A 138,440-nucleotide genomic window follows, 5' to 3' on the forward strand; every position below is an offset into this window, starting at 1 on the left:
TGGGAATGCATTGTTTTAAATGGCATACTTTTATGTTTACCTATTGAGCTTAGTACCCATATTTTAGCCAAATACAACAAAAATTATCCACACATACCTGTCTTATAGTGTACTGTTTATTTGAAATTTGGACCTTCACAAAGACTCTCGTGGGACAGATAATGACCCTAAAAAGTAAATACAAATGAAGCATTCTCAGTGAGAGAGTGAAACCTGCCATCATAAAGGTGGAAAGCTGAACTTTTAACCTGTATTGCTTTACAGCTCAGGTTTCTCTGCATTTCTACCATCCAGTTGCTAACACCAATTCACCCATGGGAAGAAAGCCATAACAATAATTTAGGGTGTCTATCTTTGCACATTTTATAATGACCAGGCTAAAGAAAGTCGTGCCAAACCTGCAATTTCAAGGTCCTCCATTTCTTTCCAGTTACTTTGCTGTGTGTCAGCCTCAAACTGTGCCCTATCCCTAAACCTCTGTTTTCAGAGAGGAATGAGGGCTGAGTGAGGTCCACCTGGGTTGTGCTTTTGTGCTTATCGGTGATAATGAATGTTTGTAATGGCCACCATTCACACATCTTGAGAAGATTTGATGTGTTTCTGTTCTCACGCCAGATAACCAACACTGTAGATATCCACGTAAAAGCTTGACAAGATTTGCAATGGTTTGTGAGTAGAAATCGAATGGATATGTGGAATTCAGAACAAAAATGACCGCTCACTGGGGCGGCATCTTTTTGTTGCTATTGAAATTTTAAGTGAATTAAGAATAACAAAGTGCCTTGAGAAGAGCAGTGAAAGAGGTCACTCCCTTCAACGCTGTAGATTTAAGTGATCATAACCATTCACTAAGTATCTTATAATTAATTGCAGAGACAGAAGTCTATGCCAGATGATCCCAATGGCTCAAAAAATAAACCAATAAAACATCTATAGGCTAGTATACATTTACACCATGGTGAAAGTCAGCAGACCACACCAGAATAAAATAGCGTTGAACTGGAATTCCCAGAGTTATCAAACAATTTCAGTAACGTAAATGCAAAAGGATACTCTGGACATTGCAGCACTGGTTTATAACCAGTGCTATAAACCAAGGATATTAAATTTGAGAGTTAAAAGTGAAAAACCTACCCTAATCCTGCCATCTACTATGCCCACTATTATAAACTCCTCACTTTGAGCTGGACCAAACTTGAGTAGTGCCAGGACCGTCCCTTCTGGATGTCACCAGATTTGAGCTACCAGCTAAGCAAAGTGAATGTCATGTTACCTCCTAACCTGACCTCTTCGACTGCAATTGCTTCTGTTTACACCAAACCCAATATCTGGCAATTTTGATGCCGTAATAATCAATTATAATTCTAGCATTTTAGTGTCTGTAGTTTCAAATTTGTTTAAACTGATATTAAAGACCTACTAGTTGGTTTTTTTTTTTTTTTCCTTTTCCCTTCAAGGTATAACTACTACCTAACAGAATTTTGGTTTTTGAACCATGACCAAAGGGTGTTTTTTAAGACTTTAGTATTTCAGTATTTATTTTAATTTTTCCTCAGTTCATACGGTTCACTTTGGGATAATTGAAAACCTTAGCATTTTTTTCCATTTAGATGCTGATACATACTCAAATGGCGGGGATGGAGAAAATCAGTAACGAAGTGAGGAGGAGGAGATGGAACTGGATCGGTCATGTCCTGAGGAAAAAACCGATAGAAGACTGCGCTGTGGCCCTTGGGTGGACTCTAGAGGGAAGAAGAAAGCGGGGTCGCCCAAAAACGACCTGGCGTCGGATGGTGGAGGTTGAGAGGAATGGTGCAGGCTGGAACTCTTGGGAAGCGGCACGGCACGCAGCCGCAGACCGATCGAAGTGGAAGAACGATGTTCACGCCTTGTGTGCCTCCTGGCACTGAGAGAATTCAGTTCAGTACCTGAATCTTTACCTTGCTTTATTCATGTATTGAGAAATTCATACAAGGACAGGAAGCAAGAACCCCAGAGAGATACTTACGAGGTTTTTAAAACTTTTTATCATGACCAGCCTCACCAGGATCCTCAGGCTGATCAACAGCTCTGCAGCGTGAAGCATATAGCAATTTTCCTTCTCAGATTTCCAAACTATAATGGATTGCGTGTAACACCAATGCTACTTTCCTCCAAAGCTGTTGCAACATCTCACAAACCCAGCTGGAACTGAAGCAAACTGCCCTTTGCAGGCAGTTATAATCCCAGGAGTTTACTTCTGTTAAGACAACATAGATTTGCTTCAAGTGAATTTAAATAGGCAGTATTTGCTATTTTAAACTGATCACCCTAAGCCATTGAGGAATGTGCCTGTGTGGTTAATAAATGGCATGGCACAGTTGTGTCTGTCATACGTGAGAACAGAGATTTCACTGGGAATGTGCAAACAGGCATATGCATGGGGAGCAGCACTCTTTCACACAAGGAGGAAAGGAGACAACCCTTTCTCATGGTCTTCTAGCCAAGCTCTCCGGAAGGTAGCTGTGGTCAGTGCTAGAGAAAGGATCCTTAAAAGCTGCAAGCCAGTCACCTAGGAAACAGCCACCAAGAAGAAAAGAACTGCTTGAACAGAATGGGCAAAACAAGTCTTGAGATGCCCTCTTCGCTGTGGACTTGGCAGGAGAATGTTTTATCTCCTACTGTAGCAATGGTAAATTATATCTAAATAAGCTTGTAGTAAAGCTTAGCATTAAAAACTCCTTGATGTTTTGAAAGTCATATGAGACTGGCTTGGTGATAAGCAGTTAGTGCAGGAGACAGTAACTGTTGGTCCCGGCCTAAGACTCCATCAGGACGAGGAAGAGCAGGACCTGGGAAGTGCACACACTGAGAGTCCAGTAGGAAGACAGAGGAGCCCTGAGGACAGCCCTGATGCACTAAATAGATCCATAAGACGCCAGAATTTCTCATGCACATGTTACAAAGTAGCTTCAAGTGATCGTCATTCTACATGCCCGTTAACCTGCTAGTTAGTGATTCGCCCTTCCGTCATGCACAACATTCTGACCCATCTCGTTTTGTGTTATCACATGGCCTGCACCAAGCAATATCAATTCCTGCAGGTAGAAATCATGGCGCTAAGCTATTACAAAGACATCATACATATGGAAGCTCCCTGCAGTGCTTTTTCTATATCACCATGCTGTAGGTTATGCAGGTCTGCCTGCACAGGGGAACCCCATGTGTCTGGCAGCAAGGCCAGGTATTTCAAGCTGGTTAAAGGCTCAGCTGCCTAGAGAGTGCAGGAGGAAGGGCAGAGCTTTTTGTCACTGTTTCTCTATGGCCATTGACCAGGAATTTAGGACGGCTTGCCGCTAGTGTGAGCTAGAGCATGTTCAGTCTGGGGTATTGACCAGGAGGACCTCAGGGGCCATATTCGGCTCCCTGTCACTACCCACACCAGTGATGCTGTGCAGAGGAGAGCTCAGATTCAGAAAGTCATGTGACTTGATGGTTTAAACTGTGATGAAACAATATCAAAAGCTAGCATTTACATTTTATACCACTAATAAGCTACTTCAATAATTTCTGATCGTTCTTATGGCCTTTCTGATCCGTCTACAGTTGAACATCTGGTACCTAGTTTTGTAGGTGGAAACATACACAGAGTAATCCCACAATAAATTTATAATCCATGTCTAGAATAGATAAAGGGGATATGCAAACACACAGCCCTTGGAGGGTGGAATACAAGGATACCAGAGCTCTTTTGCAATCATCTGCTTAACTCATTTTTGCCCCAGCTACATCAAGTGATAGTGGCATTCCCCACCAGATCAAACCATGCCATACTTTCAGATCTTTCTTCCAATGTTTCCCCAGTTTCTCTCTGTGGCAGCAAAGTTAGAGGCAATCAAAATACATGGACATGTTTTGCATACCACTGGTATCCTGCTGCACTGAAAAGTCCCTTGCACGTGTATTTATTGGACAAAAACACTAAAAACAATTTCTTAATAGCATTATAATTATGCAGTGTTGGACAGCTAGACACAATGTAGCACTGTGTCAATAATTTATTACATCTTATGCCATAATTGAACACTTTTACTATGAGCATTTGAGAACAACTTGGACCTTATACAGAGTAATATATCTTGCTACATAATAATGGAAAGGTGGATACTTAAGAAAGATATGTAGCTTGGAGGAAAACATACATGGAAGCAAATAACCTCCTGCATCACCTCCTGCTCCATGTAAAACTTAAAACTAAATCAACATATTATATTTAATGACTCCTTTTTTATATATGCATAGTTTCAAGAGCTAATCAGAAAGAAATCATATTACAGTGTAACTATTTACACCAAGATGGGAGCACACCAGAACACAACCTTCTCTTCTAGACATCAGGACTCTTTTCTTACATTTCTTAATGGACAAACCACATGGGACTCAGACATAAATTCAGTCTCAAGAACATTGTTCAAAGGCTCAAACAGGTCATATCCACAGCTCACTGATATCATCTTTACCCACTGCCTCGAGGCTAAAAGCAGGCGATCTAGAGGTGTGGAGGTATAATCTTCTCTATCATGGACTTGAGTTAGAGCCAGTCTCGTGTCACTGACACAAGGCCTTATATCAGGCCGCATGACAGCATCCAAATGTTACTGAAATATGCCCACGGTGGAGAGACATAGAAGCACTGGATTTATTGCTACATCCTTGTAAACATACTTACCCTAGAGGTAAGAAGTCTAGTTAACCTTGTTTGAGGAGAGGTTATGTTCAATCTGTCATATTATCTTTCATAACATATTCACATGAGCAACTGTTCTGCTACCTACAACCACATGACTCCACCACCATGTCCTCATACTGCTTGTAGACCACGTTGTTTGCAGAGTCAATGAAAAGAATGCTAATAGGACTCAGCCTGGTTGGGACACAGCAAGTCGGGGGTGTCGATTCTGGGTCCATTGAGTTCATTAATGTTTGGATAACTGCGTGATTGGTGGGCTCCAGATGGGATCGAAGGGGAAATTCACAAAGCCCTTCACAATGATACGCTTCATACTCTAGAGGGGCTATTATCCAGTCATCCCAGCCCATATCCTTAAAATTCACGTGGAGGGCTTTTCTGCTACACCTTGCCTTCAGATTCTTAGTGGGCCTCTTCCCTTGCCGTGTTGCTAGAGGAGCTCTTCTCTTCCGCCTCTGATTGAATAAGTATTCATAAACAGTTTTGTCATCTTGGCCGGATCTAGCTTTGATTTCATTGAAGAATAAGTCTCTTTTTTTTGTCCTCCCAAATACCAAGAAGAGAGCCTTTTCATTGACCTGTCTTCCTGTTCTGTTAAATCCCACACTCCTGAGATCAACAGCTCTGCCCCTGTCAAAAGTTTCCAGTTCAAAACACAAGTTAACCAAGTTTTTAAAGTTCCTGAAAAGTTTCCAGATGTCAAACACTTCCCACTTTGGTGTATCTGTGATACTGACAGTACGAGAGTCCAGGAGTGTTGCTGCTTGTCTGTTTGTAGAGCAACTAAATAATTTCACTTGGGAAGTTTTTCCAGAAGAATGAGACTTCCATGTATCAGAAGGCTTTTTCCTCAATATTCGAAGCTCTGCTCCCAGCAAACCATCTTTTTCTAATGCACTGATGTCAAAAATATATTTTTGTTTTCTTATAGTTGGCGCTCGCTCATCTAAAAAAAGCACACACATTTTAAAATGTATATCAAGCACAGATCAGTATCAGTTATTCAATTCTTAATGATTTTCCTTAAGTTTGCTCATAAGCCTAGAAGTTTTCTTAATTCGCCCACCAAACAGAAAAAGCAATTTTTGTCTAAGGGATCAGCTCTGTGCAGGGACCCAGAAGAACTCAGTGAATCAACAGGAAAATGAGTTTCTGAGTTTGCATTGTAGTAATCTCATTTATTTCACCAACAGGCATTTTCTAGCTTCAAAGTAGCAATTAGCCAATTGAAAAATAGTCCTTTTTCAAGGCTGAGCACTCACAGGGCCTATTCACCACTTATATCCTACTTAAATTACCAAAACAGAGCTTCAGTGGTGCCCAGGCCTCATGCTGGCTCCAAACATGAGCAAATTTACCCTTAGACGATACAATAGTGAATTAGTCCTTTAAAACCAACATCCCTCAGGAACTGCCAGACACAAGGATAATTGCCTTATTAACTTAACTCCACATGATTCACAACTTTTTCAAATTGCACAGAAAAACATACCTCCCTTTAACCTGATGTTACGTTTGCTTGGTTAAGCTCATGAGCAGCACTAACAAGCAACATGGCTGAGCCAACATTTTAGCAACGTTACATTAACAATGCCTTCTAGTGGCGAGCTGAGAACCTGAGTGCAGCACTTGTGAGCAGCGTATCATCCCTTCCCAGAAGCCAAGCTATTAATAAATAAATGGCAAATAAATCCAGTTCTGGCTGAGTCTTCCATCACCATTACCTTATCAGCTGTAGCCTGTGTTGCTTCCTTAAGTACATGACAAAACTCTTACTAATGTCACTGGAAGCAATGTGGGGCTCTCCAACCAGAGTGGTAAGGTGAACATCATTCTTTGGGAGCCTGGTTATTTCTTGTGTGAAAGCAGACACTAGTCCAAATTTCCAAAAAAAGTTTGGAACCAGAATGTTGGACTGCAAATTCTGGAGTCCCAGAAGTTATTTACTCTTGTTAGTCTGTGCTTAGCTGTGGGCTTCTGTGGATAGAAGTTTGGTGGTACCTGAAAGCATGAGCTTCGAGCTAGTACAGATACACCACCCTTTGCTATAATGAATCCCAGGGTCTACAGTGTAGTTCCTCTCAATTCTACCTTGAACAAGTCAGGCTGACCCTTTGATACTGAAACTTGGTTTTTTTGGTTTTTTTTTTTTTCATGGAATAGCCCTGTTCTTAGCATATCATGTGTTTTTGGACATACTTTACAATAGAATCTAATGTTAGCAGTTTCCAGGAGCTAGTTATGGAAAGAAAATAAGACAAAAATGTAAAAAGTTTTCAAACACCTAAGCATGCAAAGACTGATTGATTTTCAACAATATGCATCTAAAATATTTTCTAAATGTTTTGTTTGGCTGCCACACAACCATCTAGTTCTGCCTCTAAATGAATTTTCCAAGATAAGGCAGGAAGACAAAATCTGCAGCAGAGTTGTACAATTTCATTTACATTAAAAAGAGCTATTTGACTTTAACAAAGTATGATTATTTTCTAATACTCTCTACATGTATACAGACACTCAGACATCTCTCTCTGTCCACACACACACACATGAGCTCCTTTCTTACCTTGTCCTTTGTCTATAAAGCTGGTTATTGTATTGGCAAGTCCAGCCTCCAGTTTTACACTTCCATTAACACCTTTTCTTTCTGCATCTGAGAGAGTCCTGTACAAAGAGAGCATGTATTCATGTGGCGTTATAGGGGGATGTCTGAAAGTTTCCTTAGTTTCCCTCTGGGTTATAGGCTCTTTAGTCTTTTTGGTTTTGAAAGAATCAGTGTCAGTACTGCTTGTGCCAGTTTTTTTCAAAGCCACCTTGCTGCTAAGATTTTGAACCTTTGGAGTCACTGTCCTTACTCCAGAAGGTCTGCTGGGAAGATGTCCTACCTTGCCCTCCGTGGCTGCTGTTCTTGAGAGAACCTTCTTTGATTCATCGTTCTTGGCCAGCAGAGCTCCAGCCTGAACAGCACTGCTTTTAGTCCTAGCCTTTGAGGTCCCAGTACTATATCCATGGCTTGCAGTCCTCAGTGTACCTGCCCGTGCTGAGGGATTCCTCTCTTTTCCTTCTGCTTTTAAAAAACCTAGTTTAGATCCTGGATTACTCTGGCCTGCTTCAGAATTACTCAGCGCTCCAGGAACTAGATCCAGAGACAGCCAAGTCAAATGCCAAAGCAGTAAAGTGAGAAAATGCAGGATTTTCATCCTCTGGTCTTCCTCTGAATGCCACTAAAGAAAAAATCAGAAAAGGTTCCTCCAGTTTGGCAGAAGAAAACATGAAAGAAATTAAAAACCAAAGTCAGCAAAAATGGTTTTCGTTTGAGATTAAAACATTTCAAATCTCGTTGTTCAATACTTGTATCCAGTCCCATAGTGGAAATGCTCATGTACTCAGACACGATCTCCCCTGACTTCAGTTAGCAGCTATAAAGAACTTGTTCTTGAAAAGAGAAAGTTTACCACCTCGTTTTCTTCTGTAAAACTGACTGAAAACTTGAAGGAGTCCTGTTTAAATCCAAGGGTTTTTTTTCCAAGAAGGAAGAATGGCGTAATGCTGCCTCTGTGTTAAAAGGTTTTTTTAAAGTTTTGAATCCTTTCCAGTGAAAATATTTCACACACAGAGACCTGCAGGTGCTCAGAAATCTTTTACAAACCTGAACTCAGGAATTGGAAACGGAATTCCAACAAACCTATTTAATTACTCTCTGATGTCATGCTGTCTAAACTAATTTAACTGCGATATATTTCTTTAAAAAAATCTTCTTTACCCTTTTCATTAGCATGACTCATACTCTGCCTCATGTGAAACAGCTCCACAGGCTCAAAACTCCAGAGGATGACTTTTCAAGTGGCAATACGACCTCTACCTTAGCCTTCGGTGAACTTCACGTTTAAACAGGACAAACTGCAAGATCAACAACTGAGACCTGTCATACAGTCCACTGGACACATACATTAAGATATCTAAGTATAATTCATTTAGCTCTTTTTCCAGAGAACTGTAACAGTGGCTTCACTTTGTCCTCCAGTGACTCAAGGGCTGAGCTGGTAACGCAGGCACTTAACAAGGGTAAAGTTTAATTTTTCACAAACACAACACAGCCATGCCTGCAGTCAGTGTTTTTTGGTGTATTTATTGCTATGCTTTAAAAAAATCCATGTAAGCCCCGTTGGAGAAGAAGCTTCTGCCGGTGGGGATGCCCTGCGGGGTGGGCGGCGGCGCAGTGCGGGGCAGCAGTGCACCCTGCAGGCAGCCAACCTCCTCCTCTGGCCGGAGCCGCTCGGGGAGCTGGAGACGCTCCCAAAGCCCAGTCTTTCCTCCAGAGGCTGCTGAACGCCAGCCTTTGTTTTAAAATTAGACGCAAAATTTTCAAGAGCCGCCTACCCCACGGCCACAAGAAGGCTGGTAGTTAGAAACCAGCGTTACTTACGTGTCAAGGCTATCCTGCTGCTTTCAGCCGTACAAAAGAGTGTGGAGCAAGCGTGTCTGTCATAAGCTGCAAAAAAATGAACTGCTGTTGTTCTAAATGAGCCTTTGGGAAATGAGGCACTGGGCTGGATTCAACAGGGATTAATGGGACCCTTCTCTCATCTTGCACTGATGCTAAGCCCAGTCCTCCTCCCTCAGTTGTTTTTATTTCTGAAGCAAGAAGAAAGGGAAAAGATAGAACACTTTTTAGCTTGATTTGTGCATGCTGTAGCACTTCCCACCCTGACTGGTATCAGAAACACCGAACTACTTCCATAAATAACAACTTGCAGCCCTTTCTCCATGAGGAGCTCTGAATGCTCTACCTTGTTTTGATGGAGGAAGTGAAGGATAGAAGAGTTCAGTGATTTCACAGATGTCACAAATAAGGTAGATCCAAAAACCCACCCTCCTGATTTTGATCTAATGGCCCTTCCTCTGATGTCAGTTGTAGTTTTGATATTCCCCATCAAAATAAAGCAGCTTTTCACTGAATTAATTCTGACGAAACCATTCCCCAGCAGTCACTCCACGCCGTCCCCATGGCCCCCCCAACCATGCCATCCTTTTATCCTTCCCACATCGCCCACCTTTCTGCTGGGCAGAAGGTAGTGTGCTGTGTCTGGTTCTGTGCTACAGAGGTATTGATTAGCTTGCCAATAGGCCACAAAACCAGCTAAATGTTGAGTTCCCACTTTTAATCTATCCAGCTTCCAGTTTTCACAACACTTGTAAGAATTTAATATCTTTAAGAGCTCTATTGCTCTATCAAACTGGGCTGAGATTTGCAAACAGATTTACAAATTATTTAAGAGATGGACATGAAAGAGCAGGAGGTAAGACAATGTGATTACATGGGCCTTGTCTCTTAGTAAATCAGATTAAAAGCACAATCAATCACATGTTCAAACAATATTTACATGTCTGAGATCAATGTATCTTAGTGAGGTGGTCAGGTCTAGACAGAAAAAAAAAAGAGCAAAAGCAAGCAAAGCAAGCTGTGCAAACTATTCTCTCTCTTTAAAAGAGGCTCTCTTGAGGCACTCTCCATGTAGGTGCTTGGAACCATGGAAGGATGGTTGATGTACAGAGTGCACTGAGCCCCATGGCTCCCGGAGTGGAACATTGGCCTTGAATAAGACCATTTTTGGCCCATTCTGTAAAGGCAGCTCCTCACACAGTGTGTGTAGGGATTTGAAAAGGGAGGACTACCTGGGTCCCTGCTCCTTGGAAGTGCATTGCCTCCTGTTCTCCAGATGGTAAGATTATGGTAAGATTATGTCCACATGAGCTGTGCCACCTTCTCAAACAGACAATTTCAGTGAGTCCCTCTGGACATCCACTCTGGGGAGCCAAAGGAACTGGTGTTGAAAAAGTTGCCATTCCCTGACAATAAAATGCTCTACCCACGTCAACATATTTGCATGTTCCATGTGACAATGAGGTACACGCTGAAGCCACAGTGCATGGGCCCCTTCCAGGATACAGGCTTCTGTGTATACTTTAATGCTGGGGCACAGGCACACACTAACAGCTGAAGCACACACCTTGTGATCGTATTGCCACCTGTAGGTGTTTGTCATTTGGATGCCGCACTGCCGCTGAACTCCAGCCAACTGACGTCCTACCCAGTGTTGCAGCAGCCAGCAGCAGGGTCGTTCCAGGGAAAGCTCAGATCACCTGCCTGATCTGTCAGAGGGCGCTGTGAAATAAAGGCAGGGGCTGAGCCAAGCAGAAAATGCTGGGCTTGCCCACAGAGCCCAGAACTCCCTGGGTGCACTGTAAAATATACCATATACAGTCGGCAACCCCAACATGGCTCCAAGGAGGTTCCGTTGGGTATGTGATGCCATCAGTCAGAATTTGTTCACTGCTGCAAACTTGTGGTTTGAGCTGCACATGGAAATCTTTATTCTAGTGATATATCAGGAATTTCATTGTCCTTTCCCAGGTGAACTAATTTCCAGAAAGGACTTACAGGATTTAGTTGAGTAAACTCCATATATTAAGCCATTTGCTGTCACATTGCTTTTTCTTATTGAAACTAATTAACATTTTATTTCTGTGAGAATTTAGACCTCTGCACCATAGCTTTTTGGGGACTGATTTTTAAAAGTATGAAAAGATAATTTTAGGAAGGAACTTAACAGCTCCATGCTTTTTGAAATAAAATAATTACAGAAAAATCAGAGACGCAATAATTAAAAATTGGTCTTGTTTTGGGCCAGAGCAAAACAAAAATAAATTTCCTACTAACATGGGAAATTGTGGCATAATTTTAAAAGACTCTGCTACAATGTTGTGATGATAAATAAAAATTGGAAGTCCAAAGAAAGAATTGTGTCATTGGTTATCAAAAGACTTGGCTATGCCCCTGAAGAGTAGTGAGCTATGGATGCGACAAGCCTAGAGAAAAGGACAGGGGTACTATCCACTACATGTTCTGTCTCAAGAACGCTAGTACTAAAAAGTATCTTGTCTGCTGCAATGATGCATATGTGATAGGTCCAGAAAGTCAGGCACAGCATGAAAAAGGAAACAGCATTTTTGGATGTTACTTGGAATCAATGGAAAGCTAGTGGTCTTGGGATCTGAGTAGTCTCAAAACAGTGAAGATCTGGAACAAGAGAGAATCTCAGGAGACTTTATGCAAGAAGTTCACCTGAAACACTACAGGCAAGAATGAAGCTGGGCCACTGGGAATCAAGCCCCACGATGACAGCCCAGCTGAGGCCGCAGCATTTTGCTAGCATGGCTGGAGAACTTGTTTCCACTGTAGATCCAAGGACACAGGAGCCTTAGAGTGCTCAGAGCTCCCCACACCTAGACACAGCAGGCCAGGTGTGTGAGAGAGTGCATGGTTGGAGCCATCCAGCTGCTTGCTGTGACTCTGACAGGGAGTCTCTTTGAAGACTGAGTCCGACATGGTGCTTAGACACAAGCAGAGGCTCTGAGCTCTTACAGAGCAGCACTTTAGTTCAGGAAGATACGAAAATTTGAGACAGTGTAAAATAATCCACTGACCCAGCAGCCGTGCTGTACACAGCAGAGCATATTTATAGATTGAACTTGTCTAGCTGCAGTTTCAGAAATTTGATTTCTTTCCTATCTTTGTCTCAATTGACTGGAATTTATGGCTTTAAATTAACCTCTCTCTTCATTTTCTGATCAAGAAGCTAGAGCTCCTTCAGCCGCTTCATATAAAGAGGGGTTTCAGAGCTCATTCCCTAAACCCTTTTTTGCAATCACTGCTTCACAAGATGCTACCCCAGTTCTGAGTATTTTGGGTTTTGCCTAGATTACTAGTGATGCTTCAGCTATGTTAAAATACATGGAGCTGAATCCATCTCAATTGTATTTAGGCTTCCACTGTGTTGGAGATCATTATCTAGACAGTCTTTTAATAGTCATGAGAAAAATAAGATACACACTAGAACTGTAGAAAGTCACACTTAGCAGTAATGATCTGGTAATTGCTTCACCACCTTGCACCATTTGCACGCAGCCACACTTCCAACTGGCTGCTATGTGCAAGTGAAAATGTCTTCCACACAAACCACAGTGAAGGCTGTGGCAGTTGTGGCTACTTTTGCTGCTATTTACTGGGCTGGCTTTTGCTGGAAAAGCTCAGAGAGCTTTTGGCTTAGTGACACCTTCTGCAGTTCAAGTACTTTTGTCCTTCTAACAGAAATTGCTATTGGCACTCGTCCCACTCGCTGGGTGAGAGCAGGTGTGCAGGTTATCTTTGCATTCAGAGGACCTTACACAATCACAGACCATTCAGGAGTTTCTCCTCGTGCCCAGCAGAAACCCCCGCTGCAATGGGTGACCACCGCTCCCGATCTCCCTGTGTGACCGGCACGGCTGATGGCGGGCAGGCTGGCACAGACACCCACTCCGGAGCAACCGCAGCCGGGGCGGCCTCTCCCCCGCGGCAGCACCGCAGCCCGGCGCGGCACCGTCAGCGAGAAGCGAACCGCTGCCAAAGAGCGGCCCCGAGCGAGCCCGGCTCTCCGGCCCCGCGGCCCGGCTCCCGGTCGCGCCCGGCGGGCAGGGTGAGCCGCTCCGCCCGCCCCGGCAGGCGCCAGGCCGCGGCCCGGGGCCGCCTCAGCGCGGTCCGCCGGGGCAGGCCGCGGAGCAGCCCCCGCCGCGGGGCCTGGCAGGCGGCGGGCGGGGGCCGCGGCGGGGCGGAGCCGCGCGGGCGGCGGGCCCGGCTGCCGAGCGGGCCATGGCGGCGGGGGCCAGGGAGGCGGCGCGGAGCCAGGCCTCCCTGCGGCGCCGGCTGCAGAGCTCGCAGGAGGCGCAGCACCGGCAAGCGGTGCTGGTGCAGAAGCTGCAGGCGAAGGTGAGGAGCGGGGGCGCCTGCCCGGGGGGGAGCTGCCCGGGGCCGGGCCGCGGTGGCGGGGTCGGGGTGCCCGGGCCGCCCGCGCCGCGCTGAGAGGGGACTCGGCGGCGGCGGTCTCGGGGGGCGAACGCGCGGCCCCAACGGGGCCCTCCCCGGCGCTGCCGCGGGCGGGACGGCGCCCGGCCCGGAGCTCGGGGGAGGCCCCGCGAGCCGCCCTGCTCCGCCCGGCCCGGCCCGGCCCGCTGGGCGCCTCGCTGCGCCGCCGCCGCCCTCCCGCGCCCCGCGTTCGGTCCTCTCCGCAGTAAAGACAAGAGGCCGGGCTTGCAAACGCCCGTGCTTGGCCACGTGAGCGGGGGGCCGTCCCAGAGGCCGGAGTGGCGGCGGCGGGGGTGGTTTTGGGCGGCCCCGGGCAGAGGCGGCTCTGGCCCGGTTCGCCCGCGGCGCGGGGGGGCTGGCAGCGAGGAGGGCGCCAGAGCTGGGCGGAGGGTCGGGGCAGGCCGTGCCGTGCCCGGCCCGGTGCCCGGCGGTGGTCACGGCACTGCTGGGAGGTCATCCTGCTTTTGTGGCCCGTGCTTGTCTTCTGCAGCTGCACAGAAATCCGCATTCTGCACTGGTTGAGCAGGACTGTGGTCAGAACTAACTTTACTTGCGAAATGTTGAAAAGCAATTTTGAAAGCTCATTTCTCTAACTTCAGTGACCCACTGGCCTTTTAGCCCGCAGGAAATAATGATTTGGGGTACCTGGTGGCCGTTAGCCAGGCATGGCTGGCTAAGTCTGTCTCGTCGCTCTGCTTGCCATCGCTGTCTTAGGATGAGCAGATAGCACTACGTGTAGAAGAAACCCTGTCTCGCTTTCCTTAGTATTAGCTAAAGTGAAGCTTCCCTATATCGTAAGGACTTCTTGTTGACTGTATCATCAGCAGCACTGTGAAACGTACTGTGCTTGGACTTGTGAGGACTTACCGAAAAGCTAATGCAGGAGGAGCTGAGTCTGTTACAAGCTGCCTTCGCTCATCTTCACTCTACGTATCCATCTAGGTGCTGCAGTACCGGACTTGGTGTCGAGAGTTGGAGCAGCAAGTGGAAGCAGGAGGGGTGAGTGTGCAGGCTGCTAACTAAAGATAGCGTATGCAGCTTTCGTTAACGCCGAGAAAAAAATCTACCCAAAGCAATGAGAGAGGAAACCAAGATTTTGCTGCCTGAGGGTTTAAAGAAGTGCCATAAGTTTGCCCGTCAGTGTTTTGTCCAGTTGGCATTCTTAGAGCAGCCAGTAGTCCCAGAAATGCCAGTCCAGAAAACCCTATCGAGAAGGATTTTAGTGTTGTGAAAGAGTGCTTTATTGCTGGCGTCACATTTTGTCCTAGGTCTGTTACATTATATGGCTGTCTCTGAAAAAGAATCGGTTGAAACATGGCATTTTGGAAGGCAAGAATGCTGGCGTTCAACATACGGAGCTGGTCCTGTGCTTTTCTTTCTGCTTCACGGCTAAAGTAAACTTAGGAAACAAAAGGCAGGAGAGTAGGAGAGCGTTTGCAGGCTTCAAGTCGAAGTGGGCAATCGAGGTCATGAGCTGTGAGAGTGCAACAGCAGGAGACTGAGGAGAGCTACTCCCATTGAGTAACACCCTTCCCCTCCCTTCCCCTCCGTAGTCACGACACCGTTATGCCTGGAAGAAGCCACGAGCTCCTGAGATACCCAGCAAATGGAGGGGAAGGCGGTGGATGCTAACAGTAGTGAAGGGAACACAAGAATTTGTCTAAACCTTTCCTTTCTTCTTTAGGGATCCCTTCCAGGCAGGTGGGAAGCCACAGAAGACCACAGCCTGGAGAAAGCACTGCTTCAGGTGGAAGAGGAGCAGCAAAGGTACAAGGAAGAAGCGTTCCCTCATAGCTGGTATCCTGGATGGTCATGGAAGCGAGGGAAAACCTGTCAGTGCTACCTAGTCTTCCCAAGGGAAGCGGTTGGGCCAGCCGCTTTGAATGGAGTGTTAAAGGAGCAGCAGCTGCCCGAGCATTCACACACCATTCAGGGAGCCGCACGCACACCACCCGAGACTTTAACTGCTAGGACCGGAGTCCCTTTGCAGAGGGCAGCTCCGCTGAGCTGACGGGTGCCCCTTTTCGACTCCTTGCTCACTCACACGCTCACCCTCGGGCCCTTGCTCTCCCCTCAGGCTCGACCCTAGGTTTCCCTGAAGCAGAGTCTCGAGAAAGGTCCACAGTCTGTTTTCTGTGGGGCAGTAGGAGTGTTGTGTGCTGAGTGGCTCTGTTTGGAGCGGGGGGTTATTCCGGGTGACCTCCAAAGGTCCCTTTCCAGCTTAAATTGTTCTGTGGCTCAGTAGGTGAGCGACTTGGGACAATGCTAGAGAAAGGTGACGCATCCAGTGATCAGACAGCACAAAGGGGAGGCAAGCCGTTAACTGTGGGCATCATCAAAGTTGAGGAGGAAAGGGAAACCAAAACTGTAGATGGAAATTGTGGATGGCAGTTGTTCAGTGACCTCACTGCTGTTTCTCCCTTTCCAAGGTGTGAGAATCTGGCAGAAGTGAACAGTCTCCTGCGGGAGCGCCTCGATAAAGCGAATGAGGTTAATTCAGCCCTTAAAGAAGATGTTGGAAAACTGACGGCGGATTGGATGAGGGCCCGGGAGGAGCTGGAATTGAAGGAGAGTGAATGGCGCAACGAACGTGAGGTAAGTACAGGCTACAGGGATGTCAGACGCGATGCCAGAGTGGAATGAGAATGCGTTTTATTTCTGGCACAGAGAACTTGCTGTGTGAAAGTTGTGGCTCTGTTGAAGGTGTATTGGTGTTGACGAGCAGAAGACAGGGGTGTGAGCTGGAGGAGTGTCAGGAAATTGTGGTGATGGAAGATGCCGACCTGCTGTGACCGTACTGCTCGCTCTTAAAGGCAAATGCTTGCTGTTGCTGGGCACTGTAGGGCAGTCCCACAGGACCGCTCATCTTTTTAATAGTTCTTAAATCTCCGTCCAGAGCAGGGGAGGCCAGAGAGGTCTGTGTGTTTTCACGTTCAGAGTAGTCAACAGAAGAACAAGACAGGCCTCCCTTACCAGTAGCCTGTTGTAAGCAAATCTGACGCTGGTCTTGGAGGGGCTTGGTTTTGTCTTCCTCCACCAAGACTGTTAGACACCTCTGCAAGGCGAGATGACGAATCATGAAGTCAGGCAGCAGGCCTACTGAGGATGCTTCTGTGGTGCCTCTTCAGTCCTCGATGCCCCTGTTGCAATAGTTATTCAAGAAGACCTGGTGATGGTGGTTGTACGTTCCCCTCTCTGAAAGACTCGTACAGTGACAGTGAAGGCTGAATTGGCATTTCTTTTTGTCTTTGCATGTTTAGCTTTATGAGAACTACTTAAGGGGTGAACATAACCGCCTACTCAGCCTGTGGCGTCAGGTGGTAACCTTCCGCCGTCATTTCCTGGAAATGAAGACTGCCACTGACCAGTGAGTAGAAGTTAAGGCTAGATCTCCTGCAGAAAAAAATGTCGCTCCCCTTCACACCTGCTTTTTGAGCCTCGGTGTTATGTTAGTTGCGGCTAGGGATGTGATTTCTCCTTTGACAGTCTAAAGCAATGGCATTAAGCATTAAGCAGGCTCTTTTCAGAATCTTTTTGTTTGATGATCGTTCTCAGATAAAACTGTGGGGCTTGGGCTATAAGCAATGCAGAGGCCCTGAACAGATAACTGGACTGTGGTGATGTTTGGGCGTATTAACAAAGACACAGGCAACTATGGACACATTGGAAGAGACTCACCAAAGCTATGCATGCAGCATGTAGAGCAGTCCCTTTCCTAGAATGATGAAAATCTGCCATAAATCGCATTGAGTTTCTTTTTCCACTGCTTCCGATGGAAAGATCGTACATGAATATATATATATATTTTTTTTTTCTTCTCGTTTCCAGCTTACATTTATTCTGGTCAGTGTGTATCCGCTTATTCCTGTACTATCATTGTTGAGAGAAGAAATAGCTTCTCTACCCTGTTACTGCATTTATCCGCTTCATTTTGCTTGTTTTGATACCTGTTTTTATAATTGTTTTCTTGTTCTTGGGCTCTCTGAGGTTCCTTTCTCACCATTGCCTTCTACACAAACAAAAATAGTGGAGCCTTAAGAGTACATTCTTCTGGTGTCAGCGTGCAATTTCAAACTCTGCGTTACTGTCAGCCATTTATCCTACTTGCTGATAAGCCTTCCTTCATGTGAGAGTATGCCTGACCTACTGTTTAATTCTTGTATTATTTGTGCTTTTTTGTTGCAACATTTTAGGCTTATTCTTACACCACCTCCCTGAAACGTTTGTTATGGAGATATTGTCACGAGCCTCTTGGCAGTCCAAGTGCTGATAATAATCGGTCGCATAAGGCTGATCTGAATCTGAATCTGAATTCTCTCAGTGCCAGGAGGCACACAAGGCGCGAACATCGTTCTTCCACTTCGATTGGTCTGCGACTGCGTGCTCTGGAGTCCCAAGGGCCACAGCGCAGTCTTCTGTTGGTTTTTCCTCAAGACATGACCGATCCAGTTCCATCTCCTCCTCCTCACTTCATTACTGATTTTCTCCATCTCCGAGTTGATGCTCGTCGTTTCTGCAACTTTTTATTTTTTTCCCGGGAGGAGGTAGTTGGCCTCCTGCCCAACCCCCATGACTTGGAGGGCCAGTGGTTTTTCTGTCAGGGTGGCCTTCCCTTAGGCTGCGTTGGTTCGCGGCACCTTCTTCAATTTTATCCGGTGCACCCTCCAGAGAGGGATCCCCTATCCACCCCCCAGGGGACGCGCCTTCTAGCCGTGCAGCCCCAGCCAAAGGCATAAGGCTGATCCCCTAGGTATAAAGGCTGGGGACCTTGGTAAATTCCTTACAGCTATTAATGATAATTAGAGTATGTTAAGAAGATAGAGCAGGAGCAACAATTAATAAGAGTAATTAGAGGTCCTTGACACCTTTTGGCTGTGCCATACATTTCTTCTTGTCTCTGAGGAGAGAACAGACTGATTCCTTAACTATCCAGTCGAGTGATTGCTCAGCTGTCAAGATGCGTCCTTATCCCAAAGTGTCAGCTAAATGGACTCATCCCCGGCGAAGAGGCCATCTTTCCTGCCAGCTTCTACTGTTGTGCAATTACGTGCTTCAGAATTGTGTCAGGTGCTAAAGATGGCGGTGTGAACTTTAGCTCTTTCTTTATTCTTCTGCAGAGATTTGTCAGAGCTGAAGGCAGAGCAAATGAGGCTTTCTGGATCTGTACTTGTAAGCTGCTCCCGTCTAAAGTCTGGTGTACAGCGCTGGGATTGCGTCACTTTGGGTAGACCTGTCCCGAAGGATGAGGCACAGCAGCAAGCGGAACACGAAATAAGCCAGAAGACGCAGGAAGTGATGTGCTTACAAGTCAAGGGGGACCTGGAGAAGAAGGAGCTTCAAGACAGGTAAAGGTGTTTTAAACTTTGCTGTTAACAACATCACCTTCTCTGATTCATAGATGGGCTGTGTTCACATTTAAAAAACAGACCCATTCTGCGCAGCCTTGTTTCTGTCTCTAGTCAAACTATTGCCTTCAACAGAAAGGACAGAAAAAACCTGTCTGACTGAGAGAAGCTCTTCTGAGTAAGACAAGACTGGCAAAGAGATTGCATATTACAATGTTTTTGCCGTTAACTGATTGTTGGTGAGAAACTGAGACCAGTATAAAGACAGCCCTTTTGCTACCCAGGGCTGTGCTAAAGGGAGTTGGGAGGAATTAGCCCAGGGCCATCATAAGCAACGCAGCACCTCTGTACTGACAGTTCCTTGCTAGACTGAGTGCAGAAGGCCTTTGGGGCAAGAAGTGCCATTTTGCAACATCAAGCATATTAACCTGTAGAGATGAACGCTGCCTTTGCTGTATTTTCTGGGTTGGACTTTCTCTGCTATGCTTCTGGGAGCTGCTTAGCGCTTTGACAGGTGCCGGTGTGCAATGCTTTTGGAATGGCACGTGGACCTTCTCTTCTCAGGGTGATGGAGCTCTCAGCCTTGCTTGCACAGTCTCAGAAGGAGAACAACAAGGAGAAGGAGAAGACCGCTTCAGGACACTGTGGAGATTCTAGTATGTTTTACCTTTTTCTGGGAGGTAGCCCAGCATCTGCTTGGTCCGAGTCATTTCTTCTCCAGCCTTAGCACAAAGAGGTGTGGCTACCTCAAGAGAAAGAGTGATGACTCAGTCGATGCACTTGCCAACTCTGCTCCTTCACTCTGCATTCACTGACCGTTATTATCTGCCCGGAATCGCAACTGGTCTAACTGTTTAGGGGGAAACTTTAACTTAGTCCTACACTTCACTCTGGGGAGGGGGGGTTTAATCATCAGATTTTTTACACAGCCTCTCACAAAGTCAGTTCTTTCCCCTTAGGTAGTCATTTCTATCCTCTTGTGCTACTGCTCAGAGTAATTATAAACATTAGCTTTTTCATTGCTGTTTTCCAGTATTCATCAGCTTCCTTCTTCCCTGGGCAGCGTTAATGTTTCCTTTCATTGCTATTTCCAGCGTCGATCTGGTGGTCGTGTATGTGGCTCTAAAAAGCTGAAGGAGACCAAAATCATTCCTGAGAGCTTCAAGAAATGGAGCGATCAGGCAGCCTCCAGCCACTTCACACTTGTCTCTTCGTGTTTATAGTAGCTGTATTCAGAAACCCCTGGAGCACCTGTGGCCACAGGGACAAAACTTCTTTGTCGACTGAAGAAATGAGTTTTTAATGACTCTAGGGTGAAGTGGGGGAAAAAGGAGAAATAGATGAAGAAAACCAAGTAGAAGGAGCAAAGAGTAACAGCTTGATGTGGGCTTTCAGGTGGTGTTAGATGACAGTGCCAGCATGGTCAGCATTATCTGCACTGACAGTTCCCAGCACGCAGAGTCTAGCAACATCCTCTCTTGTCTGAGCTCCCTTGATGCAGAGCATGCCTTTGTAGTGGTTCAGGAAGCGCTGGCAAGGAGGCGAGGAGCAACACAGGTGAGAACTTCTGCTTGTCTTCACCACTGGCCACAGGCTCAGCTGCTAATGCCTCACTTAGCTTGAAACCTTTCCATTCACTTCAGCCTGTTTAGCCAGTTTCTTCCTAGCGTTCCCACTCTTGGTACCGTATTGCCTTGCCAGTCTCACCAGCTCTGTGTTCTTCTGCTTTTCTCTCCTTGATCTCCACCCCCCCATCACAGCTTTTGCCTTCAGGTGAGCTGTGTCGCTGCTTCTTTCTTCTCCCAGCTACCTGGAGCCATCTTCCCTGCTCCTTACTGCTTGTTTGTGCTCTTCCCCTGCCCATTCCTTGCAGGCCCTAAGAGAAGAGCTTTCTGCCAGGCAGGACTCCATCAATTTTCTGCAGCACCAGCACAGGCAGCAGGAAGAGAAGTGCAGGAACCTGCAGCAAAGGCTCGAGCAACTGGAGGAGGAAGGCAAGACGTCCAGCAGCCACCTGCAGCACCTCCAGTCTCTGGTAGAAGCACTCAGAAGGTGAGTGTTTCCTCCTTCTCCTGCCTTCTAGAGGCAATCTGCTTCCAGTTCCGGGAGTTCAGAGGTGTTATGGGCAAAGAACTCGCCTGCCCTACCACGCATATGCCTCCGTTTGGCACTTTAGCATCCTCCTGTCCCTGCTTTTCATGCTCTGCTGTGAATCCTAAGGCTGTCTTGCAGATTCAGCGTGATGTTGGGATACAAGGCGCCTCCCTCTTGACGTGCTGCTTCTCTGAATTCTGTTCTTTGGGTGCCCGGTCCTAGCCACTGCTTCTCACCGAATGAAGGCAAAACCCCGCCTTCCTTTCTCTTTCCCTCTTCAGTTTCCTTGTGAGGGGAAGAGCAAGTTCTTCCTTACCGTGCTCCCCACAACTCCCTCCTGGAATGATGAGAATGGGATCCGTGACTCTTCTGGCCTCTTCGTTCTTCTGACTGAGCTTTGTCTCTGCAGTGACTGTGCAAACCTCGAGAAAACCAGGGAAGAGCTACAGCAACAGCTTGAAGTCACGGAGCAAGAAGCCTCGCGTCTGCGTCAAAGTAACACTGAATTGCAGCTGAAGGAAGATTCAGCCCAGGGGGAAAAGGTGGAGCAGCAAGAGACGATGGAGAGAGCGCGTCGTGACCAGGAGCTCCTGTGAGTGTTAAAGCTTCCTCTGGGCAGGGGTGGGCATCGGTGGGCTTCAGGAGGCCCGCCGCAAAAGAATGAATTTTGCATGCTCATCATTCGTAGCATAGAAGGGTGAAGGGAGCACGCGGGCAGGTCTGGCTATCTACTGATGTACAGCATAGCTGCCTGCTTGTACTTTCTTTACGACCCGTTTAAAGAATCATTCCAAACCTGACCGGAGTAGTTGATGACAGGCATAAGCTGAAACCAGAGAGGTTCAGACTGGATTGAAGGAGAGCAAAAAATTGAACCATGAAGGCAGTCACGCAGCAGAACAGGTTGCTCAGAGAGGTGGTGCGGATTCCATCCCTGGAAATTTGGAAGACCCAACCGGATAGAGCCTTGAGCAACCCAGACTGATCCCAGAGCTGACCCCAGCTGCTTTGAGCCAAAGAGATTGGGCTAGAGGCCTGCTGGGGTCCCTGCCAGCCTGAATCGTCCTGTGATCCTGTCGTTATGGGATTGGAAATTCATACACATCTCCTCCCCAAACAGGCTGCAGGCTCTTTCATCGTTTCCCTGCTGAAGGCAAGAGTAATGGTGGGAACGTTAATCTGGACTCTAAAAGTCTGCCTTACCCAAAGAAGAACTTTGGGAAGTCTTGTATCCAATGTATCAAAAAGGAGAGAGAGAACTAACCGGCAGGAAGTTCTGTTAAGTTGAGAGTACCTGAACTTTTGGGCAACGTTCTGTGATTTCTGGAAGCTTGTTTTCCTTCTCAGTGACGCGTGTTCCACCTACATCAATGACAAAGAGCGATGCAGCTCTAGTCAGGAAATGCCAGCGTTCTTTAGGTGTCAATAGAAAGCTGTTGTGAACCATTCAAACTGCTGTATCTGGGACACAGTACGTGCCCTCGGTTTTGGAAATGAGAATGTTTTTACATTAAAAACTTGTTTGTCTTTCCCCTTCTCATAGACTGAAGGACTTGGCTGCACTTGAGGGAAAACATTCATTATTACAGAGCGAGTTGGTAGTTGCGAGAGAGGCGCTGGAGGAATCGCACCTTCAGAGGGATCTGCTGAAGCAAGAGAAACATGAGCTTACCACGGCACTGGAGAAGGTACGGTCACCTTATTCCTGGGTGGCACTTGTGGGAGAGGGAGTTGTGATAGCAAGACCACCGCAGCTGCTGTTTCTGGCAGCAGAAGACGGGGAAAATGTTGTTCTCCTTGGAAAATGGTGGTCAGAGCCACAGAGGCTCTTTGGGGTGGTCAGTCCCCACGTGCTTACTGGGAGCGCTGAACTGGGAGTATGTCAGAGACACGCAGGGGATGTGGAGTTGCTGCTTGAAGTCAGGGATTTTCCTGCCTTTGTTGTCATGTTGTTCTTTTGTCTCTTCAGGCAGAGCAGTCAGTAGCAGAGTTGACAGGGGCTCAGAATAAGCTGACTGCTGAAATAGCTGATCTCCGTGTTGCAACAGCGAACATGGGCAGTATCAACGAAGCTCTTGCATTGGATAAAGTGCAGCTGAACAAACTTGTGCTGCAGGTGAGCAGAGTTGCCAACGATCTTGCCAGGTGTTTGTCTCCAGCTGCTGCTGCTTCTCAGACTTCTTGCCTTCTGGCAGCATGGCTGACTGAATATGGAAATGTTGTTCCTTTTTCTGTCCAAGGCAAACCTCCTACAGGGTAAATCTTACTGTATTTTCCTTCCTCCGTGCTTCCGTGATTGCAGCTGGAGCAAGAGAATGAAGTTCTGTCGGGTAAAGTGGACGAGATGGAGAGAGCAAAGATCTCTGGCCAGGAGAAGCTGACCTTGTGTGAAAGAACAAATGAAGAGCTCTGTGCAGAGAAAGCCCACCTGGAGCAGCTGCTGAAGAAAGCAGAGGAGCAACAGGAGGGGCTGCGGGTAGAGCTGACGATACTGGCAGAGGAGAAGGAAGAAACCCAAGAGAAACTCAGTCAGGTGAGACCAAACACCTGCTGCTTCTGGGTGGGCATTTGGCTGCTTGGCTCAGTGAAGCTCTTACCTGTTGGATTCTGCAGTGCTTTTGTCAAGGAGACTCTTGGTAGTGCTGGAGGTCAGAAGGCTGTTTACTTCTTTTTGGAAACGGGTTGATGGCTTGCAGAGCTGTTCTGCAATTCTCCGAGTTGTTCTCTGCTTCTACAGGTTCTTTTAATCCACCTGTCTGTGTTGGCCTCTTTTTTGGCTTTTGATGAGCTGCAAAGAGACGATTGTGTTGTCCCTGAGTCCGAGTGGGGCTACTACTCTCACGTGTGGCAAAAGAAACAAACGGTGACGCTCTGAATCCTTTTTCTGAGGCAAAACCCAGGGCTGCATGTTTCTATTTATGCTTTTTGTTGGGAAGTCTGCGAGTTTCAAAACTCCATTTGTTTGAGCCTAGAGAGCGGGTCAAAGCTGCAAGTCAGTGTCTGCTGTCTCGTGTTGCTAAGAATGGGAATGACATCCCGAAATGGTTGAAATTGCATTTGAAGACATACAGGCAACTTTGTGGCTGGAAAGCTGCCTGGGGGAAAAGGACCTGGGGGCACTGGTTGACACCCGGCTCAATATCAGCCGGCAGCGTGCCCAGGTGGCCAAGAAGGCCAATAGCAGCCTGGCTTGTATCAGAAATAGTGTGGCCAGCAGGACTGGGGCAGTGATCGTCCCCCTGTACTTGGCCCTGGTGAGGCCGCACCTCAAATCCTGTGTTCCGTTTTGGGCCCCTCACTACAAGAAGGACATCGAGGTGCTGGAGCGTGTCCAGAGAAGGGCAAGGAAGCTGGTGAAGGGTCCAGAGCACAAGTCTTATGAGGAGCGGCTGAGGGAGCTCGGGTTGTTTAGCCTGGAGAAAAGGAGGCTGCGGGGAGACCTTATCGCTCTCTCCAACTACCTGAAAGGCGGTTGTAGCGCGGTGGGGGTCGGTCTCTTTTCCGAAGTAGCAAGTGATAGGACGAGAGGAAACGGCCTCAAGTTGTGCCAGGGGAGGTTTAGATAGGCTCTTCGGAAAGACTTCTTCACTGAAAGGCTTATCAAGCATTGGAACAGGCCGCCCAAGGAAGCGGTTGAATCCCCATCCCTGGAGGTATTTAAAAGACGTGTGGACGTAGCACTTAGGGACATGGTTTAGTGGTGGACTTGGCAGTGTTAGGTTTACGGTTGGACTCGGTCATCTTCCAAACTAAGTGATTCTGTGAATTGCTAGAACCTCTGTAGGCTTTGAGGAAGAAGATGAGACATAGGTGATCACACAAGACTCTTTGCTCTGGACTAACTGATTTTGGTACCCTGGAAAAAGAGCTTGGGAGAATCACCTCACTGGAGGAGACCAGGGCGTTTGTCATCATTTAAACATCAGTTTCATAGTGTACAGTCTTGGGTATTATGGGATAACTTTGAGAGAATTGTTTGTTTCCGATGGTCTGTTCTCTGCCAGGTAGTCTTAGGTTTGGAGTAGGTGGGATGTTTGGCAAATATCCAGCAGAGGTGTTATACTGAAGAAAAAAAGCTAAAAAATCACAGTTAACCTTCAAACTTGAATGCCAGCAAGGTGTATCGGGCAACTTCTTTGTGTAAGACAAGCAAACGGTATTGTTGACATGAACTACTGTACAAACGCAGCCTACCATCTCTTTGGACACATCAGCCAGACTTTCATAAACCACTAAATGCCACTGCTCACCACAAGGGCTGTTTCCCTGCCGAGCATCACCTCCTTGCATCCAACTGCTTTACACACTGAAGCAGGTGACACTTCGATCTTTTTTTTTTTTTTTTCCCCCCTAGAAGGAGAAACCACGTGTTTCATTTTGCTTTCTTCAGCGAGCAAAGTTGCTTTTGCTCAACCTTTCCTGAAAATGTCCAGCACTGGAATAGATTCTGATAGAATTTTAGTTTGCAAGGTGGCAGTTCTGGAAAATGCAGTATTTTTGCATGAAAACACATAGCCTGGGGTATGTATGTTTGTCGTGAAGGAGCTGTCTGGTCCCAGGCAACCCAGTATGGCCTTACACGTCACTTTCAAGTTGACAGTGCCAGTGCCTTTTGGCAGCCCAGGGTATTAGGGCGGTATACAGCAGATGCTCTTAAACTTTCAGCCCACAGTACAGGAGCTCTTTCTCCTCTAGCCGATTCAGAAGTGGCACTGGCTGGCTCTGCACAGAACTCCAGAGAAAGGACTCTAACCGTATTTTGTCCCGCTTTCAGGTTTACCGCCAGCAAGAGTGGGCTAGCAGTGGTCTGGAGCAGTTGCGCCAGGAGTCCTCTCGCCAAGGGCACGCGCTGGCCAAGGTGTCCAAAGAGAAGGAATTGCTGGTGCATGAGAAGGCCGCCCTAGAGGTGCGACTGGCAGCCATGGAGCGGGACCGACAAGGCCTTTCAGAGCAGCTGGCAGAGGCCAGGTAAAGGCAGGGAGGAGACCCTAGGCAGGACATGATTTAATGTCTGTAATTATAAAGGTGGGAATCATTACACGGGGGGTTTATTACATTGCATCCTGTGTGCTTTTCAGATGTTTTCACCTTGCCTGGACAGAAAATGGAAGAATCTCAAGGGGAGAAAAAAAACCCTAGACCATGCTTTGGATGTTATTTTTCTGCCAGCTACAGCTAGCAGAGCTCTCCTGAGCCTTGGGCTCATGTTTATGCCCCCTTGCATTTTCCTGTGTGAAGTCCAAAGCAAGCCCACTTGGCTCTGAATTGAGTAACAGTTAAACCGTAGAGTCGTTTACGGAAACCTGAAGCTTCTCTCTGGTTCTGGTTTCTTGTTCTGAGCATTTGAACGTAGATCTTTGCTTCTCAAGTAGTTTGACGTGGGCTCTTCAGAATTCAAGACTATTCCATACGGACGTTGTGAGTAGGACACTGCCATTCAGGGTGAAGCTAGAGGCTCATGCTGAAAATCTTGAGGGCCTTCTGTTTCTAAGCTAACTCTTGTTAAGTGTGGTGCAGGACCTGGAGTTGGTTACACCAGCAGCAGGGAAACTTCTTTTGAGTTCTCAACAGTCTTCGGGGATTCTTGCCCATCATTCGTGTCGGGGTCCTGTACTCCTTACCACATGCTGTTTAGGGACAGACATCATGGAGAAGTTATATAGGGAAGGAAGAAGATTCTGTGCTTCTGCTGTATCAGATTTCTAGGATCGAATCATAGAATCATACAATCGTTTAGGTTGGAAAAGACCTTTAAGATCAGCAAGTCCAACCGTTAATGTAGCACTGCCAGGATGCTATTGGCCTTCTTGGCCACCTGAGCACACTGCTGGCTCCTATTCAGCCAGCTGTCGACCAGCACCCCCAGGTCCTTTTCCACCGGGCAGCTCTCCAGCCACTCCTCCCCAAGCCTGTAGTGTTGCATGGGCTTGTTGTGACCCAAGTGCAGGACCCAGCGCTGAGCCTTGTTGAACCTCATACAATTGGCCTTGGCCCATCGATCCAGCCTGTCCAGATCCCTCTGTAGGGCCTTCCTACCCTCCAGCAGATCAATACTGCCGGCCAACTCGGTGTCGTCTGCAAACTTACTGAGGGTGCACTGGATCCCTTCGTCCAGATCATTGGTAAAGATATTAAATGGGACTGGCCCCAGTACTGAGCCCTGGGGAACGCTACTCGTGACCGGCCGCCAACTGGATTTAACTCCATTCACCACAACTCTTTGGGCCTGGCCACCCAGCCAGCTTTTTTTTTTACCCAGCAAAGCATACATCCGTCCAAGCCATGAGCAGCCAGTTTCTCCAGGAGAATTCTGTGGGGAACAATGTCAAAGACTTTACTGGAGTCCAGGTAGACAACGTCCACAGCCTTCCCCTCATCCACTAAGCGTGTCACCTTGTCATAGAAGGAGATCAGGTTAGTCAAGCGGGACCTGCCTTTCATCAACCCGTGCTGGCTGGGCCCCATCCCCTGGTTGTCCCGTAAATGCGACTGTCTAAATGGACAGGCAGAGTCCTTTTCAGACTCAAGAACTGCATTCAAACAGCTTGCACCCTCATGCCAAAATCTAAACAAGTATATCAAGAAGCTCGAGCTCCTGGAGGAGCGTTAGGCCAGCTTTCAAGGTCCAGTCCCTGATGTTTGCTTTATTGCTTCGTTTACGAAGAATCTGCCGAGGATTCAGGTCCTGAGCTGGAGCATCTCTTTCTAGTGATGAAGATGGTAAGATGGTGTTTGTGCTTTTGCAGGTGTTGTAACACTTGTGACGATGTCAGAGAAGCATACAGGTGGTGAGGCTGGGCCTTCAAGAACCTGGATACCATAGAGCAGTGCAAGAGGGAGGGGTTTAGCCAGAAAATGCAAGAGCAGAAGAGCGAGGGCTGCCAAGTGTATGGTTTCCTAGAGGTCAACAAGGCAAGAGATGGGGTTTGCTGTAAACATGCTGCATGATGGTGAGAACTGTGAAAAAGCAGAGTTCCTCTCCTTTTCCAGCTTTAGGTGTTCACAGCACTGTAGTATAATAACCCCTGGGCTCAGCAAGGTACTTGTGCCCGTAAGGGGGTTCAGCAGGAGAATCAGGAAAAGCAGTGGGAAGGGGATAATTCTGTGTTTTTGTTGTGCAGGCTGGTGGGAAGCATGCTGGCTGGAGAAGCCTAGCTTTTCCTACCGTCCGGCTAGCGAGTCTTTTTGCCGAGGTTTGTGGAGGAGGAGAGGCAGCTTCTTTGAGGTTAGATTGTCCCACCCGCCCTTCTAGTCTTAAAACAGAGACCACCAGTGGATGCTGGAGATAACATTTCATTCTCTCCAGCATCTCTGCTGGCAAGTTGTTCATTACTGTTATCTTCTCTAGAAAAACAGTGGAAGCAAGACTATTTGAGTTGGTTGTCAAAGCTGAACATGCTCAGAGAGCTGTTTTTTGCAACCGGTGTATGAAAATGTAGTATGAGATATACCAAATAATTGTGTAATTACCCTGTCATTTGAAGGTGCATTTGTTAGGCACTTGGAATTTTGCACATCTCCATTCTCATCAGGTCTGCAGTTAACGTAAGCAACAGGTTTGCACAGACACTGAATGTGTAATGTAGCGCGTGAGGTTGGGATGGTGAGATGTTCCAGGGGAGAGTGTGTATGATTGCTAGGAAGTGTCAGTGAGGACTGGCACCCAATATCCATATCCCTTTCAAATTCCAGGATGAAGTTTTAACAACCTTTTTATTTGTTGTTGTTGTTGGTGGTGGTGGTTTAGTGCTTTATTTTTGCATGCGGCTTCTTTTCATGAGTGTATGCACTGGATCACTGTTGTTTACTGTATTAATGGTTTTTTTTACCCTGCTCACTCTCGCTCTCAGTTACCTTCTCCACTTCGCTTCTGTGATGACTCTTTTGTATTTCCTGCAGCAACAGTCAGTTCCCTCACAGCAGAGGTAATTCCTCCTTCTTCCCATTTTTGTGTCCACTAAAATAATCTGCATAGAGCAGTCATTATCAACATCAGTATATAATGACGGCTTTCAACATGACTGCCTGTGAGGAACAGGGAAAATTCATACCTCTTTTAGGACGACATCTGCTGATATTGTCACCTATGAAAAGGAGTTGCTTGGTGTCTGTCTTGTTTAAACAAAATTTTAAAAATCCAAGCAGTACAGCTGCTTTATTTGTACAGATTCAGACCTTTTAAGGAAAGATTACTGTCTCCTGCAGGTAGCTGGAAATTTTCACTTTGCACCAGGAAAAAGTTTGCAACGGTCTCACGTACATGGTGTTTTCTTTTCCCGTTTATTGTGGCCTTTAGCTTCCAAGCGTATCTGACCGTTTTCTTTGAATATCTTTGCATTGCTATCCATAATAGTAACAGGAGTGCTTCAGTGGGGAGGACGTTGTTGAAGTTTTGTTACAGAGGTTTAGAACCATCATGAACAAATAGAAAAGTGGTTTCTGGAGGTGCTGCCACATGGGTGCGGAAGAACTTGGAGGAGAATGAGAGACTGCCCAGAAACAGTCTCTCTTCTTCCGTAAAACTGTGCTGCTCTGCTGTAAAACAACCTAAGTACCAAGTAAGGTCTTCAGTCCAGGACCTGAATATCAGTATCTCTGGAAGGGCTAGTTTGGAGAGTATCTCAGGAGAATTTTAAAGCAATTCAGAACTTTTAGAGTAACCTGTAACTTGTAAGGGACTTCCGCAAGTATATATATATATATAAATGCACAGTGGCCAGAGCAATAATGGTAGTTTATGCCTTGTATCCTTAACAGGAACTTGACTAAAAAGATTTGTGGTTTAGTGGAATGTTTGCAGTTCCCTTGATCAAGTTTTTGAAGCGTGGAGTTTGTAGTAAAGGCTTCAGAAAGAGCTTTAGTTTCAGCCTGATTTTTTTTCCCCTTCCTATCACTCGCTCCAGTTTAACTTGTACCACTGAGGCAGAGGTCGGGGGAGAATGTGAATGCGCTTTGTGAGAGTAGCTGGTGTATTTGGAGAAAAACTAGCAAGCTTTTTAGCACAGTTTCTAAAGCTGAAATGAAGAAGCACTTTTGTGCAAACACCTGGCCTGTTTTTCCCCACAATATCACTTGTTCTAATGAAATATTTGACTTCTTCCCGCAGAACTTGCTTTATGTGCTTGAACTCGCATGACAACAGCAACCGTACTACAGCTGTACAGGATTTACAGCTTCACAGCATGTATCTAAGTTGACGCGAAGCGTCTCCGCGTTGCATCAATTCTCTGTAATAGGCGTGAATGCAAGCTGGCTGTGCTGAGAGCAAGTACTTTGCGTACGTAGAGGAGGGGGTGAGGTCAGGATAGCTCTCTGACTGCATGTGCCCCAGGAGTCTTGCACAACTGAACTGAAAAATGAAGGGCTTACACTGGGGAAAATACAGGTAAAAACCAGAAAGGACGACGTAGTTACTGCAAACCTTTTGGAGGCACAGTTAGGAATATTAGTGTTTTGAGGACAGGGAAAAGGAGTAGGAGGAGGAATGACGGGCAGACAACCTTTCCACTTTCTGGGAATTCTGTCACGTTGAATAATGAGGAATAAAGGCTCCTAATACTGTTCTCCATGTGCAACTGTTCTCAGCTCTCGGGATCTCCCGAGTCCTCAGCGGCTCTCTTCCAGCTACTTTTCCCATCTCACCAGGAACGTCGTAGACCTTTCCTGTGTGCCAGCCTACAAGCCATGTCTTTCCCCCACTGAGGAGTCCCAGCTTACGCAGATGGTCCTTTGTGGAAGCCGTTCGACCTCTGAGCTTCCTTGCTGCATTTCTCTGAACCTCTTTCAGTTCAGCTCTGGCTGGAGGTACAAGACTGCACCCAGGATTAAGATCCAGGCTAAGCATGACGTAGGCAGTGGCATAATGATTTTCTTCCTTTTGTTCTCTCTTGCTTTCCTAGTTATTCACAACATTTGATTTCCCCCCTTTTTTTTCCCCCAACCTTTTCTTGGACGTTTTCATGGCCCCAACCAACAACCAGGTTTTCCCTGACCCCCGAGGGAAAGGGACAGCTCGGAGCCTGGTCCTTTTTTTTGTGCATGAAGCTGAGGCTTTCTGCCTCAGGATAACCTTTCTTCATAGTCCTCCTCCCGCTCCCCCCCCCCAGTTTACAGAAAGAAGGAGGGTTTTTTCCCCTTTGATTACAGATAAAGATCTTAACTAGTATTTGTCAAAGCTCTGTGAGCTCCCCTGGAAATATCTCGTTTTGATCATAATTCCACGTAAGAACTTATGCACGTGTGATTTTTGATCCCTTTGATAAGGTCTACATTAATGCTCAGTCCTATTAATACACTTAACAGAATGTCACACAGAATGAAGTTGAATGTCTAAGAGAAGTCTGAATATTCCAGACTGTTATCATCATAAACCACATTAACAATGCAATAAAAAGAATAATTTTACTACACCTATTTGGCACAAAACCGTGATGACTGACAGTATTTTTGCTCCTGCCTTCTATTCCCTACCGATTTGAATCAGTAGAGAACGGGGGGGTGAACAAGAAGGTCAGTACTATGGGAAGTTTGCTCCATTGCGCTGCTCTCCTTGCCTCGTGTTGGAGTACCTATACCACGTTTGTACAACTGATGGTTAGACGTGAGTCCATGCATTTATTTTTTGGCACTGTTCAAATACTGACGCTAGCACACCAGCTTTTCAGTTTCTTACGCTGTTACTCTCTCCTTATCCTGAGGGTTAGTGTTGTTTAATAGATCTCCAGCTAGGGAATCTGCACAGGCGTCTTTGTGACAGTGCGAAGGGTCCCATTCAGAAGCACTTTGTAGATCCGACCGTAAATGTAATCCTGATCTGGGCTTCTGAACTTTTGTTGCGTGCTTGGTGTTAACATCTTCAAAACCGTAACTTCTCTCCTGGGTAGACGCAAGTTGAAATTGCTTTTTTCAGAGAGTAGAATAAGAAGAGGCGACACGGGGCTAACACACATGCAAACCAGAGCCAGCGCTGCATAAGGTGCGATTTTATTTCTGTTTAGTTATGTTAGCTTTAATTGTGTGTAGCTCAATCGTTATGTCCTGTCCTTTTGTTTGAGTAGCTGCCCTAGGATAGATGCGTCCCAGTAGAAGTCTTGTTTTTCAAGGATTATTCATTCGTTGTTTGGGCTTCCGAAAAGGAGGTTCACAGTTCATACACATGCACAGGTCTCCCTCCTTGCCCGTGTTTTTGTTCTCGCGTACTCCTATTTTGTCCCCAGAAATCATTTGCTTTATAGACTCTAATACTCATCGTAAGGTGAGGTGTGACAGCACCAGCTGAATCTGAGAGGAATATAGGTAAAAGGCAGGGAGCGGCCTTGCCCAGAGGAGTTCATCCCGTTTCTCACATCTATGAGCCTTGATTCTTTGTCCCTGGCATGGCAGAAATCCTTCCACTAAGACAGAGAAGATCCGAGGTCCTGGTTAGACTAGGAGAAAAAAAATTGAAGTTACATACAAGTTTGCTAACATTAGCTAAATTCAGTTACTTTCCTAACCAAGAGAATGCTAATGAGTAGCACCAAAATCAGATTATCAGCAATTGCTCTCCCATTTTTTAATACTGTGTGAGTGGGTAAGCCTCATGAAGGTCCGTCTTAAGAGTTACTGAATACCAGGTTTTATTAGTTACAACCACATTTGGATATTCTGAGTTATTTATTGACAATATGGTATGTATATTTGTTTTAATGCAGACCTGGATGTTGACTAATGGGAAGCAAAGTTCTGAAACAGGTAGCCTATGAATCACATGCTCTTAAGAGATGCAAGTGCATTATCTCATCACAGGGTAACATCTGCTGAAACAGATTCAAACCACATTTCACTTGTGTCTGGCATTCTAAATGTCCTGAGGGTTTTTCATTAAAGAAAATCAAGCCCTTAACATCTCGGACTTTCTCAGATAAAAATGCGTTACCCAAATCTTATGTGACCCCAGGATTATTTCTTAAATATCCTTATACCATGGTAATCTTTATGCCCAAAGGACCTCTGATGGCCTCCTGATCATCTTTTCTTTGCAAAGGACGTGTTGGACGTTTCACTTGTTTTAACACAAGTTCTCCTCCCTGTCTTTATGCCATATTCATGTGTCTGAAGGAACTAGAAACACTGGAAATGCCGAAAAACTAAAACTGTGTTTAAAAAAAAAAAAAAAGTTTGTCCACTAGTAAGAACAAAGTTGTTTTGGCCTTTTTACTTTGTTTTGCTTCTGCCTGCATGAATGTCAAATCCCAGTGAGATTATTTCTCTTCACTTGTGGTTTGCGTGGATGTTTTTCTATGCTTGTATGTAACCTTTGGTCTCGTGTTCTTTTGATGTTGGTTCCGTATTTATACATATGTACTCAACCTAGGTGAAAGTTGTTCTGCGCAGTCATTAAATACAACTTTGCATTCCTTTTGGTTTCTCATAATCCCCAGGCCCGGAAGAAAATGTAATTTGGAAATTGAGGGAGGGTGTTCTTCTGTCTTCAGGTAACTGAAGAGAAAGGTCAGGCTCTGCTAGGTTAATTCGATTTTTATCCATCCATCCATCCTTATTCACATTTCTAGTATACCTAACTGGAAGAATCGACAGCTGATAAAAGTTTAACCCCTGTTGTATCTAGAAAAGATAAGACTTCTACTGTGCGTTCCCTCTTGACTAGTTCATGAGTAAGGAGATGCTATGCTCTTCTCAGCTGACCGTTGGAGGCTGAGCACTTTATTACTGGAGGTATTTCTGCAGCATAGACTTTGTTCATATTTTATCTTAGTTTTCATCATTATAGATCTTTTAGCATGTGTTGCTATTCATTCCTCATCTCCGGTCACAGAAATTGTGCTCTTTGGTCTCCTCAGGCAGAGCAGTCAGTAGCAGAGTTGACAGGGGCTCAGAATAAGCTGACTGCTGAAATAGCTGATCTCCGTGTTGCAACAGTGAACATGGGCAGTATCAACGAAGCTCTTGCATTGGATAAAGTGCAGCTGAACAAACTTGTGCTGCAGGTGAGCAGAGTTGCCAACGATCTTGCCAGGTGTTTGTCTCCAGCTGCTGCTGCTTCTCAGACTTCTTGCCTTCTGGCAGCATGGCTGACTGAATATGGAAATGTTGTTCCTTTTTCTGTCCAAGGCAAACCTCCTACAGGGTAAATCTTACTGTATTTTCCTTCCTCTGTGCTTCCGTGATTGCAGCTGGAGCAAGAGAATGAAGTTCTGTCGGGTAAAGTGGACGAGATGGAGAGAGCAAAGATCTCTGGCCAGGAGAAGCTGACCTTGTGTGAAAGAACAAATGAAGAGCTCTGCGCAGAGAAAGCCCACCTGGAGCAGCTGCTGAAGAAAGCAGAGGAGCAACAGGGCATCACTGCAAGGAGATTTCTGCTCAGAGCCTGTGCAGTGTTTTGGAGAAATCAGTGTCTTGAAAAAATAAAACCAGACAAAAGGTCTTTGTATACAGTACAGAAACCGACGGGAACAACCTAATGTGCAGGGCTGTGTGGAGACTGACAAGGCACGCTGCGATGGAGTGCTCTGGAAGAGAAAGAGATTCGACCTGCTCATCAGGTTCATCCTGCTTTTCCAGGCTCACGACTGACCCCATCCACACAAGCCAGCACCAGTTTTGTCCCAGCACTGCTTCTGCTGGGGAATCTGCAGTGAACACTGTGCTCTGAACTTTCATCTTACTTCGGGACTCATGCCTTGAACCAAGCCCCCTGCCACAGTTCACCTGCTCCAGCAGGTCCCCAACTTGGCGCCTGCTGACGCCTTTTGCCGTACACTGGTCCTGTTACCTCAGGTCATCGCTTCTGGCAGATCTGGCTGTTGAATGCAACGGCTGTCTCTCGGGAGACTGACGGTCCGGAGGTATCATCAGTGCCAAGTTAAGGTTCAGAGACCGATCCAGCTTCCGGGTCTCTGCCTCCAGCACAGCAGCTTTGGGCTCCCTGACCACGGCTGCTAAGGAATAAGAGAGCTCTTGGTGAAGGTCTGACAGCTCCTGGCTGGTCTTTGCGCAGCACTCAATATAGTCCTGCTTGTATTTTCGTTCTTGTGCCAGCTGCGTCTGCAGAAGGGACACCTGAAAGAGGCAAAAGGCTGCGCTCAGACAAGCCCACGCTGTCAGGACCATCCGTAGCCCCACTGTACCGGCTGTCAGGGAAGACGCACCCTCTAACTCCAGCCCTGGCAAAACTTTGTCCTTGTGGAATGGGAAGTAACAGGTTCCCAGAGTCGCCCTGAACTGAACTCAGATTATCAACAGTCCGAGTTTCTTTCTGGCATACCATTCACATGTGCAACACCGAGACATTACATGCATATTAGAGAGAGAGGTTCCTACAGTAACCCAACTCTGTTTTTCAAAAGAGAGATTTGGGCTACTGACACCTTAGCTCCACATGCTTCGCTTTTTCCTTGGGAGGAGGACTACTGGTTACACAAGGTACTGAAGAACTGTTCTGTTATGATCTAGTTTAAAACTTGACAGCTAGCACATGAAAAGGGAGCAAACTCTCATTTTTCCTAACTTTAGAGCATGTCACAAATGAGCAGAGCATAATTTGATGAACACAGCCCAGGGGGGAAATGAGCCTTAAAAGACTGCTGAAGCCTTGAAACTCCTCAAATTCTATTCTTTCCTGACAACACGGTGTTGTGCCTGCTGGGCTTTTTGGTGGGAGAGACCCAGCTGCTCTCACCTCCTCTTAGGTTTGCAGGGCAGGCAGGCACAACAGTCACACGGGGAAGGGGGTTCAGTTAGTTATCGGTAGCAACAGAACTTCAGACACTGAGGCTTCCTGGTGAAAACAGCCTTAGGATATACCTTGATGGCTTCAGCAGTATTCTCGGCTCACTTGCCAGAGCTAAGCATCATGTACTTTACTGACATAAATATTATATGCATTTTGCCTTGAACGTGAAGGTGAAGATTCACCTCCTCAGGGAGGCCAGGCTGTACCAGACCCATAGAAGTACATGGAAGAGAAGTCTGGCAACTGCTGCTGCTGCCAGTACCGCTCTCAAAGGATGCAATAGGGTTCAGTAGCTGGAACGTACATTCTTACACTGATAAAACAAACGTCCATATGGTGCTTAGGTCTCTGACTCGGTCAGATACTGGGATCATGATTAGCACAGCATAGCAATACGAGACTAACGATTGCCTGAAGGCTCTGATACGATGCAAGCTCCACTGTTAATGGAGCCAAGGGAAAAGGGAAACAGTCGACAAGATGAGTAAGACTCAAGGGCAACACCCGTAGAATATTCTCTATTTTCAGGCAAGTTCCAGTTTTCTGAATTTCCTCCAATCCCTCTCCCACCCTGCCTGACCTTTAGGCAAGTCAGAGACTAGAGCTAGGTGAATGATGTTTGGCCGTGGCCAACAGGTGTGTCTAAGTGACACTGCCTGGTGTAGTCACTTCCTGACAGCCAAAACCAAAACTCGGGCCATAGCATCAGGCAAAGTTGTGCCCATCAGTACAGCCACAGTGGCTTTTGGTGACAGCTTTCCTACTCCTCACCTGGTCCTGTAACTCAGCTAATTGACGACTGCAGCGATCATGAGACTCCTCCTGTGAAGAAAATGCAAGGATTTCTTTTTAGTCTCCGGTCTGGTCAGGGCCGTGGTCTATATTCAACTTGTATTAGGTCTATACCGGGGGGCTGCTGCCACTGGGATTTGCCATTGTTCTTCCGTACGGCCAGAGCCTCCTCCCACCAACTAAGATTCTGTTCTCACCTGTCTAGAAGCAGGCATCTCGTGCTGGTCAGACTGGGAGAGAGAAAATCCGCATGCATCTGGCAGCGACCGACCACCATAAGCTCTCTTCAGCCTCCTTCGTTCACGTTCCACCTGCACGTTGGAGAGGAGAAAGGGTCACAGAAACCTGCCACCAAACAAGGAGCAAAAGGACCTCTGGATATCATGGCAAGGAGATGTCTGCTCAGAGACTGTTAATTGCACCAGAGAACGTTGGGGCTAATAAGTACTCGGTGTAGACTATCGAAAAGAAAGAGCAAGAGGAAACGGTTCCTGACACAAGAGAGTCAAATGTGTGTGTATGGGGACACTGGTGCAAGAAGGGTGGTACCGGAGTGAACGCACATTTGTGAAGGCAATGGGGTGCCAGAAGAGAGAGAAAATACAAAAGTGTGTGTCCACAGGGGGAAGTGGGAGAGGGAAGGAAACAAGCAGAGGACTCCAAAGTGCTGTCTGTGGAAATGTGTTGTGTTCCAGAGGACCATGAGGCTTTGCAGAGGCAGTGAAAGCCTGTTTTACCTGCTCAAGAGTCCGCCTGAGCTCAGCATTGAGTTGCTTCAGCTCCGTCTTCTCATGCTCCAGCCTTGCAACTGCTCGCTGCAGACATTCCAGCCGCTGCGACAGGAGTCTCTTCTCTGAGAGCCAGGATAGCTGCTCGCCTTCTGCAATAGCCTGCTGCGTATTCAGAGAGGAGATTCTGTGAGCTGGTGCCACACAAAGGTTAGGCGGGCCAGAATTAACACGTCAGGGAGAGCGACCGGACTCGGCAATGGACAATGCTAACTCCCTTCTTCTCCTCCTGGTCCGCGGGCCAAAACAACGCACTCTTTTCCCAGGGGCCCTCCTCCCAATCACCTTGGAGAAATGGAGTTGCTTGTTCTGGACATGCTTCCTGCTAGCTTTGTTCAGTGTCCCCCATTCTGGTTTTGAGAGAGACTGGAAACGTTCATTTCCTGTTCAGCCACTAAATGGTTTTACAAAGGTCCGTAGCATTTCCAGCTCCCTCTCTCTCAGCCATTTCTCGTCCCTCATGAAGACTTCCACATTGACATGTCCCTCTTGGGGAAGCCATTTAACATCTTTGGTCATCCTCTTTGACCTTCACTGCATATCCTCCTATCTACAGTTCTACTCTCTGCCCTCGGACAACCAAACAATGTGCAAGATGTGGGTGAAGCAGGTATTTCTGCAGTGATAAAATGCTACCGGTTTGTTCTCTATTCCCTTTGCCTGTTCCATCATCATTACAGAACTGCTCTTTGGAAAAAAATCACGTTATCAGCCAAGCCCTCTGCACTGCTCTGAACCTAGTCAAGAGCCCCCTCCCCTCTCATGCGTTTCTTGATGAACTGCTCCTTGAAGCAATTTCTGACAGCATCGATGAATGTAGTCTCGGTATCAGCACTATACCGATCTATATGGATGCAACTGCATTACCCGATATAATGCTGCTGCATACCTGATCTATGTGGATGCAGCTGAAATCTCCCATTGTTTTCACGTTTCCTACCCTTGTCACTGTTTTGTTTCCCATCAGCAGATCACAATACCTGTCACCATCCTGATCAGGCTGGTAGTAATATTCCTCAAGTGACGTATAAATGTATGATGCACAAATACAGTATTTTATTAGTAGCATTTTTTATATGCCTGTATACTAACGTAACGCTAAAAGTACTGGCAGAGTCCCCGGCAAGTTTGCAGCACAGGCTGTTGCAGCACAGCAGCACCCGAGTCAGACCACCTTGCAGAAATCCAAGCAAGTTTGCCTTTGTGCTTTTTGGACTGCGGCACAAGTACATCCTATCCCGAATGTGCAATGAAGCCTTTAACCTGATCAGGCAACGGTACGAATTCCGTTCTTTTCAATACACCAGAAAAGCTGTACCTCAGAAATCTACACCTCTGAAAGCATCCTCTAAGCACCATCAGCGGAGCTGCTGTTCAGCCATCGTTATGTAATTTGACTAAGTTTAGTAGGTTAGTCTGGTCAACTGTGCCCTTTCCTTTCCATGCCAGATCCTAACCACAACACATTGGCTAAGCTTGCCTAGACAGGAGAGAACCAATTACCCACCTCCAGCCTTTGGACTTAATTTTAACAGCAAGCTCTGCAAAGTTCTTTCAGTAGTTCCGGGCTTGACAGACAACATTCTGGCCGGAGCTATACAGACAGGCAAACCTGCTGGCTGGAGTCATGGCTTCTTTGGCCAAGCAGGTGATATATTTATGGGAACATATATTCCCATATCTTTATGGGAAACATCATGAGAATCCTTTATAGACATTTTAGTTGACTGGTGATCAATCACAGTGCCTACCTGAAGATGAAACCGGTCCTTGTCCCTCTCTGAAACCATACTCCGCAGGATAGCTATTTCTTCCCTCAGAGTCCCACTGGCCATCTCACTCTCGGTAAGGGCAAGAGTCAGTGCTCGTGCCTTCTCTTTCCATTTGACTTCTCCGCTTTCATTCTGCTTCAAAATAGCAATCACACGCTCCAGTTCTTCCCGCTTTGCTTTCCTCTCGTCTTCCAATTGTTGCGTTAGCTCCTTCTGCCTTTTCAAGAGACGGCCTCTCTCCTGGAGAGCTTTCCTCTTCTCTGCTTCCTCTCCCTCCCATTTTTGGAGCTTCTGGAGGGGGTCCCCTCCATCCTTCCATCGCAAAGCTGACGTTAACTGTTTCAGGAGTTCACTCTGCCTCCTAAGCTCTTGTTCTCTCCCTGTCAGAGTCTTCTCTAAATACTCGACTCTGTCTCGCTGGTGCTTGATCTCTTCATCCTTCTTTGTCAGAGTCTGCTGAACATGCCGGAGATCTTCCCGAAGACCTCTTATTTCCTCTTCTAACTCTTTTTGCTCACCTTGAGCCTTGGTCTCTCGTTCCCTCTCAGGCAAGGCTTCTTCCAGGAGCTTCTCTTGCTCTCTGTGGTGTCTAACCTCTTCATTCTTCTTGGTTAGCCTAAGCTGGAGATTCTGCAAGGTCTTCAGTTCTTCTTCTTGGCGCTGGAGTTTTTGCAGAAGAGTTTCATTGTCTTCATCTCTCTTCCGCACCACTTCCTCAAGCAGTTTCACTTGCTTCTGGCACGATGTTAGTGCTACTTTCATGCTTTCTTCACGAAGCTGGAACATGTTCATTTGCTCTGTCTGCCTGAGGAACTCCAAATGGTTCTTCTTCACTGTTTGGCTCATCTTGTCTAGATCCTGCTGTAGACTCTTGGCCTGCTTGCCTTCTAACTCCTTCTGCGCTTGAAGGTCCTGGACGTGCTCTTGCAAAGACACTATCTCTTGATCTCTAGCTTCTAGAGAAGATTCAGCATATTCTAGTTTTTGCAGTGTGGCTTTAGTCTGCATCGCTGCCTCCTCCTTTTGCTGTTGAAGCTTAGAGATAGCCTCCTCCAGAACCTCTATCTTTTCTTCTCTTTCTTTCAGAGTCCGTTTTGTTGCTTCAAGATTTGTTTGCTCAGCTTCATGCTTTTCCTCCTTTTCCTTGCATGCCTCATGTTGCTTTCTAAGGGATAAAATTTCTTGCTCTTGTTCCTTGAGTGCCACTTGAAGATGCTGCAGAGTTTCCTTCTGCTGTTCAGAGTCTTGTTCTCGTTTTTGGAAGGTCTCAATCACTTCCTTCTGAGATTCAATCATGAAATCCTTTTCTTCCAGTATTGCCTTAGTGTATTCTAAGTCCCTACGTAAGACATTCATCCGTTCCTCTGTTTTTTCCTCATAGTTCCGTGTTTGTTGCTTTTGCATATCTATGAGTCTGTCCTTTTCTTTTAAGGTTTCTAAGGTCTGCTCCAGTTGGTCACGGACAGTCCTTAACTGCATTTCCATGACTTCTTCAGCTTCCTGCATTTGCTTTTGTTGTGACTCAAGCTCTTCATCTTTTTTAGATAAAGAAAGTGTCATCTTTTCTACTTTACCATGAAGCTCTTGCAGGTGCCCCTCTTGCTCTTCCTTGTACTGCTGGAAGAGCCTTAACTGATCCCTTTGAGAATCGCACTCACTCTCTCTGACCTTGAGAACTGCCCTCAGGTGTTCAAGGCTTGCGTGCAGAGATTTCACCTGTTCTCTCTCCTTTTCTAGTTCCCGGATCTGCTGAGTCTGAGACACAAGCTCTACGTTTTTCTCCTTCAAGTTTTCTTTCATATGATCAAGATCCATGAGCAGATTTCTCACTTGTGATGCACCGTGTTGTTCTAGAATCATTATTTTCCCCTCCTGGAATTTGATCTCCTGGTCTCTCTCCTCCAGCTCTTTGCTCATCTTGCTCACAGCAGCCCTCTGCATTTCTTGCTGCTTCTCCAGCTCCCTTATCTCTTCTTGCTGGGATCTAATCTCCTGGTCCCTCTCTTCCAGCTCTTTGCTCATCTTCTGGATACCCTTGAGTGAGCCCCCCCTGCCAGTGAGCGATTACCTCTTCTGGGTACCTACGAGGGGAAGAGAGTTTTCCCCAGCTTGTGAGTGAGTGTATGTGCGCACTTTGGATCATTATTCTCATGTGTATTGATGTGTAGTAACAATACCCTGACTGAGACCTCAAACCTGTTATGTGTTAAATGTTATTGGAGTGTTGATTGATTTTGGTTTACCCCTGCTTCTCAATGGTTTATGTTTTGTGGTTTTGGTTGTTTTGTGAAATGAAGGTTTTTGAGCTTGTCCTTCTTTCAGGTTAGTTTCAATGTACCTCTGTGGCATTACCCAAAAAGCCTTTGAAGCAGATCCAACAGCAGCTGGACTGCTGAGGCTTGCGTGCTTCCCAGAGTGATACGGGGGACACCCGCACCATGATGGAGGAGGAAGGATGAGCAGTCACTGTTGGCTTTTTTTTATCATAAGCACACAAATTGTTACAGGTTATAAATTATAAAACCTCATGATTTTTGTGGTGAATAAGTGAATTCATGTAATACACTAGTCTGGGCAAAGGAGACTGAACCATCTTTGTCATGTGTGTTTGTTGTATTTCTTCATGAGCTCATGAAATAAAGTTTCATTCACAGAGTATGTTGTCCTGTAAATTTGATTTTTTCTCTCCTGTACCAGTTTTTCTTTAACTGCTTGCAGTCTGTCCCATTCATGCTGCAAAACAGGGAGAAAAAAATTAAAGAATTCCATCTACGTATGTTTGGTTTTCAAACTAGATTGGAACTCCTGCTCCAGTGGCAGTCAAGGGCTGAAGTTTGAGCTTTTTGTAGAAACTTCTAGCTATTCAGTTCGTTTCCCTGTGCGATGGACCTTTTCTGCTGTCACTGCGATCCCACCCTTCTTGCCTGAGTGTCCCCATGCCCCCCATCCAACACTTTGGTGCCAGGGACCGTTTCCTCCTGCTCCTTCTCTCGCAGATTCTACAGGGACCGCCTTCTGCCCCCAACGTTCTCCGGGACCGTTAACAGTCTCGAGCAGAACTCGCTGGAGCAACCGCAGCCGGGGCGGCCTCTCCCCCGCGGCAGCACCGCAGCCCGGCGCGGCACCGTCAGCGAGAAGCGAACCGCTGCCAAAGAGCGGCCCCGAGCGAGCCCGGCTCTCCGGCCCCGCGGCCCGGCTCCCGGTCGCGCCCGGCGGGCAGGGTGAGCCGCTCCGCCCGCCCCGGCAGGCGCCAGGCCGCGGCCCGGGGCCGCCTCAGCGCGGTCCGCCGGGGCAGGCCGCGGAGCAGCCCCCGCCGCGGGGCCTGGCAGGCGGCGGGCGGGGGCCGCGGCGGGGCGGAGCCGCGCGGGCGGCGGGCCCGGCTGCCGAGCGGGCCATGGCGGCGGGGGCCAGGGAGGCGGCGCGGAGCCAGGCCTCCCTGCGGCGCCGGCTGCAGAGCTCGCAGGAGGCGCAGCACCGGCAAGCGGTGCTGGTGCAGAAGCTGCAGGCGAAGGTGAGGAGCGGGGGCGCCTGCCCGGGGGGGAGCTGCCCGGGGCCGGGCCGCGGTGGCGGGGTCGGGGTGCCCGGGCCGCCCGCGCCGCGCTGAGAGGGGACTCGGCGGCGGCGGTCTCGGGGGGCGAACGCGCGGCCCCAACGGGGCCCTCCCCGGCGCTGCCGCGGGCGGGACGGCGCCCGGCCCGGAGCTCGGGGGAGGCCCCGCGAGCCGCCCTGCTCCGCCCGGCCCGGCCCGGCCCGCTGGGCGCCTCGCTGCGCCGCCGCCGCCCTCCCGCGCCCCGCGTTCGGTCCTCTCCGCAGTAAAGACAAGAGGCCGGGCTTGCAAACGCCCGTGCTTGGCCACGTGAGCGGGGGGCCGTCCCAGAGGCCGGAGTGGCGGCGGCGGGGGTGGTTTTGGGCGGCCCCGGGCAGAGGCGGCTCTGGCCCGGTTCGCCCGCGGCGCGGGGGGGCTGGCAGCGAGGAGGGCGCCAGAGCTGGGCGGAGGGTCGGGGCAGGCCGTGCCGTGCCCGGCCCGGTGCCCGGCGGTGGTCACGGCACTGCTGGGAGGTCATCCTGCTTTTGTGGCCCGTGCTTGTCTTCTGCAGCTGCACAGAAATCCGCATTCTGCACTGGTTGAGCAGGACTGTGGTCAGAACTAACTTTACTTGCGAAATGTTGAAAAGCAATTTTGAAAGCTCATTTCTCTAACTTCAGTGACCCACTGGCCTTTTAGCCCGCAGGAAATAATGATTTGGGGTACCTGGTGGCCGTTAGCCAGGCATGGCTGGCTAAGTCTGTCTCGTCGCTCTGCTTGCCATCGCTGTCTTAGGATGAGCAGATAGCACTACGTGTAGAAGAAACCCTGTCTCGCTTTCCTTAGTATTAGCTAAAGTGAAGCTTCCCTATATCGTAAGGACTTCTTGTTGACTGTATCATCAGCAGCACTGTGAAACGTACTGTGCTTGGACTTGTGAGGACTTACCGAAAAGCTAATGCAGGAGGAGCTGAGTCTGTTACAAGCTGCCTTCGCTCATCTTCACTCTACGTATCCATCTAGGTGCTGCAGTACCGGACTTGGTGTCGAGAGTTGGAGCAGCAAGTGGAAGCAGGAGGGGTGAGTGTGCAGGCTGCTAACTAAAGATAGCGTATGCAGCTTTCGTTAACGCCGAGAAAAAAATCTACCCAAAGCAATGAGAGAGGAAACCAAGATTTTGCTGCCTGAGGGTTTAAAGAAGTGCCATAAGTTTGCCCGTCAGTGTTTTGTCCAGTTGGCATTCTTAGAGCAGCCAGTAGTCCCAGAAATGCCAGTCCAGAAAACCCTATCGAGAAGGATTTTAGTGTTGTGAAAGAGTGCTTTATTGCTGGCGTCACATTTTGTCCTAGGTCTGTTACATTATATGGCTGTCTCTGAAAAAGAATCGGTTGAAACATGGCATTTTGGAAGGCAAGAATGCTGGCGTTCAACATACGGAGCTGGTCCTGTGCTTTTCTTTCTGCTTCACGGCTAAAGTAAACTTAGGAAACAAAAGGCAGGAGAGTAGGAGAGCGTTTGCAGGCTTCAAGTCGAAGTGGGCAATCGAGGTCATGAGCTGTGAGAGTGCAACAGCAGGAGACTGAGGAGAGCTACTCCCATTGAGTAACACCCTTCCCCTCCCTTCCCCTCCGTAGTCACGACACCGTTATGCCTGGAAGAAGCCACGAGCTCCTGAGATACCCAGCAAATGGAGGGGAAGGCGGTGGATGCTAACAGTAGTGAAGGGAACACAAGAATTTGTCTAAACCTTTCCTTTCTTCTTTAGGGATCCCTTCCAGGCAGGTGGGAAGCCACAGAAGACCACAGCCTGGAGAAAGCACTGCTTCAGGTGGAAGAGGAGCAGCAAAGGTACAAGGAAGAAGCGTTCCCTCATAGCTGGTATCCTGGATGGTCATGGAAGCGAGGGAAAACCTGTCAGTGCTACCTAGTCTTCCCAAGGGAAGCGGTTGGGCCAGCCGCTTTGAATGGAGTGTTAAAGGAGCAGCAGCTGCCCGAGCATTCACACACCATTCAGGGAGCCGCACGCACACCACCCGAGACTTTAACTGCTAGGACCGGAGTCCCTTTGCAGAGGGCAGCTCCGCTGAGCTGACGGGTGCCCCTTTTCGACTCCTTGCTCACTCACACGCTCACCCTCGGGCCCTTGCTCTCCCCTCAGGCTCGACCCTAGGTTTCCCTGAAGCAGAGTCTCGAGAAAGGTCCACAGTCTGTTTTCTGTGGGGCAGTAGGAGTGTTGTGTGCTGAGTGGCTCTGTTTGGAGCGGGGGGTTATTCCGGGTGACCTCCAAAGGTCCCTTTCCAGCTTAAATTGTTCTGTGGCTCAGTAGGTGAGCGACTTGGGACAATGCTAGAGAAAGGTGACGCATCCAGTGATCAGACAGCACAAAGGGGAGGCAAGCCGTTAACTGTGGGCATCATCAAAGTTGAGGAGGAAAGGGAAACCAAAACTGTAGATGGAAATTGTGGATGGCAGTTGTTCAGTGACCTCACTGCTGTTTCTCCCTTTCCAAGGTGTGAGAATCTGGCAGAAGTGAACAGTCTCCTGCGGGAGCGCCTCGATAAAGCGAATGAGGTTAATTCAGCCCTTAAAGAAGATGTTGGAAAACTGACGGCGGATTGGATGAGGGCCCGGGAGGAGCTGGAATTGAAGGAGAGTGAATGGCGCAACGAACGTGAGGTAAGTACAGGCTACAGGGATGTCAGACGCGATGCCAGAGTGGAATGAGAATGCGTTTTATTTCTGGCACAGAGAACTTGCTGTGTGAAAGTTGTGGCTCTGTTGAAGGTGTATTGGTGTTGACGAGCAGAAGACAGGGGTGTGAGCTGGAGGAGTGTCAGGAAATTGTGGTGATGGAAGATGCCGACCTGCTGTGACCGTACTGCTCGCTCTTAAAGGCAAATGCTTGCTGTTGCTGGGCACTGTAGGGCAGTCCCACAGGACCGCTCATCTTTTTAATAGTTCTTAAATCTCCGTCCAGAGCAGGGGAGGCCAGAGAGGTCTGTGTGTTTTCACGTTCAGAGTAGTCAACAGAAGAACAAGACAGGCCTCCCTTACCAGTAGCCTGTTGTAAGCAAATCTGACGCTGGTCTTGGAGGGGCTTGGTTTTGTCTTCCTCCACCAAGACTGTTAGACACCTCTGCAAGGCGAGATGACGAATCATGAAGTCAGGCGGCAGGCCTACTGAGGATGCTTCTGTGGTGCCTCTTCAGTCCTCGATGCCCCTGTTGCAATAGTTATTCAAGAAGACCTGGTGATGGTGGTTGTACGTTCCCCTCTCTGAAAGACTCGTACAGTGACAGTGAAGGCTGAATTGGCATTTCTTTTTGTCTTTGCATGTTTAGCTTTATGAGAACTACTTAAGGGGTGAACATAACCGCCTACTCAGCCTGTGGCGTCAGGTGGTAACCTTCCGCCGTCATTTCCTGGAAATGAAGACTGCCACTGACCGGTGAGTAGAAGTTAAGGCTAGATCTCCTGCAGAAAAAAATGTCGCTCCCCTTCACACCTGCTTTTTGAGCCTCGGTGTTATGTTAGTTGCGGCTAGGGATGTGATTTCTCCTTTGACAGTCTAAAGCAATGGCATTAAGCATTAAGCAGGCTCTTTTCAGAATCTTTTTGTTTGATGATCGTTCTCAGATAAAACTGTGGGGCTTGGGCTATAAGCAATGCAGAGGCCCTGAACAGATAACTGGACTGTGGTGATGTTTGGGCGTATTAACAAAGACACAGGCAACTATGGACACATTGGAAGAGACTCACCAAAGCTATGCATGCAGCATGTAGAGCAGTCCCTTTCCTAGAATGATGAAAATCTGCCATAAATCGCATTGAGTTTCTTTTTCCACTGCTTCCGATGGAAAGATCGTACATGAATATATATATATATTTTTTTTTTCTTCTCGTTTCCAGCTTACATTTATTCTGGTCAGTGTGTATCCGCTTATTCCTGTACTATCATTGTTGAGAGAAGAAATAGCTTCTCTACCCTGTTACTGCATTTATCCGCTTCATTTTGCTTGTTTTGATACCTGTTTTTATAATTGTTTTCTTGTTCTTGGGCTCTCTGAGGTTCCTTTCTCACCATTGCCTTCTACACAAACAAAAATAGTGGAGCCTTAAGAGTACATTCTTCTGGTGTCAGCGTGCAATTTCAAACTCTGCGTTACTGTCAGCCATTTATCCTACTTGCTGATAAGCCTTCCTTCATGTGAGAGTATGCCTGACCTACTGTTTAATTCTTGTATTATTTGTGCTTTTTTGTTGCAACATTTTAGGCTTATTCTTACACCACCTCCCTGAAACGTTTGTTATGGAGATATTGTCACGAGCCTCTTGGCAGTCCAAGTGCTGATAATAATCGGTCGCATAAGGCTGATCTGAATCTGAATCTGAATTCTCTCAGTGCCAGGAGGCACACAAGGCGCGAACATCGTTCTTCCACTTCGATTGGTCTGCGACTGCGTGCTCTGGAGTCCCAAGGGCCACAGCGCAGTCTTCTGTTGGTTTTTCCTCAAGACATGACCGATCCAGTTCCATCTCCTCCTCCTCACTTCATTACTGATTTTCTCCATCTCCGAGTTGATGCTCGTCGTTTCTGCAACTTTTTATTTTTTTCCCGGGAGGAGGTAGTTGGCCTCCTGCCCAACCCCCATGACTTGGAGGGCCAGTGGTTTTTCTGTCAGGGTGGCCTTCCCTTAGGCTGCGTTGGTTCGCGGCACCTTCTTCAATTTTATCCGGTGCACCCTCCAGAGAGGGATCCCCTATCCACCCCCCAGGGGACGCGCCTTCTAGCCGTGCAGCCCCAGCCAAAGGCATAAGGCTGATCCCCTAGGTATAAAGGCTGGGGACCTTGGTAAATTCCTTACAGCTATTAATGATAATTAGAGTATGTTAAGAAGATAGAGCAGGAGCAACAATTAATAAGAGTAATTAGAGGTCCTTGACACCTTTTGGCTGTGCCATACATTTCTTCTTGTCTCTGAGGAGAGAACAGACTGATTCCTTAACTATCCAGTCGAGTGATTGCTCAGCTGTCAAGATGCGTCCTTATCCCAAAGTGTCAGCTAAATGGACTCATCCCCGGCGAAGAGGCCATCTTTCCTGCCAGCTTCTACTGTTGTGCAATTACGTGCTTCAGAATTGTGTCAGGTGCTAAAGATGGCGGTGTGAACTTTAGCTCTTTCTTTATTCTTCTGCAGAGATTTGTCAGAGCTGAAGGCAGAGCAAATGAGGCTTTCTGGATCTGTACTTGTAAACTGCTCCCGTCTAAAGTCTGGTGTACAGCGCTGGGATTGCGTCACTTTGGGTAGACCTGTCCCGAAGGATGAGGCACAGCAGCAAGCGGAACACGAAATAAGCCAGAAGACGCAGGAAGTGATGTGCTTACAAGTCAAGGGGGACCTGGAGAAGAAGGAGCTTCAAGACAGGTAAAGGTGTTTTAAACTTTGCTGTTAACAACATCACCTTCTCTGATTCATAGATGGGCTGTGTTCACATTTAAAAAACAGACCCATTCTGCGCAGCCTTGTTTCTGTCTCTAGTCAAACTATTGCCTTCAACAGAAAGGACAGAAAAAACCTGTCTGACTGAGAGAAGCTCTTCTGAGTAAGACAAGACTGGCAAAGAGATTGCATATTACAATGTTTTTGCCGTTAACTGATTGTTGGTGAGAAACTGAGACCAGTATAAAGACAGCCCTTTTGCTACCCAGGGCTGTGCTAAAGGGAGTTGGGAGGAATTAGCCCAGGGCCATCATAAGCAACGCAGCACCTCTGTACTGACAGTTCCTTGCTAGACTGAGTGCAGAAGGCCTTTGGGGCAAGAAGTGCCATTTTGCAACATCAAGCATTTTAACCTGTAGAGATGAATGCTGCCTTTGCTGTATTTTCTGGGTTGGACTTTCTCTGCTATGCTTCTGGGAGCTGCTTAGCGCTTTGACAGGTGCCGGTGTGCAATGCTTTTGGAATGGCACGTGGACCTTCTCTTCTCAGGGTGATGGAGCTCTCAGCCTTGCTTGCACAGTCTCAGAAGCAGAACGAGGAGAAGGAGAAGACCATGAAAACACTTAATGACACTGTGGAGATTCTAGTATGTTTTACCTTTATTTGGGAGATAGCCCAGTGTTTGCTCTGCAGCCTTAGCACAAAGAGGTGTGGCTACCTCAAGAGAAAGAGTGGTAAAAATGCTGTCTAACTAACATCAGGCACATTGCCAAAATACTCCTTGTGTGTTTGGCACATGTGGAGTCAGCCCAGGTTCAGGCAGTGGCAGGGGAGCTGCAGACAACTGAGATGTCTTCCTCAGGGGGGTTGCACCAATGCTATTGTGCCTGTGGCTTTAAGTCTCTAGGGATCAAAGTTCCTTGGAACTGACAGCTTCATAGCAGTCTATAAAAAGTAGCTATTGGTCTTTCTCTTCTTAGTTTTAGCAGAGGAGAAATTGAACAGAACTGGGAAGGCATATACTGGAATCACTAGGGCTGAGGCTTATCGGCATGACAATGCTACTGAGGATAGGAACACTACAGAGGGGAGCAGCTCTTCCCTGCCCACCCTTTTCTTATTCTGTTCTCAGGAAGCAAGTTGGTTAGAGAAAGAATATGAAGCTTCGCTGACTAAAAGTGCCAAAGAAGAGAATGTTTCCCTCCAAAAGCTGATAAAAGATATAACTGAGGTGAGTACAGAGTTGGGACCACACCCCTGTAATTTTGATTTAAAAGTACTTGTGGAAGGCAACAGACTAGCCCAGGAAACAGAGATGTACCTTGTAGACCGTCTCTGTTAAATGCTACTGGCTGTTTAATTTTTATACCACTTTTCTGACATAAAGCCTGTTATAACTTCCAAGTTGGCTGCCGTGTGACACTTCAGCTGAGTCTCTAGAAGTTTCAATACATTTGCCTTCACCGTCCCGCTAAGGTCTCTCTTGGACTGTGCTTTCTGAGCTGCCTACTTGACATTTGTATTCCAGTGTTGCTTGCAGGCTGCCCCCACCCTCCTTGAACAATGACTCTGTTGTTCTTCAGATTTTTATAAAAGGTCACCGACTCAGTCAGTGCACTTGCCAACTCTGCTCCTTCACTCTGCATTCACTGACCGTTATTATCTGCCCAGAATCGCAACTGGTCTAACTGTTTAGGGGGAAACTTTAACTTAGTCCTACACTTCACTCTGGGGAGGGGGGGTTTAATCATCAGATTTTTTACACAGCCTCTCACAAAGTCAGTTCTTTCCCCTTAGGTAGTCATTTCTATCCTCTTGTGCTACTGCTCAGAGTAATTATAAACATTAGCTTTTTCATTGCTGTTTTCCAGTATTCATCAGCTTCCTTCTTCCCTGGGCAGCGTTAATGTTTCCTTTCATTGCTATTTCCAGCGTCGATCTGGTGGTCGTGTATGTGGCTCTAAAAAGCTGAAGGAGACCAAAATCATTCCTGAGAGCTTCAAGAAATGGAGCGATCAGGCAGCCTCCAGCCACTTCACACTTGTCTCTTCGTGTTTATAGTAGCTGTATTCAGAAACCCCTGGAGCACCTGTGGCCACAGGGACAAAACTTCTTTGTCGACTGAAGAAATGAGTTTTTAATGACTCTAGGGTGAAGTGGGGGAAAAAGGAGAAATAGATGAAGAAAACCAAGTAGAAGGAGCAAAGAGTAACAGCTTGATGTGGGCTTTCAGGTGGTGTTAGATGACAGTGCCAGCATGGTCAGCATTATCTGCACTGACAGTTCCCAGCACGCAGAGTCTAGCAACATCCTCTCTTGTCTGAGCTCCCTTGATGCAGAGCATGCCTTTGTAGTGGTTCAGGAAGCACTGGCAAGGAGGCGAGGAGCAACACAGGTGAGAACTTCTGCTTGTCTTCACCACTGGCCACAGGCTCAGCTGCTAATGCCTCACTTAGCTTGAAACCTTTCCATTCACTTCAGCCTGTTTAGCCAGTTTCTTCCTAGCGTTCCCACTCTTGGTACCGTATTGCCTTGCCAGTCTCACCAGCTCTGTGTTCTTCTGCTTTTCTCTCCTTGATCTCCACCCCCCCATCACAGCTTTTGCCTTCAGGTGAGCTGTGTCGCTGCTTCTTTCTTCTCCCAGCTACCTGGAGCCATCTTCCCTGCTCCTTACTGCTTGTTTGTGCTCTTCCCCTGCCCATTCCTTGCAGGCCCTAAGAGAAGAGCTTTCTGCCAGGCAGGACTCCATCAATTTTCTGCAGCACCAGCACAGGCAGCAGGAAGAGAAGTGCAGGAACCTGCAGCAAAGGCTCGAGCAACTGGAGGAGGAAGGCAAGACGTCCAGCAGCCACCTGCAGCACCTCCAGTCTCTGGTAGAAGCACTCAGAAGGTGAGTGTTTCCTCCTTCTCCTGCCTTCTAGAGGCAATCTGCTTCCAGTTCCGGGAGTTCAGAGGTGTTATGGGCAAAGAACTCGCCTGCCCTACCACGCGTATGCCTCCGTTTGGCACTTTAGCATCCTCCTGTCCCTGCTTTTCATGCTCTGCTGTGAATCCTAAGGCTGTCTTGCAGATTCAGCGTGATGTTGGGATACAAGGCGCCTCCCTCTTGACGTGCTGCTTCTCTGAATTCTGTTCTTTGGGTGCCCGGTCCTAGCCACTGCTTCTCACCGAATGAAGGCAAAACCCCGCCTTCCTTTCTCTTTCCCTCTTCAGTTTCCTTGTGAGGGGAAGAGCAAGTTCTTCCTTACCGTGCTCCCCACAACTCCCTCCTGGAATGATGAGAATGGGATCCGTGACTCTTCTGGCCTCTTCGTTCTTCTGACTGAGCTTTGTCTCTGCAGTGACTGTGCAAACCTCGAGAAAACCAGGGAAGAGCTACAGCAACAGCTTGAAGTCACGGAGCAAGAAGCCTCGCGTCTGCGTCAAAGTAACACTGAATTGCAGCTGAAGGAAGATTCAGCCCAGGGGGAAAAGGTGGAGCAGCAAGAGACGATGGAGAGAGCGCGTCGTGACCAGGAGCTCCTGTGAGTGTTAAAGCTTCCTCTGGGCAGGGGTGGGCATCGGTGGGCTTCAGGAGGCCCGCCGCAAAAGAATGAATTTTGCATGCTCATCATTCGTAGCATAGAAGGGTGAAGGGAGCACGCGGGCAGGTCTGGCTATCTACTGATGTACAGCATAGCTGCCTGCTTGTACTTTCTTTACGACCCGTTTAAAGAATCATTCCAAACCTGACCGGAGTAGTTGATGACAGGCATAAGCTGAAACCAGAGAGGTTCAGACTGGATTGAAGGAGAGCAAAAAATTGAACCATGAAGGCAGTCACGCAGCAGAACAGGTTGCTCAGAGAGGTGGTGCGGATTCCATCCCTGGAAATTTGGAAGACCCAACCGGATAGAGCCTTGAGCAACCCAGACTGATCCCAGAGCTGACCCCAGCTGCTTTGAGCCAAAGAGATTGGGCTAGAGGCCTGCTGGGGTCCCTGCCAGCCTGAATCGTCCTGTGATCCTGTCGTTATGGGATTGGAAATTCATACACATCTCCTCCCCAAACAGGCTGCAGGCTCTTTCATCGTTTCCCTGCTGAAGGCAAGAGTAATGGTGGGAACGTTAATCTGGACTCTAAAAGTCTGCCTTACCCAAAGAAGAACTTTGGGAAGTCTTGTATCCAATGTATCAAAAAGGAGAGAGAGAACTAACCGGCAGGAAGTTCTGTTAAGTTGAGAGTACCTGAACTTTTGGGCAACGTTCTGTGATTTCTGGAAGCTTGTTTTCCTTCTCAGTGACGCGTGTTCCACCTACATCAATGACAAAGAGCGATGCAGCTCTAGTCAGGAAATGCCAGCGTTCTTTAGGTGTCAATAGAAAGCTGTTGTGAACCATTCAAACTGCCGTATCTGGGACACAGTACGTGCCCTCGGTTTTGGAAATGAGAATGTTTTTACATTAAAAACTTGTTTGTCTTTCCCCTTCTCATAGACTGAAGGACTTGGCTGCACTTGAGGGAAAACATTCATTATTACAGAGCGAGTTGGTAGTCGCGAGAGAGGCGCTGGAGGAATCGCACCTTCAGAGGGATCTGCTGAAGCAAGAGAAACATGAGCTTACCACAGCACTGGAGAAGGTATGGTCACCTTATTCCTGGGTGGCACTTGTGGGAGAGGGAGTTGTGATAGCAAGACCACCGCAGCTGCTGTTTCTGGCAGCAGAAGACGGGGAAAATGTTGTTCTCCTTGGAAAATGGTGGTCAGAGCCACAGAGGCTCTTTGGGGTGGTCAGTCCCCACGTGCTTACTGGGAGCGCTGAACTGGGAGTATGTCAGAGACACGCAGGGGATGTGGAGTTGCTGCTTGAAGTCAGGGATTTTCCTGCCTTTGTCGTCATGTTGTTCTTTTGTCTCTTCAGGCAGAGCAGTCAGTAGCAGAGTTGACAGGGGCTCAGAATAAGCTGACTGCTGAAATAGCTGATCTCCGTGTTGCAACAGCGAACATGGGCAGTATCAACGAAGCTCTTGCATTGGATAAAGTGCAACTGAACAAACTTGTGCTGCAGGTGAGCAGAGTTGCCAACGATCTTGCCAGGTGTTTGTCTCCAGCTGCTGCTGCTTCTCAGACTTCTTGCCTTCTGGCAGCATGGCTGACTGAATATGGAAATGTTGTTCCTTTTTCTGTCCAAGGCAAACCTCCTACAGGGTAAATCTTACTGTATTTTCCTTCCTCTGTGCTTCCGTGATTGCAGTTGGAGCAAGAGAATGAAGTTCTGTCGGGTAAAGTGGACGAGATGGAGAGAGCAAAGATCTCTGGCCAGGAGAAGCTGACCTTGTGTGAAAGAACAAATGAAGAGCTCTGTGCAGAGAAAGCCCACCTGGAGCAGCTGCTGAAGAAAGCAGAGGAGCAACAGGAGGGGCTGCGGGTAGAGCTGACGATACTGGCAGAGGAGAAGGAAGAAACCCAAGAGAAACTCAGTCAGGTGAGACCAAACACCTGCTGCTTCTGGGTGGGCATTTGGCTGCTTGGCTCAGTGAAGCTCTTACCTGTTGGATTCTGCAGTGCTTTTGTCAAGGAGACTCTTGGTAGTGCTGGAGGTCAGAAGGCTGTTTACTTCTTTTTGGAAACGGGTTGATGGCTTGCAGAGCTGTTCTGCAATTCTCCGAGTTGTTCTCTGCTTCTACAGATTCTTTTAATCCACCTGTCTGTGTTGGCCTCTTTTTTGGCTTTTGATGAGCTGCAAAGAGACGATTGTGTTGTCCCTGAGTCCGAGTGGGGCTACTACTCTCACGTGTGGCAAAAGAAACAAACGGTGACGCTCTGAATCCTTTTTCTGAGGCAAAACCCAGGGCTGCATGTTTCTATTTATGCTTTTTGTTGGGAAGTCTGCGAGTTTCAAAACTCCATTTGTTTGAGCCTAGAGAGCGGGTCAAAGCTGCAAGTCAGTGTCTGCTGTCTCGTGTTGCTAAGAATGGGAATGACATCCCGAAATGGTTGAAATTGCATTTGAAGACATACAGGCAACTTTGTGGCTGGAAAGCTGCCTGGGGGAAAAGGACCTGGGGGCACTGGTTGACACCCGGCTCAATATCAGCCGGCAGCGTGCCCAGGTGGCCAAGAAGGCCAATAGCAGCCTGGCTTGTATCAGAAATAGTGTGGCCAGCAGGACTGGGGCAGTGATCGTCCCCCTGTACTTGGCCCTGGTGAGGCCGCACCTCAAATCCTGTGTTCCGTTTTGGGCCCCTCACTACAAGAAGGACATCGAGGTGCTGGAGCGTGTCCAGAGAAGGGCAAGGAAGCTGGTGAAGGGTCCAGAGCACAAGTCTTATGAGGAGCGGCTGAGGGAGCTGGGGTTGTTTAGCCTGGAGAAAAGGAGGCTGAGGGGAGACCTTATTGCTCTCTCCAACTACCTGAAAGGCGGTTGTAGCGCGGTGGGGGTCGGTCTCTTTTCCGAAGTAGCAAGTGATAGGACGAGAGGAAACGGCCTCAAGTTGTGCCAGGGGAGGTTTAGATAGGCTCTTCGGAAAGACTTCTTCACTGAAAGGCTTATCAAGCATTGGAACAGGCCGCCCAAGGAAGCGGTTGAATCCCCATCCCTGGAGGTATTTAAAAGACGTGTGGACGTAGCACTTAGGGACATGGTTTAGTGGTGGACTTGGCAGTGTTAGGTTTACGGTTGGACTCGGTCATCTTCCAAACTAAGTGATTCTGTGAATTGCTAGAACCTCTGTAGGCTTTGAGGAAGAAGATGAGACATAGGTGATCACACAAGACTCTTTGCTCTGGACTAACTGATTTTGGTACCCTGGAAAAAGAGCTTGGGAGAATCACCTCACTGGAGGAGACCAGGGCGTTTGTCATCATTTAAACATCAGTTTCATAGTGTACAGTCTTGGGTATTATGGGATAACTTTGAGAGAATTGTTTGTTTCCGATGGTCTGTTCTCTGCCAGGTAGTCTTAGGTTTGGAGTAGGTGGGATGTTTGGCAAATATCCAGCAGAGGTGTTATACTGAAGAAAAAAAGCTAAAAAATCACAGTTAACCTTCAAACTTGAATGCCAGCAAGGTATATCAGGCAACTTCTTTGTTTAAGACAAGTAAACGGTATTGTTGACATGAACTACTGTACAAACGCAGCCTACCATCTCTTTGGACACATCAGCCAGACTTTCATAAACCACTGAATGCCACTGCTCACCACAAGGGCTGTTTCCCTGCCGAGCATCACCTCCTTGCATCCAACTGCTCTACACACTGAAGCAGGTGACACTTCGATCTTTTTTTTTTTTTTCCCCCTAGAAGGAGAAACCGCGTGTTTCATTTTGCTTTCTTCAGCGAGCAAAGTTGCTTTTGCTCAACCTTTCCTGAAAATGTCCAGCACTGGAATAGATTCTGATAGAATTTTAGTTTGCAAGGTGGCAGTTCTGGAAAATGCAGTATTTTTGCATGAAAACACATAGCCTGGGGTATGTATGTTTGTCGTGAAGGAGCTGTCTGGTCCCAGGCAACCCAGTATGGCCTTACACGTCACTTTCAAGTTGACAGTGCCAGTGCCTTTTGGCAGCCCAGGGTATTAGGGCGGTATACAGCAGATGCTCTTAAACTTTCAGCCCACAGTACAGGAGCTCTTTCTCCTCTAGCCGATTCAGAAGTGGCACTGGCTGGCTCTGCACAGAACTCCAGAGAAAGGACTCTAACTGTATTTTGTCCCGCTTTCAGGTTTACCGCCAGCAAGAGTGGGCTAGCAGTGGTCTGGAGCAGTTGCGCCAGGAGTCCTCTCGCCAAGGGCACGCGCTGGCCAAGGTGTCCAAAGAGAAGGAATTGCTGGTGCATGAGAAGGCTGCCCTAGAGGTGCGACTGGCAGCCATGGAGCGGGACCGACAAGGCCTTTCAGAGCAGCTGGCAGAGGCCAGGTAAAGGCAGGGAGGAGACCCTAGGCAGGACATGATTTAATGTCTGTAATTATAAAGGTGGGAATCATTACACGGGGTTTATTGCATTGCATCCTGTGTGCTTTTCAGATGTTTTCACCTTGCCTGGACAGAAAATGGAAGAATCCCAAGGGGAGAAAAAAACCCCTAGACCATGCTTTGGATGTTATTTTTCTGCCAGCTACAGCTAGCAGAGCTCTCCTGAGCCTTGGGCTCATGTTTATGCCCCCTTGCATTTTCCTGTGTGAAGTCCAAAGCAAGCCCACTTGGCTCTGAATTGAGTAACAGTTAAACCGTGCAGTCGTTTATGGAAACCTGAAGCTTCTCTCTGGTTTTGGTTTCTTGTTCTGAGCATTTGAACGTAGATCTTTGCTTCTCAAGTAGTTTGACGTGGGCTCTTCAGAATTCAAGACTATTCCATACGGACGTTGTGAGTAGGACACTGCCATTCAGGGTGAAGCTAGAGGCTCATGCTGAAAATCTTGAGGGCCTTCTGTTTCTAAGCTAACTCTTGTTAAGTGTGGTGCAGGACCTGGAGTTGGTTACACCAGCAGCAGGGAAACTTCTTTTGAGTTCTCAACAGTCTTCGGGGATTCTTGCCCATCATTCGTGTCGGGGTCCTGTACTCCTTACCACATGCTGTTTAGGGACAGACATCATGGAGAAGTTATATAGGAAAGGAAGAAGATTCTGTGCTTCTGCTGTATCAGATTTCTAGGATCGAATCATAGAATCATACAATTGTTTAGGTTGGAAAAGACCTTTAAGATCAGCAAGTCCAACCGTTAATGTAGCACTGCCAGGATGCTATTGGCCTTCTTGGCCACCTGAGCACACTGCTGGCTCCTATTCAGCCAGCTGTCGACCAGCACCCCCAGGTCCTTTTCCACCGGGCAGCTCTCCAGCCACTCTTCCCCAAGCCTGTAGCGTTGCATGGGCTTGTTGTGACCCAAGTGCAGGACCCAGCGCTGAGCCTTGTTGAACCTCATACAATTGGCCTTGGCCCATCGATCCAGCCTGTCCAGATCCCTCTGTAGGGCCTTCCTACCCTCCAGCAGATCAACACTGCCGGCCAACTCGGCGTCATCTGCAAACTTATTGAGGGTGCACTGGATCCCTTCGTCCAGATCATTGGTAAAGATATTAAATGGGACTGGCCCCAGTACTGAGCCCTGGGGAACGCTACTTGTGACCAGCCACCAACTGGATTTAAATGTGACAAGTTCTGTTTTTCCGGGGGGGGGGGGGGGGGGGAGGAAAAGAAAAGGGGAAAAAAAAGGGGGAAAAAAAGGGGGGAAAAAGGAAAATAAAACGAAAAAAAAGAAAAAAGGGGCAAAAAAGGAAGAAAAAGAAAAATAAACGAAAAATGTATCGAGATATTTGTCCTCCTCTTAGGTGTTGTTTAGAAACCTGCTGAGCTGGCAGAGCTGTACAAATGATGTTTTAGAAATTGTTTGTCACACTTCTTGACTTTTACGCTTTACCACTCCAGAGTATGTTGTTAGCAAGGCTGATAAACACCATTTTGACTTAGTGTGTTTCTTGAGATCTGCTGCTGCTTCTGAGCTCCAGCTTCTCTTATCTGATCCAGCTGAATTATGTTTGGTCAGTTATTGGGCTGATATTAGATTATTAAATATTCAGCTCCTCCTTTTTTTTTTTTTTTTTAAGGGATAAATTAGTTTTTTAAAAAGGGATAAATTATTTCTGAAGAACCTTTGGCAATAGATAACCAAAAATCAGCAACTATTCTTCACAGATGTTGTTCTCAAGAGCCTTTTGTTGTCATAGTTTTGGACTCTATCTTTTCTGTTCTGTTTTAGAGACTGACTTCTATTTATCCTTAAAATGGAGCATATTTACTTTGGACTGCCAGAGATTGGTATGATTAGAAATATGTGCTTGTTCTCCTTCTTGAAGATATATCCTCCATTGTCCACCAAAGTAGTGAAATCCTTCTCCTGTGGGTTTTATTGTTGTACCGCTCAGGTGCCCCTCTACCTTGAAGGACGTTACCCTGATTGCACCCCTGTAGTAGTGAGGCAGTGCTGTGTATTGTAGGAAACTGGCACACAGGACGCTGTGTTAGGTCAGGGAGGTAACTTCAGCTCCTGATTCCAGAATCCTGTGTGTCATATGCACCAGCTGTTTGAAGTCTATGGATGTAACAATTTGCATCTGCAGTACAACAACTTCCCTTTTAAAGAATGACAAGTCATTTGGGCTAGTGCCTACTTAGCAACACTTAAATAAAGGTAGCGAGTTTTTCTCGTGAACTTCCAACAGCTTAAACTGAAGGATACCTGTCTCTCCTGTCAGATAGTTCTTGTTCAGATAAAATCTAGTTCTGATTTCTTACAAATGCTGCTACAAGCATGAGATTTTACTGTATGATCTGATGTATTTCTTTAGTCCCTTTTAAATATAGGGAGTTTGGAAAATGACCTACCTATACCTACACTATGAACAGTATTAAAAAGCCACGAGTCAGCCAGGGAAATACTCTTATTCTGTCCCCCTGCAGAGCAACTTGGAAGTGCTGATGAGATAAGGGCTGTGAGCAGAGACTGGGCTTTTGCTTGCTGGAACAGACTTTGTAAGCACAGCTACCTGCGTGTCATAGATCAGACAACACCAATTTCAAGTTTGGCTGTTGAGATCAAATTTGTCTGGGCGTTCTGTGTTATGCTAGGTCATAAGGAAACCCTAGACATTCCCTCGGAGGGGTCTGCATTGCTATTTTAAACAGTAGAAATGTATTTTCTTTATACAGGTTTCCATGCTACCCATTTTCCATACTCTGGTGTAGGGATCTTGGACGGCTTCTTACTGGAGAAACTCCCTGTGGGTGTCAGGAGCAAGAGACTAATTTCTCTCCATATTCACAACTTCCAGGTCAGTGAAGGAGACCCTGGAATCCAGCCTGTTTGAGGCTCAGCAGCGTTTATCTCAGCTGGAGATCAGCAGGAGTCAGCTTGAAATCCAACTTCACGCAGTCATGCAGGCCAAGGAGGTGATACAAGGTGAGAGTCTTGTTTCTGGTGATCCCCCTGCTTAGGGAAGGTGGTATAAAAATAGCTCTCTGTCCACAGTGCTTCTGAGGAGTGAAGGAGATGGAAGCAGATCCCTCCTACACTGAAATTCAAATAGCTTAAGGTCAGTAAAGTTAGAACCATTGTTTGTGTAAACTCTGAATCTTGTCATTTGTCACATTTGCAGGGGAAGTGAAGTGCCTTCAGTGTGAGCTGGAAGCAGAGAGATCCCTCATGAAGCAGGAATGGGAAAACATGGCGCACCAGCTCTTGCAGACAGAACAGCAGTATAACAATACCCTCAAACTTCAGGAAACTGATCATGAAGTGGAAATAAACAAGCTCCTCCAAGACCTGGTAGGAAACAATATACTTCTGAATTCTTCAAGCAAACTTTGTGGGCTGGCTTTAGAAGAATAATAGCCTGAGCGTGTGAAATGGCAGCAGTCATCTGTCATAGGCCACATGTTGCTAGGCCAGGCAGCAGAGCCAATGGCTCATACTTGAAGACACATGAAGACCCACAGGACTATGCTGGGACAGTAAATGCAGCCACAGATTCAGTGTGGGCATAAGACGAGTTCAACAGAAGGTTGGGTGGTCCCCACCCAAAGCATGGCAGCAAAGGGGTAGGATCTTACCAGACTCCTGTCTACCATGAAGTAGACTCCTAACACTGCTGCGAACTGCAGTCACGGAAACTTTGTTCCTTTCGTTCTGTGCTTTCATGGTTGACAGAGGTATGGGCTTGAATTTGGCCTTGAAGCACATAGAACAGGCCTCTTGTTCCTGGTACTTCAGTTTGTGGCCTGTCTTGTAACTAGGACGTCGGGGTACTGGTCTCTTTCTCACCCTGCAGTCCATCTGCACCTTTTCATTGATGAAAAGGGAGGTAAGCTTTGAAAATGGAGACTCTGAGAATAGAGAGAAATCCTGAAGAGAGTGGTGCTAGGAAACAGGCGACCATCAGAGAGGGAAAGGTAGCATCTCCTTTTCTTGATAGGACGTGATTTGTGGAGGGCACAAAGCCACTACTGTGCACTGTTCAGGTGGGGGGTTGTGGGAGGGATGAAGCATCACATTTTTTTGAGCAGCTTGGATGGGAGTCCATCTTGAAGTCTTTTCCTCTACTCATCAGGCAAGTGAGCGTGAAGGGCACCATTCAGAGCTGCAGGAGATGCTGGAGAAATGGGAAAAGGAGAAGGCAGAGACAGAAGGGGAGCACGAGAAGAAGCTGTTAGATATGAAGCAGAAAGTTGCTACCATGCAAGCTCAACAAGAGGAGGAACGAACCAGAGTCGAAAATGCCACGCAAGAAGTAAAGACTGTGAAAGGAGAATTTGTTTGGGCTTTTTTGCAAGGCTAGAGCTGTGGGAGGTGGCTGGATATCGGGCTGTGTAGAGCATGCCCTACATATTTTCTGCATTGAATTTGGTGAGGTGAAAGGTGTGCAGGGTTATCTTTGGGACTAGGAATGAGACCTCTCATAGGAAGCCAGGCAGAAATGTCATCTTTCATTTCAGATTTTTGTGCTGCTATTGTATTCTGTTTTTTTTTAAGACTTACCTCAGAGTATCTTCACCGTTGTCTTAACGGTCCTCTTTTGATGTTTATTGATATGTGTTTATAGCCTTAACTCCATTAAAGACCAAACAGAGTTTGTAGGACTGAACCCCCACGAGGATGGGGTTTTTGTTTGGGGGGCACGGGGAGGGGTGCAGCAGGATTGTTGACAAAAGAAAAATCTTTTTAAAGACTCCTCGGTAATATTTCTGAGCAGTAAAACAGAGGTGTCTTCTGGGCTGTGTTTTAAGTCACTTGCTGGTAAGCTATTTTGTGCCTGCATCTCCTGTGCCAAAGCAACCCTGTCATATACTGAGAGTCCTCCTTATGTCCTACCCAAAGTCCTCTTTATGCAGACTGCCTAGGGACAGCAGTACCCCCAACTGTGTCTACATGTATTGAAATGACAGGGCAGTGCTCAGAGATGACAGTGTGTGCCTGTAATGTCAGTACTTTACCAAAGTCTATAGAATACCTTAAAACCGAAGTCATTTTCACCAAACCCCACTTAGAATACCCGAGTTTTCTGAAGGAGCTTCTAGCTTCAGCCCTCTGGCAGCCTTGCATTTTCTCTACTGTTAACTAGGTGCAAAAGTCTCTATTGAAAGACAAATGGGACACAGCAGAAGACAAGGCATACCCTTACCAGCAAGATGAGACACTTGAGAAATGCCACACATTTTCCTGTTAGATGACTTAAGAGTTTATTGGAATGTCAATCACAGATGGACCATGGATGGACTGTGTTTATACTGCCAGTCTCACTTAGGAAGCTGTGTCTCCAAGTGGGCAGATAATGACCTAGGAGACCAGCAGCATAGTCCTCTGAGAATGTCTGAGCCCATCAGTATTGGAGTCTTGCCACACAAATTTTGTATGGGAAGTTTAAACCCGTCTTTTCTTTATTTCTGCGCAGGTCCTGCTAGAAAAGGAGAGTGAGAAGGACGCTTTATTAGAGATGCTACTCCAAACTCAAGGAGAGCTAAGAGAAGCCTGCCAGCAGCTAGAGCAGCTCAGGCAGGGGGTGAAAGAGCAGCAAGATAATGGGCAGGTAAGTCTGACTAGTAGGGCAGGTTGAAAGAACAGGCAGTTGACAATTGGACATAAGCTGAGGGAGAGACTGAGAGAGCCAGGTAACAGAGTGAAGGGCAGTAACAAGGAAATAAAATGTAAGTCCAGGGACTGAGGAGGTAAGGACCACTGCAGGCACTGAAAGCACAGAGCCTGGTAAGCTCCAGAGATCAGCAACAGGGAGGAAGGGTTACAGTGGAAGCAGAGCTGGGTAGAAAAGCAGAAAGGAGTGGCTGAATGAATGTCATTTTGAGACAGAAGAGGAAAAAGCAGAAACTGATGGCAGGTCCCAGTAACTTGCTCTCTCCCTTTGTGTTTACAGAACATCACAGAAAAGCTGCAAGCAGAGCTGCAGGAAACTCAGAGTAAGATCAAGGCAGTGGAGAATAGGCACAAAGAAGAAATCAAAACCATCAAAGAGGAAATGAATATCCTTCTTCAGCAGAGGGATGGTCTACAAAAACAGGTGACTGAAACAGCAATAGATACTCCAGTCATCAAACAGGTGGTCTCTCCCCTTCTTGCCTTTCCATTGCAGAGCAGGCTGATGGGGTAATCCCTCTGACTGCCATCATACTGTGGCCTCTCTCAGCTGGTCTGAAGCAGACTTACTGGTCAGCTGAATCTCAGCTGCTGCCCTGCACAGAGGGGCTAGTCCTTTTGGCTGTTTGCCAGCAATCATCAGAATGGATTTCTGCTGGCCTGTTACTGCTAGCCTTGTTTTTTAAGGTGGTTTTTCAGATGATTATGGTGACCCACTTAGATTTTTAAACAAGTCAGCTGTATCCATTGTTAATTTGGTACTCTCATGACAGGGTGAACAGTTGTTCTTTCTCTTTCCTCACAGTATACGTAGGGCTAACAGTGACAAGCTGTAGTCTTTGACTGCTTTGTTATTGTTTTACTTGAGGTGGAAGAGTTGACATCTCAGCTAGCAGCCTCTGAAGAGTCTCTAAAGAAGGAAGCTATGACTCTACATCAAGAGGTGGCATCTTTGGAAAGGAAACTTGAGAGCACGGAGAAGCAAAGAAAGGATGTCCTGGTGAGGCTGGCAGACGCCATGAAGGGCCATTTCTTACATATTTTCTGGCCTTCTGTTAATAATTCTAAGGAGCAACTTGTTTTTTGGTTTAATTTTTCCAGTTGCATTCTTCTGAATAAGTAGGAAAAGATGCTATAACCATATAAAACTCAGTTATGATTCAGGGTGCTTATTTTCCTCAATTCTGAAGATTTCTGCCCTTGAAGCTTTAGTCAAAGTAATTTTCAAACTTGTCTCTATTCACATTGCATGGTCTGCGCAATTATTTGTGTCCAAATCCATATTTAGATTTCTAAATATCTGGATCTGGAAAAAGGGGTGAGAAGACCAAGTTTGCTAATAACAGAAAGCTGTTCAACATTGCCCATCTGAGAGCAGACAGTGGGGAAAAAATAGAGACATTTGAGAAACAAAAGTGCTGATCCAGCTAAATATGTATGTCTGCAAGGGGAAAACTAGTTCTGATTTGAAACAGAATGACAGACTGTGATCTCACCATTACTCCTTCAAGAGTGGACAGTGGGGTTCTAGAGGATGGTACCATGAAAATTCTACACAGTAGAGGTCCAAAAACAACAAAAAAAGGTAAATGAAATCTTGGGGTTGCTCTCAAAAAAAAAAAAAAGGTAAATCAAATGTTGGGGTTGGTCTCTCTTCCCTTCCTAATAGAGAGAACACCGTCATGCCACTGCCTAAATCATGCTTAGTCTGGACTTTAAATCCTGGCTGCAGTTCTGGCAGCTCCGCCCCAAAAGAACACACTAGAGCCAGAAGAGGTTCAGAGAATGGCAAAAAGAAAGATGGGACTGGCTGAGTAAGCTAGGAAAGACGCAACCTAAAGAGTGGTGCAGGAAAGGTCTACAACATCCTGAGAAGCAGAGAGAGAGGGGCAGCGGTTGTTCACTCTCTTTTCCAAGAGATGAACAACAGCCATCTGATGAAGGTAGTGAGAGCCATGCTGCAAGCAAGTGACAGGAGGTGGTATAGTTACAGCAGAGCAGAGAACTCCTTGACAAAGGGTGTTGTAAATACAGCAGGTCTATATGGGGTCAGGAGGAGACTTGTGAAAGTTCTCACAAGATGGAACAGTGCTGGGGTTGGGAAGGGGAGGTATCATGGAAGCCTACCCCACTCTTAGGCTTTCTTCCCTGGGTATGCACTTAGAGGCACTGTTACGTACAGGATACTAGCCTAGACATTTGAGCCAGTGCAGCTGTTCTTACATGACCAATATTTTCCTCCTTCTCCATTTACAATGACTCCAAAAATCAGTTATGGACAGAGCTTGATAAATACAGTACAGTTCTCAAATCTTTTTTCAGTGACAGTAGAAAATTTGCATTGAACAGGGAAACCAACTGAATAGCTCAAATTTTCTACTAAAAGCTCAAACTTCAGCTCTTGACTGCCACTGGAGCAGGAGTTCAAACCTAGTATGAAAACCAAACACACATAGATGGAGTTACTGAATCTTTTCCTCCCTGTTTTGCAGCATGAACGGGACAGACTGCAAACAATTAAAGAAAAACTGCTATGGGAGATAAAACTTCTTCAGGATTCAGTCACAGCCTCTGAAACCCGAGCAAATACAGCAACAGATATGAATCACTCCCTTGAACAAGAACTCCAAACTACACTGTCTATTTTAAAAATTAAAAATGAGGTATTGGAAACGCAGTGGGAGAAAATCCAGATGCTACAGAAAGAGGTAGCAGAGGTAAAAGCTTCGCAGGAGAATCTCACTCATATGACTGCCATCCTGTCAGAGAGGGAGGGAGAAATCAAGTTACACCAGGAACAGATGAGAATGCTGGAAAAGCAGAAAGAAATGCATAAAAATACCCTAGATCAGGTAATTAAGGACATAATAGAGAAAAAACAGAAGACAGAATCCCAGCAAGAACACATACAGGAGCTGGATAAGCATCAAAAAAACCAAAGGATTGCTGTAAGCAAAATGAACAAAGAGCTGGAAGAGAGAGACCAGGAGATCAGATCCCAGCAAGAACAGATATGGGAGCTGGAGAAGCAGCGAGAAATGCAGAGGGCTGCTGTGAGCAAGATGAGCAAAGAGCTGGAAGAGAGAGACCAGGAGATCAGATCCCAGAAAGAAGAGATACGGGAGCTGGAGAAGCAACGAGAAATGCAGAGGACTGCTGTGAGCAAGATGAGCAAAGAGCTGGAAGAGAGGGACCAGGAGATTAGATCCCAGCAAGAACTGATATCAGAGCTGGAGAAGCAGCGAGAAATGCAGAGGGCTGCTGTGAGCAAGATGAGCAAAGAGCTGGAAGAGAGGGACCAGGAGATTAGATCCCAGCAAGAAGAGATAAGGGAGCTGGAGAAGCAGCGAGAAATGCAGAGGGCTGCTGTGAGCAAGGTGAGCAAAGAGCTGGAAGAGAGGGACCAGGAGATTAGATCCCAGCAAGAAGAGATACGGGAGCTGGAGAAGCAGCGAGAAATGCAGAGGGCTGCTGTGAGCAAGGTGAGCAAAGAGCTGGAAGAGAGGGACCAGGAGATTAGATCCCAGCAAGAAGAGATACGGGAGCTGGAGAAGCAGCAAGAAATGCAGAGGGCTGCTGTGAGCAAGATGAGCAAAGAGCTGGAGGAGAGAGACCAGGAGATCAAATTCCAGGAGGGGAAAATAATGATTCTAGAACAACACGGTGCATCACAAGTGAGAAATCTGCTCATGGATCTTGATCATATGAAAGAAAACTTGAAGGAGAAAAACGTAGAGCTTGTGTCTCAGACTCAGCAGATCCGGGAACTAGAAAAGGAGAGAGAACAGGTGAAATCTCTGCACGCAAGCCTTGAACACCTGAGGGCAGTTCTCAAGGTCAGAGAGAGTGAGTGCGATTCTCAAAGGGATCAGTTAAGGCTCTTCCAGCAGTACAAGGAAGAGCAAGAGGGGCACCTGCAAGAGCTTCATGGTAAAGTAGAAAAGATGACACTTTCTTTATCTAAAAAAGATGAAGAGCTTGAGTCACAACAAAAGCAAATGCAGGAAGCTGAAGAAGTCATGGAAATGCAGTTAAGGACTGTCCGTGACCAACTGGAGCAGACCTTAGAAACCTTAAAAGAAAAGGACAGACTCATAGATATGCAAAAGCAACAAACACGGAACTATGAGGAAAAAACAGAGGAACGGATGAATGTCTTACGTAGGGACTTAGAATACACTAAGGCAATACTGGAAGAAAAGGATTTCATGATTGAATCTCAGAAGGAAGTGATTGAGACCTTCCAAAAACAAGAACAAGACTCTGAACAGCGGAAGGAAACTCTGCAGCATCTTCAAGTGACACTCAAGGAACAAGAGCAAGAAATTTTATCCCTTAGAAAGCAACATGAGGCATGCAAGGAAAAGGAGGAAAAGCATGAAGCTGAGCAAACAAATCTTGAAGCAACAAAACGGACTCTGAAAGAAAGAGAAGAAAAGATAGAGGTTCTGGAGGAGGCTATCTCTAAGCTTCAACAGCAAAAGGAGGAGGCAGCGATGCAGACTAAAGCCACACTGCAAAAACTAGAATATGCTGAATCTTCTCTAGAAGCTAGAGATCAAGAGATAGTGTCTTTGCAAGAGCACGTCCAGGACCTTCAAGCGCAGAAGGAGTTAGAAGGCAAGCAGGCCAAGAGTCTACAGCAGGATCTAGACAAGATGAGCCAAACAGTGAAGAAGAACCATTTGGAGTTCCTCAGGCAGACAGAGCAAATGAACATGTTCCAGCTTCGTGAAGAAAGCATGAAAGTAGCACTAACATCGTGCCAGAAGCAAGTGAAACTGCTTGAGGAAGTGGTGCGGAAGAGAGATGAAGACAATGAAACTCTTCTGCAAAAACTCCAGCGCCAAGAAGAAGAACTGAAGACCTTGCAGAATCTCCAGCTTAGGCTAACCAAGAAGAATGAAGAGGTTAGACACCACAGAGAGCAAGAGAAGCTCCTGGAAGAAGCCTTGCCTGAGAGGGAACGAGAGACCAAGGCTCAAGGTGAGCAAAAAGAGTTAGAAGAGGAAATAAGAGGTCTTCGGGAAGATCTCCGGCATGTTCAGCAGACTCTGACAAAGAAGGATGAAGAGATCAAGCACCAGCGAGACAGAGTCGAGTATTTAGAGAAGACTCTGACAGGGAGAGAACAAGAGCTTAGGAGGCAGAGTGAACTCCTGAAACAGTTAACGTCAGCTTTGCGATGGAAGGATGGAGGGGACCCCCTCCAGAAGCTCCAAAAATGGGAGGGAGAGGAAGCAGAGAAGAGGAAAGCTCTCCAGGAGAGAGGCCGTCTCTTGAAAAGGCAGAAGGAGCTAACGCAACAATTGGAAGACGAGAGGAAAGCAAAGCGGGAAGAACTGGAGCGTGTGATTGCTATTTTGAAGCAGAATGAAAGCGGAGAAGTCAAATGGAAAGAGAAGGCACGAGCACTGACTCTTGCCCTTACCGAGAGTGAGATGGCCAGTGGGACTCTGAGGGAAGAAATAGCTATCCTGCGGAGTATGGTTTCAGAGAGGGACAAGGACCGGTTTCATCTTCAGGTAGGCACTGTGATTGATCACCAGTCAACTAAAATGTCTATAAAGGATTCTCATGATGTTTCCCATAAAGATATGGGAATATATGTTCCCATAAATATATCACCTGCTTGGCCAAAGAAGCCATGACTCCAGCCAGCAGGTTTGCCTGTCTGTATAGCTCCGGCCAGAATGTTGTCTGTCAAGCCCGGAACTACTGAAAGAACTTTGCAGAGCTTGCTGTTAAAATTAAATTAAGTCCAAAGGCTGGAGGTGGGTAATTGGTTCTCTCCTGTCTAGGCAAGCTTAGCCAATGTGTTGTGGTTAGGATCTGGCATGGAAAGGAAAGGGCACAGTTGACCAGACTAACCTACTAAACTTAGTCAAATTACATAACGATGGCTGAACAGCAGCTCCGCTGATGGTGCTTAGAGGATGCTTTCAGAGGTGTAGATTTCTGAGGTACAGCTTTTCTGGTGTATTGAAAAGAACGGAATTCGTACCGTTGCCTGATCAGGTTAAAGGCTTCATTGCACATTCGGGATAGGATGTACTTGTGCCGCAGTCCAAAAAGCACAAAGGCAAACTTGCTTGGATTTCTGCAAGGTGGTCTGACTCGGGTGCTGCTGTGCTGCAACAGCCTGTGCTGCAAACTTGCCGGGGACTCTGCCAGTACTTTTAGCGTTACGTTAGTATACAGGCATATAAAAAATGCTACTAATAAAATACTGTATTTGTGCATCATACATTTATACGTCACTTGAGGAATATTACTACCAGCCTGATCAGGATGGTGACAGGTATTGTGATCTGCTGATGGGAAACAAAACAGTGACAAGGGTAGGAAACGTGAAAACAATGGGAGATTTCAGCTGCATCCACATAGATCAGGTATGCAGCAGCATTATATCGGGTAATGCAGTTGCATCCATATAGATCGGTATAGTGCTGATACCGAGACTACATTCATCGATGCTGTCAGAAATTGCTTCAAGGAGCAGTTCATCAAGAAACGCATGAGAGGGGAGGGGGCTCTTGACTAGGTTCAGAGCAGTGCAGAGGGCTTGGCTGATAACGTGATTTTTTTCCAAAGAGCAGTTCTGTAATGATGATGGAACAGGCAAAGGGAATAGAGAACAAACCGGTAGCATTTTATCACTGCAGAAATACCTGCTTCACCCACATCTTGCACATTGTTTGGTTGTCCGAGGGCAGAGAGTAGAACTGTAGATAGGAGGATATGCAGTGAAGGTCAAAGAGGATGACCAAAGATGTTAAATGGCTTCCCCAAGAGGGACATGTCAATGTGGAAGTCTTCATGAGGGACGAGAAATGGCTGAGAGAGAGGGAGCTGGAAATGCTACGGACCTTTGTAAAACCATTTAGTGGCTGAACAGGAAATGAACGTTTCCAGTCTCTCTCAAAACCAGAATGGGGGACACTGAACAAAGCTAGCAGGAAGCATGTCCAGAACAAGCAACTCCATTTCTCCAAGGTGATCGGGAGGAGGGCCCCTGGGAAAAGAGTGCGTTGTTTTGGCCCGCGGACCAGGAGGAGAAGAAGGGAGTTAGCATTGTCCATTGCCGAGTCCGGTCGCTCTCCCTGACGTGTTAATTCTGGCCCGCCTAACCTTTGTGTGGCACCAGCTCACAGAATCTCCTCTCTGAATACGCAGCAGGCTATTGCAGAAGGCGAGCAGCTATCCTGGCTCTCAGAGAAGAGACTCCTGTCGCAGCGGCTGGAATGTCTGCAGCGAGCAGTTGCAAGGCTGGAGCATGAGAAGACGGAGCTGAAGCAACTCAATGCTGAGCTCAGGCGGACTCTTGAGCAGGTAAAACAGGCTTTCACTGCCTCTGCAAAGCCTCATGGTCCTCTGGAACACAACACATTTCCACAGACAGCACTTTGGAGTCCTCTGCTTGTTTCCTTCCCTCTCCCACTTCCCCCTGTGGACACACACTTTTGTATTTTCTCTCTCTTCTGGCACCCCATTGCCTTCACAAATGTGCGTTCACTCCGGTACCACCCTTCTTGCACCAGTGTCCCCATACACACACATTTGACTCTCTTGTGTCAGGAACCGTTTCCTCTTGCTCTTTCTTTTCGATAGTCTACACCGAGTACTTATTAGCCCCAACGTTCTCTGGTGCAATTAACAGTCTCTGAGCAGACATCTCCTTGCCATGATATCCAGAGGTCCTTTTGCTCCTTGTTTGGTGGCAGGTTTCTGTGACCCTTTCTCCTCTCCAACGTGCAGGTGGAACGTGAACGAAGGAGGCTGAAGAGAGCTTATGGTGGTCGGTCGCTGCCAGATGCATGCGGATTTTCTCTCTCCCAGTCTGACCAGCACGAGATGCCTGCTTCTAGACAGGTGAGAACAGAATCTTAGTTGGTGGGAGGAGGCTCTGGCCGTACGGAAGAACAATGGCAAATCCCAGTGGCAGCAGCCCCCCGGTATAGACCTAATACAAGTTGAATATAGACCACGGCCCTGACCAGACCGGAGACTAAAAAGAAATCCTTGCATTTTCTTCACAGGAGGAGTCTCATGATCGCTGCAGTCGTCAATTAGCTGAGTTACAGGACCAGGTGAGGAGTAGGAAAGCTGTCACCAAAAGCCACTGTGGCTGTACTGATGGGCACAACTTTGCCTGATGCTATGGCCCGAGTTTTGGTTTTGGCTGTCAGGAAGTGACTACACCAGGCAGTGTCACTTAGACACACCTGTTGGCCACGGCCAAACATCATTCACCTAGCTCTAGTCTCTGACTTGCCTAAAGGTCAGGCAGGGTGGGAGAGGGATTGGAGGAAATTCAGAAAACTGGAACTTGCCTGAAAATAGAGAATATTCTACGGGTGTTGCCCTTGAGTCTTACTCATCTTGTCGACTGTTTCCCTTTTCCCTTGGCTCCATTAACAGTGGAGCTTGCATCGTATCAGAGCCTTCAGGCAATCGTTAGTCTCGTATTGCTATGCTGTGCTAATCATGATCCCAGTATCTGACCGAGTCAGAGACCTAAGCACCATATGGACGTTTGTTTTATCAGTGTAAGAATGTACGTTCCAGCTACTGAACCCTATTGCATCCTTTGAGAGCGGTACTGGCAGCAGCAGCAGTTGCCAGACTTCTCTTCCATGTACTTCTATGGGTCTGGTACAGCCTGGCCTCCCTGAGGAGGTGAATCTTCACCTTCACGTTCAAGGCAAAATGCATATAATATTTATGTCAGTAAAGTACATGATGCTTAGCTCTGGCAAGTGAGCCGAGAATACTGCTGAAGCCATCAAGGTATATCCTAAGGCTGTTTTCACCAGGAAGCCTCAGTGTCTGAAGTTCTGTTGCTACCGATAACTAACTGAACCCCCTTCCCCGTGTGACTGTTGTGCCTGCCTGCCCTGCAAACCTAAGAGGAGGTGAGAGCAGCTGGGTCTCTCCCACCAAAAAGCCCAGCAGGCACAACACCGTGTTGTCAGGAAAGAATAGAATTTGAGGAGTTTCAAGGCTTCAGCAGTCTTTTAAGGCTCATTTCCCCCCTGGGCTGTGTTCATCAAATTATGCTCTGCTCATTTGTGACATGCTCTAAAGTTAGGAAAAATGAGAGTTTGCTCCCTTTTCATGTGCTAGCTGTCAAGTTTTAAACTAGATCATAACAGAACAGTTCTTCAGTACCTTGTGTAACCAGTAGTCCTCCTGCCGAGGAAAAAGCGAAGCATGTGGAGCTAAGGTGTCAGTAGCCCAAATCTCTCTTTTGAAAAACAGAGTTGGGTTACTGTAGGAACCTCTCTCTCTAATATGCATGTAATGTCTCGGTGTTGCACATGTGAATGGTATGCCAGAAAGAAACTCGGACTGTTGATAATCTGAGTTCAGTTCAGGGCGACTCTGGGAACCTGTTACTTCCCATTCCACAAGGACAAAGTTTTGCCAGGGCTGGAGTTAGAGGGTGCGTCTTCCCTGACAGCCGGTACAGTGGGGCTACGGATGGTCCTGACAGCGTGGGCTTGTCTGAGCGCAGCCTTTTGCCTCTTTCAGGTGTCCCTTCTGCAGACGCAGCTGGCACAAGAACGAAAATACAAGCAGGACTATATTGAGTGCTGCGCAAAGACCAGCCAGGAGCTGTCAGACCTTCACCAAGAGCTCTCTTATTCCTTAGCAGCCGTGGTCAGGGAGCCCAAAGCTGCTGTGCTGGAGGCAGAGACCCGGAAGCTGGATCGGTCTCTGAACCTTAACTTGGCACTGATGATACCTCCGGACCGTCAGTCTCCCGAGAGACAGCCGTTGCATTCAACAGCCAGATCTGCCAGAAGCGATGACCTGAGGTAACAGGACCAGTGTACGGCAAAAGGCGTCAGCAGGCGCCAAGTTGGGGACCTGCTGGAGCAGGTGAACTGTGGCAGGGGGCTTGGTTCAAGGCATGAGTCCCGAAGTAAGATGAAAGTTCAGAGCACAGTGTTCACTGCAGATTCCCCAGCAGAAGCAGTGCTGGGACAAAACTGGTGCTGGCTTGTGTGGATGGGGTCAGTCGTGAGCCTGGAAAAGCAGGATGAACCTGATGAGCAGGTCGAATCTCTTTCTCTTCCAGAGCACTCCATCGCAGCGTGCCTTGTCAGTCTCCACACAGCCCTGCACATTAGGTTGTTCCCGTCGGTTTCTGTACTGTATACAAAGACCTTTTGTCTGGTTTTATTTTTTCAAGACACTGATTTCTCCAAAACACTGCACAGGCTCTGAGCAGAAATCTCCTTGCAGTGATGCCCTGTTGCTCCTCTGCTTTCTTCAGCAGCTGCTCCAGGTGGGCTTTCTCTGCGCAGAGCTCTTCATTTGTTCTTTCACACAAGGTCAGCTTCTCCTGGCCAGAGATCTTTGCTCTCTCCATCTCGTCCACTTTACCCGACAGAACTTCATTCTCTTGCTCCAGCTGCAATCACGGAAGCACAGAGGAAGGAAAATACAGTAAGATTTACCCTGTAGGAGGTTTGCCTTGGACAGAAAAAGGAACAACATTTCCATATTCAGTCAGCCATGCTGCCGGAAGGCAAGAAGTCTGAGAAGCAGCAGCAGCTGGAGACAAACACCTGGCAAGATCGTTGGCAACTCTGCTCACCTGCAGCACAAGTTTGTTCAGCTGCACTTTATCCAATGCAAGAGCTTCGTTGATACTGCCCATGTTCGCTGTTGCAACACGGAGATCAGCTATTTCAGCAGTCAGCTTATTCTGAGCCCCTGTCAACTCTGCTACTGACTGCTCTGCCTGAGGAGACCAAAGAGCACAATTTCTGTGACCGGAGATGAGGAATGAATAGCAACACATGCTAAAAGATCTATAATGATGAAAACTAAGATAAAATATGAACAAAGTCTATGCTGCAGAAATACCTCCAGTAATAAAGTGCTCAGCCTCCAACGGTCAGCTGAGAAGAGCATAGCATCTCCTTACTCATGAACTAGTCAAGAGGGAACGCACAGTAGAAGTCTTATCTTTTCTAGATACAACAGGGGTTAAACTTTTATCAGCTGTCGATTCTTCCAGTTAGGTATACTAGAAATGTGAATAAGGATGGATGGATGGATAAAAATCGAATTAACCTAGCAGAGCCTGACCTTTCTCTTCAGTTACCTGAAGACAGAAGAACACCCTCCCTCAATTTCCAAATTACATTTTCTTCCGGGCCTGGGGATTATGAGAAACCAAAAGGAATGCAAAGTTGTATTTAATGACTGCGCAGAACAACTTTCACCTAGGTTGAGTACATATGTATAAATACGGAACCAACATCAAAAGAACACGAGACCAAAGGTTACATACAAGCATAGAAAAACATCCACGCAAACCACAAGTGAAGAGAAATAATCTCACTGGGATTTGACATTCATGCAGGCAGAAGCAAAACAAAGTAAAAAGGCCAAAACAACTTTGTTCTTACTAGTGGACAAACTTTTTTTTTTTTTTTAAACACAGTTTTAGTTTTTCGGCATTTCCAGTGTTTCTAGTTCCTTCGGACACATGAATATGGCATAAAGACAGGGAGGAGAACTTGTGTTAAAACAAGTGAAACGTCCAACACGTCCTTTGCAAAGAAAAGATGATCAGGAGGCCATCAGAGGTCCTTTGGGCATAAAGATTACCATGGTATAAGGATATTTAAGAAATAATCCTGGGGTCACATAAGATTTGGGTAACGCATTTTTATCTGAGAAAGTCCGAGATGTTAAGGGCTTGATTTTCTTTAATGAAAAACCCTCAGGACATTTAGAATGCCAGACACAAGTGAAATGTGGTTTGAATCTGTTTCAGCAGATGTTACCCTGTGATGAGATAATGCACTTGCATCTCTTAAGAGCATGTGATTCATAGGCTACCTGTTTCAGAACTTTGCTTCCCATTAGTCAACATCCAGGTCTGCATTAAAACAAATATACATACCATATTGTCAATAAATAACTCAGAATATCCAAATGTGGTTGTAACTAATAAAACCTGGTATTCAGTAACTCTTAAGACGGACCTTCATGAGGCTTACCCACTCACACAGTATTAAAAAATGGGAGAGCAATTGCTGATAATCTGATTTTGGTGCTACTCATTAGCATTCTCTTGGTTAGGAAAGTAACTGAATTTAGCTAATGTTAGCAAACTTGTATGTAACTTCAATTTTTTTTCTCCTAGTCTAACCAGGACCTCGGATCTTCTCTGTCTTAGTGGAAGGATTTCTGCCATGCCAGAGACAAAGAATCAAGGCTCATAGATGTGAGAAACGGGATGAACTCCTCTGGGCAAGGCCGCTCCCTGCCTTTTACCTATATTCCTCTCAGATTCAGCTGGTGCTGTCACACCTCACCTTACGATGAGTATTAGAGTCTATAAAGCAAATGATTTCTGGGGACAAAATAGGAGTACGCGAGAACAAAAACACGGGCAAGGAGGGAGACCTGTGCATGTGTATGAACTGTGAACCTCCTTTTCGGAAGCCCAAACAACGAATGAATAATCCTTGAAAAACAAGACTTCTACTGGGACGCATCTATCCTAGGGCAGCTACTCAAACAAAAGGACAGGACATAAAGATTGAGCTACACACAATTAAAGCTAACATAACTAAACAGAAATAAAATCGCACCTTATGCAGCGCTGGCTCTGGTTTGCATGTGTGTTAGCCCCGTGTCGCCTCTTCTTATTCTACTCTCTGAAAAAAGCAATTTCAACTTGCGTCTACCCAGGAGAGAAGTTACGGTTTTGAAGATGTTAACACCAAGCACGCAACAAAAGTTCAGAAGCCCAGATCAGGATTACATTTACGGTCGGATCTACAAAGTGCTTCTGAATGGGACCCTTCGCACTGTCACAAAGACGCCTGTGCAGATTCCCTAGCTGGAGATCTATTAAACAACAGTAACCCTCAGGATAAGGAGAGAGTAACAGCGTAAGAAACTGAAAAGCTGGTGTGCTAGCGTCAGTATTTGAACAGTGCCAAAAAATAAATGCATGGACTCACGTCTAACCATCAGTTGTACAAACGTGGTATAGGTACTCCAACACGAGGCAAGGAGAGCAGCGCAATGGAGCAAACTTCCCATAGTACTGACCTTCTTGTTCACCCCCCCGTTCTCTACTGATTCAAATCGGTAGGGAATAGAAGGCAGGAGCAAAAATACTGTCAGTCATCACGGTTTTGTGCCAAATAGGTGTAGTAAAATTATTCTTTTTATTGCATTGTTAATGTGGTTTATGATGATAACAGTCTGGAATATTCAGACTTCTCTTAGACATTCAACTTCATTCTGTGTGACATTCTGTTAAGTGTATTAATAGGACTGAGCATTAATGTAGACCTTATCAAAGGGATCAAAAATCACACGTGCATAAGTTCTTACGTGGAATTATGATCAAAACGAGATATTTCCAGGGGAGTTCACAGAGCTTTGACAAATACTAGTTAAGATCTTTATCTGTAATCAAAGGGGAAAAAACCCTCCTTCTTTCTGTAAACTGGGGGGGGGGGGAGCGGGAGGAGGACTATGAAGAAAGGTTATCCTGAGGCAGAAAGCCTCAGCTTCATGCACAAAAAAAAGGACCAGGCTCCGAGCTGTCCCTTTCCCTCGGGGGTCAGGGAAAACCTGGTTGTTGGTTGGGGCCATGAAAACGTCCAAGAAAAGGTTGGGGGAAAAAAAAGGGGGGAAATCAAATGTTGTGAATAACTAGGAAAGCAAGAGAGAACAAAAGGAAGAAAATCATTATGCCACTGCCTACGTCATGCTTAGCCTGGATCTTAATCCTGGGTGCAGTCTTGTACCTCCAGCCAGAGCTGAACTGAAAGAGGTTCAGAGAAATGCAGCAAGGAAGCTCAGAGGTCGAACGGCTTCCACAAAGGACCATCTGCGTAAGCTGGGACTCCTCAGTGGGGGAAAGACATGGCTTGTAGGCTGGCACACAGGAAAGGTCTACGACGTTCCTGGTGAGATGGGAAAAGTAGCTGGAAGAGAGCCGCTGAGGACTCGGGAGATCCCGAGAGCTGAGAACAGTTGCACATGGAGAACAGTATTAGGAGCCTTTATTCCTCATTATTCAACGTGACAGAATTCCCAGAAAGTGGAAAGGTTGTCTGCCCGTCATTCCTCCTCCTACTCCTTTTCCCTGTCCTCAAAACACTAATATTCCTAACTGTGCCTCCAAAAGGTTTGCAGTAACTACGTCGTCCTTTCTGGTTTTTACCTGTATTTTCCCCAGTGTAAGCCCTTCATTTTTCAGTTCAGTTGTGCAAGACTCCTGGGGCACATGCAGTCAGAGAGCTATCCTGACCTCACCCCCTCCTCTACGTACGCAAAGTACTTGCTCTCAGCACAGCCAGCTTGCATTCACGCCTATTACAGAGAATTGATGCAACGCGGAGACGCTTCGCGTCAACTTAGATACATGCTGTGAAGCTGTAAATCCTGTACAGCTGTAGTACGGTTGCTGTTGTCATGCGAGTTCAAGCACATAAAGCAAGTTCTGCGGGAAGAAGTCAAATATTTCATTAGAACAAGTGATATTGTGGGGAAAAACAGGCCAGGTGTTTGCACAAAAGTGCTTCTTCATTTCAGCTTTAGAAACTGTGCTAAAAAGCTTGCTAGTTTTTCTCCAAATACACCAGCTACTCTCACAAAGCGCATTCACATTCTCCCCCGACCTCTGCCTCAGTGGTACAAGTTAAACTGGAGCGAGTGATAGGAAGGGGAAAAAAAATCAGGCTGAAACTAAAGCTCTTTCTGAAGCCTTTACTACAAACTCCACGCTTCAAAAACTTGATCAAGGGAACTGCAAACATTCCACTAAACCACAAATCTTTTTAGTCAAGTTCCTGTTAAGGATACAAGGCATAAACTACCATTATTGCTCTGGCCACTGTGCATTTATATATATATATACTTGCGGAAGTCCCTTACAAGTTACATGTTACTCTAAAAGTTCTGAATCGCTTTAAAATTCTCCTGAGATACTCTCCAAACTAGCCCTTCCAGAGATACTGATATTCAGGTCCTGGACTGAACACCTTACTTGGTACTTAGGTTGTTTTACAGCAGAGCAGCACAGTTTTACGGAAGAAGAGAGACTGTTTCTGGGCAGTCTCTCATTCTCCTCCAAGTTCTTCCGCACCCATGTGGCAGCACCTCCAGAAACCACTTTTCTATTTGTTCATGATGGTTCTAAACCTCTGTAACAAAACTTCAACAACGTCCTCCCCACTGAAGCACTCCTGTTACTATTATGGATAGCAATGCAAAGATATTCAAAGAAAACGGTCAGATACGCTTGGAAGCTAAAGGCCACAATAAACGGGAAAAGAAAACACCATGTACGTGAGACCGTTGCAAACTTTTTCCTGGTGCAAAGTGAAAATTTCCAGCTACCTGCAGGAGACAGTAATCTTTCCTTAAAAGGTCTGAATCTGTACAAATAAAGCAGCTGTACTGCTTGGATTTTTAAAATTTTGTTTAAACAAGACAGACACCAAGCAACTCCTTTTCATAGGTGACAATATCAGCAGATGTCGTCCTAAAAGAGGTATGAATTTCCCCTGTTCCTCACAGGCAGTCATGTTGAAAGCCGTCATTATATACTGATGTTGATAATGACTGCTCTATGCAGATTATTTTAGTGGACACAAAAATGGGAAGAAGGAGGAATTACCTCTGCTGTGAGGGAACTGACTGTTGCTGCAGGAAATACAAAAGAGTCATCACAGAAGCGAAGTGGAGAAAGTAACTGAGAGCGAGAGTGAGCAGGGTAAAAAAAACCATTAATACAGTAAACAACAGTGATCCAGTGCATACACTCATGAAAAGAAGCCGCATGCAAAAATAAAGCACTAAACCACCACCAACAACAACAACAACAAATAAAAAGGTTGTTAAAACTTCATCCTGGAATTTGAAAGGGATATGGATATTGGGTGCCAGTCCTCACTGACACTTCCTAGCAATCATACACACTCTCCCCTGGAACATCTCACCATCCCAACCTCACGCGCTACATTACACATTCAGTGTCTGTGCAAACCTGTTGCTTACGTTAACTGCAGACCTGATGAGAATGGAGATGTGCAAAATTCCAAGTGCCTAACAAATGCACCTTCAAATGACAGGGTAATTACACAATTATTTGGTATATCTCATACTACATTTTCATACACCGGTTGCAAAAAACAGCTCTCTGAGCATGTTCAGCTTTGACAACCAACTCAAATAGTCTTGCTTCCACTGTTTTTCTAGAGAAGATAACAGTAATGAACAACTTGCCAGCAGAGATGCTGGAGAGAATGAAATGTTATCTCCAGCATCCACTGGTGGTCTCTGTTTTAAGACTAGAAGGGCGGGTGGGACAATCTAACCTCAAAGAAGCTGCCTCTCCTCCTCCACAAACCTCGGCAAAAAGACTCGCTAGCCGGACGGTAGGAAAAGCTAGGCTTCTCCAGCCAGCATGCTTCCCACCAGCCTGCACAACAAAAACACAGAATTATCCCCTTCCCACTGCTTTTCCTGATTCTCCTGCTGAACCCCCTTACGGGCACAAGTACCTTGCTGAGCCCAGGGGTTATTATACTACAGTGCTGTGAACACCTAAAGCTGGAAAAGGAGAGGAACTCTGCTTTTTCACAGTTCTCACCATCATGCAGCATGTTTACAGCAAACCCCATCTCTTGCCTTGTTGACCTCTAGGAAACCATACACTTGGCAGCCCTCGCTCTTCTGCTCTTGCATTTTCTGGCTAAACCCTTCCCTCTTGCACTGCTCTATGGTATCCAGGTTCTTGAAGGCCCAGCCTCACCACCTGTATGCTTCTCTGACATCGTCACAAGTGTTACAACACCTGCAAAAGCACAAACACCATCTTACCATCTTCATCACTAGAAAGAGATGCTCCAGCTCAGGACTTGAATCCTCGGCAGATTCTTCGTAAACGAAGCAATAAAGCAAACATCAGGGACTGGACCTTGAAAGCTGGCCTAACGCTCCTCCAGGAGCTCGAGCTTCTTGATATACTTGTTTAGATTTTGGCATGAGGGTGCAAGCTGTTTGAATGCAGTTCTTGAGTCTGAAAAGGACTCTGCCTGTCCATTTAGACAGTCGCATTTACGGGACAACCAGGGGATGGGGCCCAGCCAGCATGGGTTGATGAAAGGCAGGTCCCGCTTGACTAACCTGATCTCCTTCTATGACAAGGTGACACGCTTAGTGGATGAGGGGAAGGCTGTGGACGTTGTCTACCTGGACTCCAGTAAAGTCTTTGACATCGTTCCCCACAGCATTCTCCTGGAGAAACTGGCTGCTCATGGCTTGGACGGATGTATGCTTTGCTGGGTAAAAAAAAAAGCTGACTGGGTGGCCAGGCCCAAAGAGTTGTGGTGAATGGAGTTAAATCCAGTTGGCAGCCGGTCACAAGTAGCGTTCCCCAGGGCTCAGTACTGGGGCCAGTCCCATTTAATATCTTTACCAATGATCTGGACGAAGGGATCCAGTGCACCCTCAGTAAGTTTGCAGATGACACCGAGTTGGCCGGCAGTATTGATCTGCTGGAGGGTAGGAAGGCCCTACAGAGGGATCTGGACAGGCTGGATCGATGGGCCAAGGCCAATTGTATGAGGTTCAACAAGGCTCAGCGCTGGGTCCTGCACTTGGGTCACAACAAGCCCATGCAACGCTACAGGCTTGGGGAGGAGTGGCTGGAGAGCTGCCCGGTGGAAAAGGACCTGGGGGTGCTGGTCGACAGCTGGCTGAATAGGAGCCAGCAGTGTGCTCAGGTGGCCAAGAAGGCCAATAGCATCCTGGCAGTGCTACATTAACGGTTGGACTTGCTGATCTTAAAGGTCTTTTCCAACCTAAACGATTGTATGATTCTATGATTCGATCCTAGAAATCTGATACAGCAGAAGCACAGAATCTTCTTCCTTCCCTATATAACTTCTCCATGATGTCTGTCCCTAAACAGCATGTGGTAAGGAGTACAGGACCCCGACACGAATGATGGGCAAGAATCCCCGAAGACTGTTGAGAACTCAAAAGAAGTTTCCCTGCTGCTGGTGTAACCAACTCCAGGTCCTGCACCACACTTAACAAGAGTTAGCTTAGAAACAGAAGGCCCTCAAGATTTTCAGCATGAGCCTCTAGCTTCACCCTGAATGGCAGTGTCCTACTCACAACGTCCGTATGGAATAGTCTTGAATTCTGAAGAGCCCACGTCAAACTACTTGAGAAGCAAAGATCTACGTTCAAATGCTCAGAACAAGAAACCAAAACCAGAGAGAAGCTTCAGGTTTCCGTAAACGACTGCACGGTTTAACTGTTACTCAATTCAGAGCCAAGTGGGCTTGCTTTGGACTTCACACAGGAAAATGCAAGGGGGCATAAACATGAGCCCAAGGCTCAGGAGAGCTCTGCTAGCTGTAGCTGGCAGAAAAATAACATCCAAAGCATGGTCTAGGGTTTTTTTTCTCCCCTTGAGATTCTTCCATTTTCTGTCCAGGCAAGGTGAAAACATCTGAAAAGCACACAGGATGCAATGTAATAAACCCCCCGTGTAATGATTCCCACCTTTATAATTACAGACATTAAATCATGTCCTGCCTAGGGTCTCCTCCCTGCCTTTACCTGGCCTCTGCCAGCTGCTCTGAAAGGCCTTGTCGGTCCCGCTCCATGGCTGCCAGTCGCACCTCTAGGGCAGCCTTCTCATGCACCAGCAATTCCTTCTCTTTGGACACCTTGGCCAGCGCGTGCCCTTGGCGAGAGGACTCCTGGCGCAACTGCTCCAGACCACTGCTAGCCCACTCTTGCTGGCGGTAAACCTGAAAGCGGGACAAAATACGGTTAGAGTCCTTTCTCTGGAGTTCTGTGCAGAGCCAGCCAGTGCCACTTCTGAATCGGCTAGAGGAGAAAGAGCTCCTGTACTGTGGGCTGAAAGTTTAAGAGCATCTGCTGTATACCGCCCTAATACCCTGGGCTGCCAAAAGGCACTGGCACTGTCAACTTGAAAGTGACGTGTAAGGCCATACTGGGTTGCCTGGGACCAGACAGCTCCTTCACGACAAACATACATACCCCAGGCTATGTGTTTTCATGCAAAAATACTGCATTTTCCAGAACTGCCACCTTGCAAACTAAAATTCTATCAGAATCTATTCCAGTGCTGGACATTTTCAGGAAAGGTTGAGCAAAAGCAACTTTGCTCGCTGAAGAAAGCAAAATGAAACACGTGGTTTCTCCTTCTAGGGGGGAAAAAAAAAAAAAGATCGAAGTGTCACCTGCTTCAGTGTGTAAAGCAGTTGGATGCAAGGAGGTGATGCTCGGCAGGGAAACAGCCCTTGTGGTGAGCAGTGGCATTTAGTGGTTTATGAAAGTCTGGCTGATGTGTCCAAAGAGATGGTAGGCTGCGTTTGTACAGTAGTTCATGTCAACAATACCGTTTACTTGTCTTACACAAAGAAGTTGCCCGATACACCTTGCTGGCATTCAAGTTTGAAGGTTAACTGTGATTTTTTAGCTTTTTTTCTTCAGTATAACACCTCTGCTGGATATTTGCCAAACATCCCACCTACTCCAAACCTAAGACTACCTGGCAGAGAACAGACCATCGGAAACAAACAATTCTCTCAAAGTTATCCCATAATACCCAAGACTGTACACTATGAAACTGATGTTTAAATGATGACAAACGCCCTGGTCTCCTCCAGTGAGGTGATTCTCCCAAGCTCTTTTTCCAGGGTACCAAAATCAGTTAGTCCAGAGCAAAGAGTCTTGTGTGATCACCTATGTCTCATCTTCTTCCTCAAAGCCTACAGAGGTTCTAGCAATTCACAGAATCACTTAGTTTGGAAGATGACCGAGTCCAACCGTAAACCTAACACTGCCAAGTCCACCACTAAACCATGTCCCTAAGTGCTACGTCCACACGTCTTTTAAATACCTCCAGGGATGGGGATTCAACCGCTTCCTTGGGCGGCCTGTTCCAATGCTTGATAAGCCTTTCAGTGAAGAAGTCTTTCCGAAGAGCCTATCTAAACCTCCCCTGGCACAACTTGAGGCCGTTTCCTCTCGTCCTATCACTTGCTACTTCGGAAAAGAGACCGACCCCCACCGCGCTACAACCGCCTTTCAGGTAGTTGGAGAGAGCGATAAGGTCTCCCCGCAGCCTCCTTTTCTCCAGGCTAAACAACCCCAGCTCCCTCAGCCGCTCCTCATAAGACTTGTGCTCTGGACCCTTCACCAGCTTCCTTGCCCTTCTCTGGCCACGCTCCAGCACCTCGATGTCCTTCTTGTAGTGAGGGGCCCAAAACGGAACACAGGATTTGAGGTGCGGCCTCACCAGGGCCAAGTACAGGGGGACGATCACTGCCCCAGTCCTGCTGGCCACACTATTTCTGATACAAGCCAGGCTGCTATTGGCCTTCTTGGCCACCTGGGCACGCTGCCGGCTGATATTGAGCCGGGTGTCAACCAGTGCCCCCAGGTCCTTTTCCCCCAGGCAGCTTTCCAGCCACAAAGTTGCCTGTATGTCTTCAAATGCAATTTCAACCATTTTGGGATGTCATTCCCATTCTTAGCAACACGAGACAGCAGACACTGACTTGCAGCTTTGACCCGCTCTCTAGGCTCAAACAAATGGAGTTTTGAAACTCGCAGACTTCCCAACAAAAAGCATAAATAGAAACATGCAGCCCTGGGTTTTGCCTCAGAAAAACGATTCAGAGCGTCACCGTTTGTTTCTTTTGCCACACGTGAGAGTAGTAGCCCCACTCGGACTCAGGGACAACACAATCGTCTCTTTGCAGCTCATCAAAAGCCAAAAAAGAGGCCAACACAGACAGGTGGATTAAAAGAACCTGTAGAAGCAGAGAACAACTCGGAGAATTGCAGAACAGCTCTGCAAGCCATCAACCCGTTTCCAAAAAGAAGTAAACAGCCTTCTGACCTCCAGCACTACCAAGAGTCTCCTTGACAAAAGCACTGCAGAATCCAACAGGTAAGAGCTTCACTGAGCCAAGCAGCCAAATGCCCACCCAGAAGCAGCAGGTGTTTGGTCTCACCTGACTGAGTTTCTCTTGGGTTTCTTCCTTCTCCTCTGCCAGTATCATCAGCTCTACCCGCAGCCCCTCCTGTTGCTCCTCTGCTTTCTTCAGCAGCTGCTCCAGGTGGGCTTTCTCTGCACAGAGCTCTTCATTTGTTCTTTCACACAAGGTCAGCTTCTCCTGGCCAGAGATCTTTGCTCTCTCCATCTCGTCCACTTTACCCGACAGAACTTCATTCTCTTGCTCCAGCTGCAATCACGGAAGCACGGAGGAAGGAAAATACAGTAAGATTTACCCTGTAGGAGGTTTGCCTTGGACAGAAAAAGGAACAACATTTCCATATTCAGTCAGCCATGCTGCCAGAAGGCAAGAAGTCTGAGAAGCAGCAGCAGCTGGAGACAAACACCTGGCAAGATCGTTGGCAACTCTGCTCACCTGCAGCACAAGTTTGTTCAGTTGCACTTTATCCAATGCAAGAGCTTCGTTGATACTGCCCATGTTCGCTGTTGCAACACGGAGATCAGCTATTTCAGCAGTCAGCTTATTCTGAGCCCCTGTCAACTCTGCTACTGACTGCTCTGCCTGAAGAGACAAAAGAACAACATGACAACAAAGGCAGGAAAATCCCTGACTTCAAGCAGCAACTCCACATCCCCTGCGTGTCTCTGACATACTCCCAGTTCAGCGCTCCCAGTAAGCACGTGGGGACTGACCACCCCAAAGAGCCTCTGTGGCTCTGACCACCATTTTCCAAGGAGAACAACATTTTCCCCATCTTCTGCTGCCAGAAACAGCAGCTGCGGTGGTCTTGCTATCACAACTCCCTCTCCCACAAGTGCCACCCAGGAATAAGGTGACCATACCTTCTCCAGTGCCGTGGTAAGCTCATGTTTCTCTTGCTTCAGCAGATCCCTCTGAAGGTGCGATTCCTCCAGCGCCTCTCTCGCAACTACCAACTCGCTCTGTAATAATGAATGTTTTCCCTCAAGTGCAGCCAAGTCCTTCAGTCTATGAGAAGGGGAAAGACAAACAAGTTTTTAATGTAAAAACATTCTCATTTCCAAAACCGAGGGCACGTACTGTGTCCCAGATACAGCAGTTTGAATGGTTCACAACAGCTTTCTATTGACACCTAAAGAACGCTGGCATTTCCTGACTAGAGCTGCATCGCTCTTTGTCATTGATGTAGGTGGAACACGCGTCACTGAGAAGGAAAACAAGCTTCCAGAAATCACAGAACGTTGCCCAAAAGTTCAGGTACTCTCAACTTAACAGAACTTCCTGCCGGTTAGTTCTCTCTCTCCTTTTTGATACATTGGATACAAGACTTCCCAAAGTTCTTCTTTGGGTAAGGCAGACTTTTAGAGTCCAGATTAACGTTCCCACCATTACTCTTGCCTTCAGCAGGGAAACGATGAAAGAGCCTGCAGCCTGTTTGGGGAGGAGATGTGTATGAATTTCCAATCCCATAACGACAGGATCACAGGACGATTCAGGCTGGCAGGGACCCCAGCAGGCCTCTAGCCCAATCTCTTTGGCTCAAAGCAGCTGGGGTCAGCTCTGGGATCAGTCTGGGTTGCTCAAGGCTCTATCCGGTTGGGTCTTCCAAATTTCCAGGGATGGAATCCGCACCACCTCTCTGAGCAACCTGTTCTGCTGCGTGACTGCCTTCATGGTTCAATTTTTTGCTCTCCTTCAATCCAGTCTGAACCTCTCTGGTTTCAGCTTATGCCTGTCATCAACTACTCCGGTCAGGTTTGGAATGATTCTTTAAACGGGTCGTAAAGAAAGTACAAGCAGGCAGCTATGCTGTACATCAGTAGATAGCCAGACCTGCCCGCGTGCTCCCTTCACCCTTCTATGCTACGAACGATGAGCATGCAAAATTCATTCTTTTGCGGCGGGCCTCCTGAAGCCCACCGATGCCCACCCCTGCCCAGAGGAAGCTTTAACACTCACAGGAGCTCCTGGTCACGACGCGCTCTCTCCATCGTCTCTTGCTGCTCCACCTTTTCCCCCTGGGCTGAATCTTCCTTCAGCTGCAATTCAGTGTTACTTTGACGCAGACGAGAGGCTTCTTGCTCCGTGACTTCAAGCTGTTGCTGTAGCTCTTCCCTGGTTTTCTCGAGGTTTGCACAGTCACTGCAGAGACAAAGCTCAGTCAGAAGAACGAAGAGGCCAGAAGAGTCACGGATCCCATTCTCATCATTCCAGGAGGGAGTTGTGGGGAGCACGGTAAGGAAGAACTTGCTCTTCCCCTCACAAGGAAACTGAAGAGGGAAAGAGAAAGGAAGGCGGGCTTTTGCCTTCATTCGGTGAGAAGCAGTGGCTAGGACCGGGCACCCAAAGAACAGAATTCAGAGAAGCAGCATGTCAAGAGGGAGGCGCCTTGTATCCCAACATCACGCTGAATCTGCAAGACAGCCTTAGGATTCACAGCAGAGCATGAAAAGCAGGGACAGGAGGATGCTAAAGTGCCAAACGGAGGCATACGCGTGGTAGGGCAGGCGAGTTCTTTGCCCATAACACCTCTGAACTCCCGGAACTGGAAGCAGATTGCCTCTAGAAGGCAGGAGGAGGAAACACTCACCTTCTGAGTGCTTCTACCAGAGACTGGAGGTGCTGCAGGTGGCTGCTGGACGTCTTGCCTTCCTCCTCCAGTTGCTCGAGCCTTTGCTGCAGGTTCCTGCACTTCTCTTCCTGCTGCCTGTGCTGGTGCTGCAGAAAATTGATGGAGTCCTGCCTGGCAGAAAGCTCTTCTCTTAGGGCCTGCAAGGAATGGGCAGGGGAAGAGCACAAACAAGCAGTAAGGAGCAGGGAAGATGGCTCCAGGTAGCTGGGAGAAGAAAGAAGCAGCGACACAGCTCACCTGAAGGCAAAAGCTGTGATGGGGGGGTGGAGATCAAGGAGAGAAAAGCAGAAGAACACAGAGCTGGTGAGACTGGCAAGGCAATACGGTACCAAGAGTGGGAACGCTAGGAAGAAACTGGCTAAACAGGCTGAAGTGAATGGAAAGGTTTCAAGCTAAGTGAGGCATTAGCAGCTGAGCCTGTGGCCAGTGGTGAAGACAAGCAGAAGTTCTCACCTGTGTTGCTCCTCGCCTCCTTGCCAGCGCTTCCTGAACCACTACAAAGGCATGCTCTGCATCAAGGGAGCTCAGACAAGAGAGGATGTTGCTAGACTCTGCGTGCTGGGAACTGTCAGTGCAGATAATGCTGACCATGCTGGCACTGTCATCTAACACCACCTGAAAGCCCACATCAAGCTGTTACTCTTTGCTCCTTCTACTTGGTTTTCTTCATCTATTTCTCCTTTTTCCCCCACTTCACCCTAGAGTCATTAAAAACTCATTTCTTCAGTCGACAAAGAAGTTTTGTCCCTGTGGCCACAGGTGCTCCAGGGGTTTCTGAATACAGCTACTATAAACACGAAGAGACAAGTGTGAAGTGGCTGGAGGCTGCCTGATCGCTCCATTTCTTGAAGCTCTCAGGAATGATTTTGGTCTCCTTCAGCTTTTTAGAGCCACATACACGACCACCAGATCGACGCTGGAAATAGCAATGAAAGGAAACATTAACGCTGCCCAGGGAAGAAGGAAGCTGATGAATACTGGAAAACAGCAATGAAAAAGCTAATGTTTATAATTACTCTGAGCAGTAGCACAAGAGGATAAAAATGACTACCTAAGGGGAAAGAACTGACTTTGTGAGAGGCTGTGTAAAAAATCTGATGATTAACCCCCCCCTCCCCAGAGTGAAGTGTAGGACTAAGTTAAAGTTTCCCCCTAAACAGTTAGACCAGTTGCGATTCCGGGCAGATAATAATGGTCAGTGAATGCAGAGTGAAGGAGCAGAGTTGGCAAGTGCATCGACTGAGTCATCACTCTTTCTCTTGAGGTAGCCACACCTCTTTGTGCTAAGGCTGGAGAAGAAATGACTCGGACCAAGCAGATGCTGGGCTACCTCCCAGAAAAAGGTAAAACATACTAGAATCTCCACAGTGTCCTGAAGCGGTCTTCTCCTTCTCCTTGTTGTTCTCCTTCTGAGACTGTGCAAGCAAGGCTGAGAGCTCCATCACCCTGAGAAGAGAAGGTCCACGTGCCATTCCAAAAGCATTGCACACCGGCACCTGTCAAAGCGCTAAGCAGCTCCCAGAAGCATAGCAGAGAAAGTCCAACCCAGAAAATACAGCAAAGGCAGCGTTCATCTCTACAGGTTAATATGCTTGATGTTGCAAAATGGCACTTCTTGCCCCAAAGGCCTTCTGCACTCAGTCTAGCAAGGAACTGTCAGTACAGAGGTGCTGCATTGCTTATGATGGCCCTGGGCTAATTCCTCCCAACTCCCTTTAGCACAGCCCTGGGTAGCAAAAGGCCTGTCTTTATACTGGTCTCAGTTTCTCACCAACAATCAGTTAACGGCAAAAACATTGTAATATGCAATCTCTTTGCCAGTCTTGTCTTACTCAGAAGAGCTTCTCTCAGTCAGACAGGTTTTTTCTGTCCTTTCTGTTGAAGGCAATAGTTTGACTAGAGACAGAAACAAGGCTGCGCAGAATGGGTCTGTTTTTTAAATGTGAACACAGCCCATCTATGAATCAGAGAAGGTGATGTTGTTAACAGCAAAGTTTAAAACACCTTTACCTGTCTTGAAGCTCCTTCTTCTCCAGGTCCCCCTTGACTTGTGAGCACATCACTTCCTGCGTCTTCTGGCTTATTTCGTGTTCCGCTTGCTGCTGTGCCTCATCCTTCAGGACAGGTCTACCCAAAGTGACGCAATCCCAGCGCTGTACACCAGACTTCAGACGGGAGCAGTTTACAAGTACAGATCCAGAAAGCCTCATTTGCTCTGCCTTCAGCTCTGACAAATCTCTGCAGAAGAATAAAGAAAGAGCTAAAGTTCACACCGCCATCTTTAGCAGCTGACACAATCCTGAAGCACGTAATTGCACAACAGTAGAAGCTGGCAGGAAAGATGGCCTCTTCGCCGGGGATGAGTCCATTTAGCTGACACTTTGGGATAAGGACGCATCTTGACAGCTGAGCAATCACTCGACTGGATAGTTAAGGAATCAGTCCGTTCTCTCCTCAGAGACAAGAAGAAATGTATGGCACAGCCAAAAGGTGTCAAGGACCTCTAATTACTCTTATTAATTGTTGCTCCTGCTCTATCTTCTTAACATACTCTAATTATCATTAATAGCTGTAAGGAATTTACCAAGGTACCCAGATCAGTAACAGCTTTCATTCTCGGCCTCCCAAATTTCCTTACAGTCTCTCAACCAATCCAAATTATTTAGGCCAGAGCCAAGCTCGAAAACTGTGAAAATCCACATTTTCTTCCACTTAGAATGTGCGAGAAACAAAAGCTGTAGCATTTCCTCAACAATCCATTCAAACCAATTGCCAGGAAACCCCATTCACAGCCCTTTCTGGAGCCTCCCAAAGTCCAATACAATCTGCCTGGGCCGCTGAGTTCAGCCGGAGCCCAGCTCAGCAATTGCGAAGGTCCAGGCATTCCTCGCACCCCAAAGGGGCCAGGACCAAAATCTCTTGCTGCTCTTCGAGGAGCCAGGCAACCCCATTAACAGCCCCACAAACGCTGGCGCTGTCTCTTTCTAGAGCCTCCCAAAGTCCAATACAATCTGCCTGGGCAGCTGAGTTCAGCCGGAGCCCAGCTCAGCAATTGCGAAGGTCCAGGGATTCCTCCCTCCCCAAAGGGGCCAGGACCAAAAGCTCTTGATGCGCTTCCAGGAGCCAGGCAACCCCTTTCACAGGCATAAAAACGCTGGCGCTGTCTCTTTCTGGAGCCTCCCAAAATCCAATGCAATCTGCCTGGGCCACTGAGTTCAGCCGGAGCCCAGCTCTGCAATTAAGAAAGTCCAGGGATTCCTCCCACCCCAAAGGGTCCAGGACCCAAAGCTCTTGCTGCTCTTCCAGGAGCCAGGCAACCCCATTCACAGCCCCACAAATGCTGGCGCTGTCTCTTTCTGGAGCCTCCCAAAATCCAATGCAATCTGCCTGGGCCACTGAGTTCAGCCGGAGCCCAGCTCAGCAATTGTGATGGTCCAGGGATTCCTCCCACCCCAAAGGGGCCAGGACCAAAAGCTCTTGCTGCTCTTCCAGTAGCCAGGCAACCCCTTTCACAGGCATAAAAACGCTGGCGCTGTCTCTTTCTAGAGCCTCCCAAAATCCAATGCAATCTGCCTGGGCCACTGAGTTCAGCCGGAGCCCAGCTCAGCACTTGCGAAGGTCCAGGGATTCCTCCCACCCCAAAGGGGCCAGGACCCAAAGCTCTTGCTGCTCTTCCAGGAGCCAGGCAGCCCCATTCACAGCCCCACAAACGCTGGCGCTGTCTCTTTCTGGAGCCTCCCAAAATCCAATGCAATCTGCCTGGGCCACTGAGTTCAGACGGAGCCCAGCTCTGCAATTGCGAAGGTCCAGGGATTCCTCCCACCCCAAAGGGTCCAGGACCAAAAGCTCTTGCTGCTCTTCCAGGAGCCAGGCAACCCCATTCACAGCCCCACAAACGCTGGCGCTGTCTCTTTCTGGAGCCTCCCAAAATCCAATGCAATCTGCCTGGGCCGCTGAGTTCAGCCGGAGCCCAGCTCAGCAATTGCGAAGGTCCAGGGATTCCTCCCACCCCAAAGGGGCCAGGACCAAAAGCTCTTTCTGCTCTTCAAGTAGCCAGGCAACCCCTTTCACAGGCATAAAAACGCTGGCGCTGTCTCTTTCTGGAGCCTCCCAAAATCCAATGCAATCTGCCTGGGCCACTGAGTTCAGCCGGAGCCCAGCTCAGCAATTGAGAACGTCCATGGATTCCTCCCACCCCAAAGGGGCTAGGACCAAAAGCTCTTGCTGCTCTTCCAGGAGCCAGGCAACCCCATTCACAGCCCCACAAACGCTGGCGCTGTCTCTTTCTGGAGCCTCCCAAAGTCCAATGCAATCTGCCTGGGCTGCTGAGCCGGAGCCCAGCTCAGCAATTGCGAAGGTGCAGGGATTCCTCCCACCCCAAAGGGGCCAGGACCAAAAGCTCTTGCTGCTCTTCAAGGAGCCAGGCAACCCCTTTCACAGGCATAAAAACGCTGGCGCTGTCTCTTTCTGGAGCCTCCCAAAGTCCAATACAATCTGCCTGGGCCACTGAGTTCAGCCGGAGCCCAGCTCAGCAATTGCGAACGTCCAGGGATTCCTCCCACCCCAAAAGGGCCAGGACCCAAAGCTCTTGCTGCTCTTCCAGGAGCCAGGCAACCCCATTCACAGCCCCACAAACGCTGGCGCTGTCTCTTTCTGGAGCCTCCAAAAGTCCAATACAATCTGCCTGGGATGCTGAGCCGGAGCCCAGCTCTGCAATTGCGAATGTCCAGGGATTCCTCCCACCCCAAAGGGTCCAGGACCAAAAGCTCTTGCTGCTCTTCCAGTAGCCAGGCAACCCCATTCACAGCCCCACAAACGCTGGCGCTGTCTCTTTCTGGAGCCTCCCAAAGTGCAATACAATCTGCCTGGGCCGCTGAGCCGGAGCCCAGCTCAGCAATTGCGAAGGTCCAGGGATTCCTCCCACCCCAAAGGGGCCAGGACCCAAAGCTCTTGCTGCTCTTCCAGGAGCCAGGCAACCCCATTCACAGCCCCACAAACGCTGGCGCTGTCTCTTTCTAGAGCCTCCCAAAGTCCAATACAATCTGCCTGGGCAGCTGAGTTCAGCCGGAGCCCAGCTCAGCAATTGAGAACGTCCAGGGATTCCTCCCACCCCAAAGGGGCCAGGACCAAAAGCTCTTGATGCGCTTCCAGGAGCCAGGCAACCCCGATCACAGCCCCACAAACGCTGGCGCTGTCTCTTTCTAGAGCCTCCCAAAGTCCAATACAATCTGCCTGGGCCACTGAGTTCAGCCGGAGCCCAGCTCAGCAATTAAGAAAGTCCAGGGATTCCTCCCACCCCAAAGGGGCCAGGACCCAAAGCTCTTGCTGCTCTTCCAGGAGCCAGGCAACCCCTTTCACAGGCATAAAAACGCTTGCGCTGTCTCTTACTGGAGCCTCCCAAAATCCAATGCAATCTGCCTGGGCCGCTGAGTTCAGCCGGAGCCCAGCTCAGCAATTGAGAACGTCCATGGATTCCTCCCACCCCAAAGGGGCTAGGACCAAAAGCTCTTGCTGCTCTTCCAGGAGCCAGGCAACCCCATTCACAGCCCCACAAACGCTGGCGCTGTCTCTTTCTGGAGCCTCCCAAAGTCCAATGCAATCTGCCTGGGCTGCTGAGCCGGAGCCCAGCTCAGCAATTGCGAAGGTGCAGGGATTCCTCCCACCCCAAAGGGGCCAGGACCAAAAGCTCTTGCTGCTCTTCAAGGAGCCAGGCAACCCCTTTCACAGGCATAAAAACGCTGGCGCTGTCTCTTTCTGGAGCCTCCCAAAGTCCAATACAATCTGCCTGGGCCACTGAGTTCAGCCGGAGCCCAGCTCAGCAATTGCGAACGTCCAGGGATTCCTCCCACCCCAAAAGGGCCAGGACCCAAAGCTCTTGCTGCTCTTCCAGGAGCCAGGCAACCCCATTCACAGCCCCACAAACGCTGGCGCTGTCTCTTTCTGGAGCCTCCAAAAGTCCAATACAATCTGCCTGGGATGCTGAGCCGGAGCCCAGCTCTGCAATTGCGAATGTCCAGGGATTCCTCCCACCCCAAAGGGTCCAGGACCAAAAGCTCTTGCTGCTCTTCCAGTAGCCAGGCAACCCCATTCACAGCCCCACAAACGCTGGCGCTGTCTCTTTCTGGAGCCTCCCAAAGTGCAATACAATCTGCCTGGGCCGCTGAGCCGGAGCCCAGCTCAGCAATTGCGAAGGTCCAGGGATTCCTCCCACCCCAAAGGGGCCAGGACCCAAAGCTCTTGCTGCTCTTCCAGGAGCCAGGCAACCCCATTCACAGCCCCACAAACGCTGGCGCTGTCTCTTTCTAGAGCCTCCCAAAGTCCAATACAATCTGCCTGGGCAGCTGAGTTCAGCCGGAGCCCAGCTCAGCAATTGAGAACGTCCAGGGATTCCTCCCACCCCAAAGGGGCCAGGACCAAAAGCTCTTGATGCGCTTCCAGGAGCCAGGCAACCCCGATCACAGCCCCACAAACGCTGGCGCTGTCTCTTTCTAGAGCCTCCCAAAGTCCAATACAATCTGCCTGGGCCACTGAGTTCAGCCGGAGCCCAGCTCAGCAATTAAGAAAGTCCAGGGATTCCTCCCACCCCAAAGGGGCCAGGACCCAAAGCTCTTGCTGCTCTTCCAGGAGCCAGGCAACCCCTTTCACAGGCATAAAAACGCTTGCGCTGTCTCTTACTGGAGCCTCCCAAAATCCAATGCAATCTGCCTGGGCCGCTGAGTTCAGCCGGAGCCCAGCTCAGCAATTGCAAACGTGCAGGGATTCCTCGCACCCCAAAGGGGCCAGGACCAAAAGCTCTTGCTGCTCTTCCAGGAGCCAGGCAACCCCATTCACAGCCCCACAAACGCTGGCGCTGTCTCTTTCTGGAGCCTCCCAAAGTCCAATACAATCTGCCTGGGCCGCTGAGCCGGAGCCCAGCTCAGCAATTGCGAAGGTGCAGGGATTCCTCCCACCCCAAAGGGGCCAGGACCAAAAGCTCTTGCTGCTCTTCAAGTAGCCAGGCAACCCCATTCACAGCCCCACAAACGCTGGCGCTGTCTCTTTCTAGAGCCTCCCAAAATCCAATACAATCAGCCTGGGCTGCTGAGCCGGAGCCCAGCTCAGCAATTGCGAAGGTCCAGGGATTCCTCCCACCCCAAAGGGGCCAGGACCAAAAGCTCTTGCTGCTCTTCAAGTAGGCAGGCAACCCCTTTCACAGGCATAAAAACGCTGGCGCTGTCTCTTTCTAGAGCCTCCCAAAATCCAATGCAATCTGCCTGAGCCACTGAGTTCAGCCGGAGCCCAGCTCAGCAATTGAGAATATCCAGGGATTCCTCCCACCCGAAAGTGGCCAGGACCAAAAGCTCTTGCTGCTCTTCCAGGAGCCAGGCAACCCCATTCACAGCCCCAGAAACGCTGGCGCTGTCTCTTTCTGGAGCCTCCCAAAGTCCAATACAATCTGCCTGGGCCGCTGAGTTCAGCCGGAGCCCAGCTCAGCAATTGCGAAGGTCCAGGGATTCCTCCCACCCCAAAGGGGCCAGGACCCAAAGCTCTTGCTGCTCTTCCAGGAGCCAGGCAACCCCATTCACAGCCCCACAAACGCTGGCGCTGTCTCTTTCTGGAGCCTCCCAAAGTTCAATACAATCTGCCTGGGCTGCTGAGCCGGAGCCCAGCTCAGCAATTGCGAAGGTCCAGGCATTCCTCCCACCCCAAAGGGGCCAGAACCAAAAGCTCTTGCTGCTCTTCCAGGAGCCAGGGCACCCCTTTCACAGGCATAAAAACGCTGGCGCTGTCTCTTTCTGGAGCCTCCCAAAAACCAATGCAATCTGCCTGGGCCACTGAGTTCAGCCGGATCCCAGCTCAGCAATTGCGAAGGTCCAGGGATTCCTCCCACCCCAAAGGGGCCAGGACCCAAAGCTCTTGCTGCTCTTCCAGGAGCCAGGCAACCCCTTTCACAGGCATAAAAACGCTGGCGCTGTCTCTTTCTAGAGCCTCCCAAAGTCCAATACAATCTGCCTGGGCCGCTGAGTTCAGCCGGAGCCCAGCTCAGCACTTGCGAAGGTCCAGGGATTCCTCGCACCCCAAAGGGGCCAGGACCCAAAGCTCTTGCTGCTCTTCGAGGAGCCAGGCAACCCCATTCACAGCCCCACAAACGCTGGCGCTGTCTCTTTCTGGAGCCTCCCAAAATCCAATGCAATCTGCCTGGGCCACTGAGTTCAGACGGAGCCCAGCTCATCAATTGAGAACGTCCATGGATTCCTCGCACCCCAAAGGGGCCAGGACCCAAAGCTCTTGCTGCTCTTCCAGTAGCCAGGCAACCCCATTCACAGCCCCACAAACGCTGGCGCTGTCTCTTTCTGGAGCCTCCCAAAATCCAATGCAATCTGCCTGGGCCACTGAGTTCAGCCGGAGCCCAGCTCAGCAATTGCGAACGTCCAGGGATTCCTCCCACCCCAAAGGGGCCAGGACCAAAAGCTCTTGCTGCTCTTCCAGTAGCCAGGCAACCCCATTCACAGCCCCACAAACGCTGGCGCTGTCTCTTTCTGGAGCCTCCCAAAATCCAATGCAATCTGCCTGGGCCACTGAGTTCAGGCAGAGCCCAGCTCAGCAATTGCGAACGTCCAGGGATTGCTCCCACCCCAAAGGGGCCAGGACCAAAAGCTCTTGCTGCTCTTCCAGGAGCCAGGCAACCCCATTCACAGCCCCACAAACGCTGGCGCTGTCTCTTTCTGGAGCCTCCCAAAGTCCAATAAAATCTGCCTGGGCCACTGAGTTCAGCCAGAGCCCAGCTCAGCAATTGAGAACGGCCAGGGATTCCTCGCACCCCAAAGGGGCCAGGACCAAAAGCTCTTGCTGCTCTTCCAGGAGCCAGGCAACCCCTTTCACAGCCCCACAAACGCTGGCGTTGTCTCTTTCTAGAGCCTCCCAAAGTCCAATACAATCTGCCTGGGCCGCTGAGTTCAGCCGGAGCCCAGCTCAGCACTTGCGAAGGTCCAGGGATTCCTCCCACCCCAAAGGGGCCAGGACCCAAAGCTCTTGCTGCTCTTCAAGTAGCCAGGCAACCCCATCCACAGCCCCACAAACGCTGGCGCTGTCTCTTTCTGGAGCCTCCCAAAATCCAATGCAATCTTCCTGGGCCGCTGAGTTCAGCCGGAGCCCAGCTCAGCAATTGCGAAGGTCCAGGGATTCCTCCCACCCCAAAGGGGCCAGGACCAAAAGCTCTTGCTGCTCTTCAAGTAGCCAGGCAACCCCATTCACAGCCCCACAAACGCTGGCTCTGTCTCTTTTTAGAGCCTCCCAAAGTCCAATACAATCTGCCTGGGCCACTGAGTTCAGCCGGAGCCCAGCTCAGCAATTGCGAAGGTCCAGGCATTCCTCGCACCCCAAAGGGGCCAGGACCCAAAGCTCTTGCTGCTCTTCAAGTAGCCAGGCAACCCCATTCACAGCCCCACAAACGCTGGCGCTGTCTCTTTCTGGAGCCTCCCAAAATCCAATGCAATCTGCCTGGGCCGCTGAGTTCAGCCGGAGCCCAGCTCATCAATTGAGAACGTCCATGGATTCCTCACACCCCAAAGGGGCCAGGACCAAAAGCTCTTGCTGCTCTTCCAGGAGCCAGGCAACCCCATTCACAGCCCCACAATCACTGGCGCTGTCTCTTTCTGGAGCCTCCCAAAATCCAATGCAATCTGCCTGGGCCACTGAGTTCAGCCGGAGCCCAGCTCAGCAATTGCGAACGTGCAGGCATTCCTCCCACCCCAAAGGGGCCAGGACCCAAAGCTCTTGCTGCTCTTCCAGTAGCCAGGCAACCCCTTTCACAGGCATAAAAACGCTGGCGCTGTCTCTTTCTAGAGCCTCCCAAAGTCCAATACTATCTGCCTGGGCCGCTGAGTTCAGCCGGAGCCCAGCTCAGCACTTGCGAAGGTCCAGGGATTCCTCGCACCCCAAAGGGGCCAGGACCCAAAGCTCTTGCTGCTCTTCCAGGAGCCAGGCAACCCCATTCACAGCCCCACAAACGCTGGCGCTGTCTCTTTCTGGAGCCTCCCAAAATCCAATGCAATCTGCCTGGGCCACTGAGTTCAGCCGGAGCCCAGCTCAGCAATTGCGAAGGTCCAGGGATTCCTCCCACCCCAAAGGGGCCAGGACCAAAAGCTCTTGCTGCTCTTCCAGTAGCCAGGCAACCCCATTCACAGCCCCACAAACGCTGGCGCTGTCTCTTCCTGGAGCCTCCCAAAATCCAATGCAATCTGCCTGGGCCACTGAGTTCAGCCGGAGCCCAGCTCAGCAATTGCGAACGTCCAGGGATTCCTCCCACCCCAAAGGGGCCAGGACCAAAAGCTCTTGCTGCTCTTCCAGGAGCCAGGCAACCCCTTTCACAGCCCCACAAACGCTGGCGCTGTCTCTTTCTAGAGCCTCCCAAAATCCAATGCAATCTGCCTGGGCCACTGAGTTCAGCCGGAGCCCAGCTCAGCAATTGTGATGGTCCAGGGATTCCTCCCACCCCAAAGGGGCCAGGACCAAAAGCTCTTTCTGCTCTTCAAGTAGGCAGGCAACCCCTTTCACAGGCATAAAAACGCTGGCGCTGTCTCTTTCTTGAGCCTCCCAAAATCCAATGCAATCTGCCTGAGCCACTGAGTTCAGCCGGAGCCCAGCTCATCAATTGAGAACGTCCATGGATTCCTCGCACCCCAAAGGGGCCAGGACCAAAAGCTCTTGCTGCTCTTCCAGGAGCCAGGCAACCCCATTCACAGCCCCACAATCGCTGGCGCTGTCTCTTTCTGGAGCCTCCCAAAATCCAATGCAATCTGCCTGGGACGCTGAGTTCAGCCGGAGCCCAGCTCAGCAATTGCGAACGTGCAGGCATTCCTCCCACCCCAAAGGGGCCAGGACCCAAAGCTCTTGCTGCTCTTCCAGTAGCCAGGCAACCCCTTTCACAGGCATAAAAACGCTGGCGCTGTCTCTTTCTAGAGCCTCCCAAAGTCCAATACAATCTGCCTGGGCCGCTGAGTTCAGCCGGAGCCCAGCTCAGCACTTGCGAAGGTCCAGGGATTCCTCGCACCCCAAAGGGGCCAGGACCCAAAGCTCTTGCTGCTCTTCCAGGAGCCAGGCAACCCCATTCACAGCCCCACAAACGCTGGCGCTGTCTCTTTCTGGAGCCTCCCAAAATCCAATGCAATCTGCCTGGGCCACTGAGTTCAGCCGGAGCCCAGCTCAGCAATTGCGAAGGTCCAGGGATTCCTCCCACCCCAAAGGGGCCAGGACCAAAAGCTCTTGCTGCTCTTCCAGTAGCCAGGCAACCCCATTCACAGCCCCACAAACGCTGGCGCTGTCTCTTTCTGGAGCCTCCCAAAATCCAATGCAATCTGCCTGGGCCACTGAGTTCAGCCGGAGCCCAGCTCAGCAATTGCGAACGTCCAGGGATTCCTCGCACCCCAAAGGGGCTAGGACCAAAAGCTCTTGCTGCTCTTCCAGGAGCCAGGCAACCCCATTCACAGCCCCACAAACGCTGGCGCTGTCTCTTTCTAGAGCCTCCCAAAGTCCAATACAATCTGCCTGGGCCGCTGAGTTCAGCCGGAGCCCAGCTCAGCAATTGCGAAGGTCCAGGGATTCCTCGCACCCCAAAGGGGCCAGGACCCAAAGCTCTTTCTGCTCTTCCAGTAGCCAGGCAACCCCATTCACAGCCCCACAAACGCTGGCGCTGTCTCTTTCTAGAGCCTCCCAAAGTCCAATACAATCTGCCTGGGCCGCTGAGTTCAGCCGGAGCCCAGCTCAGCAATTGCGAAGGTCCAGGGATTCCTCCCACCCCAAAGGGGCCAGGACCCAAAGCTCTTGCTGCTCTTCCAGGAGCCAGGCAACCCCTTTCACAGCCCCACAAATGCTGGCGCTGTCTCTTTCTGGAGCCTCCCAAAATCCAATGCAATCTGCCTGGGCCACTGAGTTCAGCCGGAGCCCAGCTCAGCAATTGCGAAGGTCCAGGGATTCCTCGCACCCCAAAGGGGCCAGGACCAAAAGCTCTTTCTGCTCTTCAAGTAGGCAGGCAACCCCTTTCACAGGCATAAAAACGCTGGCGCTGTCTCTTTCTAGAGCCTCCCAAAATCCAATGCAATCTGCCTGAGCCACTGAGTTCAGCCGGAGCCCAGCTCAGCAATTGAGAATATCCAGGGATTCCTCCCACCCCAAAGGGGCCAGGACCCAAAGCTCTTGCTGCTCTTCCAGGAGCCAGGCAACCCCATTCACAGCCCCACAAACGCTGGCGCTGTCTCTTTCTGGAGCCTCCCAAAGTTCAATACAATCTGCCTGGGCTGCTGAGCCGGAGCCCAGCTCAGCAATTGCGAAGGTCCAGGCATTCCTCCCACCCCAAAGGGGCCAGGACCAAAAGCTCTTGCTGCTCTTCAAGGAGCCAGGCAACCCCATTCACAGCCCCACAAACGCTGGTGCTGTCTCTTTCTGGAGCCTCCCAAAGTCCAATAAAATCTGCCTGGGCCGCTGAGCCGGAGCCCAGCTCAGCAATTGCGAAGGTCCAGGGATTCCTCCCACCCCAAAGGGGCCAGGACCAAAAGCTCTTGCTGCTCTTCCAGGAGCCAGGCAACCCCTTTCACAGCCCCACAAACGCTGGCGCTGTCTCTTTCTAGAGCCTCCCAAAATCCAATGCAATCTGCCTGGGCCACTGAGTTCAGCCGGAGCCCAGCTCAGCAATTGTGATGGTCCAGGGATTCCTCCCACCCCAAAGGGGCCAGGACCAAAAGCTCTTTCTGCTCTTCAAGTAGGCAGGCAACCCCTTTCACAGGCATAAAAACGCTGGCGCTGTCTCTTTCTAGAGCCTCCCAAAATCCAATGCAATCTGCCTGAGCCACTGAGTTCAGCCGGAGCCCAGCTCATCAATTGAGAACGTGCAGGGATTCCTCGCACCCCAAAGGGGCCAGGACCAAAAGCTCTTGCTGCTCTTCCAGGAGCCAGGCAACCCCATTCACAGCCCCACAAACGCTGGCGCTGTCTCTTTCTGGAGCCTCCCAAAATCCAATGCAATCTGCCTGGGCCACTGAGTTCAGCCGGAGCCCAGCTCAGCAATTGCGAAGGTGCAGGGATTCCTCCCACCCCAAAGGGGCCAGGACCCAAAGCTCTTGCTGCTCTTCAAGTAGCCAGGCAACCCCTTTCACAGGCATAAAAACGCTGGCGCTGTCTCTTTCTAGAGCCTCCCAAAATCCAATGCAATCTGCCTGGGCCACTGAGTTCAGCCGGAGCCCAGCTCAGCAATTGAGAATATCCAGGGATTCCTCCCACCCGAAAGGGGCCAGGACCCAAAGCTCTTGCTGCTCTTCCAGGAGCCAGGCAACCCCATTCACAGCCCCACAAACGCTGGCGCTGTCTCTTTCTGGAGCCTCCCAAAGTTCAATACAATCTGCCTGGGCTGCTGAGCCGGAGCCCAGCTCAGCAATTGCGAAGGTCCAGGCATTCCTCCCACCCCAAAGGGGCCAGGACCAAAAGCTCTTGCTGCTCTTCCAGTAGCCAGGCAACCCCTTTCACAGCCCCACAAACGCTGGCGCTGTCTCTTTCTAGAGCCTCCCAAAGTCCAATACTATCTGCCTGGGCCACTGAGTTCAGCCGGAGCCCAGCTCAGCAATTGCTAACGTCCAGGGATTCCTCGCACCCCAAAGGGGCCAGGACCCAAAGCTCTTGCTGCTCTTCCAGGAGCCAGGCAACCCCATTCACAGCCCCACAAACGCTGGCGCTGTCTCTTTCTGGAGCCTCCCAAAATCCAATGCAATCTGCCTCGGCCACTGAGTTCAGACGGAGCCCAGCTCATCAATTGAGAACGTCCATGGATTCCTCGCACCCCAAAGGGGCCAGGACCAAAAGCTCTTGCTGCTCTTCCAGGAGCCAGGCAACCCCATTCACAGCCCCACAAACGCTGGCGCTGTCTCTTCCTGGAGCCTCCCAAAATCCAATGCAATCTGCCTGGGCCGCTGAGCCGGAGCCCAGCTCAGCAATTGCGAAGGTCCAGGGATTCCTCCCACCCCAAAGGGGCCAGGACCCAAAGCTCTTGCTGCTCTTCCAGTAGCCAGGCAACCCCATTCACAGCCCCACAAACGCTGGCGCTGTCTCTTTCTGGAGCCTCCCAAAGTCCAATACAATCTGCCTGGGCCGCTGAGCCGGAGCCCAGCTCAGCAATTGCGAAGGTGCAGGGATTCCTCCCACCCCAAAGGGGCCAGGACCAAAAGCTCTTGCTGCTCTTCAAGTAGCCAGGCAACCCCATTCACAGCCCCACAAACGCTGGCGCTGTCTCTTTCTGGAGCCTCCCAAAGTTCAATACAATCTGCCTGGGCCGCTGAGTTCAGCCGGAGCCCAGCTCAGCAATTGCGAAGGTCCAGGGATTCCTCCCACCCCAAAGGGGCCAGGACCCAAAGCTCTTGATGCTCTTCCAGGAGCCAGTCAACCCCGATCACAGCCCCACAAACGCTGGCGCTGTCTCTTTCTAGAGCCTCCCAAAGTCCAATACAATCTGCCTGGGCCGCTGAGTTCAGCCGGAGCCCAGCTCATCAATTGAGAACGTCCATGGATTCCTCGCACCCCAAAGGGGCCAGGACCAAAAGCTCTTGCTGCTCTTCCAGGAGCCAGGCAACCCCATTCACAGCCCCACAAACGCTGGCGCTGTCTCTTTCTGGAGCCTCCCAAAATCCAATGCAATCTGCCTGGGCCACTGAGTTCAGCCGGAGCATAGCTCAGCAATTGCGAAGGTCCAGGCATTCCTCCCACCCCAAAGGGGCCAGGACCCAAAGCTCTTGCTGCTCTTCCAGGAGCCAGGCAACCCCTTTCACAGCCATAAAAACGCTGGCGCTGTCTCTTCCTGGAGCCTCCCAAAATCCAATACAATCTGCCTGGGCCGCTGAGTTCAGCCGGAGCCCAGCTCAGCAATTGCGAAGGTCCAGGCATTCCTCCCACCCCAAAGGGGCCAGGACCCAAAGCTCTTGCTGCGCTTCCAGGAGCCAGGCAACCCCATTCACAGCCCCACAAACGCTGGCGCTGTCTCTTTCTGGAGCCTCCCAAAGTTCAATACAATCTGCCTGGGCTGCTGAGCCGGAGCCCAGCTCAGCAATTGCGAAGGTCCAGGGATTCCTCCCACCCCAAAGGGGCCAGGACCAAAAGCTCTTGCTGCTCTTCCAGGAGCCAGGCAACCCCTTTCACAGCCCCACAAACGCTGGCGCTGTCTCTTTCTAGAGCCTCCCAAAGTCCAATACAATCTGCCTGGGCCACTGAGTTCAGCCAGAGCCCAGCTCAGCAATTGAGAACGGCCAGGGATTCCTCGCACCCCAAAGGGGCCAGGACCAAAAGCTCTTGCTGCTCTTCCAGGAGCCAGGCAACCCCTTTCACAGCCCCACAAACGCTGGCGTTGTCTCTTTCTAGAGCCTCCCAAAGTCCAATACAATCTGCCTGGGCCGCTGAGTTCAGCCGGAGCCCAGCTCAGCACTTGCGAAGGTCCAGGGATTCCTCCCACCCCAAAGGGGCCAGGACCCAAAGCTCTTGCTGCTCTTCAAGTAGCCAGGCAACCCCATCCACAGCCCCACAAACGCTGGCGCTGTCTCTTTCTGGAGCCTCCCAAAATCCAATGCAATCTGCCTGGGCCGCTGAGTTCAGCCGGAGCCCAGCTCAGCAATTGCGAAGGTCCAGGGATTCCTCCCACCCCAAAGGGGCCAGGACCAAAAGCTCTTGCTGCTCTTCAAGTAGCCAGGCAACCCCATTCACAGCCCCACAAACGCTGGCTCTGTCTCTTTTTAGAGCCTCCCAAAGTCCAATACAATCTGCCTGGGCCACTGAGTTCAGCCGGAGCCCAGCTCAGCAATTGCGAAGGTCCAGGCATTCCTCGCACCCCAAAGGGGCCAGGACCCAAAGCTCTTGCTGCTCTTCAAGTAGCCAGGCAACCCCATTCACAGCCCCACAAACGCTGGCGCTGTCTCTTTCTGGAGCCTCCCAAAATCCAATGCAATCTGCCTGGGCCGCTGAGTTCAGCCGGAGCCCAGCTCATCAATTGAGAACGTCCATGGATTCCTCGCACCCCAAAGGGGCCAGGACCAAAAGCTCTTGCTGCTCTTCCAGGAGCCAGGCAACCCCATTCACAGCCCCACAATCACTGGCGCTGTCTCTTTCTGGAGCCTCCCAAAATCCAATGCAATCTGCCTGGGCCACTGAGTTCAGCCGGAGCCCAGCTCAGCAATTGCGAACGTGCAGGCATTCCTCCCACCCCAAAGGGGCCAGGACCCAAAGCTCTTGCTGCTCTTCCAGTAGCCAGGCAACCCCTTTCACAGGCATAAAAACGCTGGCGCTGTCTCTTTCTAGAGCCTCCCAAAGTCCAATACTATCTGCCTGGGCCGCTGAGTTCAGCCGGAGCCCAGCTCAGCAATTGCGAAGGTCCAGGGATTCCTCGCACCCCAAAGGGGCCAGGACCCAAAGCTCTTGCTGCTCTTCCAGGAGCCAGGCAACCCCATTCACAGCCCCACAAACGCTGGCGCTGTCTCTTTCTGGAGCCTCCCAAAATCCAATGCAATCTGCCTGGGCCACTGAGTTCAGCCGGAGCCCAGCTCAGCAATTGCGAAGGTCCAGGGATTCCTCCCACCCCAAAGGGGCCAGGACCAAAAGCTCTTGCTGCTCTTCCAGTAGCCAGGCAACCCCATTCACAGCCCCACAAACGCTGGCGCTGTCTGTTTCTAGAGCCTCCCAAAATCCAATGCAATCTGCCTGGGCCACTGAGTTCAGCCGGAGCCCAGCTCAGCAATTGCGAACGTCCAGGGATTCCTCCCACCCCAAAGGGGCCAGGACCAAAAGCTCTTGCTGCTCTTCCAGGAGCCAGGCAACCCCTTTCACAGCCCCACAAACGCTGGCGCTGTCTCTTTCTAGAGCCTCCCAAAATCCAATGCAATCTGCCTGGGCCACTGAGTTCAGCCGGAGCCCAGCTCAGCAATTGTGATGGTCCAGGGATTCCTCCCACCCCAAAGGGGCCAGGACCAAAAGCTCTTTCTGCTCTTCAAGTAGGCAGGCAACCCCTTTCACAGGCATAAAAACGCTGGCGCTGTCTCTTTCTTGAGCCTCCCAAAATCCAATGCAATCTGCCTGAGCCACTGAGTTCAGCCGGAGCCCAGCTCATCAATTGAGAACGTCCATGGATTCCTCGCACCCCAAAGGGGCCAGGACCAAAAGCTCTTGCTGCTCTTCCAGGAGCCAGGCAACCCCATTCACAGCCCCACAATCGCTGGCGCTGTCTCTTTCTGGAGCCTCCCAAAATCCAATGCAATCTGCCTGGGCCACTGAGTTCAGCCGGAGCCCAGCTCAGCAATTGCGAACGTGCAGGCATTCCTCCCACCCCAAAGGGGCCAGGACCCAAAGCTCTTGCTGCTCTTCCAGTAGCCAGGCAACCCCTTTCACAGGCATAAAAACGCTGGCGCTGTCTCTTTCTAGAGCCTCCCAAAGTCCAATACAATCTGCCTGGGCCGCTGAGTTCAGCCGGAGCCCAGCTCAGCACTTGCGAAGGTCCAGGGATTCCTCGCACCCCAAAGGGGCCAGGACCCAAAGCTCTTGCTGCTCTTCCAGGAGCCAGGCAACCCCATTCACAGCCCCACAAACGCTGGCGCTGTCTCTTTCTGGAGCCTCCCAAAATCCAATGCAATCTGCCTGGGCCACTGAGTTCAGCCGGAGCCCAGCTCAGCAATTGCGAAGGTCCAGGGATTCCTCCCACCCCAAAGGGGCCAGGACCAAAAGCTCTTGCTGCTCTTCCAGTAGCCAGGCAACCCCATTCACAGCCCCACAAACGCTGGCGCTGTCTCTTTCTGGAGCCTCCCAAAATCCAATGCAATCTGCCTGGGCCACTGAGTTCAGCCGGAGCCCAGCTCAGCAATTGCGAACGTCCAGGGATTCCTCGCACCCCAAAGGGGCTAGGACCAAAAGCTCTTGCTGCTCTTCCAGGAGCCAGGCAACCCCATTCACAGCCCCACAAACGCTGGCGCTGTCTCTTTCTAGAGCCTCCCAAAGTCCAATACAATCTGCCTGGGCCGCTGAGTTCAGCCGGAGCCCAGCTCAGCAATTGCGAAGGTCCAGGGATTCCTCGCACCCCAAAGGGGCCAGGACCCAAAGCTCTTTCTGCTCTTCCAGTAGCCAGGCAACCCCATTCACAGCCCCACAAACGCTGGCGCTGTCTCTTTCTAGAGCCTCCCAAAGTCCAATACAATCTGCCTGGGCCGCTGAGTTCAGCCGGAGCCCAGCTCAGCAATTGCGAAGGTCCAGGGATTCCTCCCACCCCAAAGGGGCCAGGACCCAAAGCTCTTGCTGCTCTTCCAGGAGCCAGGCAACCCCTTTCACAGCCCCACAAATGCTGGCGCTGTCTCTTTCTGGAGCCTCCCAAAATCCAATGCAATCTGCCTGGGCCACTGAGTTCAGCCGGAGCCCAGCTCAGCAATTGCGAAGGTCCAGGGATTCCTCGCACCCCAAAGGGGCCAGGACCAAAAGCTCTTTCTGCTCTTCAAGTAGGCAGGCAACCCCTTTCACAGGCATAAAAACGCTGGCGCTGTCTCTTTCTAGAGCCTCCCAAAATCCAATGCAATCTGCCTGAGCCACTGAGTTCAGCCGGAGCCCAGCTCAGCAATTGAGAATATCCAGGGATTCCTCCCACCCCAAAGGGGCCAGGACCCAAAGCTCTTGCTGCTCTTCCAGGAGCCAGGCAACCCCATTCACAGCCCCACAAACGCTGGCGCTGTCTCTTTCTGGAGCCTCCCAAAGTTCAATACAATCTGCCTGGGCTGCTGAGCCGGAGCCCAGCTCAGCAATTGCGAAGGTCCAGGCATTCCTCCCACCCCAAAGGGGCCAGGACCAAAAGCTCTTGCTGCTCTTCAAGGAGCCAGGCAACCCCATTCACAGCCCCACAAACGCTGGTGCTGTCTCTTTCTGGAGCCTCCCAAAGTCCAATAAAATCTGCCTGGGCCGCTGAGCCGGAGCCCAGCTCAGCAATTGCGAAGGTCCAGGGATTCCTCCCACCCCAAAGGGGCCAGGACCAAAAGCTCTTGCTGCTCTTCCAGGAGCCAGGCAACCCCTTTCACAGCCCCACAAACGCTGGCGCTGTCTCTTTCTAGAGCCTCCCAAAATCCAATGCAATCTGCCTGGGCCACTGAGTTCAGCCGGAGCCCAGCTCAGCAATTGTGATGGTCCAGGGATTCCTCCCACCCCAAAGGGGCCAGGACCAAAAGCTCTTTCTGCTCTTCAAGTAGGCAGGCAACCCCTTTCACAGGCATAAAAACGCTGGCGCTGTCTCTTTCTAGAGCCTCCCAAAATCCAATGCAATCTGCCTGAGCCACTGAGTTCAGCCGGAGCCCAGCTCATCAATTGAGAACGTGCAGGGATTCCTCGCACCCCAAAGGGGCCAGGACCAAAAGCTCTTGCTGCTCTTCCAGGAGCCAGGCAACCCCATTCACAGCCCCACAAACGCTGGCGCTGTCTCTTTCTGGAGCCTCCCAAAATCCAATGCAATCTGCCTGGGCCACTGAGTTCAGCCGGAGCCCAGCTCAGCAATTGCGAAGGTGCAGGGATTCCTCCCACCCCAAAGGGGCCAGGACCCAAAGCTCTTGCTGCTCTTCAAGTAGCCAGGCAACCCCTTTCACAGGCATAAAAACGCTGGCGCTGTCTCTTTCTAGAGCCTCCCAAAATCCAATGCAATCTGCCTGGGCCACTGAGTTCAGCCGGAGCCCAGCTCAGCAATTGAGAATATCCAGGGATTCCTCCCACCCGAAAGGGGCCAGGACCCAAAGCTCTTGCTGCTCTTCCAGGAGCCAGGCAACCCCATTCACAGCCCCACAAACGCTGGCGCTGTCTCTTTCTGGAGCCTCCCAAAGTTCAATACAATCTGCCTGGGCTGCTGAGCCGGAGCCCAGCTCAGCAATTGCGAAGGTCCAGGCATTCCTCCCACCCCAAAGGGGCCAGGACCAAAAGCTCTTGCTGCTCTTCCAGTAGCCAGGCAACCCCTTTCACAGCCCCACAAACGCTGGCGCTGTCTCTTTCTAGAGCCTCCCAAAGTCCAATACTATCTGCCTGGGCCGCTGAGTTCAGCCGGAGCCCAGCTCAGCAATTGCTAACGTCCAGGGATTCCTCGCACCCCAAAGGGGCCAGGACCCAAAGCTCTTGCTGCTCTTCCAGGAGCCAGGCAACCCCATTCACAGCCCCACAAACGCTGGCGCTGTCTCTTTCTGGAGCCTCCCAAAATCCAATGCAATCTGCCTCGGCCACTGAGTTCAGACGGAGCCCAGCTCATCAATTGAGAACGTCCATGGATTCCTCGCACCCCAAAGGGGCCAGGACCAAAAGCTCTTGCTGCTCTTCCAGGAGCCAGGCAACCCCATTCACAGCCCCACAAACGCTGGCGCTGTCTCTTCCTGGAGCCTCCCAAAATCCAATGCAATCTGCCTGGGCCGCTGAGCCGGAGCCCAGCTCAGCAATTGCGAAGGTCCAGGGATTCCTCCCACCCCAAAGGGGCCAGGACCCAAAGCTCTTGCTGCTCTTCCAGGAGCCAGGCAACCCCATTCACAGCCCCACAAACGCTGGCGCTGTCTCTTTCTGGAGCCTCCCAAAGTCCAATACAATCTGCCTGGGCCGCTGAGCCGGAGCCCAGCTCAGCAATTGCGAAGGTGCAGGGATTCCTCCCACCCCAAAGGGGCCAGGACCAAAAGCTCTTGCTGCTCTTCCAGGAGCCAGGCAACCCCATTCACAGCCCCACAAACGCTGGCGCTGTCTCTTTCTGGAGCCTCCCAAAGTTCAATACAATCTGCCTGGGCCGCTGAGTTCAGCCGGAGCCCAGCTCAGCAATTGCGAAGGTCCAGGGATTCCTCCCACCCCAAAGGGGCCAGGACCCAAAGCTCTTGATGCTCTTCCAGGAGCCAGTCAACCCCGATCACAGCCCCACAAACGCTGGCGCTGTCTCTTTCTAGAGCCTCCCAAAGTCCAATACAATCTGCCTGGGCCGCTGAGTTCAGCCGGAGCCCAGCTCATCAATTGAGAACGTCCATGGATTCCTCGCACCCCAAAGGGGCCAGGACCAAAAGCTCTTGCTGCTCTTCCAGGAGCCAGGCAACCCCATTCACAGCCCCACAAACGCTGGCGCTGTCTCTTTCTGGAGCCTCCCAAAGTCCAATACAATCTGCCTGGGCCACTGAGTTCAGCCGGAGCATAGCTCAGCAATTGCGAAGGTCCAGGCATTCCTCCCACCCCAAAGGGGCCAGGACCCAAAGCTCTTGCTGCTCTTCCAGGAGCCAGGCAACCCCTTTCACAGCCATAAAAACGCTGGCGCTGTCTCTTCCTGGAGCCTCCCAAAATCCAATGCAATCTGCCTGGGCCACTGAGTTCAGCCGGAGCCCAGCTCAGCAATTGAGAATATCCAGGGATTCCTCCCACCCCAAAGGGGCCAGGACCCAAAGCTCTTGCTGCTCTTCCAGGAGCCAGGCAACCCCATTCACAGCCCCACAAACGCTGGCGCTGTCTCTTTCTGGAGCCTCCCAAAGTCCAATACAATCTGCCTGGGCCGCTGAGTTCAGCCGGAGCCCAGCTCAGCAATTGCGAAGGTCCAGGCATTCCTCCCACCCCAAAGGGGCCAGGACCCAAAGCTCTTGCTGCGCTTCCAGGAGCCAGGCAACCCCATTCACAGCCCCACAAACGCTGGCGCTGTCTCTTTCTGGAGCCTCCCAAAGTTCAATACAATCTGCCTGGGCTGCTGAGCCGGAGCCCAGCTCAGCAATTGCGAAGGTCCAGGGATTCCTCCCACCCCAAAGGGGCCAGGACCAAAAGCTCTTGCTGCTCTTCCAGGAGCCAGGCAACCCCTTTCACAGCCCCACAAACGCTGGCGCTGTCTCTTTCTAGAGCCTCCCAAAGTCCAATACAATCTGCCTGGGCCACTGAGTTCAGCCGGAGCCCAGCTCAGCAATTGCGAAGGTCCAGGGATTCCTCCCACCCCAAAGGGGCCAGGACCCAAAGCTCTTGCTGCTCTTCCAGGAGCCAGGCAACCCCATCCACAGCCCCAGAAACGCTGGCGCTGTCTCTTTCTGGAGCCTCCCAAAGTCCAATACAATCTGCCTGGGCCACTGAGTTCAGCCGGAGCCCAGCTCAGCAATTGTGAAGGTCCAGGGATTCCTCCCCCCGCAAAGGGGCCAGGACCAAAAGCTCTTGCTGCTCTTCCAGGAGCCAGGCAACCCCATTCACAGCCCCACAAACGCTGGCGCTGTCTCTTTCTGGAGCCTCCCAAAGTCCAATACAATCTGCCTGGGCCGCTGAGCCGGAGCCCAGCTCAGCAATTGCGAAGGTCCAGGGATTCCTCCCACCCCAAAGGGGCCAGGACCCAAAGCTCTTGCTGCTCTTCCAGTAGCCAGGCAACCCCATTCACAGCCCCACAAACGCTGGCGCTGTCTCTTTCTAGAGCCTCCCAAAGTCCAATACAATCTGCCTGGGCCGCTGAGTTCAGCCGGAGCCCAGCTCAGCAATTGCGAATGTCCAGGGATTCCTCGCACCCCAAAGGGGCCAGGACCCAAAGCTCTTTCTGCTCTTCCAGTAGCCAGGCAACCCCTTTCACAGGCATAAAAACGCTGGCGCTGTCTCTTTCTGGAGCCTCCCAAAATCCAATGCAATCTGCCTGGGCCGCTGAGTTCAGCCGGAGCCCAGCTCAGCAATTGCGAATGTCCAGGGATTCCTCCCACCCCAAAGGGGCCAGGACCCAAAGCTCTTTCTGCTCTTCCAGTAGCCAGGCAACCCCATTCACAGCCCCACAAACGCTGGCGCTGTCTCTTTCTGGAGCCTCCCAAAGTCCAATACAATCTGCCTGGGCCGCTGAGCCGGATCCCAGCTCAGCAATTGCGAAGGTGCAGGGATTCCTCCCACCCCAAAGGGGCCAGGACCAAAAGCTCTTGCTGCTCTTCAAGTAGCCAGGCAACCCCATTCACAGCCCCACAAACGCTGGCGCTGTCTCTTTCTGGAGCCTCCCAAAGTTCAATACAATCTGCCTGGGCCGCTGAGTTCAGCCGGAGCCCAGCTCAGCAATTGCGAAGGTCCAGGGATTCCTCCCACCCCAAAGGGGCCAGGACCCAAAGCTCTTGCTGCGCTTCCAGGAGCCAGGCAACCCCATTCACAGCCCCACAAACGCTGGCGCTGTCTCTTTCTAGAGCCTCCCAAAGTCCAATACAATCTGACTGGGCAGCTGAGTTCAGCCGGAGCCCAGCTCAGCAATTGCGAAGGTCCAGGGATTCCTCCCACCCCAAAGGGGCCAGGACCAAAAGCTCTTGATGCGCTTCCAGGAGCCAGTCAACCCCGATCACAGCCCCACAAACGCTGGCGCTGTCTCTTTCTAGAGCCTCCCAAAGTCCAATACAATCTGCCTGGGCCGCTGAGTTCAGCCGGAGCCCAGCTCAGCAATTGCGAAGGTCCAGGGATTCCTCCCACCCCAAAGGGGCCAGGACCCAAAGCTCTTGCTGCTCTTCAAGTAGCCAGGCAACCCCATCCACAGCCCCAGAAACGCTGGCGCTGTCTCTTTCTGGAGCCTCCCAAAGTTCAATACAATCTGCCTGGGCCACTGAGTTCAGCCGGAGCCCAGCTCAGCAATTGTGAAGGTCCAGGGATTCCTCCCCCCGCAAAGGGGCCAGGACCAAAAGCTCTTGCTGCTCTTCCAGAAGCCAGGCAACCCCGATCACAGCCCCACAAACGCTGGCGCTGTCTCTTTCTGGAGCCTCCCAAAGTCCAATACAATCTGCCTGGGCCGCTGAGCCGGAGCCCAGCTCAGCAATTGCGAAGGTCCAGGGATTCCTCCCACCCCAAAGGGGCCAGGACCCAAAGCTCTTGCTGCTCTTCCAGGAGCCAGGCAACCCCATTCACAGCCCCACAAACGCTGGCGCTGTCTCTTTCTGGAGCCTCCCAAAGTTCAATACAATCTGCCTGGGCCACTGAGTTCAGCCGGAGCCCAGCTCAGCAATTGTGAAGGTCCAGGGATTCCTCCCCCCGCAAAGGGGCCAGGACCAAAAGCTCTTGCTGCTCTTCCAGAAGCCAGGCAACCCCATTCACAGCCCCACAAACGCTGGCGCTGTCTCTTTCTAGAGCCTCCCAAAGTCCAATACAATCTGCCTGGGCCGCTGAGCCGGAGCCCAGCTCAGCAATTGCGAAGGTCCAGGGATTCCTCCCACCCCAAAGGGGCCAGGACCCAAAGCTCTTGCTGCTCTTCCAGGAGCCAGGCAACCCCATTCACAGCCCCACAAATGCTGGCGCTGTCTCTTTCTGGAGCCTCCCAAAATCCAATGCAATCTGCCTGGGCCACTGAGTTCAGCCGGAGCCCAGCTCAGCAATTGTGATGGTCCAGGGATTCCTCCCACCCCAAAGGGGCCAGGACCAAAAGCTCTTTCTGCTCTTCAAGTAGGCAGGCAACCCCTTTCACAGGCATAAAAACGCTGGCGCTGTCTCTTTCTAGAGCCTCCCAAAATCCAATGCAATCTGCCTGAGCCACTGAGTTCAGCCGGAGCCCAGCTCATCAATTGAGAACGTCCATGGATTCCTCGCACCCCAAAGGGGCCAGGACCCAAAGCTCTTGCTGCTCTTCAAGTAGCCAGGCAACCCCTTTCACAGCCATAAAAACGCTGGCGCTGTCTCTTTCTAGATCCTCCCAAAATCCAATGCAATCTGCCTGGGCCACTGAGTTCAGCCGGAGCCCAGCTCAGCAATTGAGAATGTCCAGGGATTCCTCCCACCCCAAAGGGGCCAGGACCCAAAGCTCTTTCTGCTCTTCCAGTAGCCAGGCAACCCCATTCACAGCCCCACAAACGCTGGCGCTGTCTCTTTCTGGAGCCTCCCAAAGTCCAATACAATCTGCCTGGGCCGCTGAGCCGGATCCCAGCTCAGCAATTGCGAAGGTGCAGGGATTCCTCCCACCCCAAAGGGGCCAGGACCAAAAGCTCTTGCTGCTCTTCAAGTAGCCAGGCAACCCCATTCACAGCCCCACAAACGCTGGCGCTGTCTCTTTCTGGAGCCTCCCAAAGTTCAATACAATCTGCCTGGGCCGCTGAGTTCAGCCGGAGCCCAGCTCAGCAATTGCGAAGGTCCAGGGATTCCTCCCACCCCAAAGGGGCCAGGACCAAAAGCTCTTGATGCGCTTCCAGGAGCCAGTCAACCCCGATCACAGCCCCACAAACGCTGGCGCTGTCTCTTTCTAGAGCCTCCCAAAGTCCAATACAATCTGCCTGGGCCGCTGAGTTCAGCCGGAGCCCAGCTCAGCAATTGTGAAGGTCCAGGGATTCCTCGCACCCCAAAGGGGCCAGGACCCAAAGCTCTTTCTGCTCTTCAAGTAGCCAGGCAACCCCATTCACAGCCCCACAAACGCTGGCGCTGTCTCTTTCTGGAGCCTCCCAAAGTCCAATGCAATCTGCCTGGGCCACTGAGTTCAGCCGGAGCCCAGCTCAGCAATTGCGAAGGTCCAGGGATTCCTCCCACCCCAAAGGGGCCAGGACCCAAAGCTCTTGCTGCTCTTCCAGGAGCCAGGCAACCCCATTCACAGCCCCACAAATGCTGGCGCTGTCTCTTTCTGGAGCCTCCCAAAATCCAATGCAATCTGCCTGGGCCACTGAGTTCAGCCGGAGCCCAGCTCAGCAATTGTGATGGTCCAGGGATTCCTCCCACCCCAAAGGGGCCAGGACCAAAAGCTCTTTCTGCTCTTCAAGTAGGCAGGCAACCCCTTTCACAGGCATAAAAACGCTGGCGCTGTCTCTTTCTAGAGCCTCCCAAAATCCAATGCAATCTGCCTGAGCCACTGAGTTCAGCCGGAGCCCAGCTCATCAATTGAGAACGTCCATGGATTCCTCGCACCCCAAAGGGGCCAGGACCCAAAGCTCTTGCTGCTCTTCAAGTAGCCAGGCAACCCCTTTCACAGCCATAAAAACGCTGGCGCTGTCTCTTTCTAGATCCTCCCAAAATCCAATGCAATCTGCCTGGGCCACTGAGTTCAGCCGGAGCCCAGCTCAGCAATTGAGAATGTCCAGGGATTCCTCCCACCCCAAAGGGGCCAGGACCCAAAGCTCTTTCTGCTCTTCCAGTAGCCAGGCAACCCCATTCACAGCCCCACAAACGCTGGCGCTGTCTCTTTCTGGAGCCTCCCAAAGTCCAATACAATCTGCCTGGGCCGCTGAGCCGGATCCCAGCTCAGCAATTGCGAAGGTGCAGGGATTCCTCCCACCCCAAAGGGGCCAGGACCAAAAGCTCTTGCTGCTCTTCAAGTAGCCAGGCAACCCCATTCACAGCCCCACAAACGCTGGCGCTGTCTCTTTCTGGAGCCTCCCAAAGTTCAATACAATCTGCCTGGGCCGCTGAGTTCAGCCGGAGCCCAGCTCAGCAATTGCGAAGGTCCAGGGATTCCTCCCACCCCAAAGGGGCCAGGACCAAAAGCTCTTGATGCGCTTCCAGGAGCCAGTCAACCCCGATCACAGCCCCACAAACGCTGGCGCTGTCTCTTTCTAGAGCCTCCCAAAGTCCAATACAATCTGCCTGGGCCGCTGAGTTCAGCCGGAGCCCAGCTCAGCAATTGTGAAGGTCCAGGGATTCCTCGCACCCCAAAGGGGCCAGGACCCAAAGCTCTTTCTGCTCTTCAAGTAGCCAGGCAACCCCATTCACAGCCCCACAAACGCTGGCGCTGTCTCTTTCTGGAGCCTCCCAAAGTCCAATGCAATCTGCCTGGGCCACTGAGTTCAGCCGGAGCCCAGCTCAGCAATTGCGAAGGTCCAGGGATTCCTCCCACCCCAAAGGGGCCAGGACCCAAAGCTCTTGCTGCTCTTCAAGTAGCCAGGCAACCCCATCCACAGCCCCACAAACGCTGGCGCTGTCTCTTTCTGGAGCCTCCCAAAGTTCAATACAATCTGCCTGGGCCACTGAGTTCAGCCGGAGCCCAGCTCAGCAATTGTGAAGGTCCAGGGATTCCTCCCCCCGCAAAGGGGCCAGGACCAAAAGCTCTTGCTGCTCTTCCAGAAGCCAGGCAACCCCGATCACAGCCCCACAAACGCTGGCGCTGTCTCTTTCTGGAGCCTCCCAAAGTCCAATACAATCTGCCTGGGCCGCTGAGCCGGAGCCCAGCTCAGCAATTGCGAAGGTCCAGGGATTCCTCCCACCCCAAAGGGGCCAGGACCCAAAGCTCTTGCTGCTCTTCAAGTAGCCAGGCAACCCCATCCACAGCCCCAGAAACGCTGGCGCTGTCTCTTTCTGGAGCCTCCCAAAGTTCAATACAATCTGCCTGGGCCACTGAGTTCAGCCGGAGCCCAGCTCAGCAATTGTGAAGGTCCAGGGATTCCTCCCCCCGCAAAGGGGCCAGGACCAAAAGCTCTTGCTGCTCTTCCAGAAGCCAGGCAACCCCATTCACAGCCCCACAAACGCTGGCGCTGTCTCTTTCTGGAGCCTCCCAAAGTCCAATACAATCTGCCTGGGCCGCTGAGCCGGAGCCCAGCTCAGCAATTGCGAAGGTCCAGGGATTCCTCCCACCCCAAAGGGGCCAGGACCCAAAGCTCTTGCTGCTCTTCAAGTAGCCAGGCAACCCCATTCACAGCCCCACAAACGCTGGCGCTGTCTCTTTCTAGAGCCTCCCAAAGTCCAATACAATCTGCCTGGGCCGCTGAGTTCAGCCGGAGCCCAGCTCAGCAATTGCGAATATCCAGGGATTCCTCCCACCCCAAAGGGGCCAGGACCAAAAGCTCTTGCTGCTCTTCCAGGAGCCAGGCAACCCCATTCACAGCCCCACAAATGCTGGCGCTGTCTCTTTCTGGAGCCTCCCAAAATCCAATGCAATCTGCCTGGGCCACTGAGTTCAGCCGGAGCCCAGCTCAGCAATTGCGAAGGTGCAGGGATTCCTCCCACCCCAAAGGGGCCAGGACCAAAAGCTCTTTCTGCTCTTCAAGTAGGCAGGCAACCCCTTTCACAGGCATAAAAACGCTGGCGCTGTCTCTTTCTAGAGCCTCCCAAAATCCAATGCAATCTGCCTGAGCCACTGAGTTCAGCCGGAGCCCAGCTCATCAATTGAGAACGTCCATGGATTCCTCGCACCCCAAAGGGGCCAGGACCAAAAGCTCTTGCTGCTCTTCCAGGAGCCAGGCAACCCCATTCACAGCCCCACAAACGCTGGCGCTGTCTCTTTCTGGAGCCTCCCAAAATCCAATGCAATCTGCCTGGGCCACTGAGTTCAGCCGGAGCCCAGCTCAGCAATTGCGAAGGTCCAGGCATTCCTCCCACCCCAAAGGGGCCAGGACCCAAAGCTCTTGCTGCTCTTCAAGTAGCCAGGCAACCCCTTTCACAGCCATAAAAACGCTGGCGCTGTCTCTTTCTAGATCCTCCCAAAATCCAATGCAATCTGCCTGGGCCACTGAGTTCAGCCGGAGCCCAGCTCAGCAATTGAGAATATCCAGGGATTCCTCCCACCCCAAAGGGGCCAGGACCAAAAGCTCTTGCTGCTCTTCCAGGAGCCAGGCAACCCCATTCACAGCCCCACAAACGCTGGCGCTGTCTCTTTCTGGAGCCTCCCAAAGTCCAATACAATCTGCCTGGGCCGCTGAGTTCAGCCGGAGCCCAGCTCAGCAATTGCGAAGGTCCAGGCATTCCTCCCACCCCAAAGGGGCCAGGACCCAAAGCTCTTGCTGCGCTTCCAGGAGCCAGGCAACCCCATTCACAGCCCCACAAACGCTGGCGCTGTCTCTTTCTGGAGCCTCCCAAAGTTCAATACAATCTGCCTGGGCTGCTGAGCCGGAGCCCAGCTCAGCAATTGCGAAGGTCCAGGGATTCCTCGCACCCCAAAGGGGCCAGGACCAAAAGCTCTTGCTGCTCTTCCAGGAGCCAGGGCACCCCTTTCACAGGCATAAAAACGCTGGCGCTGTCTCTTTCTGGAGCCTCCCAAAAACCAATGCAATCTGCCTGGGCCACTGAGTTCAGCCGGAGCCCAGCTCAGCAATTGCGAAGGTCCAGGGATTCCTCCCACCCCAAAGGGGCCAGGACCAAAAGCTCTTGCTGCTCTTCCAGGAGCCAGGCAACCCCTTTCACAGGCATAAAAACGCTGGCGCTGTCTCTTTCTAGAGCCTCCCAAAGTCCAATACAATCTGCCTGGGCCGCTGAGTTCAGCCGGAGCCCAGCTCAGCAATTGCTAACGTCCAGGGATTCCTCGCACCCCAAAGGGGCCAGGACCCAAAGCTCTTGCTGCTCTTCCAGGAGCCAGGCAACCCCATTCACAGCCCCACAAACGCTGGCGCTGTCTCTTTCTGGAGCCTCCCAAAATCCAATGCAATGTGCCTGGGCCACTGAGTTCAGATGGAGCCCAGCTCAGCAATTGCGAAGGTCCAGGGATTCCTCCCACCCCAAAGGGGCCAGGACCAAAAGCTCTTGCTGCTCTTCCAGGAGCCAGGCAACCCCTTTCACAGCCCCACAAACGCTGGCGCTGTCTCTTTCTGGAGCCTCCCAAAATCCAATGCAATCTGCCTGGGCCACTGAGTTCAGCCGGAGCCCAGCTCAGCAATTGCGAACGTCCAGGGATTCCTCGCACCCCAAAGGGGCTAGGACCAAAAGCTCTTGCTGCTCTTCCAGGAGCCAGGCAACCCCATTCACAGCCCAACAAACGCTGGCGCTGTCTCTTCCTGGAGCCTCCCAAAATCCAATGCAATCTGCCTGGGCCACTGAGTTCAGCCAGAGCCCAGCTCAGCAATTGCAAACGGCCAGGGATTCCTCGCACCCCAAAGGGGCCAGGACCAAAAGCTCTTGCTGCTCTTCCAGGAGCCAGGCAACCCCTTTCACAGCCCCACAAACGCTGGCGCTGTCTCTTTCTGGAGCCTCCCAAAGTCCAATACAATCTGCCTGGGCCGCTGAGTTCAGCCGGAGCCCAGCTCAGCAATTGTGAAGGTCCAGGGATTCCTCCCCCCGCAAAGGGGCCAGGACCAAAAGCTCTTGCTGCTCTTCCAGGAGCCAGGCAACCCCATTCACAGCCCCACAAACGCTGGCGCTGTCTCTTTCTGGAGCCTCCCAAAGTCCAATACAATCTGCCTGGGCCGCTGAGCCGGAGCCCAGCTCAGCAATTGCGAAGGTCCAGGGATTCCTCCCACCCCAAAGGGGCCAGGACCCAAAGCTCTTGCTGCTCTTCCAGTAGCCAGGCAACCCCTTTCACAGCCCCACAAACGCTGGCGCTGTCTCTTTCTAGAGCCTCCCAAAGTCCAATACTATCTGCCTGGGCCGCTGAGTTCAGCCGGAGCCCAGCTCAGCAATTGCGAAGGTCCAGGGATTCCTCCCACCCCAAAGGGGCCAGGACCCAAAGCTCTTTCTGCTCTTCCAGTAGCCAGGCAACCCCATTCACAGCCCCACAAACGCTGGCGCTGTCTCTTTCTGGAGCCTCCCAAAATCCAATGCAATCTGCCTGGGCCGCTGAGTTCAGCCGGAGCCCAGCTCAGCAATTGTGATGGTCCAGGGATTCCTCCCACCCCAAAGGGGCCAGGACCAAAAGCTCTTTCTGCTCTTCAAGTAGGCAGGCAACCCCTTTCACAGGCATAAAAACGCTGGCGCTGTCTCTTTCTAGAGCCTCCCAAAATCCAATGCAATCTGCCTGAGCCACTGAGTTCAGCCGGAGCCCAGCTCATCAATTGAGAACGTCCATGGATTCCTCGCACCCCAAAGGGGCCAGGACCCAAAGCTCTTGCTGCTCTTCAAGTAGCCAGGCAACCCCTTTCACAGCCATAAAAACGCTGGCGCTGTCTCTTTCTAGATCCTCCCAAAATCCAATGTAATCTGCCTGGGCCACTGAGTTCAGCCGGAGCCCAGCTCAGCAATTGAGAATGTCCAGGGATTCCTCCCACCCCAAAGGGGCCAGGACCCAAAGCTCTTTCTGCTCTTCCAGTAGCCAGGCAACCCCATTCACAGCCCCACAAACGCTGGCGCTGTCTCTTTCTGGAGCCTCCCAAAGTCCAATACAATCTGCCTGGGCCGCTGAGCCGGATCCCAGCTCAGCAATTGCGAAGGTGCAGGGATTCCTCCCACCCCAAAGGGGCCAGGACCAAAAGCTCTTGCTGCTCTTCAAGTAGCCAGGCAACCCCATTCACAGCCCCACAAACGCTGGCGCTGTCTCTTTCTGGAGCCTCCCAAAGTTCAATACAATCTGCCTGGGCCGCTGAGTTCAGCCGGAGCCCAGCTCAGCAATTGAGAACGTCCAGGGATTCCTCCCACCCCAAAGGGGCCAGGACCAAAAGCTCTTGATGCGCTTCCAGGAGCCAGTCAACCCCGATCACAGCCCCACAAACGCTGGCGCTGTCTCTTTCTAGAGCCTCCCAAAGTCCAATACAATCTGCCTGGGCCGCTGAGTTCAGCCGGAGCCCAGCTCAGCAATTGTGAAGGTCCAGGGATTCCTCGCACCCCAAAGGGGCCAGGACCCAAAGCTCTTTCTGCTCTTCAAGTAGCCAGGCAACCCCATTCACAGCCCCACAAACGCTGGCGCTGTCTCTTTCTGGAGCCTCCCAAAGTCCAATGCAATCTGCCTGGGCCACTGAGTTCAGCCGGAGCCCAGCTCAGCAATTGCGAAGGTCCAGGGATTCCTCCCACCCCAAAGGGGCCAGGACCCAAAGCTCTTGCTGCTCTTCAAGTAGCCAGGCAACCCCATCCACAGCCCCACAAACGCTGGCGCTGTCTCTTTCTGGAGCCTCCCAAAGTTCAATACAATCTGCCTGGGCCACTGAGTTCAGCCGGAGCCCAGCTCAGCAATTGTGAAGGTCCAGGGATTCCTCCCCCCGCAAAGGGGCCAGGACCAAAAGCTCTTGCTGCTCTTCCAGAAGCCAGGCAACCCCTTTCACAGCCATAAAAACGCTGGCGCTGTCTCTTTCTGGAGCCTCCCAAAGTCCAATACAATCTGCCTGGGCCGCTGAGCCGGAGCCCAGCTCAGCAATTGCGAAGGTCCAGGGATTCCTCCCACCCCAAAGGGGCCAGGACCCAAAGCTCTTGCTGCTCTTCAAGTAGCCAGGCAACCCCATCCACAGCCCCAGAAACGCTGGCGCTGTCTCTTTCTGGAGCCTCCCAAAGTTCAATACAATCTGCCTGGGCCACTGAGTTCAGCCGGAGCCCAGCTCAGCAATTGTGAAGGTCCAGGGATTCCTCCCCCCGCAAAGGGGCCAGGACCAAAAGCTCTTGCTGCTCTTCCAGAAGCCAGGCAACCCCATTCACAGCCCCACAAACGCTGGCGCTGTCTCTTTCTGGAGCCTCCCAAAGTCCAATACAATCTGCCTGGGCCGCTGAGCCGGAGCCCAGCTCAGCAATTGCGAAGGTCCAGGGATTCCTCCCACCCCAAAGGGGCCAGGACCCAAAGCTCTTGCTGCTCTTCAAGTAGCCAGGCAACCCCATTCACAGCCCCACAAACGCTGGCGCTGTCTCTTTCTAGAGCCTCCCAAAGTCCAATACAATCTGCCTGGGCCGCTGAGTTCAGCCGGAGCCCAGCTCAGCAATTGCGAATATCCAGGGATTCCTCCCACCCCAAAGGGGCCAGGACCAAAAGCTCTTGCTGCTCTTCCAGGAGCCAGGCAACCCCATTCACAGCCCCACAAATGCTGGCGCTGTCTCTTTCTGGAGCCTCCCAAAATCCAATGCAATCTGCCTGGGCCACTGAGTTCAGCCGGAGCCCAGCTCAGCAATTGCGAAGGTGCAGGGATTCCTCCCACCCCAAAGGGGCCAGGACCAAAAGCTCTTTCTGCTCTTCAAGTAGGCAGGCAACCCCTTTCACAGGCATAAAAACGCTGGCGCTGTCTCTTTCTAGAGCCTCCCAAAATCCAATGCAATCTGCCTGAGCCACTGAGTTCAGCCGGAGCCCAGCTCATCAATTGAGAACGTCCATGGATTCCTCGCACCCCAAAGGGGCCAGGACCAAAAGCTCTTGCTGCTCTTCCAGGAGCCAGGCAACCCCATTCACAGCCCCACAAACGCTGGCGCTGTCTCTTTCTGGAGCCTCCCAAAATCCAATGCAATCTGCCTGGGCCACTGAGTTCAGCCGGAGCCCAGCTCAGCAATTGCGAAGGTCCAGGCATTCCTCCCACCCCAAAGGGGCCAGGACCCAAAGCTCTTGCTGCTCTTCAAGTAGCCAGGCAACCCCTTTCACAGCCATAAAAACGCTGGCGCTGTCTCTTTCTAGATCCTCCCAAAATCCAATGCAATCTGCCTGGGCCACTGAGTTCAGCCGGAGCCCAGCTCAGCAATTGAGAATATCCAGGGATTCCTCCCACCCCAAAGGGGCCAGGACCAAAAGCTCTTGCTGCTCTTCCAGGAGCCAGGCAACCCCATTCACAGCCCCACAAACGCTGGCGCTGTCTCTTTCTGGAGCCTCCCAAAGTCCAATACAATCTGCCTGGGCCGCTGAGTTCAGCCGGAGCCCAGCTCAGCAATTGCGAAGGTCCAGGCATTCCTCCCACCCCAAAGGGGCCAGGACCCAAAGCTCTTGCTGCGCTTCCAGGAGCCAGGCAACCCCATTCACAGCCCCACAAACGCTGGCGCTGTCTCTTTCTGGAGCCTCCCAAAGTTCAATACAATCTGCCTGGGCTGCTGAGCCGGAGCCCAGCTCAGCAATTGCGAAGGTCCAGGGATTCCTCGCACCCCAAAGGGGCCAGGACCAAAAGCTCTTGCTGCTCTTCCAGGAGCCAGGGCACCCCTTTCACAGGCATAAAAACGCTGGCGCTGTCTCTTTCTGGAGCCTCCCAAAAACCAATGCAATCTGCCTGGGCCACTGAGTTCAGCCGGAGCCCAGCTCAGCAATTGCGAAGGTCCAGGGATTCCTCCCACCCCAAAGGGGCCAGGACCAAAAGCTCTTGCTGCTCTTCCAGGAGCCAGGCAACCCCTTTCACAGGCATAAAAACGCTGGCGCTGTCTCTTTCTAGAGCCTCCCAAAGTCCAATACAATCTGCCTGGGCCGCTGAGTTCAGCCGGAGCCCAGCTCAGCAATTGCTAACGTCCAGGGATTCCTCGCACCCCAAAGGGGCCAGGACCCAAAGCTCTTGCTGCTCTTCCAGGAGCCAGGCAACCCCATTCACAGCCACACAAACGCTGGCGCTGTCTCTTCCTGGAGCCTCCCAAAATCCAATGCAATGTGCCTGGGCCACTGAGTTCAGATGGAGCCCAGCTCAGCAATTGCGAAGGTCCAGGGATTCCTCCCACCCCAAAGGGGCCAGGACCAAAAGCTCTTGCTGCTCTTCCAGGAGCCAGGCAACCCCTTTCACAGCCCCACAAACGCTGGCGCTGTCTCTTTCTGGAGCCTCCCAAAATCCAATGCAATCTGCCTGGGCCACTGAGTTCAGCCGGAGCCCAGCTCAGCAATTGCGAACGTCCAGGGATTCCTCGCACCCCAAAGGGGCTAGGACCAAAAGCTCTTGCTGCTCTTCCAGGAGCCAGGCAACCCCATTCACAGCCCAACAAACGCTGGCGCTGTCTCTTCCTGGAGCCTCCCAAAATCCAATGCAATCTGCCTGGGCCACTGAGTTCAGCCAGAGCCCAGCTCAGCAATTGCAAACGGCCAGGGATTCCTCGCACCCCAAAGGGGCCAGGACCAAAAGCTCTTGCTGCTCTTCCAGGAGCCAGGCAACCCCTTTCACAGCCCCACAAACGCTGGCGCTGTCTCTTTCTGGAGCCTCCCAAAGTCCAATACAATCTGCCTGGGCCGCTGAGTTCAGCCGGAGCCCAGCTCAGCAATTGTGAAGGTCCAGGGATTCCTCCCCCCGCAAAGGGGCCAGGACCAAAAGCTCTTGCTGCTCTTCCAGGAGCCAGGCAACCCCATTCACAGCCCCACAAACGCTGGCGCTGTCTCTTTCTGGAGCCTCCCAAAGTCCAATACAATCTGCCTGGGCCGCTGAGCCGGAGCCCAGCTCAGCAATTGCGAAGGTCCAGGGATTCCTCCCACCCCAAAGGGGCCAGGACCCAAAGCTCTTGCTGCTCTTCCAGTAGCCAGGCAACCCCTTTCACAGCCCCACAAACGCTGGCGCTGTCTCTTTCTGGAGCCTCCCAAAATCCAATGCAATCTGCCTGGGCCGCTGAGTTCAGCCGGAGCCCAGCTCAGCAATTGCGAATGTCCAGGGATTCCTCCCACCCCAAAGGGGCCAGGACCAAAAGCTCTTGCTGCTCTTCCAGTAGCCAGGCAACCCCATTCACAGCCCCACAAACGCTGGCGCTGTCTCTTTCTGGAGCCTCCCAAAGTTCAATACAATCTGCCTGGGCCGCTGAGTTCAGCCGGAGCCCAGCTCAGCAATTGCGAAGGTCCAGGGATTCCTCCCACCCCAAAGGGGCCAGGACCCAAAGCTCTTGCTGCTCTTCCAGGAGCCAGGCAACCCCATTCACAGCCCCAGAAACGCTGGCGCTGTCTCTTTCTGGAGCCTCCCAAAGTTCAATACAATCTGCCTGGGCCACTGAGTTCAGCCGGAGCCCAGCTCAGCAATTGTGAAGGTCCAGGGATTCCTCCCCCCGCAAAGGGGCCAGGACCAAAAGCTCTTGCTGCTCTTCCAGAAGCCAGGCAACCCCGATCACAGCCCCACAAACGCTGGCGCTGTCTCTTTCTGGAGCCTCCCAAAGTCCAATACAATCTGCCTGGGCCGCTGAGCCGGAGCCCAGCTCAGCAATTGCGAAGGTCTAGGGATTCCTCCCACCCCAAAGGGGCCAGGACCCAAAGCTCTTGCTGCTCTTCAAGTAGCCAGGCAACCCCATCCACAGCCCCAGAAACGCTGGCGCTGTCTCTTTCTGGAGCCTCCCAAAGTTCAATACAATCTGCCTGGGCCACTGAGTTCAGCCGGAGCCCAGCTCAGCAATTGTGAAGGTCCAGGGATTCCTCCCCCCGCAAAGGGGCCAGGACCAAAAGCTCTTGCTGCTCTTCCAGAAGCCAGGCAACCCCATTCACAGCCCCACAAACGCTGGCGCTGTCTCTTTCTGGAGCCTCCCAAAGTCCAATACAATCTGCCTGGGCCGCTGAGCCGGAGCCCAGCTCAGCAATTGCGAAGGTCCAGGGATTCCTCCCACCCCAAAGGGGCCAGGACCCAAAGCTCTTGCTGCTCTTCCAGGAGCCAGGCAACCCCATTCACAGCCCCACAAACGCTGGCGCTGTCTCTTTCTAGAGCCTCCCAAAGTCCAATACAATCTGCCTGGGCCGCTGAGTTCAGCCGGAGCCCAGCTCAGCAATTGCGAAGGTCCAGGGATTCCTCGCACCCCAAAGGGGCCAGGACCCAAAGCTCTTTCTGCTCTTCCAGTAGCCAGGCAACCCCATTCACAGCCCCACAAACGCTGGCGCTGTCTCTTTCTAGAGCCTCCCAAAATCCAATACAATCTGACTGGGCAGCTGAGTTCAGCCGGAGCCCAGCTCATCAATTGCGAATGTCCAGGGATTCCTCCCACCCCAAAGGGGCCAGGACCCAAAGCTCTTTCTGCTCTTCCAGTAGCCAGGCAACCCCATTCACAGCCCCACAAACGCTGGCGCTGTCTCTTTCTGGAGCCTCCCAAAGTCCAATACAATCTGCCTGGGCCGCTGAGCCGGATCCCAGCTCAGCAATTGCGAAGGTGCAGGGATTCCTCCCACCCCAAAGGGGCCAGGACCCAAAGCTCTTTCTGCTCTTCCAGTAGCCAGGCAACCCCATTCACAGCCCCACAAACGCTGGCGCTGTCTCTTTCTGGAGCCTCCCAAAGTTCAATACAATCTGCCTGGGCCACTGAGTTCAGACGGAGCCCAGCTCAGCAATTGCGAAGGTGCAGGGATTCCTCCCACCCCAAAGGGGCCAGGACCAAAAGCTCTTGCTGCTCTTCCAGTAGCCAGGCAACCCCATTCACAGCCCCACAAACGCTGGCGCTGTCTCTTTCTGGAGCCTCCCAAAGTCCAATACAATCTGCCTGGGCCGCTGAGCCGGATCCCAGCTCAGCAATTGCGAAGGTGCAGGGATTCCTCCCACCCCAAAGGGGCCAGGACCAAAAGCTCTTGCTGCTCTTCCAGGAGCCAGGCAACCCCTTTCACAGCCCCACAAACGCTGGCGCTGTCTCTTTCTGGAGCCTCCCAAAGTTCAATACAATCTGCCTGGGCCGCTGAGTTCAGCCGGAGCCCAGCTCAGCAATTGCGAAGGTCCAGGGATTCCTCCCACCCCAAAGGGGCCAGGACCCAAAGCTCTTGCTGCTCTTCCAGGAGCCAGGCAACCCCGATCACAGCCCCACAAACGCTGGCGCTGTCTCTTTCTGGAGCCTCCCAAAGTCCAATACAATCTGCCTGGGCCGCTGAGTTCAGCCGGAGCCCAGCTCAGCAATTGCGAAGGTGCAGGGATTCCTCCCACCCCAAAGGGGCCAGGACCAAAAGCTCTTGATGCGCTTCCAGGAGCCAGTCAACCCCGATCACAGCCCCACAAACGCTGGCGCTGTCTCTTTCTAGAGCCTCCCAAAGTTCAATACAATCTGCCTGGGCCGCTGAGCCGGAGCCCAGCTCAGCAATTGCGAAGGTCCAGGCATTCCTCCCACCCCAAAGGGGCCAGGACCAAAAGCTCTTGCTGCTCTTCCAGTAGCCAGGCAACCCCTTTCACAGCCCCACAAACGCTGGCGCTGTCTCTTTCTGGAGCCTCCCAAAGTCCAATACTATCTGCCTGGGCCGCTGAGTTCAGCCGGAGCCCAGCTCAGCAATTGCTAACGTCCAGGGATTCCTCGCACCCCAAAGGGGCCAGGACCCAAAGCTCTTGCTGCTCTTCCAGGAGCCAGGCAACCCCATTCACAGCCCCACAAACGCTGGCGCTGTCTCTTTCTGGAGCCTCCCAAAATCCAATGCAATCTGCCTGGGCCACTGAGTTCAGACGGAGCCCAGCTCATCAATTGAGAACGTCCATGGATTCCTCGCACCCCAAAGGGGCCAGGACCAAAAGCTCTTGCTGCTCTTCCAGGAGCCAGGCAACCCCATTCACAGCCCCACAAACGCTGGCGCTGTCTCTTCCTGGAGCCTCCCAAAATCCAATGCAATCTGCCTGGGCCACTGAGTTCAGACGGAGCCCAGCTCAGCAATTGCGAAGGTCCAGGGATTCCTCCCACCCCAAAGGGGCCAGGACCAAAAGCTCTTGCTGCTCTTCCAGTAGCCAGGCAACCCCATTCACAGCCCCACAAACGCTGGCGCTGTCTCTTTCTGGAGCCTCCCAAAATCCAATGCAATCTGCGTGGGCCACTGAGTTCAGCCGGAGCCCAGCTCAGCAATTGCGAAGGTCCAGGGATTCCTCCCACCCCAAAGGGGCTAGGACCCAAAGCTCTTGCTGCTCTTCCAGGAGCCAGGCAACCCCATTCACAGCCCAACAAACGCTGGCGCTGTCTCTTCCTGGAGCCTCCCAAAATCCAATGCAATCTGCCTGGGCCACTGAGTTCAGCCAGAGCCCAGCTCAGCAATTGCAAACGGCCAGGGATTCCTCGCACCCCAAAGGGTCCAGGACCCAAAGCTCTTGCTGCTCTTCCAGGAGCCAGGCAACCCCATCCACAGCCCCACAAACGCTGGCGCTGTCTCTTTCTAGAGCCTCCCAAAGTCCAATACAATCTGCCTGGGCCGCTGAGTTCAGCCGGAGCCCAGCTCAGCACTTGCGAAGGTCCAGGGATTCCTCCCACCCCAAAGGGGCCAGGACCCAAAGCTCTTGCTGCTCTTCAAGTAGCCAGGCAACCCCATCCACAGCCCCAGAAACGGTGGCGCTGTCTCTTTCTGGAGCCTCCCAAAGTTCAATACAATCTGCCTGGGCTGCTGAGCCGGAGCCCAGCTCAGCAATTGCGAAGGTCCAGGGATTCCTCCCACCCCAAAGGGGCCAGGACCCAAAGCTCTTGCTGCTCTTCCAGGAGCCAGGCAACCCCATTCACAGCCCCACAAACGCTGGCTCTGTCTCTTTTTAGAGCCTCCCAAAGTCCAATACAATCTGCCTGGGCCACTGAGTTCAGCCGGAGCCCAGCTCAGCAATTGCGAAGGTCCAGGCATTCCTCGCACCCCAAAGGGGCCAGGACCAAAAGCTCTTGCTGCTCTTCAAGTAGGCAGGCAACTCCTTTCACAGGCATAAAAACGCTGGCGCTGTCTCTTTCTTGAGCCTCCCAAAAACCAATGCAATCTGCCTGGGCCACTGAGTTCAGCCAGAGCCCAACTCAGCACTTGCGAAGGTCCAGGGATTCCTCCCACCCCAAAGGGGCCAGGACCAAAAGCTCTTGCTGCTCTTCCAGGAGCCAGGCAACCCCATTCACAGCCCCAGAAACGCTGGCGCTGTCTCTTTCTGGAGCCTCCCAAAGTTCAATACAATCTGCCTGGGCCGCTGAGTTCAGCCGGAGCCCAGCTCAGCAATTGCGAAGGTCCAGGGATTCCTCCCACCCCAAAGGGGCCAGGACCCAAAGCTCTTGCTGCTCTTCCAGGAGCCAGGCAACCCCATTCACAGCCCCACAAACGCTGGCGCTGTCTCTTTCTGGAGCCTCCCAAAGTCCAATGCAATCTGCCTGGGCCGCTGAGCCGGAGCCCAGCTCAGCAATTGCGAAGGTCCAGGGATTCCTCCCACCCCAAAGGGGCCAGGACCCAAAGCTCTTGCTGCTCTTCCAGTAGCCAGGCAACCCCATCCACAGCCCCACAAACGCTGGCGCTGTCTCTTTCTGGAGCCTCCCAAAGTCCAATACAATCTGCCTGGGCCACTGAGTTCAGCCGGAGCCCAGCTCAGCAATTGCGAAGGTCCAGGCATTCCTCCCACCCCAAAGGGGCCAGGACCCAAAGCTCTTGCTGCTCTTCCAGGAGCCAGGCAACCCCATTCACAGCCCCACAAACGCTGGCGCTGTCTCTTTCTAGAGCCTCCCAAAGTCCAATACAATCTGCCTGGGACACTGAGTTCAGCCGGAGCCCAGCTCAGCAATTGCGAACGTGCAGGGATTCCTCCCACCCCAAAGGGGCCAGGACCAAAAGCTCTTGCTGCTCTTCCAGGAGCCAGGCAACCCCATTCACAGCCCCACAAATGCTGGCGCTGTCTCTTTCTGGAGCCTCCCAAAGTCCAATGCAATCTGCCTGGGCCGCTGAGCCGGAGCCCAGCTCAGCAATTGCGAAGGTCCAGGGATTCCTCCCACCCCAAAGGGGCCAGGACCCAAAGCTCTTGCTGCTTTTCCAGGAGCCAGGCAACCCCATTCACAGCCCCACAAATGCTGGCGCTGTCTCTTTCTGGAGCCTCCCAAAATCCAATGCAATCTGCCTGGGCCACTGAGTTCAGCCGGAGCCCAGCTCAGCAATTGTGATGGTCCAGGGATTCCTCCCACCCCAAAGGGGCCAGGACCCAAAGCTCTTGCTGCTCTTCCAGGAGCCAGGCAACCCCATTCACAGCCCCACAAACGCTGGCGCTGTCTCTTTCTGGAGCCTCCCAAAGTCCAATGCAATCTGCCTGGGCCGCTGAGTTCAGCCGGAGCCCAGCTCAGCAATTGCGAATTTCCAGGGATTCCTCGCACCCCAAAGGGGCCAGGACCAAAAGCTCTTGCTGCTCTTCAAGGAGCCAGGCAACCCCATTCACAGCCCCACAAACGCTGGCGCTGTCTCTTTCTGGAGCCTCCCAAAGTTCAATACAATCTGTCTGGGCTGCTGAGCCGGAGCCCAGCTCAGCAATTGCGAAGGTCCAGGGATTCCTCCCACCCCAAAGGGGCCAGGACCAAAAGCTCTTGCTGCTCTTCAAGTAGCCAGGCAACCCCATTCACAGCCCCACAAACGCTGGCTCTGTCTCTTTTTAGAGCCTCCCAAAGTCCAATACAATCTGCCTGGGCCACTGAGTTCAGCCGGAGCCCAGCTCAGCAATTGCGAAGGTCCAGGCATTCCTCGCACCCCAAAGGGGCCAGGACCCAAAGCTCTTGCTGCTCTTCAAGTAGCCAGGCAACCCCATTCACAGCCCCACAAACGCTGGCGCTGTCTCTTTCTGGAGCCTCCCAAAGTTCAATACAATCTGCCTGGGCCGCTGAGTTCAGCCGGAGCCCAGCTCAGCAATTGCGAAGGTGCAGGGATTCCTCGCACCCCAAAGGGGCCAGGACCAAAAGCTCTTGCTGCTCTTCCAGGAGCCAGGCAACCCCTTTCACAGCCCCACAAACGCTGGCGCTGTCTCTTTCTAGAGCCTCCCAAAGTCCAATACAATCTGCCTGGGCCACTGAGTTCAGCCGGAGCCCAGCTCAGCAATTGCGAAGGTCCAGGGATTCCTCCCACCCCAAAGGGGCCAGGACCAAAAGCTCTTGCTGCTCTTCCAGGAGCCAGGCAACCCCATTCACAGCCCCAGAAACGCTGGCGCTGTCTCTTTCTAGAGCCTCCCAAAGTTCAATACAATCTGCCTGGGCAGCTGAGTTCAGCCGGAGCCCAGCTCAGCAATTGCGAACGGCCAGGGATTCCTCCCACCCCAAAGGGGCCAGCACCAAAAGCTCTTTCTGCTCTTCAAGTAGGCAGGCAACCCCTTTCACAGGCATAAAAACGCTGGCGCTGTCTCTTTCTGGAGCCTCCCAAAGTCCAATAAAATCTGCCTGGGCCGCTGAGTTCAGCCGGAGCCCAGCTCAGCAATTGCGAAGGTCCAGGGATTCCTCCCACCCCAAAGGGGCCAGGACCCAAAGCTCTTGCTGCTTTTCCAGGAGCCAGGCAACCCCATTCACAGCCCCACAAATGCTGGCGCTGTCTCTTTCTGGAGCCTCCCAAAATCCAATGCAATCTGCCTGGGCCACTGAGTTCAGCCGGAGCCCAGCTCAGCAATTGTGATGGTCCAGGGATTCCTCCCACCCCAAAGGGGCCAGGACCAAAAGCTCTTGCTGCTCTTCAAGTAGGCAGGCAACCCCTTTCACAGGCATAAAAACGCTGGCGCTGTCTCTTTCTTGAGCCTCCCAAAATCCAATGCAATCTGCCTGAGCCACTGAGTTCAGCCGGAGCCCAGCTCAGCAATTGCGAAGGTCCAGGGATTCCTCGCACCCCAAAGGGGCCAGGACCCAAAGCTCTTGCTGCTCTTCCAGGAGCCAGGTAACCCCATTCACAGCCCCACAAACGCTGGCGCTGTCTCTTTCTGGAGTCTCCCAAAAACCAATGCAATCTGCCTGGGCTGCTGAGCCGGAGCCCAGCTCAGCAATTGCGAAGGTCCAGGGATTCCTCCCACCCCAAAGGGGCCAGGACCAAAAGCTCTTGCTGCTCTTCAAGTAGCCAGGCAACCCCATTCACAGCCCCACAAACGCTGGCGCTGTCTCTTTCTGGAGCCTCCCAAAATCCAATACAATCTGCCTGGGCCACTGAGTTCAGCCGGAGCCCAGCTCAGCAATTGCGAAGGTCCAGGCATTCCTCCCACCCCAAAGGGGCCAGGACCCAAAGCTCTTGCTGCTCTTCAAGTAGGCAGGCAACCCCTTTCACAGCCCCACAAACGCTGGCGCTGTCTCTTTCTGGAGCCTCCCAAAGTTCAATACAATCTGCCTGGGCCGCTGAGTTCAGCCGGAGCCCAGCTCAGCAATTGCGAAAGTCCAGGGATTCCTCCCACCCCAAAGGGGCCAGGACCAAAAGCTATTGCTGCTCTTCCAGGAGCCAGGCAACCCCATTCACAGCCCCACAAATGCTGGCGCTGTCTCTTTCTGGAGCCTCCCAAAATCCAATGCAATCTGCCTGGGCCACTGAGTTCAGCCGGAGCCCAGCTCAGCAATTGCGAAGGTCCAGGCATTCCTCCCACCCCAAAGGGGCCAGGACCCAAAGCTCTTTCTGCTCTTCAAGTAGCCAGGCAACCCCTTTCACAGGCATAAAAACGCTGGCGCTGTCTCTTTCTAGAGCCTCCCAAAATCCAATGCAATCTGCCTGGGCCACTGAGTTCAGCCGGAGCCCAGCTCAGCAATTGAGAATATCCAGGGATTCCTCCCACCCCAAAGGGGCCAGGACCAAAAGCTCTTGCTGCTCTTCCAGGAGCCAGGCAACCCCATTCACAGCCCCACAAACGCTGGCGCTGTCTCTTTCTGGAGCCTCCCAAAGTTCAATACAATCTGCCTGGGCTGCTGAGCCGGAGCCCAGCTCAGCAATTGCGAAGGTCCAGGGATTCCTCGCACCCCAAAGGGGCCAGGACCAAAAGCTCTTGCTGCTCTTCAAGTAGGCAGGCAACCCCTTTCACAGGCATAAAAACGCTGGCGCTGTCTCTTTCTGGAGCCTCCCAAAATCCAATGCAATCTGCCTGGGCCACTGAGTTCAGCCGGAGCCCAGCTCTGCAATTGTGAAGGTCCAGGGATTCCTCCCACCCCAAAGGGGCCAGGACCAAAAGCTCTTTCTGCTCTTCCAGGAGCCAGGCAACCCCTTTCACAGCCCCACAAACGCTGGCGCTGTCTCTTTCTGGAGCCTCCCAAAATCCAATGCAATCTGCCTGGGCCACTGAGTTCAGCCGGAGCCCAGCTCAGCAATTGCGAAGGTCCAGGGATTCCTCCCACCCCAAAGGGGCCAGGACCCAAAGCTCTTGCTGCTCTTCCAGGAGCCAGGCAACCCCATTCACAGCCCCACAAACGCTGGCGCTGTCTCTTTCTGGAGCCTCCCAAAATCCAATGCAATCTGCCTGGGCCACTGAGTTCAGCCGGAGCCCAGCTCAGCAATTGCGAAGGTCCAGGGATTCCTCCCACCCCAAAGGGGCCAGGACCCAAAGCTCTTGCTGCTCTTCCAGGAGCCAGGCAACCCCATTCACAGCCCCACAAACGCTGGCGCTGTCTCTTTCTAGAGCCTCCCAAAGTCCAATACAATCTGCCTGGGACGCTGAGTTCAGCCGGAGCCCAGCTCAGCAATTGAGAACGTCCAGGGATTCCTCGCACCCCAAAGGGGCCAGGACCCAAAGCTCTTGCTGCTCTTCAAGTAGCCAGGCAACCCCATTCACAGCCCCACAAACGCTGGCGCTGTCTCTTTCTGGAGCCTCCCAAAGTCCAATACATTCTGCCTGGGCCGCTGAGTTCAGCCGGAGCCCAGCTCAGCAATTGCGAAGGTCCAGGGATTCCTCGCACCCCAAAGGGGCCAGGACCAAAAGCTCTTGCTGCTCTTCAAGTAGGCAGGCAACCCCTTTCACAGGCATAAAAACGCTGGCGCTGTCTCTTTCTTGAGCCTCCCAAAAACCAATGCAATCTGCCTGGGCCACTGAGTTCAGCCAGAGCCCAACTCAGCAATTGCGAAGGTCCAGGGATTCCTCCCACCCCAAAGAGGCCAGGACCAAAAGCTCTTGCTGCTCTTCCAGGAGCCAGGCAACCCCATTCACAGCCCCAGAAACGCTGGCGCTGTCTCTTTCTGGAGCCTCCCAAAGTTCAATACAATCTGCCTGGGCCGCTGAGTTCAGCCGGAGCCCAGCTCAGCAATTGCGAAGGTCCAGGGATTCCTCCCACCCCAAAGGGGCCAGGACCCAAAGCTCTTGCTGCTCTTCCAGTAGCCAGGCAACCCCATCCACAGCCCCACAAACGCTGGCGCTGTCTCTTTCTAGAGCCTCCCAAAGTCCAATACAATCTGCCTGGGCCGCTGAGTTCAGCCGGAGCCCAGCTCAGCAATTGCGAAGGTCCAGGGATTCCTCCCCCCGCAAAGGGGCCAGGACCCAAAGCTCTTGCTGCTCTTCCAGGAGCCAGGCAACCCCATTCACAGCCCCAGAAACGCTGGCGCTGTCTCTTTCTAGAGCCTCCCAAAGTCCAATACAATCTGCCTGGGCCACTGAGTTCAGCCGGAGCCCAGCTCAGCAATTGCGAACGTGCAGGGATTCCTCCCACCCCAAAGGCGCCAGGACCCAAAGCTCTTGCTGCTCTTCCAGGAGCCAGGCAACCCCATTCACAGCCCCACAAACGCTGGCGCTGTCTCTTTCTGGAGCCTCCCAAAGTCCAATGCAATCTGCCTGGGCCGCTGAGCCGGAGCCCAGCTCAGCAATTGCGAAGGTCCAGGGATTCCTCCCACCCCAAAGGGGCCAGGACCCAAAGCTCTTGCTGCTCTTCAAGTAGCCAGGCAACCCCATTCACAGCCCCACAAACGCTGGCGCTGTCTCTTTCTAGAGCCTCCCAAAGTCCAATACAATCTGCCTGGGCCGCTGAGTTCAGCCGGAGCCCAGCTCAGCAATTGCGAAGGTCCAGGGATTCCTCCCACCCCAAAGGGGCCAGGACCCAAAGCTCTTGCTGCTCTTCAAGTAGCCAGGCAACCCCATTCACAGCCCCAGAAACGCTGGCGCTGTCTCTTTCTGGAGCCTCCCAAAGTCCAATACATTCTGCCTGGGCCGCTGAGTTCAGCCGGAGCCCAGCTCAGCAATTGTGATGGTCCAGGGATTCCTCCCACCCCAAAGGGGCCAGGACCCAAAGCTCTTGCTGCTCTTCAAGTAGGCAGGCAACCCCATTCACAGCCCCACAAACGCTGGCGCTGTCTCTTTCTGGAGCCTCCCAAAGTCCAATACAATCTGCCTGGGCCGCTGAGTTCAGCCTGAGCCCAGCTCAGCAATTGCGAATGTCCAGGGATTCCTCCCACCCCAAAGGGGCCAGGACCAAAAGCTCTTGCTGCTCTTCCAGGAGCCAGGCAACCCCATTCACAGCCCCACAAATGATGGCGCTGTCTCTTTCTGGAGCCTCCCAAAATCCAATGCAATCTGCCTGGGCCACTGAGTTCAGCCGGAGCCCAGCTCAGCAATTGCGAAGGTCCAGGCATTCCTCCCACCCCAAAGGGGCCAGGACCCAAAGCTCTTTCTGCTCTTCAAGTAGGCAGGCAACCCCTTTCACAGGCATAAAAACGCTGGCGCTGTCTGTTTCTAGAGCCTCCCAAAATCCAATGCAATCTGCCTGGGCCACTGAGTTCAGCCGGAGCCCAGCTCAGCAATTGAGAATATCCAGGGATTCCTCCCACCCCAAAGGGGCCAGGACCCAAAGCTCTTGCTGCTCTTCCAGGAGCCAGGCAACCCCGTTCACAGCCCCACAAACGCTGGCGCTGTCTTTTTCTGGAGCCTCCCAAAGTTCAATACAATCTGCCTGGGCGTCTGAGCCGGAGCCCAGCTCAGCAATTGCGAAGGTGCAGGGATTCCTCGCACCCCAAAGGGGCCAGGACCAAAAGCTCTTGCTGCTCTTCCAGTAGCCAGGACACCCCATTCACAGCCCCACAAACGCTGGCGCTGTCTCTTTCTGGAGCCTCCCGAAGTCCAATACAATCTGCCTGGGCCGCTGAGCCGGAGCCCAGCTCAGCAATTGCGAAGGTCCAGGGATTCCTCCCACCCCAAAGGGGCCAGGACCCAAAGCTCTTGCTGCTCTTCCAGGAGCCAGGCAACCCCTTTCACAGCCCCACAAACGCTGGCGCTGTCTCTTTCTAGAGCCTCCCAAAGTCCAATACAATCTGCCTGGGCCGCTGAGTTCAGCCGGAGCCCAGCTCAGCACTTGCGAAGGTCCAGGGATTCCTCCCACCCCAAAGGGGCCAGGACCCAAAGCTCTTGCTGCTCTTCCAGTAGCCAGGCAACCCCATCCACAGCCCCACAAACGCTGGCGCTGTCTCTTTCTGGAGCCTCCCAAAGTTCAATACAATCTGCCTGGGCCGCTGAGTTCAGCCGGAGCCCAGCTCAGCAATTGCGAAGGTCCAGGGATTCCTCCCCCCGCAAAGGGGCCAGGACCAAAAGCTCTTGCTGCTCTTCCAGAAGCCAGGCAACCCCATTCACATCGCCACAAACGCTGGCGCTGTCTCTTTCTGGAGCCTCCCAAAGTCCAATACAATCTGCCTGGGCCGCTGAGCCGGATCCCAGCTCAGCAATTGCGAAGGTCCAGGGATTCCTCGCACCCCAAAGGGGCCAGGACCCAAAGCTCTTGCTGCTCTTCCAGGAGCCAGGCAACCCCATTCACAGCCCCACAAACGCTGGCGCTGTCTCTTTCTGGAGCCTCCCAAAGTCCAATACAATCTGCCTGGGCCGCTGAGCCGGATCCCAGCTCAGCAATTGCGAAGGTCCAGGGATTCCTCCCACCCCAAAGGGGCCAGGACCCAAAGCTCTTGCTGCTCTTCCAGTAGCCAGGCAACCCCATTCACAGCCCCACAAACGCTGGCGCTGTCTCTTTCTGGAGCCTCCCAAAGTCCAATGCAATCTGCCTGGGCCACTGAGTTCAGCCGGAGCCCAGCTCTGCAATTACGAAAGTCCAGGGATTCCTCCCACCCCAAAGGGGCCAGGACCAAAAGCTCTTGCTGCTCTTCCAGGAGCCAGGCAACCCCATTCACAGCCTCACAAATGCTGGTGCTGTCTCTTTCTGGAGCCTCCCAAAATCCAATGCAATCTGCCTGGGCCACTGAGTTCAGCCGGAGCCCAGCTCAGCAATTGCGAAGGTGCAGGGATTCCTCGCACCCCAAAGGGGCCAGGACCAAAAGCTCTTTCTGCTCTTCAAGTAGGCAGGCAACGCTTTCACAGGCATAAAAACGCTGGCGCTGTCTCTTTCTGGAGCCTCCCAAAATCCAATGCAATCTGCCTGGGCCACTGAGTTCAGCCGGAGCCCAACTCAGCACTTGCGAAGGTCCAGGGATTCCTCCCACCCCAAAGGGGCCAGGACCCAAAGCTCTTGCTGCTCTTCCAGGAGCCAGGCAACCCCATTCACAGCCCCACAAACGCTGGCGCTGTCTCTTTCTGGAGCCTCCCAAAGTTCAATACAATCTGCCTGGGCCGCTGAGTTCAGCCGGAGCCCAGCTCAGCAATTGTGAAGGTCCAGGGATTCCTCCCACCCCAAAGGGGCCAGGACCCAAAGCTCTTGCTGCTCTTCCAGGAGCCAGGCAACCCCATTCACAGCCCCACAAACGCTGGCGCTGTCTCTTTCTAGAGCCTCCCAAAGTTCAATACAATCTGCCTGGGCTGCTGAGCCGGAGCCCAGCTCAGCAATTGCGAAGGTGCAGGGATTCCTCGCACCCCAAAGGGGCCAGGACCAAAAGCTCTTGCTGCTCTTCCAGTAGCCAGGCAACCCCTTTCACAGGCATAAAAACGCTGGCGCTGTCTCTTTCTGGAGCCTCCCAAAATCCAATGCAATCTGCCTGGGCCACTGAGTTCAGCCGGATCCCAGCTCAGCAATTGCGAAGGTCCAGGGATTCCTCCCACCCCAAAGGGGCCAGGACCCAAAGCTCTTGCTGCTCTTCCAGGAGCCAGGCAACCCCATTCACAGCCCCACAAACGCTGGCGCTGTCTCTTTCTGGAGCCTCCCAAAGTCCAATGCAATCTGCCTGGGCCGCTGAGCCGGAGCCCAGCTCAGCAATTGCGAAGGTCCAGGGATTTCTCCCACCCCAAAGAGGCCAGTTCCCAAAGCTCTTGCTGCTCTTCCAGGAGCCAGGCAACCCCATTCACAGCCCCACAAACGCTGGCGCTGTCTCTTTCTGGAGCCTCCCAAAGTCCAATACAATCTGCCTGGGCCGCTGAGTTCAGCCGGAGCCCAGCTCAGCAATTGCGAAGGTCCAGGGATTCCTCCCCCCGCAAAGGGGCCAGGACCAAAAGCTCTTGCTGCTCTTCCAGAAGCCAGGCAACCCCATTCACATCGCCACAAACGCTGGCGCTGTCTCTTTCTGGAGCCTCCCAAAGTCCAATACAATCTGCCTGGGCCGCTGAGCCGGATCCCAGCTCAGCAATTGCGAAGGTCCAGGGATTCCTCGCACCCCAAAGGGGCCAGGACCCAAAGCTCTTGCTGCTCTTCCAGGAGCCAGGCAACCCCATTCACAGCCCCACAAACGCTGGCGCTGTCTCTTTCTGGAGCCTCCAAAAGTCCAATACAATCTGCCTGGGCCGCTGAGCCGGATCCCAGCTCAGCAATTGCGAAGGTCCAGGGATTCCTCCCACCCCAAAGGGGCCAGGACCAAAAGCTCTTGCTGCTCTTCCAGGAGCCAGGCAACCCCTTTCACAGCCTCACAAATGCTGGTGCTGTCTCTTTCTGGAGCCTCCCAAAATCCAATGCAATCTGCCTGGGCCACTGAGTTCAGCCGGAGCCCAGCTCAGCAATTGCGAAGGTGCAGGGATTCCTCGCACCCCAAAGGGGCCAGGACCAAAAGCTCTTTCTGCTCTTCAAGTAGGCAGGCAACGCTTTCACAGGCATAAAAACGCTGGCGCTGTCTCTTTCTGGAGCCTCCCAAAATCCAATGCAATCTGCCTGGGCCACTGAGTTCAGCCGGAGCCCAACTCAGCAATTGCGAAGGTCCAGGGATTCCTCCCACCCCAAAGGGGCCAGGACCCAAAGCTCTTGCTGCTCTTCCAGGAGCCAGGCAACCCCATTCACAGCCCCACAAACGCTGGCGCTGTCTCTTTCTGGAGCCTCCCAAAGTTCAATACAATCTGCCTGGGCCGCTGAGTTCAGCCGGAGCCCAGCTCAGCACTTGCGAAGGTCCAGGGATTCCTCCCACCCCAAAGGGGCCAGGACCCAAAGCTCTTGCTGCTCTTCAAGGAGCCAGGCAACCCATTCACATCGCCACAAACGCTGGCGCTGTCTCTTTCTGGAGCCTCCCAAAGTCCAATACAATCTGCCTGGGCCGCTGAGTTCAGCCGGAGCCCAGCTCAGCAATTGCGAAGGTCCAGGGATTCCTCCCACCCCAAAGGGGCCAGGACCCAAAGCTCTTGCTGCTCTTCCAGGAGCCAGGCAACCCCATTCACAGCCCCACAAACGCTGGCGCTGTCTCTTTCTAGAGCCTCCCAAAGTTCAATACAATCTGCCTGGGCTGCTGAGCCGGAGCCCAGCTCAGCAATTGCGAAGGTGCAGGGATTCCTCGCACCCCAAAGGGGCCAGGACCAAAAGCTCTTGCTGCTCTTCAAGGAGCCAGGCAACCCCTTTCACAGGCATAAAAACGCTGGCGCTGTCTCTTTCTGGAGCCTCCCAAAATCCAATGCAATCTGCCTGGGCCACTGAGTTCAGCCGGAGCCCAGCTCAGCAATTGCGAAGGTCCAGGGATTCCTCCCACCCCAAAGGGGCCAGGACCCAAAGCTCTTGCTGCTCTTCCAGGAGCCAGGCAACCCCATTCACAGCCCCACAAACGCTGGCGCTGTCTCTTTCTGGAGCCTCCCAAAGTTCAATACAATCTGCCTGGGCCGCTGAGTTCAGCCGGAGCCCAGCTCAGCACTTGCGAAGGTCCAGGGATTCCTCCCACCCCAAAGGGGCCAGGACCCAAAGCTCTTGCTGCTCTTCAAGGAGCCAGGCAACCCCATTCACATCGCCACAAACGCTGGCGCTGTCTCTTTCTGGAGCCTCCCAAAGTCCAATACAATCTGCCTGGGCCGCTGAGTTCAGCCGGAGCCCAGCTCAGCAATTGTGAAGGTCCAGGGATTCCTCCCACCCCAAAGGGGCCAGGACCCAAAGCTCTTGCTGCTCTTCCAGGAGCCAGGCAACCCCATTCACAGCCCCACAAACGCTGGCGCTGTCTCTTTCTAGAGCCTCCCAAAGTTCAATACAATCTGCCTGGGCTGCTGAGCCGGAGCCCAGCTCAGCAATTGCGAAGGTGCAGGGATTCCTCGCACCCCAAAGGGGCCAGGACCAAAAGCTCTTGCTGCTCTTCCAGGAGCCAGGCAACCCCTTTCACAGGCATAAAAACGCTGGCGCTGTCTCTTTCTAGAGCCTCCCAAAGTCCAATGCAATCTGCCTGGGCCGCTGAGCCGGAGCCCAGCTCAGCAATTGCGAAGGTCCAGGGATTCCTCCCACCCCAAAGGGGCCAGGACCCAAAGCTCTTGCTGCTCTTCCAGTAGCCAGGCAACCCCATCCACAGCCCCACAAACGCTGGCGCTGTCTCTTTCCAGAGCCTCCCAAAGTTCAATACAATCTGCCTGGGCCACTGAGTTCAGCCGGAGCCCAGCTCAGCAATTGCGAAGGTCCAGGGATTCCTCCCCCCGCAAAGGGGCCAGGACCAAAAGCTCTTGCTGCTCTTCCAGAAGCCAGGCAACCCCATTCACATCGCCACAAACGCTGGCGCTGTCTCTTTCTGGAGCCTCCCAAAGTCCAATACAATCTGCCTGGGCCGCTGAGCCGGATCCCAGCTCAGCAATTGCGAAGGTCCAGGGATTCCTCGCACCCCAAAGGGGCCAGGACCCAAAGCTCTTGCTGCTCTTCCAGGAGCCAGGCAACCCCATTCACAGCCCCACAAACGCTGGCGCTGTCTCTTTCTAGAGCCTCCAAAAGTCCAATACAATCTGCCTGGGCCGCTGAGCCGGATCCCAGCTCAGCAATTGCGAAGGTCCAGGGATTCCTCGCACCCCAAAGGGGCCAGGACCAAAAGCTCTTGCTGCTCTTCCAGGAGCCAGGCAACCCCATTCACAGCCTCACAAATGCTGGTGCTGTCTCTTTCTGGAGCCTCCCAAAGTTCAATACAATCTGCCTGGGCCACTGAGTTCAGCCGGAGCCCAGCTCAGCAATTGCGAAGGTCCAGGGATTCCTCGCACCCCAAAGGGGCCAGGACCAAAAGCTCTTGCTGCTCTTCAAGTAGGCAGGCAACGCTTTCACAGGCATAAAAACGCTGGCGCTGTCTCTTTCTGGAGCCTCCCAAAATCCAATGCAATCTGCCTGGGCCACTGAGTTCAGCCGGAGCCCAACTCAGCACTTGCGAAGGTCCAGGGATTCCTCCCACCCCAAAGGGGCCAGGACCCAAAGCTCTTGCTGCTCTTCCAGGAGCCAGGCAACCCCATTCACAGCCCCACAAACGCTGGCGCTGTCTCTTTCTAGAGCCTCCCAAAGTTCAATACAATCTGCCTGGGCTGCTGAGCCGGAGCCCAGCTCAGCAATTGCGAAGGTGCAGGGATTCCTCGCACCCCAAAGGGGCCAGGACCAAAAGCTCTTGCTGCTCTTCAAGGAGCCAGGCAACCCCTTTCACAGGCATAAAAACGCTGGCGCTGTCTCTTTCTGGAGCCTCCCAAAATCCAATGCAATCTGCCTGGGCCACTGAGTTCAGCCGGATCCCAGCTCAGCAATTGCGAAGGTCCAGGGATTCCTCCCACCCCAAAGGGGCCAGGACCCAAAGCTCTTGCTGCTCTTCAAGTAGCCAGGCAACCCCATTCACAGCCCCACAAACGCTGGCGCTGTCTCTTTCTGGAGCCTCCCAAAGTCCAATGCAATCTGCCTGGGCCGCTGAGCCGGAGCCCAGCTCAGCAATTGCGAAGGTCCAGGGATTTCTCCCACCCCAAAGAGGCCAGTTCCCAAAGCTCTTGCTGCTCTTCCAGGAGCCAGGCAACCCCATTCACAGCCCCACAAACGCTGGCGCTGTCTCTTTCTAGAGCCTCCCAAAGTCCAATACAATCTGCCTGGGCCGCTGAGTTCAGCCGGAGCCCAGCTCAGCAATTGCGAAGGTCCAGGGATTCCTCCCCCCGCAAAGGGGCCAGGACCAAAAGCTCTTGCTGCTCTTCCAGAAGCCAGGCAACCCCATTCACATCGCCACAAACGCTGGCGCTGTCTCTTTCTGGAGCCTCCCAAAGTCCAATACAATCTGCCTGGGCCGCTGAGCCGGATCCCAGCTCAGCAATTGCGAAGGTCCAGGGATTCCTCGCACCCCAAAGGGGCCAGGACCCAAAGCTCTTGCTGCTCTTCCAGGAGCCAGGCAACCCCATTCACAGCCCCACAAACGCTGGCGCTGTCTCTTTCTGGAGCCTCCCAAAGTCCAATACAATCTCCCTGGGCCGCTGAGCCGGATCCCAGCTCAGCAATTGCGAAAGTCCAGGGATTCCTCCCACCCCAAAGGGGCCAGGACCAAAAGCTCTTGCTGCTCTTCCAGGAGCCAGGCAACCCCATTCACAGCCTCACAAATGCTGGTGCTGTCTCTTTCTGGAGCCTCCCAAAATCCAATGCAATCTGCCTGGGCCACTGAGTTCAGCCGGAGCCCAGCTCAGCAATTGCGAAGGTGCAGGGATTCCTCGCACCCCAAAGGGGCCAGGACCAAAAGCTCTTTCTGCTCTTCAAGTAGCCAGGCAACCCCATCCACAGCCCCACAAACGCTGGCGCTGTCTCTTTCTGGAGCCTCCCAAAATCCAATGCAATCTGCCTGGGCCACTGAGTTCAGCCGGAGCCCAACTCAGCAATTGCGAAGGTCCAGGGATTCCTCCCACCCCAAAGGGGCCAGGACCCAAAGCTCTTGCTGCTCTTCCAGGAGCCAG

General features: G+C 51.1%; 5 protein-coding genes across 13 annotated transcripts; 2 read left to right on the top strand and 3 right to left on the bottom strand.

Annotated features, from left to right (window-relative positions):
- Positions 1-4,806: 4,806 nt before the first annotated feature.
- On the bottom strand, positions 4,807-7,929 carry GDF5 (growth differentiation factor 5; the record flags this gene model as incomplete). Its single annotated transcript, XM_082325796.1, has 2 exons — positions 4,807-5,675; positions 7,296-7,929. The coding sequence occupies 2 exons, from the start codon at positions 7,927-7,929 to the stop codon at positions 4,807-4,809; spliced, it is 1,503 nt and encodes a 500-aa protein (XP_082181922.1).
- A 5,473-nt stretch (positions 7,930-13,402) lies between these two features.
- CEP250 (centrosomal protein 250) lies at positions 13,403-34,308 on the top strand. The gene is made up of 16 exons (XM_082325682.1): positions 13,403-13,538; positions 14,577-14,633; positions 15,319-15,401; positions 16,064-16,229; positions 16,895-17,001; positions 18,752-18,979; positions 19,544-19,635; positions 20,385-20,536; positions 20,853-21,031; positions 21,483-21,665; positions 22,617-22,761; positions 23,043-23,189; positions 23,376-23,606; positions 25,848-26,041; positions 26,152-27,793; positions 34,249-34,308. Exons 1-15 carry the CDS (start codon positions 13,422-13,424, stop codon positions 26,210-26,212), a joined length of 2,142 nt encoding a protein of 713 aa, XP_082181808.1. The 5' UTR covers positions 13,403-13,421; the 3' UTR covers positions 26,213-27,793; positions 34,249-34,308.
- Positions 31,314-41,415, bottom strand: LOC309596991 (uncharacterized protein). Of its 4 annotated transcripts, none has more exons than XM_082325809.1 (6): positions 39,139-41,415; positions 37,337-37,489; positions 36,797-36,910; positions 36,579-36,629; positions 34,848-35,134; positions 31,314-32,499 (listed from the first exon to the last, which is right to left on the bottom strand). In XM_082325809.1, exons 1-6 carry the CDS (start codon positions 41,179-41,181, stop codon positions 32,421-32,423), a joined length of 2,727 nt encoding a protein of 908 aa, XP_082181935.1. In that variant the 5' UTR covers positions 41,182-41,415; the 3' UTR covers positions 31,314-32,420. The 4 variants fall into 4 exon arrangements, with proteins under 4 accessions (XP_082181935.1, XP_082181937.1, XP_082181934.1 ...); XM_082325808.1 differs by having other exon boundaries at positions 31,317-32,499; positions 37,337-37,492; positions 39,139-41,413; XM_082325810.1 differs by lacking the exon at positions 31,314-32,499 and adding an exon at positions 34,509-34,584 and having other exon boundaries at positions 37,337-37,492; positions 39,139-41,413.
- A 1,119-nt stretch (positions 41,416-42,534) lies between these two features.
- On the top strand, positions 42,535-74,969 carry LOC309596989 (uncharacterized protein). 6 transcript variants are annotated; one of them, XM_082325801.1, is made up of 27 exons: positions 42,535-42,670; positions 43,709-43,765; positions 44,451-44,533; positions 45,196-45,361; positions 46,027-46,133; positions 47,884-48,111; positions 48,676-48,772; positions 49,259-49,357; positions 50,360-50,521; positions 50,838-51,016; positions 51,468-51,650; positions 52,602-52,746; positions 53,028-53,174; positions 53,361-53,591; positions 55,830-56,023; positions 58,937-59,064; positions 59,261-59,430; positions 60,212-60,391; positions 61,553-61,687; positions 62,030-62,173; positions 62,618-62,749; positions 64,242-67,274; positions 68,926-69,081; positions 69,508-69,621; positions 69,789-69,839; positions 71,284-71,570; positions 73,919-74,969. In XM_082325801.1, exons 1-27 carry the CDS (start codon positions 42,554-42,556, stop codon positions 73,995-73,997), a joined length of 6,804 nt encoding a protein of 2,267 aa, XP_082181927.1. In that variant the 5' UTR covers positions 42,535-42,553; the 3' UTR covers positions 73,998-74,969. The 6 variants fall into 6 exon arrangements, with proteins under 6 accessions (XP_082181927.1, XP_082181928.1, XP_082181929.1 ...); XM_082325802.1 differs by having other exon boundaries at positions 68,929-69,081; XM_082325803.1 differs by lacking the exon at positions 73,919-74,969 and adding an exon at positions 71,834-71,909.
- Positions 74,970-80,205: 5,236 nt separating this feature from the next.
- On the bottom strand, positions 80,206-87,602 carry LOC309596919 (uncharacterized protein; the record flags this gene model as incomplete). Its single annotated transcript, XM_082325683.1, has 9 exons — positions 87,433-87,602; positions 85,876-86,037; positions 85,381-85,559; positions 84,750-84,932; positions 83,654-83,798; positions 83,226-83,372; positions 82,809-83,039; positions 80,377-80,570; positions 80,206-80,266 (listed from the first exon to the last, which is right to left on the bottom strand). Exons 2-9 carry the CDS (start codon positions 86,011-86,013, stop codon positions 80,206-80,208), a joined length of 1,278 nt encoding a protein of 425 aa, XP_082181809.1. The 5' UTR covers positions 86,014-86,037; positions 87,433-87,602.
- Between the last annotated feature and the right edge of the window lie 50,838 nt (positions 87,603-138,440).

The sequence above is a fragment of the Platalea leucorodia genome (genome assembly GCF_965183815.1).
Source record: "Platalea leucorodia genome assembly, chromosome: 13".
In the NCBI taxonomy this organism is placed as follows: Eukaryota; Metazoa; Chordata; class Aves; order Pelecaniformes; family Threskiornithidae; genus Platalea; species Platalea leucorodia.

Bases quoted from the DNA above. Each gene is read 5' to 3' on its own strand.
- CEP250 (XM_082325682.1), top strand. From the start codon at position 13,422: ATGGCGGCGGGGGCCAGGGAGGCGGCGCGGAGCCAGGCCTCCCTGCGG. The intron at 14,634-15,318 runs GTGAGTGTGCAG...TTTCTTCTTTAG, and splicing joins AGCAAGTGGAAGCAGGAGGG to GGATCCCTTCCAGGCAGGTG. The intron at 19,636-20,384 runs GTATGTTTTACC...AGGTGGTGTTAG, and splicing joins AGGACACTGTGGAGATTCTA to ATGACAGTGCCAGCATGGTC.
- LOC309596991 (XM_082325808.1), bottom strand. From the start codon at position 41,181: ATGAGCAAAGAGCTGGAAGAGAGGGACCAGGAGATTAGATCCCAGCAA. The intron at 36,911-37,336 runs GTAAAACAGGCT...TCCAACGTGCAG, and splicing joins TCAGGCGGACTCTTGAGCAG to GTGGAACGTGAACGAAGGAG. The intron at 36,630-36,796 runs GTGAGAACAGAA...TTTTCTTCACAG, and splicing joins AGATGCCTGCTTCTAGACAG to GAGGAGTCTCATGATCGCTG.
- LOC309596989 (XM_082325801.1), top strand. From the start codon at position 42,554: ATGGCGGCGGGGGCCAGGGAGGCGGCGCGGAGCCAGGCCTCCCTGCGG. The intron at 48,112-48,675 runs GTAAAGGTGTTT...TTCTCTTCTCAG, and splicing joins AAGAAGGAGCTTCAAGACAG to GGTGATGGAGCTCTCAGCCT. The intron at 53,592-55,829 runs GTGAGACCAAAC...TCCCGCTTTCAG, and splicing joins CCCAAGAGAAACTCAGTCAG to GTTTACCGCCAGCAAGAGTG.